The 144,179-nt window shown below is 35.1% G+C and overlaps 4 protein-coding genes across 4 annotated transcripts; 2 read left to right on the top strand and 2 right to left on the bottom strand.

Annotated features, from left to right (window-relative positions):
- Nucleotides 1-31,311: 31,311 nt before the first annotated feature.
- On the top strand, nt 31,312-43,679 carry LOC126695011 (uncharacterized). The gene is made up of 13 exons (XM_050391605.1): nt 31,312-31,792; nt 32,893-33,005; nt 33,104-33,160; nt 35,219-35,314; nt 35,396-35,466; nt 37,430-37,472; nt 37,650-37,730; nt 38,196-38,255; nt 38,812-38,862; nt 39,201-39,298; nt 39,616-39,664; nt 40,102-40,146; nt 42,699-43,679. The coding sequence occupies exons 1-13, from the start codon at nt 31,441-31,443 to the stop codon at nt 43,215-43,217; spliced, it is 1,635 nt and encodes a 544-aa protein (XP_050247562.1). The 5' UTR covers nt 31,312-31,440; the 3' UTR covers nt 43,218-43,679.
- Nucleotides 43,680-66,305: 22,626 nt separating this feature from the next.
- LOC126695012 (3-deoxy-manno-octulosonate cytidylyltransferase, mitochondrial) lies at nt 66,306-75,044 on the top strand. Its single transcript, XM_050391606.1, has 8 exons — nt 66,306-66,687; nt 69,738-69,783; nt 70,631-70,717; nt 70,799-70,923; nt 72,292-72,431; nt 73,310-73,361; nt 73,488-73,598; nt 74,550-75,044. Exons 1-8 carry the CDS (start codon nt 66,439-66,441, stop codon nt 74,640-74,642), a joined length of 903 nt encoding a protein of 300 aa, XP_050247563.1. The 5' UTR covers nt 66,306-66,438; the 3' UTR covers nt 74,643-75,044.
- Nucleotides 75,045-79,025: 3,981 nt separating this feature from the next.
- LOC126695013 (uncharacterized) lies at nt 79,026-80,100 on the bottom strand. The gene is made up of 2 exons (XM_050391607.1): nt 79,673-80,100; nt 79,026-79,477 (listed from the first exon to the last, which is right to left on the bottom strand). Exons 1-2 carry the CDS (start codon nt 79,961-79,963, stop codon nt 79,313-79,315), a joined length of 456 nt encoding a protein of 151 aa, XP_050247564.1. The 5' UTR covers nt 79,964-80,100; the 3' UTR covers nt 79,026-79,312.
- A 39,523-nt stretch (nt 80,101-119,623) lies between these two features.
- On the bottom strand, nt 119,624-122,434 carry LOC126696051 (disease resistance protein RPM1-like). The gene has a single exon (XM_050392836.1). The coding sequence runs from the start codon at nt 122,432-122,434 to the stop codon at nt 119,624-119,626; it is 2,811 nt and encodes a 936-aa protein (XP_050248793.1).
- Nucleotides 122,435-144,179: the final 21,745 nt, after the last annotated feature.

Below are 144,179 nucleotides of genomic sequence, written 5' to 3'. Positions count from 1 at the left end.
TTTAATATGTACATTTGTTAGAAACAGCATATGTTATGAGAATAATTTCAACATATAAAGGAAAGATCAATGACTGGCATGCAAAAGGAATTTGAGTATTTAGTATGTGATGAAGAACTGAAATTTGAGCATGTTGGAAGAAAAAAGGAAATCAAGAATGTGATAAAAAAATAAAATAAAAAATAAAATAAAAAAAAAAAAAAATAAAAAAAAAAAAAACACTTTAAACATATTAGAAGGAAACGAAAATCAAGCATGTGATAGCAAACCAAAGTTTGAGCATGTTGGAGGAAAATGAAACTCAGGCATAGGATAACAAACCAACAGTTTAAGCAAACTTAACATTTAAGCATGAATATCATACTAAAGGCCGAATATATATATGATATCATAAACTCAAGCCAATACAGTACATATAGTTTATCGTATATGATACCTATAGTTTATTAATATGACAGTACATATAGTTTAGATACCTGTGACAGTACATATTAACAAGATTGAAACGAAAGAAAACCAAGTAATGAAAAGAAAGCTTAATCAAAATCTACATATATTTTATGAGAACATAAAGGAAAGTAATTCAGCAATTTGAGATAAATTATAATGAATCTTAATATTTTCTAAAAGACTGAAGAGAGAGCAAGAAATATAAGGAATAATATACTAGTGCAGAAATTAAACAAATAATGAATAATAAACTAGCGCAGAAATTTAAAGAACATAATTAACTACTTACAAGTTGTTAGGAACCCAGTCGTTCTTAATGGGGATGGATAGAAATTATAGGGAAATTGATGGAAATTGTAGAGAAATTGACTTAATTCGAGATAGTCACCCTCTATAGAGAAATATTAAGAGAGAGGTAGAGAGAGAAAAAAAAAAAGGTACTAAGCAATGAGTTGGTTTATTCTTTATTGATATCTAATGTTGAATTATAATCATGTATTTATAAGAAACTAGTTCTAATGTCATTGCCCACATGACTTAAGATAATTGGCTAGTTAATTCAACATGTGCTCTATGAATTAAGTCATGTGTTAAAAGAGTTAAATGTGCTCAAATCCTAACTAACTCATCATAATCTCAACCAACTAACTAACTACCTAACTAAAGGGATTACAACGATTATTTCATATTCTTAACATTTTCCTCCCCTTGAAAACACCTTGCCCACAAGGTGTTGTTGTGAAATGACACCTTCCCGAGAGGAAATCGACCACTAACCCAATACTCCAAAGCATCTTGAACATTAAACACACCAACTACTTCCAAGCACCTTGTCACAGACCATAACTTGAGCAAGTAGTTCCTATCATTAACTAGATCAGCAAAGGAACACCAAGAAATCTTTATGTCATGGCCTTTCTTTTGATCAAATACCAAGTCTCTAGCCATAAACTTCCAAACAAATGTCCAACCATGCAACTCACATGCGTAAGGAGATGATTGTCATAAACTATAAATAATGCAATAATTGGATCCAACTGATCACATTCCCATGAAGCTGATATTGGGGATATAAAGAGTTTCTTGAGAGCAATTTCTATATCTTCACAACCTTTAAGATCCCAACTCACACCCAAGTCCTTATAAAATTATGATCAACTCGATTATGGAACGCATCATTTATCCCACCATAACCACCAAGAAAAGAATCATCTAGTTCAAATTCATTTGCATTGCCAACAATGTTGGTGACTGTTAATTTCATGTCTTCATTCTTGACTATATGAGCAGCCCCATCTGTTGAAGTATGAGTTTAGCCACAATCAAGCACCATTGGATCTCTCGTATCCACACCAACAACAACAACTTCATGCATTGTAGATTCTTGAATCATCATCATCTTCTTTGTTGGTTCTTTGGACTGAACTTCAAGGGCAGCGTGTACATGGATATCATCATCCACTTTGACAAAAAAATTAACATGCCAGCTTGCAACAACAGCATTAGATTCTTGAAACTCGATTTGTTCTTCGAGTTCCATCAAATCAAAAGATTGTAACTCATCTTCCGTCATGTTCTCAAGATCCTTTTGCAATCTTAAAGGCTCTTCTTTCATGGCCTTTTCAGATTCAGCCAAGGCCTTGACCTTCTCTGAAACTTCATCCACCATTTGTTGTAAGTCTTTCAAAATTTCTTGTCGGTCATATTCACCCGTCTCAAGATCAACGACTGTAATACCACTTGTTAGAAACTTGGTGGTCCCTAATGGGGATGGATAGAAATTATAGGGGAATTGATGGAAATTGTAGAGAAATTGACTTAATTTGTGGTAGTCACCCTCCATAGAGAGAGAGAGAGAGAGAGAGAAAATGTACTAAGCAATGAGTTGGTTTATTCTTTATTGATATCTAATGTTGAATTACAATCATATATTTATAGGAGATTAGCTCTGATCCTATTGGCCCACATGGCTCAAGATAATTGGTTAATTAATTCAACACATGCTCTATGAATTAAGCCATGTGTTAAATGAGTTATATGTGCTCAAATCTTAACTAAATCATCCTAATCTCAACCATCTAGCTAACTACCTAACTGAAGAAATTACAACAATTATTTCATATTCCTAACATTAGCATAGGGCATAAATTAAAAGAGGGGGGGGGGGGGGTGATCACTTAAAGGGCTAGGGAGAATGCAAGGAAGTACTAAACTACAACCAAAGTAAGAACAATGGTTGTACAATAGCTTTTCTTTTCTATTTTCTCACTAGCTCTTCCAGAGGGAATCAGGGTGCTAAAAATGGAAAAGGTCTTCTCTATTTATAGGGGAAGGGATGGCTTAGCTGCTAAGTTGTTAGTTTTCTTCTGAAGCTAAGGGGGAAATAAGCCTATTAGATAAACTAGAACAAATTTGGTATTGATCCCCATTTGAAATTTGAAAGGAAGTTGAAGATGATGTTGAACTTGTGTTACCTTTTGCACCTTTTTGGTGTTTTGGCTATAACTTTCTGTTGAAAATTTCAACTAATTCCAGATTGGTGTCTTTTGAAAGAAAATTTAATTCTCTTCAACTTTTCCAAAAATAGATAAAACCAAATTTCAATTTTTTTCCAGGCCATAAATGTGATTCAAGTTGCTACTAAAAATAATAACGTTTTTTGAGTATTTTTTGTTATTTTTGAAATTTTCATAAAACGTATCTTTTTCTCTATCCAACATGTTCTTCAAAAGAGCAGATAAGATACCATAAAGGAAAACCCTTTTCATTATTTTTTAAAAAATAATAAAATGAAATGAAATCCAATCAAATTTCACATTTGGTGTTCGTATGGGATCTACTTATTTTGCTGAAACTTAAAACTTTTTACTGAAAGTACTATAGATAAAGGTAAAAATTAACTAAAATAGTACAGTAGGATCCATGAATAGTACCAAAAAATGTAATGAGACCCATGAATAGTATTAAAAATAAGCTGAATAGCAAAATAAGTTGGCAAAAATAATATTTGTCAAACGGAAACTTAATTAATGTTAAATTAATTCTTGTTGAAACCAATCAAAATTAGTGCTTAAATTAAGACGTGATTGGGGCCCATTGTGTAGGTGAGTCATGATCATTGAAAATTGTTTGTGTGATAACTATTGATCAGGTGGTCCGATCAAGGCTCCTGACATACCATTGTGATTGTTAGAGCATCAAGATTAGTTTTGTATCACAAATCTGAAGATCTAACTGTTGAAATTACAATCATGCCCTTGGTGCAAAATTACTACTTTGCTGCTAAATGTTAGTTAAATGTAAGTTCTAAAATGGGGTGTCTACAGCAAGTAAAGATTGTTATGCTGTTTACCTACTCTAATCTTGTTCCAACATGAAAAGTCCTATATGAAACAAAAATTGGAAAGAAACACAAGGCAACATTATAGGGATTTAGTCAATTGGCTAACTGATATCAAGTTAAAAGTGAAAGAAGGAACACATGGTACATTTTTAAGGACTAAAGTAAATGTCACTTGAATTGTTCCTATATGTGAGATAGTAAATCTTTCACCATTAGGCAATTAGACAAAAGTGGAAACAGAACTAGTGATTTTGGTAAACAAAGTGATGGAATGAATGATATGGCCTGTGGCCCCAGTGTCAAGAACCCAAGTTTCAATATCAAAGGCAGTCTTGTTTGCAGGACTAACAACAAAAAAATAGAATGTTGCATACTCAAACATATATATTCTTGGAAAGGATCACAAAAAATACCTGAAAGAGCATTAGGATTGATGGCAAAATTAGCTGTGTGCATAACATCTTTAGATCCAAATGCATGAGAATTTAGCCTGGATGTTAATTGTTGACACTATTCTAAAGTGAAAGGAAAAGGATTGTTTTGATGCGCAATTTTAGACTGGCATTGATCACCTTCAACAATAACCTGATTAGCCATTGCAAGCTTTCCTTTTTGCTAGTAGCCTAGTGGATAACCAACTAGCTTATAGCACTTCTCCATGATGTGACCAATCTTGCCACAGTGGTTCCACACGGGCCTTCCTTTCCTAGTGTTTCCCTTAAAATTCTTGTCATTATTGCTCGAAAATCTAAAACTTTAACTAAATCCTTGATTCTTGACATCAATGGCAGTAGATTCAACTGAAGGACTTACATTGAATCCCAAAGATCTCTACCATTCCTCTTGAATCACCAATGAAAAGGCCTTATCTATCAAAGGAATAGGTTCTATCATAAGGATCTGAGTTCTTACTTGTGAATAGGAATCATTCAATCCATTAAGAAACTGCATGATTGAATCTTGATGGTGAAAATTGTTGATCTTGTCTTTCACACCACAAGTGCATTTACCACATGATCATCATGGTAAAGGCTTGACATTCAGAAATTGATCTTGTGAAGCTTGAAGACCTATGAAAATGTTTGTCATTATTGAATCTCTTTGCATCATAATGGACATTTCTTTTTGAAGTTGTGAAATTCTCGGTCCATTGGCCTGAGAAAAGCAATTCTTTAGAGCATTCCAAACCTCGAATGCTGTGTCCCTGTAGATAACACTAGCAGTGATGTGAGGTGAAACTGGATTCAAGATCCAAGAGAAAATCATGTAATTACACTTTAACCAAGCTTGTTTCTCTAGTGGAGTAACTGCCATTGGAGCATTGATGCTTCAATCGACAAATCTGAGCTTGCTCTTAGCATTCAAGGCCATTTTCATGGCTGTAACCCAAGTAGGGTAATTGTCCTCAGTCAAAGGCCAAGAGACCAGAATCGAAACAAGTGTTTCACCATGATGCAGAAAGAATGGACTCCAAGGATCTTCCATTGGTGAAAGTTCACGCTGGGAAGAAGAGGAACTTGGATTAGAATTGGACACCATTGAAAGAAGCTCGAGCTCTAATACCTTGTAAGAAATACAACCAAAGACTAGAAGAAAGCTTGGGAGCAAGAGAGAGTTTTGGGAATTTTCTCTATGTTGTACTGAATGAATTGAATTCTATACAAGAGCTCTAGCTATATACTAATAACTGAAAAACTAACTAACCAAACTATCAGGGAATCAATTACAGCACGTGTGATTAACCAAGTGTGTGTTTTACAAGAGCTGATAAATAAAACACCTAGACTACTTGCGGTATAGCCAACCAACTAAAATGCTCTGTCGTTTTACACATTCAACTTGTCGTTTAGCTTAGTTTGCCTCCTTCTGAACTTCTTTCCCTTTCCTTTGATCTTTCTTCCTTTTCTGATCTTTAGAATCTTGATAAAGGGTGTGAAAATGGGTGTGGGTGGGGGTTTAGCAGTTGTATACTCATTGGCCGGCCTTAAGAGGCTAGACAATAGTGATGACCCTATTGGCATGCAAGTCAACATGGGCACTCTCATGCCCAAGATTTCTTGTAGGAGTACTACGACGGTATCTTTTTATATTTGATGTCCTCCATATAATAGTACGACATATTGGACATGTCAATTGAAACTTCAACCAATGCCTAATGCAGTGGGAATGGAAGATGTGTTTGCAGAAAGGAAAACGTTGGCATGGGTCACCAGGCTCAAATTCCTCTAAGCATATCACACAGTATTCATTCCAACTTGCTGTTTCTTGTTGATCACTTTTATAGCCTGAAATTGGTGACAGCCTCTTTAATGCGCGCTTCATTTGCTTCTCAGCCTGATCCGATTCTTCTGAATTCGAGAACATCTGGGATACGCATTCAAATATGCAATATATAACTACGCCACCCGTAAACACTACCATACAAACCAAAGTAGAGTCTACCATAAGGGACTCTAAGCGGGACAGAGGAGGGGGGCGTACATTTTCTTTAAGAATGGGTGAAGAATACGGCCAAGTATACGTAGAATTCATTATCAATGAGAACTTTGGGTAAATGGGAAAGACTTGCCTTTAGAAAGCAGTAATTATATTGGTAGTCTCTAACATTAAAGGCGAAACCCCATTTATATTAAGACAAAGGCAGTTATTTGGTAGAGATTTCATACCTTTTAAAGTTTAAACACAAATCACCCAAAATCCTGTTAAATATTACATGTAAAATTCCCCTCCACTACTTATTTATTGGGGAGGATATACGCGTAATTTGGTTTAAGAATCATTGATGGAGAAATCTCAACTTAGCAACTTATATGTCAAAACTTACACACAATGGACAGAATCTCAAAACCATTTACTTAAATACTGTTTAATTTTCTAAAATTGTTAGTATTAATGAATGTTCACTAACATAAATTCGTTTTCCAATTTATTTTTAGCAAACCTAAATTTGGGATTTATATACCTAAATCAGGAGCTAACAAGTCGACACGTTTTTTTTAAGGAAAAAAAAAATGGATTTATGACCAATCGGTGACTTAAGAGTTAAGAGATATCAGACATTGAACTCATTACCCCCCCTAATTTTCGGAACTTTGTATATTTTTTTGAAGTAAACCTTTTGGAGTGAGCTTATGAGCTTCATCCTACCCTCTTCTCATTCTCAATTGAACCTTGGTTTAAAAAAACAAAACAAAACAAAACAAAAAAAAACAAAAGGAAATGATCCTGGGGCCATCTAAGGCCTGCTCAATTTGGTCTTTCAAATTATTAAAATGTCACAATTTTAATCCCTTAAATACACGGTAGCTAGGGTACCCTAGCTACCGTGTATTTAAGGGATTAAAATTGAACTAGCTTTATATGTAAGAAACTAAGATCAAACCAATCTAATACTACTTAATAAGGGGCTAAAATTGAATGCACTCCATAATTTAAAAGACCAAAAATGCAAATAAAAAATGGTCGGAAAACAATTAATATTCGACAAAAAAATATAGACAAATAGACTAATAAAATATTATAATTTAAAATTTTGAAATATCAAATCAAAAATTGAACCAATCCCATTGTAGACATCAAAATTTTATGATGAATTCACAACCGTCCGATCATTCATGATAAAATATTTGTAATCAAATTAATCTCTAATTGATGACATGGACGATCAGCAAATGAAATCAAGCCACGTGACAACATCAAATGAAGAAAGCCATATGACAGCATCAGAAGAAAAGATCTATATGGAAAGTTCTTATTAAATGAAATACCAAATTAAATTCATATATAATTCAACTCTCAAGAAATGCTGAGAGAAAATTCCAAATTAAATACCATTGAGTTGCCTATAAATAGAGGCTTCTCATATGAGAAAAATGAAGAACACTTAGAGAGAAAACACTACTGACACTCTGCCAAAATAGAGAGTCATCTCTAAAGTTCACAAGAATTTCATTGTTCATCAAGGCCTATTCCTACTTCTTCAAATCAAAGTGGGGATTCTCCTTTAACCTAGTTCGAGATCAAGCCGACGGCCCTCGCATCAAATCAAGCACGTTCAACTATTCATTCAACTTGGAGACATCAAATCACAATTCAAGATCAAGCTTCATAGCCCCCCCCCCCTTCAGATCGTAACGTTTCTTGGAGATCGACTTAGAGAAGTTTTATTATATTCTTTCATTGTAAAGAGTCATACAGAGGATTGTACTCACATATATACAAATCAAATACAAATTGATTATTTGTTACACTATTTCGTGATCGTGTGATTCTTCTTTTACAAAAATTGTGTGTACACCCATATTTGAAGGACAAAAAATTTGATTTACCCCTTCTTATCATATACTATTATTAACAATATTACACAATGTAGACCAGGTGACTAAAATGTAGCTTATGTTTAATATCCGAATTCCATATAGAAAACCTCTGAACCGAGTAACCTTCGAGCTATCAACTTCAGTACTCAGTCAAAAAGAGAGAGAAGGAATTTAAGAAGGGAACGATGTGCCTAAAGAATTTAGTAATTTACAGTTCTTGTTACAAACTCATATTTTTTATCTTTTTCTATATTATTTTATACATCTACGACAGAATTAAACACAGCAAATTGGACAAGTCAGCTTCTTCTTCAACCAACAATTTGAGTGGAAGATGTGGTTTGCATGCACTGCGAAAAAACTTGACATGACTGGCCATTCTCAAATTCCTCCAAACATATATAACGCAGACAACATAAGCTGATGATGCTATTTTCTTTAAAAAATAACGATTAAAATAGCAGTTAAAAATGAATCAAATTGATGATGAAAAAGGATGAGGAGGAAGAGTGAACAGTGGGTTTTTACGAGGAATGAATGCAGGCAAAGGGTTTCGCGTCCAGCATGGTTGGCCATATGGTTTTGTAAATTAACTCATTTGGGCTTTCTTTTTTTTCTTTTTTCTCTTTTTTTTTTTTTTTTAACAAAAAATTAATAGTAATAATCCTGTGTGCAACTCGAGGATTAAGTTCTGAAGAGGAAAAAAATGGATGTGAACCCAAGCTTGTAACAAGAGTAGTCAATCCCAGATATGGATGTTCAGTTTTTTGAACTAATTATGGTCAACTATACAAGAATGATATTTGTCTGGTAGAGATGGTAGGTTTGTTAATTTAGATTTTTTCAAATGATCTATACATATATTACATCATGTAAAGTTCTTAAATTAATTATATTTTCTAAATTATCTTTGACCATTTTAAATGAAATATTTGCAGTTTACCATATAGTTAATAATTTCAATAGATATTACAAATATTATAATTGACGTTTGTTTAGCTAGGGATGATATGCTAAAATCTAATCTAGGAACTCTATGGTACCAGTATCCTAAAAACCATAGACTATCCTATTACATGGATGAACCCTTATCTATATGATATACTTAAAATGAAAACTCAAGAAAAAAGGAATAAGCTAATCGTCTCTGATTTTATGTCAAGATTCAAGAGTATCAAATTATATTTCAGATTTTATTTAATTTTGTGTCCTTCTAATTTAAAATTGCTTCAAATTTATTTAAAAGTACCTCCAACATATTTCAACAATCTAATTTTTCTTACCTATGTATCTTTAACTCAATAAAATTTTTACCAAGCTCCAAGAATTTTTTTTTTTTTTTTTTGTGATAAATAGAATTCTACTATAGTCTAATCTAAGTATATATGTATATAAAGCTCTCTTTTGAAGACTTGAACTCTGACCCTTATTCCCCACACCCCATAAACAATTATACTTATGAAGTGGGATTCAGATCTTCTAATTTCCTAAGGTACTCTACCAAATAAGTTTTCTTAAATCTTAATCATTCTTTAATGATTTAATACTCTAGATTTTGCCCTGTCAGCATTCTACTAATAATAATCTTAATTATTTTGTTTACAACATTATTTTATTATTTTAAGAATGATGTTAGTGGAATGCTGACATGGTAAAATCTAGACCATTAAATCATTAAAAAGTTGTTAGAATTTAAGGAAATCTATTAGTAGAGTATCCTAAGAAATCTAATGGATCTGAATCCTATGAAGTGACTATCACGTCAAAAGTGTGCAGTAATTCTAAGAAATTGTTTATCCCTTGTCAATTAATCTTCATAGTTGACATAACTTATCTTTCCTTACTAAATTTTGTTATTGCTAAGCATTCACCTGGTGATGGATTTACAACCTCACCCGTCATGTTAGGCTATAATTTATTGCCTTTTAAACTTAAAATTCGGTATGCAGAATTTATTTGTATACTTTATCTTATAATATTTATAAAAAGTTCACTTTGAAATACAATGCGCTATAATGATGGGTACATGGAAATAATTATGGAAAATGCTAAAGTTACAAAAAAAAAAAATGTTTACAATATTTTTTACAAACTATTAATGTGGTGAATAATAATTGGTAAGTAAAAAAGTAATATCAACTATAGACCCAAATAAAAATTATTAAAAATTTATCACAGCAATAGTAGGAATGGCAATGGAGCAGGGCAGGTCCAAAGGATGGGGTCTTTACCTCCATCCCGCATGGTTTTATCTTACCCCACCTCGCATGACAGGGAAAATTTTCTTATCTCATCCCTGCCCCTTAGGACCCTGCAAAGCCCCGCACTATCCTATAAAACTCTACTTCTTGTTAATTTGCCTACAACTATTACAATTGTTTTTAATAAAACTTCTTTCGTTAATAAAAATATGCTTGAAATTACAAATAAATTTATCTCATCAAATCAAACTACTTTTTAGCAAAAATTGAATAATATTATTGAAGTATTTAACAAGACAATATCACAACAAAAATAAAAATCTCATAATACAAAATTAATGATTCAATAGTATATAAATTTTTTTATAATAAAAATAAAAGAAAATGTTAAAATTGGTACCTTATTTCCAACCTTGCTAGAAAAAATAATAATAATAATAATAAAAGACAAAAAGCCTTGTTGAGTAGAATAAAATAAACTGATGATATGTTTGTTTAAATAGTATGGTTTTAAGGTATGAAAATTTTATAATTTAACCCTTATCAATGTGAGGCACGGATGGGGCAAGACAAGTTGGGTCTAAAATGTCTAAACTCATCTTCGCCCCACCCTGTGGTGCAGGAGTTAAAATCTCACCCCATCTCCACCCCACTCCACCACCTTTAGGGGCAGGAAAAACCCATGTGGGGTGAAGCGGAAAGAGGCGGGTCAAGCGGGGCGGGACGGGGAGGGGCGGAGCAAAATTGTCATCCCCAAATAATGATTTGTAAAAATGTTATAAAATAATTTGTAACTATAGTATTACTTCTTCTTCTTCTTCTTCTTCTTCTTCTTTTTTAAATCATCCAAGGCGTGCTGCACATACATGTCAGTGGTGTCACACTGCTTGAAGTAAAGGGTCTTCATCTTCTTTTTCTTTTTTTCTTTTTTGAGAGAGATAAGTAAAGGGTCTAAGAGCATTCTCATTAGCTCTCTCATAAAAAAATGCCATTTTGACACACTAAAAACCTACTTTATCATTTTACACACTATTTTACAATATATCATTTATCAGATGTTCTATTTTTTTACCACTTCATTTAAATATTATTTCTTAACTCTTTTTAATTCTTATTTTATTCTTTCTTTATTATTTGTTCCTAACAGTCATGTTCTTGTTGTAAACGGTAACATTCTTGTTCAAATATTCTTGTTCTAAAAGGTAACATTCTTGTTCAAATATTCTTGTTCTAAACGGTAACATTTTCAAATAATCCTCTTATTCAATTGTCATATTTTTTAAAATCCATATTTTCTTAAGCATTTTTTTAAAAAATAAAATAAAATAAAATAAAAATAGAAACTTAGAACCTGTCACCTTCAAAAATAAAAAATAAAAACTCAAAACCTGTCACCTTCAAAAAAAAAAAAAAAAAAACGTTGAACCTTTCAAGACTCATATCAAAAGCCAAAAACATATTTATATAAATGCAATCTAAAAGCCAACCTATCAAGTTGAAGTTGTTTCAATTAAACTAAACTACCAATGTAGCCCATAGAAAACTTACACACATAACTCATATCCAATAACATTAACTCACACAGAAAACTCATTGAATTAAACAAAGTTGAGCTTGCCACTTCCTTGATCACAAATGGTACTTAAATTTAACACAACAAAACAATTGGCTAGTACTTAAACTTAACACAACAAAACAACATAGCCAATGAGTTTTAATGGCAGCTTCATAAAGAAAATGAAACAAATAAACCAAATCCAAAGTTTTAATGGCAACTCCATAAAAGGAAGAGGAGAGAAATAAACAAAATAAAAAATTTTCACAACTTTCTTTGTAATTGTCATAAATGTTCAATGAGATTCCTTTGGAGTTGAGAATGAACTTCTTTATCCCTAATGCGTTGATGAACTTGAATGAACTCCATAAATTCATTTGTCAGCTCACGTGACATTGGTGTACATGAAATCTCATCAATTTGTTCATAATCTAAGTCCACTGCTTCAGCTTCATCTCACTCATCTTCAATAATCACGTTATGAAGAATTACGCATGATTTCATAATGTTTTGTAGTGTTTCATGATAGAAAAACTATGTAGGTCCATGTACAATTGCAAATCGTGCTTGAAGCACTCCAAATGAACGCTCTACATCCTTCCTATATGCCTCCTGAGTTTTTGCAAATAATTTTTTTTTCTCCTAGTGGAGATGGGATTGTCTTCACAAATGTTAACCATTTTGGATATATGCCATCGACAAGATAGTATCTCATTGTGTAATCATGACCATTGATTGAGTAACTAACTACAGGAGCACATCCTTGTGCAAGCTCAGAAAATACATGAGACCGCTCCAACACATTAATATCATTATTTGACCCAAATAATCCAAAAAATGAGTGTCATATCCAAAGATCATATGTAGCCACTGTTTCCAAAATAATAGTTGGCTCACGAATATGACCACAATACATCCCTTTCCATACAGTTGGACAGCATTATTTCTTTTTTGGATAAAGTAAGGTTCATGAGTTTCTACCTTAGATAGGATTCTGAGAAAAAGAGAATGTTTCATTCGAAATCTCCTTCGAAATACTTTGGGAGGATATACAGATTCTTCAGCAAAGTAATCATCATAAAGCCTTTTATGGCCTACCAAATAATTACGGTCGATATACCGACGACGCTTACGTTGTGATGTCTCACTCGTGAGAAGTTTTATAATTATCTCATCTTCATATGAGTCATCATCAAGCAATTCACGAAAAAAAAGAACGACCCATGGAGATAAATTAGAAGAAAACATTGGAAAGCAATTATTAATATAGATGCAAGAAACATAATATGAAATGAAATCGATAACTTTAAAAGAAGGTTTGATCATTATGTAAAAAATATAAAATTTTCTTTAAATAAAAACGTGGCCTAAGATGAGATCCTCTCCTATCTTCTTCTAGCATTTAAGAATTGTAAACCAATGGATACATTTTAGAAACAATTAGAAGAGCCCAACAGTCAAGACAAGCATAGAAACTACAAGAAAATATAACCAAAAAAATGTATATATGTGCTGGCTCCTAGCTTTTTGATTGTTCACTAACAACTCAGTAGTTAGTCACAGGCTCATATGAATTATTATATGTGCTATTAGCAAATTAGTTATAGGTATATACAACACCAAAGCAGAATCAGGGCACTAACACACTGGCCTCTCAGCCCAATCAGTAGCGTCAATAGCACAGCACAGTACTAGCATTAAGCATGACAGTAATATAAATTCTATAATAATATAAAATCAAACATAAAAAATACACGACATTTTATATAAGCTAAAATGTTAGGATTACTTAGATGGCAGTGGCCTAATAGAATCTACAAAGAAGTCACTTAATAAAAGAGTCAAGACATTTTGCTAAGATCACAAAATACATATCAAGGCCTAAAATCAGCTATACCCAAAAAATGTCACAAAATGCATATCAAGGCCTACAATAAGTTACTACCAAAATAAGGTTGAAACAAGACATCACCAACATCATCTCAACCCAACGAACGACTTGATCTTTGTTTTGCAAGGATTTCCTTTTGGAGTCCATCATAAAAAGTTCTTTGGTTTTCGTTCATGCCACTTGTGTCTAGCATCATAATTCTTTCATTCTTTTTCAACTCTTGCAAGCAAACCATTTCCGCTTTGATATGTACTTTCTCTTTTTCTTGTGCACAAGATTCTTCAAGCATTTTCTTTTTCTTTTTCAAATATTTCGTTGCAACATCTTTCCCATCATCTTTTCTCTTTTGATTAGCCTTTTCAGCTTTTCTACCTATTGGCCTCTCGAAATCCATAGTGTCACCAACCCCCCCTCCTTGATCTATTGAATCTGGAGTTTGAGGTATTTCTTTTCTTGAATCTTTCCTAGGCATAGTAGATGCCCACTTGGGAAAATCCTTCAACATTAGCCAACAATGTTCATATAGAAAAAAGTAACCATATATTTCTTTAAACAATTCCCTTGCATTCTCAATCTAAAAAAAATTAAATAAATATAACATAATTAGTTTCTTCAAACATTTCATTTGTGTTGTAAATCTAAAAAAATTAAAGACTATTGCAAAAATTATACCTTCACTTCAGCAGTGGTTCCACTTTCATTCTTTGCTTCAATTTTACCTAAGGAACCACAAAATTTAACTATTTCTCTATTAATCACTCCCCATCGACTTGTTAAGGGTGAAATACTACATGTAGAATCAATCTTGTGGTCCTTAAAGTATTTTGTAACTTTGCCATAAAATGTTGTTTTATGTTGCTCATTACCATACACAGGATCGACACTGGTATTGAGCCATGCTACTACAAGCAGCTTGTCTTCCTCAAGACTGAAGTTGATACCACGTGTTTTTTTTTTCTTAGAAGTGGCAACTTCATCATTCAGTTGAGAATCTTAAACTAACATAGGACTATTTTCAGATAAACCGAAAAGTTCATCCTCAAGATTAATATTCCCCCGTAAGACATCAGCGAACTATGAATAATGTCTTGAGTCCATGCTCTAAATAGATATATAGATAAAAATAATTTAGGTAGTCCAAAGAGAGCCCACCAAAAATATAAAAAAATAAATAAATAAATAAATAAACTCAAATGCATATCTAAATGCACAAAAATAGGAATTATTGCAAAAGATTTATCGATATATATATATGGCTTTGTGAAATTGTGATTGATAGGGTCACCTTTAGCCTAAGCGCTAGAATTAATGAAACAAATAGATTATTCGTAGTGTCTCATAGTTTAGAATTTAGAATTTAGCCTAAATGTTGGAATTAGAATTTAGAGTATGGACTATTAGAATTTCGTAGTGTCTCATAGCCTAAATGCTAGAATTAGAATTTAGAATCTGTAGTGTCTCATAGTTTGCATCCAAGTAATCATTCGGTAATGCAAAAGAATTGAAAAATAAATAAATAAATAACACAGCACACAGCACACAGCACATATGAACTAAAGAAGATAGAGAGAATAGAAGTAGACACTGAAATACCGAGAGAATCACAGAGAAGACAGAGAATTTACCGGTACACAATAGACGTAGAACGAATAGATGAAACGTTCAGAGAAACGGTGAATCGATGAAACCTTCAGAGAATCGGTGAAACTGAGATTGAATCGGCGATACCGAGGTTAAACAGCGAATCGGCGATACTGAGATTGAACTGCGAATCGGCGACTCTGAGATGAACTAAACTGATTCAGTGTATGAGATCATAGAACAGAGAGGAGAGAGCCAAAACAAGGGGAAAAAGGGGGAGAAAAAACCAGTGGAGATTTTATAGATCAGTGATGGTGGAATTTGTGAGATGGTATAGAGGAAATCGGTGGTGGCTCACGATTCATGAATGGGAAGAGAAAAGAGCAAAAGGGAAGAAGGAAGAAGAAAAAGAGTATGGGAGAGTGGAGATGGAGAAGCAGAAAATGAGTGGCTGAATGTGAAGATGAAGATATATTTTAATCGAGATGAGAGAGAAAGATGAATAAAAAAATAATAAACACATATGCCATTCTCATCTGTACCATGCCAAAGATCCAAAGATGAGTGTACTGTAGCATGTCTCAAAATTTTATCACATTTAACACACCTCATGATGCTCTGTTTTTTGTGTTTGGTGTGTCAAATGCCAAATATTTGGCATTTGGCACACCTAATGAGAATGCTCTAAATGAGACTATTTTCGAGGAATACAAGAAATTGTGTAGCAATACAAGAAACAATGGCAGTTGGGATTAACGTGGTGGTGGGTTTTGTAGCTGGGAGCGTTGAAGCTCGGTTCAGAGGTGGCGCGCGAGACAGAGTCCTCCGACGAGCTTGCAACAGAGCTAAACTATATAGGTGGGGCTGTTTGGTTTGACACTGCGGCTGGGTTTTTTGATATGGATCGAGTTCCTCTGGGGTTAGCAGATATTGGTTGAAAGATTATGTGTTAGGCACTATAGATGGTTGATGGGTAGCCAATGACTTTTTTATTTTTTGGAGAAGCATGGTTGAGGGGAATTGGAATTCGGATGAATTATGGATTTGGTATGATCGGATTTGACATGGGCTTCTAGCATGGGAATTCCGATGGGTTGCGGATTTGGTAAGAGCTGGATTAGTGAGAGTGCTAATGTTGGAGTTTTCTTTTTCTTTTTTTTTTTCTTTTTTTTTATTTATAAGAATCGCAAATGTTGGAGTTTGTTCATCTTTGTAATGAAACGTGGGTGAGACAATGTTGATGTTGGAGAAAAAGGGAAAAAAAGGAGAAAGAAGAAGAAAATTGAGAGAATGAGGTGAGAGAAAGAAAAATGACGTATCTTCCATCTACATTAAAATGGAACAAAGTTTTTTTTAAAAAATAATTTGAAGTAAAACTCTTCAAATTACTCATATATCTTTATTTATATTTAGTGTAAATTTTGAAAATCTAATAATTGGATTGAATATTTTTATTATATCTTTTATACTTGTAAATTTTTTAAGAAAATCTTTCATCTACATTAAAATGGAACAAAGTTTTTTTCTAAATTAATTTGAAGTAAAACTCTTCAAATTACTCATATATCTTTATATTGAGTGTAAATTTTGAAAATCTAATAATTGGATTGAGTATTTTTATTATATCTTTTATGCTTGTAAAATTTTGAAAAAAATAAAAAAAATCAATTGCTATGTCATTGAAAAATGTTAAAATTTCAAGTTTTTATAATCTAAAATTTCATATAAAAAATAAGTTTATTGATTAGATAGTAAATAACATCTGATTTAAACAAAATTTAATATGCATGTTAACAACATAAGAAACATAAAATTTAACAATTAAATTTTCAAAATTCCCACTTAAAAAAAAGAAATATAAAAAAATAGAAAAATTTCTCTACTTTAAAGAGAAACTTTATTATTCTTTTAAATAGGAAGGGAGGCGCACCCAAAAAGATTTCCAAATTCCCCCTAAAAAAAAAAAAAAAAGATTTCCAAACAATCCAATGGGCTAGTGGCTTTGAGCTTTGAGGAATGCTACTGAGGGCTGTCCACGGGTCGGGTCGGATCGGATCGGTTTGGGGTTGATCCGCACCCGACCCGATTGGCTCAGGTGAACATAAAATGGACCTGCAACCGACCATATGTTCGAATCGAAACCGGCAGCTCGGGTCATCGGTTGAGCAGGTCGGATCCATCGGGTAATATCGGGTTTGAAACAAAAGAAGAAAACAGAGAAATCACAACCCAAACAATAAAAAAATCAAAACCCAAAAGAACACAGACACGGAGAAAAAAATCAAAACCCAAAAGAACACAAAAATAAAAACCCAAAAGGAAATAAACCCAAACATAAACTGATATAAACTGCAGAAATCACATGGCACAAACAAGAACTCAGATCTATGGACTGAAATGAAGAAAGAAAGAGATATCACACTAAACCGGCACCACCACCACACCCCTCACCCATCATCACAATATCAGTGCGAAATCTAAAAAAAAATTACATTTTTTACTGACCCACCATCAGATGCACAAGATCAAAGGATATTTCAAAGCAAATTAGAAGAGCTTCGAGAGGGGCTTGAGTAGCTTGACAACGACAGCGGCAGCAATAGGAAAACTTGACCATGGCGGCGGCTGTAAGAAAGGTTAGGGTTAGGGATTTGAGAGAGAGAGAGAGTAGAGAAGGAGAAAGCGTGAAAATATGAAACTGAAGGATAAAGAGATTAAGGGCCTGTTTGGGTAAGGATTTTTCATCACTCAATTTCCATCACTCAATTTCCATCACTCATCACTCATCACTCATCACTCATAACTCATCACTCATCACTCATCACTCAATTTTTCACATCTGTTTGCCTTCATCACTCAGTTTTCATCACTCACTATTTTTCACACTATTTGGAGGGCCCACACCTGTCACGGTACAGTGTTTTTTTTTTTTTTTTTCACTAGCAGCTTCTTTTTTTTTTTTTTTCCCCTCCTGGGTTGGCTGTTCGGTCTGGGTTTTTTTTTTTTTTTTTTTTTCACTAAGTTTGGTGAGTCTAGGTACTTAAAAAAAAAAAAACCAACGCCAACCCAGAAAAAAAAAAAAAAAAAAAAAAAAAAAAAAAAAAAAACAAACAGCCAACGCCAACCCAGAAAAGAAAAAGAAAAAGGAAAAAAAAAAAAAAAAAAAAAAAGCCAACGCCAACCCAGAAAAGAAAAAAAAAAAAAAAAAAAAAAAAAAAAGACAAACAAAACAAACAGCCAACGCCAACCCAGAAAAGAAAAAGAAAAAGGAAAAAAAAAAAAAAACAGCCAACGCCAACCCAGAAAAAAAAAAAAAAAAAAAAAAAAAAAAAAAGTAAAAAGTCAAAAGGTGGTCAAAAGTTGCGGCTGTGGGTCCCTCATATGTGTTTATTTACGGAAATGCCATTGAGTTATGAGTTATGGAAACTGAAAACAGCCTTTTGTTGTTTTCAGTTTCCATAACTCATAACTCAAAAATCAGAGAATTGAGTGATGGAAACAGAGTTATGGAAACAGAGTTATCGTTTGGCCAAACAACCTTTTTGCTATGGGTCCCACCATTTTTGAGTTATGAGTTATGAAAACTGAGAATTGAGTTACGGAAACACCTTACCCAAACAGGCTCTAAAAATCTGAAAAATGAAAACTTCTCACGGGTTGGGTTTTTTGCCTTATTTTTAAACTTCTTACGGGTCAGGTCAGTTTCTATGGATTATGAGTTGTGGAACCCAAAACCGAACCAAAAACCCAAAAATTTATCTCTAACTGACCCACAACTGACCCGTTTTGGCAATCGGATCCGCCTATTGGTATTCGGGTCGGACTGAGTCGAACGGGTGGGTCGAGCTGATGGGTTGATGGACAGCCCTAGCTACTGTAGAAGTAAAAAACCTAGCCCAATATGCAATTAGTGCTTCCTTATCTCGTCTACCCTTTCTCTCCTTTTCAACTCTAACTTTAGAAAGAATATTAAATAAAAAAAATTATAAGTATGATAGAAGGTCCCTTATGGAATGATAAGGTATTTTACCCATTGAGATCCCCCTTTCCCTGACTATTGAGTTATCAAAAAAAATTAAAACCCACATTATTTTTACTATTGTTATTGATAATGTTGTTGTTGTTATTAGTCGACTTAAAATGCATTTTTATACTCTCAAATATTAGGTCTATTCGATTTTGGTCCTTCAAAATTTTAAAATGTCACAACTTAGTCTTTCTAGTTTTTCCCCTTATTTGCATGACTAAGGCTTTGTTTGGTTGGAGGAGTAGAAAAGTGGGAGAATGAAAAATTAGTAGAATGATGGAAAATTGGAATGATAGAAAAGTTTTGGTTTTCCCTCATGTGTGTTTGGTGGAAAAGTGGGAGGGTGGAAAACTCTTTTGTTTGGTTAGAGAGAAAAGTGGGAGGATGAAAAATGTAATTTATATGAATTGACTATTATGTAAAGAGATGGGAAAGTGAATGGTAGGTGAGCGCAATAAAAGTGAGGATATTTGTGTAATTTATTACCCACATCATCTTTTCTCCTTAGTTTTTCTCCCAAATTGGGAGGACAAAATTATGTGGGCCTGGAGGGATTATTTTCCACACCATTTTCTTTTTTTCTTATTTTCTCTCCTGAACCAAACAAAGAGAAAATTTCATTTTTCACTCTATTTTCCTCCCCTTCTTTTCCATCCTCCCTGTTTTCACCTCGACCAAATGGGGCCTAACAAAATGTTCTTGATGTGGTTCCTCCCTTTTTGGAACATCTTCACCTACACAAATCCTATTGTATCTTGCCCCTCAAAAAAAAAAAAAAAAAAAAAAATTCCTATTGTATATTTAAAATAAAAATTAAAGAAAAAAACCATTTGGGAGAAAGTTTGCAGTTGTTTTTAGGAGAAAACAAAATATAATCCTACTGAACTGAAAGTTTGGTATTAACAATTCTTGTGACAAACTCATATTTTTATCTTTTGCTACATCATTTTATACATCTGAGACAGAAACACGACAAATAGGACAAGTCAGCCTCCTCTTTAACCAACGTCCGATACAATTTGAGTGGAAGATGTGGTTGCACTGTGAAAAAACTTGACATGACTGGCCATTCTCAAATTCCTCCAAACAGATAACGCAGACAATATAAGCTGATGCTACTTCCTTGCTTCCATAATTTACAGGTGATGGTAATTTTTCTAATGCCTGTTGGTTTTGCCTCTTTCTTGCCTCTATATCCTCTATGATTCTATCCAATGAAGCCCAAATCCGTAAATTACTTCGGACCCCAGCTTGACGAGAAGAATGTAGATTGTCCTCTGGTTGATGGATTGTTCTTTCTCCTTCTTCAAGATCGTGATCACGTCTTTCATGGAACCAAGATAAGAACTCACATGTAATGATGGTGACAATGAGAATGAAATAGAACAATGACATTAAAATGAAGATAATAAAGAAAATTATGATTATAATGAATAAAATAATGGTTAAAAGAGAAGCAACAAATGAATCGAATGATGAAAGAGGATCAGGAGGAAGAGAAGGCAGTAGCTGAACACTGGCTTGAGGAACCATGTAGTTCATGATGAATGATTGCTTGAGCAGACGTTTTGTAAATGAAGTTTTGGCTAAACGTTGTAACTCATCAGGGCTTTCTTTCTTATCTTTTTCTTGTTTTGTACGATAAAAAACAAAAAAATGGATGTGAATCCAAGAGTGTAAGAGTTGTGAATTCCAAATATAGAGGTTCAGTTTTTCAGAGTAATGGCAACTACACAATAGAACGATTTGTTAGGTAGAGCTGGCAGGACTTTTGTTTAGACTTTTTCAAAATTCATACATATATTTAAGGGCACTAAATAGCCCATGACCCATAATCCGACCCAGAAGCCTGATAGCTCACCTGGCTAATAGACGGCCCGACCCGTTATTATTGATGCCATGAGTAGCCCATCATCCCAATGAGTCAAGTCGTGGACTAGTTTTATACCTATTGGCGTCTGATGGGCTAGCCCAATAGCTAAGCCCGTTGGCCCAACCCAATAACTTAGAATTCATAATAAAAATATATAGGAAAAGTGAAAGCTCAGATTTGTGCTAAAACACAAGAGTTTGTTTAGATCCTAAAATAAAAATTATAGCTAGATTATTTTTACTCAAACTTATTTAAGTGTAGAACAGGAGTAAATGAAGCACAATCACTGGATCTACTCTAGTGCATACACATGAATAATAAACAATAAAAGTAAAGAACAAGAGTAAGTGAAAAGATATGCAAACACAAGATAAAACTAAGATGTGTTATCGAAGAGGAAACCAAAAAACTCGACGAAAAACCTCTCTACGACTTTCCAAATCAAAATCGATCCACTAAAGAATAAAATTGGAGTACACGAATAACAAAAGACCTTCCAAGCTTAGTCTACCCAATGTACTTAAGCCCTCCAAGTTCTTGCTACCAACGGACTTCTTGGAATCATGTCTTCTCTAGCTTTCTGGATCCCGCAATACACCCAATTGCATCCACCAAGCCTCACTGGCTTCTTTTAGCAAATCCCCAAAACTTCCCAAGATTCAAAACACTTCTTACACTCTGAATAGGTGTGAGTTGTATTTGGGTACAAATCTCCTCTCAAGGTATGACAATGGGAGAAGGAAGGAGAAGAGACTACAATGATTTCTTACTAAAGATAAGTAGTTATCTCTCTAAAAGATGGGTATGTTATTTGTAGAAAACCTATCTAGGGTTTTTTCACTCTGAATAACCTTTTTTACTTTTGTGGGTAATAAGGGTATATATTGTATGAGTAAAAGGTAAGAAAGTCACACTTAAAATCCTCAAGGCAGAGAGTTTCGTGGGTTAGCCCTTCTCGCGAGACACTTGCGAAACTGACAATCTGGCATGACTCTTCAGCATCCAGCATGTGCTTCTCACGTGCCCTTTTTGTGAGAACCTTTGCTCGCGAGCTTCTTGCGAGTTAGTCGCGAAATTGCACTGATTCTTCCTTTCATGCTAGATTCTTCACCAACTTAATATTAAACCCAATACAATAAAATCCCATAAAATACAAGGAAATAAATTAATGCAATTAAAACACTCTTTGTCATGGAATAAAGTTAACATAAAATATAGTTGAAAATCACAGCTTTACAATTTCCCCATTTAGCTATTCCATGACAAAACAACCTATAATCGACTTTGAACTTAAAAGTGAGTCTGGGAACAATAGCAAAACTCACTAACATCTAAATCTAAAACCTGTGATGAACTTGAAATACAATACATGTATCCTAAAACACTTGCACAAAGCACATTAGACCCTTAAGATAAGCGCATTAGACCCTTAAGATAAAGTAAGTAATAAAAGGACAAGTATAATATAACAAGTAAATATTCGATCAAGTAAACATGAAGTGAAACATATGAGCAATTTGATTAAACACATGACAGTCATATGAAAATGATCACAATGATCATATAGCAAAGCAAATGATCATCCGAGCATTCAACCAATAAAGTACAATAGCATAAGGATATATGCATGTCTAACACACAAACACGATACGATGAGAGCAACAAAGCATAGATACTAAACATAACTCAAAGCCGAACATGCAACCAATAAAGCACAATAACATAAGGATGTATGCATGTCCAACACACAAACACAATACGATGAGAGCAACAAAGCATAGATACTAAACATAACTCAAAGCACCATAAAGCAAAATAAGAAAACAAACAAAGAGTAAAACAAACAAAGCAAGGTTTTCTTGAAAAGAAATGTTTTCTCCCCCCTGGTATATACATCTCCCTTGTGACTTTCTCCCCCTACGAATGTGCACGGGTAGAATTTCTCCCCTAAGAATGTGCACATGAGTCATATAGAAATGACGATACACTCTAGTATACTAAGGGAGAGATTGTAAAATTGTGATTTACAAATATGTGTTTATATTGGCTTTATTCTATAAAAATTAAAAAAAAAAAAAAAAAGTGTTGTAATTGCATTAATTTATTGAAAACTCGGATTTGTGTTAAAACACAAGAGCTTGTTTAGACCCCAAAATAAAAATTAGGGCTAAATTGCTTTTACTCTAACTTATTTAAGTGCGTAACAAGAGTAAATGAAGCGCAATCACTGGATCTACTCTAGTGCATACACATGAACAATAAACAATAAAAGTAAAGTACAAGAGTAAGGGAAGAGAGATGCAAATACAAGATAACACCAAGATATGTTATCAAAGAGAAAACCGAAGAACTCAGAAAAAAACCTCTCTACGACTTTCCAAGTCGAAATTGATCCACTTGAGAATAAAGTTGGAGTATACGAATAACAAAAGACCATTCAAGCCTAGTCTACCTAATGTACTTAAGCCCTCCAAACTCCTACTACCAACAAACTTCTCAGAGTCATGTCTTCTCTAGCTTTCCAGATCCCGCAATACACCCGATTGCATCCACCAAGCCTTACCGACTTCTTTTGGCAAATTCCCAAAACTTCCCAAACTTCAAAACACTTGTAAGCGACTAAATTTCTAGTTTGAAATAAGTCAAACAAGTAAAATAGTGTCGCAAATGTGAATTTGTATTGATGATTGTGTGGTACAATTCTCTGTAATTATAAAAGAGTGATCCTCTGATTCGATCTCCTTAAAAGACTTGTTGATTGGATTTGTAGTAATGTGATTTTGACTTGAACACCCAATGCACTTCAATTTGGCTAAAGAATGGATCGAAGATCTTTGGAACATAATTACAATGAATCTCTGGCTATGAGCTTGTTGGAAATCCTTTGTTCTTCACGTTCTTCGTGTTCTTCGTGTGTTCTTCGTCTTTGAAGGTTTGTGGTGGAAGTTCTCCGGAGCTTTAGAGGCTTGAATCCATGGAGCTTCACTGATTTTGTGGTTGTTTGAGGTTTCTGGAGGCTTTTGAGCTTGATTCCAGTGAACTTTGAGATCTAGGAATACGATTTGGATGATTCCTCTTCGAATGTTCTTCGTATTTAAAGGTTTATGGTGGAAGTTCTTCGGGGCTTTAGAGGCTTGAATCCATAGAGCTTCACTAATTTATGATTTGTTGATGTTTTCGGACCTTTGAGCTTGATTCCCGCAAACTTCAAGATCTAGGTAGATGGTTTGGATGATTCTGCTTCAAATGTTCTCCGATTTTGGGGTTGAAGTTCTTGAAGTTCCTAGAGGCTTCAAGGCTTGATTCCAACAGAGTTTTTTCACTTCTGAATCTTGGTCCTCCTCAAATGTCTTAGGAAGGCTTCTATTTATAGGAGTTTGGAGGTGGGTGAGCGATACGTGGCGGAGTCTGATTGGTGACACATGTCACAGCCTGATTGGTCCGCTTATGTCATCGCTTACACGTGCTGGACTGCTTGTGTCATCGCTTACACATGCGAGGCTGCTTGTGTCATCGCTTACACGTGCGTTGATGCTTGATTAGTTTTTGCATGACACTTGGCAAATTTCTGTTGGCTTTTGAATAGTGATAGCAAAACCTAGTAGCAGTACGTGGTGCTTTGTAATTGGCTGTATTTTGTGAACTTGGTAATGTGACGTGTCAGCTTGTGATAGGTCGGGAATTTTCTCTCTCTACAACACTCTCTATACTCTAAATAGGTATGAGTTGTGTTTGGGTACAAATCTCATCTCAAGATATGACAATGGGAGAGGGAAGGAGAAGAGACTACAATAATTTCTCACTAAAGATGAGTAGCTCTCTCTCTCTAAAAGACGGGTGTGTTGCATTGTAGAAAACCTATTTAGATTTTTTTTTTTTTTTTTTTTTTTTTTGATGAATAGCCTCTTTTACTTTTGTGGATAATGAGGGTATATATAGTATGAGTGAAGAGTAAGAAAGTCACACTTAAAATCTTCCAAGCAGAGAGTTTCGCGAGTTCCTCGCAGGTTGGCCCTTTTCGCGAGACACTCGCGAAACTGACAGCCTAACATGACTCTTCAACTTCCAGCATGTGCTTCTCACGTGCCCTTTTCGCGGGAACCTTTACTCGCAGGCTTCTTGCAAGTTAGTCTCGAAATTGCACTGATTCTTCATTTCATGCTTGATTCTTCACCAACTTAATACTAAATTCCATACAATAAAATCCCACAAAATCCAAGGAAATAAATTAATGCAATTACAACACTTTTTATCATGGAATAAAGCCAACATAAAACATAGTTGTAAATTACAACTTTACAAAAAGTATAAATGATCGATCTTGAGACATTATAGAGAAATTTTTCAAGAGAACTCCCCCAACCACTAAGATTCTTATAGAGGAAATTTTCATGATTCCGTCAAAAAAAAAAAAAAAAAAACTTTTTCATGCCCCATAAAAAATAAATAAAAGAGTAACTTTTCCTGGTCCCATAAAAAATAAATAAATAAACTTTTCATGGTTGACATAAACCTACCCTTTTTTTTCCTTACCAAATTTTATTATTGCTAAGTCACCCTTCATGCCGTTACTATCGTGGGAGAAAGAAGATATGAATTAGGCTATAAATTATTGAAATTTAAAAATCAAAATTTAGCATTCAAAAATTAATAATGTGTAACTTTATTAAATAATATTTTTACAAGGCTCACTTGAAACACTACAAAAATATACGGTGCTATATCGATGCATACAACTAACAAGCTACTCTGTTAATAAAATCGCATTACAAAGTTAATTGCCAAATACGATGCAATGTCAATGGATTATGGGTACAATCTAAACCCTCTTTTTTTTTTCTTTTTTTTTTTGAGGTAAAAGATAGAAATATTATTGATAAAACCCATCGCATATACAATCTAATCTTTATTACAAGCTCTTGTGTTCATATAATGACATTACAAAGTATTTTTTATTTATCTATAGTTGGGAATTGGAGGATTTTTTTTCTCTAAATATCTTCATTGAAAATAGGCAAAAATATACTTTTGGTCTCTACATTTTGGGCCAATTCTCGTTTTGATCCCTAAATTGATTTTGCTCCAAGGTTAGTCCTTGAAATCTGAAAATTGATTTTATTTTAGTCCTTGCTATCAATTTAGTAACAAAAAATGCACACGTGGCGGACAGAATGCTCTGTTGGCAACCATTGTAGTTAAAAAATAAATAATTGATCCTATGTGTTATTAGCCACACATTCACATCATATCCACATCAGCAAAAAATTCATTTGGCATTTAAATAATGCCATGCCAGCATTTTACTTTTTTAATTAAATTTTTTTTAAACGCAAAAAAGCAATAATTAGTTTTCAAAAAAAGCTAAAATTAGTTTTAATTTTTTTTCTTTAACCTCATCAAATTAAAACAAAAATCCTATACTCTCTCTCTCTCTCTCTTCACTCTCCAAGGATGGGAACTCTCTCTAATCTCAAAGTCTCTCTCTTCACCATAGCTCCATGGCCGGAGCTCACAAGCTTGGTCTTCTTATCCACCATTTTATGCATGTCATGAATGATATGTTGAATATGTGAATAAAAAAAATCAAATAACACAAATTTATTTATGAATAAAGTCTCTTCTTTTGAAGAGAATCAGATCTGTTTTGGTGATTAAAAAAAAGATTTTGATTTGTCAAAATATAATATCTGTTTTGTAGTATTAAAAAAAAAAAAAAGTGGTTTTTGATGATAAGAATTCAGATCTGTTTTGTTATATGTTTTACAAAGAATGAAAAAGATTTTTTAAGAAGAGAGTTTCACTCATAATCCAAATTTATGCAATCATGAATTAAAATAAACACAAACACAAGAATACACAATCTCTTTCTTTATTTCAACAATTTGCATGTGTTAAGAAAATCATATTTGCATCTTAAGAAAGATGCAAATCAGTTTTGATTTGAGAAAATTTTAGATTTTTATCTCATAAAGATGCAGATCTTTTTTTGTTTGAGAAAACTCAGATCTACATCTAAGGAAGAGGTAAATCTGTTTTTATATTGAGAAAAACTCATATCTACATCTTATAAAGATGCAGATCTATTTTTTTATATTGAGAAAAATTCAGATCTACATCTTATAAAGATGCAGATCTATTTTGTTTTAAGAAAAATAATTGTTCACATGCAAATTTATTGACATTCAAGAAAAAGATTATAACAATCACATAAAAAACAATCATGCTTTAACAAAACAACAATTTACAATTCATGTTATGGATATTTGAAAAAGAAAGAGATATAAAATACATCATCACATTACAAGAAAAAGGGTGAAGGAAACAACCTCTTGCATGAGCACACTTTGTTCTTGAGAGGATGTTTTAGGATTCAAAAAAATTTGTTCAATTTTCTTTAAAACCTAAAAACCTTAATTTAAGCAACAACACTCAGAGAGGGGATTAGAAAATATAGGTGGTTTGAGAGTTAAAAACGTATGCCTCCCGGAGCGTAAAAAAAGGTGCTGAATTATGATATTCATTCTCTATTTATAGAGGATAGAAGACTCTAAAAAATAGGTACGGACGATTAGGATTTGAATCTAGACGCATCTTTTGCGAAAAAATCGAAAAGGGTATGCATTATCGTCACCCGAAGGCTGTTGGGCCAAAGCCCAATACATGAAAATTCGGCCCTTTTAGAGTGCCGAACATTGGCCCTGTGGCTCCGAATGCAGTTTCGTGTTCGGGTGCTGTTTGGACTTCTCTTCTAGGGTTTTTTGGCCGGTTTTTGTACCTAGACGCGTTTTCATCCTCCGCCTATGATTTTTCATCTCTTTTTTTGGATAATTTAGGATATTTAAGAATAATTATCTTATAGATAAATACCCTAAAATAAATCTTGATAAAGTTCAGATTATCCATAATTTTATTGTTATCCAATCATCCCTTTTATTCCCATGCATGCATCCCTATTTTAAACACTAATTTTCAATCAATCACAAAATTATTTAATTAATTTTAACCAATCAGAATTAATTTAAATTGATCATGTGTGGTCGATTCTATCTAGACACAATGCATGTTGACCAGGTAAACTTGATCATGCAATATCTTTTGATTCGATAGTCTGATTTGATAACCGGAAACATCGTTGCGACTGTTAGAATCTCAAGATCATTTTTACGATATGCAATGAATGAATTAATGCAAGTAATGCAAAGACAAAATGATGCATGTAATGAAAGAACAAATTGATGCATGTAATGCACTTATGATTTTTGGGGTACATGAATTGGTCATTCAAGTGATTTTCTTTGATTAAATCATGGGTGCAAAATTGAGTGTCTACACCACCCCGATGACTCACGGAGTAAGGGGCAGTTGATGAGGATAATTTTTGATTAATCGATATGGGGGTGCCCAAAAGGGATGACCAATCCCAAAAGGGATGATCGATCCCAAAAAGGATGTCCAACCTCGAAAGGGATGACCAATCCCGGAAGGGATGATCAATCCCAAAAGAAAAGGATGATCAATCCAAAAAGGAATGACCAATGATCAATCCCAAAAGGGATGACCGAACCCCGAAAGGGATGATCAATCCTAAAAGGGATGACCAACCCCAAAAAGGGATGATCAATCCCCAAAGAAAGAGATGATCAATCCCAAAAGGGATGACCAACCCCGAAAGGGATGATTAATCCCAAAAGGGATGACTGATGATCAATCTCAAAAGGGATGACCGACCCTCGAAAAGGATGATCGATCCCAAAAGGGATGACCAACCCCAAAAGGGATGATCAATCCCAAAATGGATGACCAACCCCAAAAGGGATTACCACCCTTAAAAGGGATGACTAACCCCTGAAAGGGAAGATCAACCCTAAAAGGGAAGACCACCCTTAAAGGGGATGATCAACCCCTGAAAGGGAAGATTAACCTCTGAAAATGACGATCAACCCATGGGCCGACGGATCATGTAATCCCCAATCTTGACAACCCATCCCCGAGGGTTTCCATGGGGCTTACCTTGGGCCCACTCACCCATCCTTGCATAGTGCATAGAAATTACTTACACATCACTACCAAAGGCCCTACCATGCAATCAAATTTCTTATATATGAAAAGGTGATCCCATGTATCTTGGGACCCTTCTCTCTACAAGGAAATTCCCACATATCATGGAATTTGGGTAAACTCTCTACCACTATATAAACCACAAACCTTACGTTTCTTAAGGTATGTGAATCTTTCCTAGCTCTTGCACTCTTGAGTTCTTAGAGAGTCTCCTATTACTGACTCTCTGGCTGGTACCCCACTGGTGCCGTTTGATTGGTTCTTCTCTTTTGTTCTTCAGGTACATCCATTGGCACGTGTGTGGACGATTAACTCATTGACGATTTTTGTGCATCATTAGTTGTTATTTAGTCAAAATAGGTTATTAGGTTCTATATGAATTGGAGTAGTCTCACAAAGCAACTATATCGGACTCCTTAGCTTAGAAGTCCTTCTGGAATAGAATATGGAAATTATGGGTCCTAAATAAGGTAAAAAAAAAATTTTGTGGCAAGCTTGTTCTGATGCATTACCAACGAAAGTGAACCTAGAGGAAAAAAGGTTATTGTCGATTCTGTTTGTAGTTAGTGTTAGGATTGTCCTGAAACGGTATTGCATGCTTTGTGGGAATGTAGGGCTCTTCCTCAAATCTGGGATCGTGATTTTGGTTGGGTGAAATTGAGATTCCTCACCTTCACTCTTTCTTGGATCTGGCATCTGTAGTAGACTCGAAATCAAGCAAGCTTGAGTCATTTACGATGGTGGCCTGGACAGTATGGAGTCGTCATAATAAGGCTAAATGTAATGAACGATGCCTGCCACTTGACAAAGTGCTGGATTTTGCTCGGTTTTACCTCCTTGAATTCCAAAGCTCGCTACATGGTCAAGATCATTGGCCTAATCCAGTGAAAGCAAAGTGGAAACCCCCCTCTTCTTCCACAGTTAAGGTAAACTTTAATGGTGCCATGTTTGCGAAGTCTAACAATGCAGGGATTGGAGTGATTATTTGGAATGATAAAGGGGAGGTTATGACCGCCCTTTTAGAGAAGATTGCCTAGCCACCATCTGTGGATATCTTGGACATGCTGGTAGCAAGGCGCGCAGCTTAGTTCACAGTGAAACTTTGCTTTCCACAGGTTGTTTTCAAAGGCAATTGCAAAGGCATTATCAAGGTGCTTACTAAAGGATATTCGGCCTTCCCAAGTTTTTGTCATCTGGTAAAAGGCTTTAAGTCTATTTTGGGTTTGTGTCGTTCCCACTTCTTCTCTCATGTCAAGAGGTAGGGTAATTATGTAGTCTATGCTTTAGCACAGAGAGCTAGGCTTTCTTTTCTTTTGTTAGTTTGGATGGAGGATGTTCCATTAGATGTTTTTCAATTTGTGTTTAAAGACTTTCTAGTTTAATAAAAGCATACCGATGAGTATGGTTTTCTCTAAAAAAAAAAAAAAAGAATTTGCCACTTGATTATATTTGATTCTTTTAGATTTACATAAATTATAAATATTAATTGCATATATAGTGTCCGTTTGAATAGCTTATTTTTTGCCAACTTAATTTACTATTCAGCTTATTTTTGATACTATTCATAAGCCTCATTGTACTATTTTAATTAACTTTTACCTTTATTTACAGTACTTTCAGTAAAAGGTTTTTAGTTTCAACAAAATAAGTAGATTCCAAACAGACTTATAGTATCATAATTTAAAAAAAAAAAAAAAGCTAAAACTTTTTTTTTTTTTTTGAGAAAGAGAAGAAGCTAAAACCTCAATAATAAAGAAAACAAAAAAAATAATTCTTATATATATGTGTAAAAATTAAAGAAAATATTGGGAGTCACCGATCACCTTTGCCTCTCTTATTCCGGAAACATACCCTAATTGCACATTGACAACAAATGCTAATTATGTAGTAAACACTTCAAATTTATACCAAAAAAGAAAAAGAAAAAAAGTAAACGCTAAAATTAATAAAAATAAAAAGCGAAAAGGAAAACCTGATTTAACACAATGATTTAAACTGCCCACCTCTCCCATAAACGACCAGACATAAAGTTAGAATTTGAAAGGCAACCTAGGACTACCTAAAATTCACACTTTCACTCCTCACTTCTGCATATAATAGTTCCTCTCATCACCAAAACCCTTTTCTCTCTCTGTTTCTTCAATGGAGGAGGGGACCTCAGAAGCCCAAAACTATCTCTACGAAACCCTGAGTCCGCTCTCTTACTCAACCACCACCACCACCGCCTACCAATCCCCACCGTCTGACGATGAAGCCAAGCCCTACTGCGTCTTCCGCAACGAAATCTCTCTTTCCGTACTCAATCCCGACTCTCATCAGACTGCCGCACAGGATTTCTTCTCCCTTGATGTCGGTGGCGCTGCCGAGCCAAGTGCATCTACGCCGGCGCGTGACCCGAAGACGCCAGCTCGCGAAGCCGCCACGCCGAGACTCGAGACTGCTTGGTTCCGTGGGAATTGTACTTTCAAAAGCCCCATGCTTAAGCTCCATAAAGGTATTTTTAATTTTATTTGGTGTTTTTTGTGCTTTATAAGATTTGGGTTTTGCCTAGTTTCACCAAAATTAGTCTTCTTTTTTTTTTAATGGGAATATTTTAACTTTTTATTATTGAATATTTAGTTTTTGACTAATTTTGAGTAAATCCCAGTTAATGGTTAACTCTATTGGTTACTTCTAAGCATTGCATGCAATGCATGTTTGATTTTATTTTTCTTATTGGGTTCTAGTACGAGTCAGGGATTGATAAAGTTGAAAGTGAAAGCTACTCTGAAAATATATTATTTGTTGGAACTTTGCTCTCTTAAAGTGTTGATGATTGCTGTGTCAGTCAAATATTAATGACAGGTCATACACGTGGATATAAATTATAATAAAAAAATGTTGATGAACTTGCATATATTATTATCTTTGTACGTAATATTTGTATGCAGGTTTGTAATTTGATGATGCAGTGTTCAACCATCTGCATATACATGCCTTTTGGGCCAATGAGAGAGAGAGAGCATCGATATTAATGTTGCATTAAGTTTAACACTAGATTAGGTAGAATGATATAAGCCTTTTGAGTTCCATTTTGGAATGTTTTAGCTTTTGCTATGCCAATGAGCTATAGCTCAATTAGCACCTCCTCTTGCTACAAGTTTTAGGTGGAGGGCAAGGTTGTGGGTTCAACCCCCATTGGGGTGCGTGTGTAGCCTACCAATTAAAAAAAAGGAGCTTTTGTTATGCTAATTTATATATATATATATATAATGAAGTTTTATTAATGTCACAAAAATAAAGTCACCCAAGTATAATACATGGAGTATACAATTGGGGACCATACAATCAATCACTCAAATTACATAGATCTATCAGATCACTAACTGAACATATGGAATTACTATGGGAAACTGATATCCAATCCAACAAAGTTCTAAAGAAAAATAATTTGAGATCATGCAAACTTCTCTCTAAATCCTCTAAAGTCTGGTTGTTTTTGAAAGGGAAAAAGATGTGCTTGGGATCCTCTCATGAACATTTAGAACTAAATTTGATTATGTTCTGACATTGTAAATCGTTTTGTAACTTATTTGCTGTTGGTTGATATTACAGAGATTGTGGATTTTTGCGACTTTCTATCTCCAACACCAGAAGAGCAAGCTGCTCGTAATACAGCAGTAGAACGTGTCTTTGATGTTGTCAAACATATATGGCCCCACTCGAAGGTGTGATTGGCTCTCTGTCTCTCTCTTCAATTTCAGACTTTTCAATTATATAGAAGATTGAAATGCTGCAATGTTGTGTTATGACTGTTGCTTTTTAGGTAGAAGTTTTTGGATCATTCAAGACAGGGCTCTATCTTCCATCTAGTGATATTGATGTAAGTACACTGTTCCTCTTATCTCTAATAAACATTTACCTTCATAGAATTTTTTAAGTTCCATGCTTGTAAGATGTAATGTTCTGTGAGGCATTTTTTTGTACTTAATAAAGGTCCCAGCTACTCTGGCATCTGATTTATTTTTCTCTATTTTATTTTTGGTACCACCATTTTTCTCTATTTTATTTTTGGTACCACCATTTTTCTCTATTTTGAATCCCTAGTCTGGCTACTTGTACATTACAATTCAGCTTAAATTAAATATTAGATTGCCTTTAGTAGCTCACAAGCTGAAAGTAATTGTGCCTGGTTGGATTGGTCTCAAAAGACTTTCTTTTTTTTTTTTTCATTTTTTTGGGCAATGTAACTCAAAATCCTTTTTTTACGAGAACACCAAAAAGATTTTATGAGATGTTTTCTACCTCATTGTTCTCAGATTACATTGAAAACATGGAGAACAGACTGAAAACACTGCTTCATTTATGGCAAAAATTGTAAAAAAAAGGAAGTCTACCTAATGACAAAATCGTAATATTGAGACTCTGATTCAACTAAACTCGATCAGCCTCTTAAGTTCAAATACAGACCTCCCTCCCTTCCAAACTGTAGCAAAAGTCTAAAATGGGGAACAGATAGAGAGGCTGATGCGAGATGTTTTTTTTTTAGTTTTCTCCATAATTGCTCCCTTACCCTATTTTAGGGTAGCTGATACCAATGCTCTTAACCCCAATTAATGGTAGGCTTCATTCATAGTTTTGCATAATTGGAGGCCTATATCTTGTGTCTAAACCTCACTCATTTAGTTTTTATTTGTTTAAATTGGCATTATCCAAACAATTTTTTTTTTTTCAAAAATATGTTTTTAAGTTGCATCTTTCCAAAAAAACTTATGGTATAAAAAAAAAGAGGAAACACTCTTCTGTTCTCATTCTTGAAAACAAGTTTTTGAGAACAGTTTTTGGAAAATTTATTCAATTAGCTGCATTGCTTCTACCTGAAAGTGTGAACAGTCTCATTATCAATGTCTTTTTTCGTTGTTGATAATTATGTGATTTCATTAAAAGAAATTACTAAAAGGTATGCAATCACCAGAAGCATAAAAGGAAGAGCCAAAATGTAAAAAGAGAAAAAAAAAAAATACAATAGTTTTAACTAAAGTTCAAATCAGTTGTGAAGTCAATAAGATTGGAGGTGGTTAAAGAAGTAGAAGTCAACATTGACTCATAAAGGGGGCTGGGGGGCAAAAATCTATGCTGCACTACCAAATGCTCCTTTTCCTTAAAAGTATGCCTATTCATTTTTCTGAAAATGTGCACAATGGAACTGACTTCCAAACTGTTAGGAACCCAATGGTTCCTAATGGGGATGGATAGGAATTATAGGGGAATTGATAAGAATTGTAGGGAAATTGACTTAATTCGAGGTAGTCACCCTCCATAAAGAAAGAAAGAGATTTAGAGAGAAAGATGCACTAATGCACTAAGAAATTGGTTTATTCTTCCATGATGGAAATATGATTACAAGTAGGTATTTATAGAACCATAAAACTATTCTATTGGCCCCCATGGCCTTATCCTAATGGTCCTATTATTCCCCATGTATATTAATAATTCCAACATGTGTTAAATGTGATTAACATGCTTAGAACTGTAACTAACTAACCAACTAACTAACTAAATGCAATATTACAACTATTATTATTTATATACCTATAGGGGTTCCTAACATTTCCCTCCCCTTCAAATCCCTTGACTTGTGGTGGAGCTCATACTTTCCATGTGCTATTCCATGGCCAATACTGGTTACTCTTGGATCTCAACACCTTTTAGTAGCTTTTAACCTAGAATCTATTTTTCTTTGAAAGATACCAAGTCATTTTCTGTGCACCTTGTTAATGTCTTAACATTAAATGGTAGATGTTTACAAATTTTCTTTTGCTGGCTTGCAAGCTGAATTAAACTATGTATCAGGATATTGAAGTGTTATCTATATTTGGACAATGAATGCTTTAACTTGTCAACAAAATTTAGACATTTCCCTGGATGCTATCTCTTGTAGGTTGTGATTCTGGGGTCAGGTCTTCAAATCCCACAAAAAGGTTTGGTGGCTCTTTCTAGGGCATTGTCACAGAGGGGCCTGGCAAAAAATATACAGGTGTGCTTTGTGATGATTGGAATATGTTTGGTTACTTTAGTATGAAAGTTTATTATTTAAAATGTTCGTTAAATTTCTCAGGTTATTGGGAAGGCTCGTGTGCCAATTGTCAAATTTGTTGAAAAGAAAAGTGGTGTCGCATTTGATATAAGGTTTTTCTGTCTACCTTTTGCGTTGGAGTTGAATTTCCAAATTTGTTACACATGATAATTGCTTCATATTTGGGGTTGGCTGTTTAATTGGGGTTTTATACTAGTGCTGATTGTAAATGAATTGTTTTAAGTTTTAGTAAGGCATAGTGTGTTTTTGTGCGTGTATATATATACACTTTTTTTTTGTTTGTTTTGTTTTTTGATAAGTAAAGCATAGTATATTTTTATATGCTTCTTTCCAAATTAAGGGTTTTTTTTTTTTTTTGGGGGGGGGGGGGGGTGGATAAGTCCGAATTAAGGTTTTATACTAGTGTCATATTTGATTTATAATTTTCTGTTCTGCTTGACACATATTAAAGTTTTTTGCTTAAACCAAATTTTAGCTACTGTTCAGGTTATTTATTTGTTAATTATTACTTTATGTATTGCAGAATTTTCTTATGTGTTTAAGTTTTTGGTGGGGATATCATTATGTTGTTGAGGGAGGGACTTAAAACAGGATACAACTTTGAAGCCATGAATCATAGGAAAGAGAAATCTATTAACATAGATGAATTTCTAATAAATAAAATCTTCTATCACTAAATCAATATATATATATATATATATATATAAATATAAAAGCAGAGACCTCATGTGGGAGAACATAAGATTCTACTAAGTGACACATTCGTTGAGCTTCTCTCATTTAGGCTTCAACCTCATCAAAGTTTATATTTATGTAAAACTTTTAATTCATTGAATGTGTTAATGAAGTAAATACACATTAATTATTTATAAGTGTGCACTAATCATATATATATAGATATATAAGAATTTTATATGGTTTTTTTAATATATATATATATATATATATATAAGAAAAAATATCATGTGAGAGACCATGTGATTTTGTCATGTGGCGCTTTGTAAGAGTAATTTTCATTTAGCTTTATACCTCAACTTCTTTACATATTTGGATTATAATAAAATTCTATTAATAGAATATCACTATTTTCACTAAGTATTTAATTTACCACTATCATGCTTCAATAACATAAATGTGACATCATAAATTTTAGATGATATTTCCATAACCAACTAAACATTTACATTTTTCTCAAAAAAAAAAAAAAAAAAAAACTAAACATTTACATGAATTACAAATTTTTTATGCTAACTCCAAGCCAATGTAGAAACAAAAATTATGATTAAAAATTTCAGCAAAAAAATAAATGATTAAACAAACAATCAACTTATTACGCCACTTTTTTTTTTGGAGAAGATATTACACCACATAATAACTGATTTCTAATTTATGTAACTTTTTCTCTATAGTTTAAATTCTCCATCCCCTTAATTTTGTATTACATCATTAATTTAACAAAAATCTCTTCATGTTATTACTTTAAAATATTTTGGATATTCTATATAAGTTTTTCACATAACAGCTTAAATCATTATCCGCACACCGCGTGGGACCATGGCTAGTTATAACTAATTACATGTGGACATATGAATTTAATTACAACTCTACTCATCTAAGCCTAAATTCTGATCAGATTGTGGCCGGCTATTAATCTTCATCAACTAAACAGGTTTAACCATATGTGGTATTTTTTGCCATTATATCCTATCTAAAACCATACTTTGTAGTCTCCCTAATTATTCTCTACTACTTCTACTCATGTAATTCTATTATTTGAATTTAATTATTTGTGTAGATAAAAGAAAGGAGAAAAATATCTTTTTGGACTTCTAGCTGAAAGAGATTTGAGAATTATCAAATGGAAACAACTGTTATGAGCTTTAAGTAGGGTAATTTGCATTAATTGTAAAAATCTACTATTGATTTTGAATAACAATGAGACTGTGGTATAAAGCATATTCACCATATTTCCCATTGTACTCATCTTATAATGACAGATTTTACTAGAAATTTGCAATCATGATGATTTTAAATCAATTCTCTCTTGGTCTGCAGTTTTGATGTGCAAAATGGACCTTTAGCTGCTGTATTTATTAAGGTTGGTTGCATTATGTGACATCTTCAGTCCTAACATCCATTCTTAATTGCAATTAGTGATGCTATGTTTATTATGAGGTCAATTAATATTCTTTTATAGAAGCCAGTGCTCATGAAGTATGTTATTTTGGAAAATATAACGCATGCTTGTGGCTGTTTGCCGTTGTGTTTGATCTAGGATGCCTTGTCAAAGTGTCCTCCGTTAAGGCCGTTGTGTTTGATCTTGAAAGTATTTTTGCAACAACGGGAACTGAATGAGGTATGATTTTCTACTGTTGTCTTGTAATTGTAACACTCCATTTGTTTGGTGGAAAACATTTTCCTGAAAATGTTTTCATTTTCTGGTGTTTGGCATGACATGAAATCTTAATCAATAGACTGTTTTCTGCCATCCATTTGTGCCCATACCCGCCTCCATTCCTTAGTGCCACCTCCATTACCACTATTGGCACAACTGTCACTGCAACCATTATCACCACCACACCAAGTTGTCGCCACCACCTGCTGTTACTGCCACCATTGTAACCACCACCACCTTTGCCACTACTGTGCCTACATGATATCAATGATTTTCTGTGAATGGAAAATAACAAAAAGTGTCTGGGATCATTTTTAAAGTCGCAGACAAACACAAGAAAACAAATAAAGCGTAATATCATTTTTTTGGGTCAAAATGACCTTCCTTTCTAGTCTACCCATGTTAAGTGTCCTCTTAAGTGTGCAGGTATATTCTGGAGGAATAGGTTCTTATGCACTCCTTGCTATGCTCATGGCAATGTTGCAGGTGAGTTCATCCAAAATCTGCATTAAAATGTTCAATAATATTGTAGCTTTGAAAGCATGCTATTTACAACTATTAACTTGATTTGTGAGATGCATGGACAACATTTAAGAATTGTTATCAAGAACCTTTGCTATTTACAATTCTGTACATTCATTGTCATCTTGTTTCTGCTGAGTTGTGCTGCATATGATTTACCTGTTCTGTTTTTGGAAATGCACTCCCCACCCCGCACCATTTTCTCTCTTCCCCCAGGGCAGGAAAAATTATTATAGGCATTATGCTACAGAAATTGCTTTCTAGTGCTCAGAATTATTCAATTTCATCAAATGCCTTTCCATGTGTATCTTTCTTTGTCCTCCCCTTCCCTCCCCCAAATGAATTATGTTTTTGGCCTGCATCATGCCATAGATGAAAACCATTATATGCACTATTCCCTTGTAAAGTATTAATTCCTATTTAATGTTCAGCACTATGATAATTCATTAAATGTCTTTTATTTTTTTACCCCTAATTAATTATGCTGTTGTTTTGACTACATCTACATTTTGTGCTATAGTCTCTCCCCAAGTCCCAAGCTGCTCCAGAACACAACTTGGGAATCCTTTTGGTATGTATTTCTAGAGAAGCTATTTTTATATTCGTCTTTTATTTTTCAGGGTCCTGTTCTTGTATTGTGTGCTCAAGTCAGCTCAGTTTGCCCTTATCCTAACTAGTTTGGGCTGCTACAGTTACTTGTATTCGCTATGTGAAAAATTGTAATTTAGGTCCTAAGATGGATTGCTTTTTTGTATATCATACCCATGGTTTATATTTTGTAGATTGGACCTTCATTTTAGCCTTTTAGGGACATCCCAAAAAAAAAAAAGAAGAAAAAAAAAGGAAAAGAAAAGTGAAACCTTGTGCATTTCTATTTTCTCATATGTATTTTTTTTTTTTGGAAACTAGGTACACTTTTTTGATTTCTATGGTCGCAAATTGAACACTTCAGATGTTGGTGTATCTTGCAAAGGGGCAGAAACCTTTTTCTTGAAGAGTAACAAAGGGTAAGAGTGTGTTTGGATACCGCTTATTTGCTGAAAACTGAAAACACTATAGCAAAATAATTTTTAAATATATGAATAGTACTGTGAGATCCAAATTTATATTAAAATTTGTGTTTGGATGACTTTTGTGGGTCCATGAATAGTGCCATGGGATCCACATTTTTTCAGTAAAATGCACAAACACCAGCCATAAACACTATCCAAACGTGCACTAAATTGAATAAGGGCCTTCGTGGTGAAGTGAGTTTTATATTCCTTCTCAAGTTACAATGGCAACAATATTAATAAGTATTTGAATTTTTCCTCTCTTTGATTAGGTTCACAAATAAAGGACGGCCATTTCTACTTGCAATTGAGGACCCACAGGTTGTTTTGCAGATTCTGATTTATGTTAATAATGCAAGGGCTGTTTGGGAAGTCAAAAAGCGTAGCCAAATAAAGAACTGTGCATCATTGTGATTTTTCTTGATTTGCGGTTTCACTGCTTTTGGTAGATTGGGTGGTTATGCCCTAATGCTTGTTTGAATTTCCTGAACAGACCTCAGGAAAAACTGGGTTCACCTTGGCCCTAATTTTACACTTTTTTCCCCAAAGGAGTGTGTTTGACTACCAAAGAATAATTTGAGTCATTTTGCTTCTTCAGTGCAATGATGGTCTCGCGTTTCTGTATCCTGTTGCAAAATACTGTAATGGGGTTCAGAACAACTATTAAATAAAAAACTAGACATGGCCCTTGTTGTATAGATTCCATTTTTTACCTCTGTAATTTAATTGACTGGATTTTATTTTCTTTTGAAATGTAGGCACCTGAGAATGATATTGGGAAGAACTCCTTTAACTACTTCCAGGTTTGTTCCACAAATCGTTAATGTCTTCTTCTTTGGCTTACTCAATGTTCATGTGGTATTCCGTATTCCTGGTGTTTTTGCAGCTGAGTGCATTAAATAAAAATTTTGTTGTTTAATGTACTGCCTGTTTTCAGTTGTATTAGCATAAGATCTAGGGTATGTTTGGATAGAACTTATTTTGCTGAAAACTGAAAACTGAAAACACTGTAGCAAAATAATTTTTAAATGTATGAATAGTATTGTGGGACCCAATTTTAATGAAAAAGTTACTCAAAAGTGAGATTTGTGGGTCCCGTACACTGTTCACGGGACCCACAGAACTAATAAAAAGACTGAGAAGTCAACAATTACTGGCTACTGTTCACATGAATAGTAGCCGTTGTTCCCTAAATGAGTGCGCAGCAGCAGGGTAAAAAAAAAAAAAAAAAAAAAAAAAAAAGGTGAAGAAACGCAAACGCAAACGCAAAAAGCTGGATCCAAACCCAGCCCTAATCTCAGGGTAGGATTCTGGTTCTCTTGCCACAAATAAAGCCCCGGCCAATAGGCAAAAGAGAATCCACTAGTTTTGTTCTGAAAATTTCTATATGTATATAGGAGAAAAATAGCACAACAAATCTCAAGGTCTCACTGGGTTTTATATGATTATTTCAATGTTAGCCTGCATTCAGTCTCCTTGTGTAATTTTTCCAAAAGTTGTGGATTGGTGGGAGTACTTAAATTTACTGCGTTTCTGTTGTGTGTAGCCATTGTGTGTAGCCAATGAGCTATAGCTCAACTGATGCCTCTTTCGTAAGAGCATTCCAAATGAACTAAACAAATTTCTAGCTAAATTTTTTCATTAAAGTCATTTTTTTTATATTTTATCTACCTACCTTTTTAAATACTCTCCCCAACAAACTCTATTATTTATCTATACTATTAAAATTTTGTCTTTTATTCTTTCTTTACCAAAAAGTAATATTATTTGCATATCCACAATTTTCTTCACCAGCTCCATCCAAACTCACCCATGGAATCTCATCCCAAAATTCCAAAATACAAAACTTAAACACAAATCATCGAATCCATTTACTAATCAAATACAAAAGCCCCAAACAAAGACCAAAACTCAAGAATCTTAGCTACACAAATTCACCCAAATACTAAACAGATTCGTCCAAGCCCTCTTTTTTCCACCTTCAAGCAAGCCCCCTTGGAACTCAGAGAGAGAAAGGCCAGCTTCAACCAGTCACATGCGCTGCACCCAAATCCTCAATCCTCACCGCAGCTTCAACCATGGTCACCTTCAGCTTGCCTTGCCATTCTTGGCAGTGGCTGTGGCTTCTAAGCCATTGGCATTGTTGTCTTCATAATCATCAAAGTGCCATTACAATCCATCATTTACACTGGTGGCTTCAGTGGCAATCTGCGGCTCGAGCATGCAGTGGCGGTGCTTCTTGTAGTGGCGCTTGATTAATATATATATATATATATATATATGGAGAGAGAGAGAGAGAGAGAGAGAGAGAGAGAGAGAGAGAGAGAGAGAGAGAGAGAGAGAGAGGTCTTTTTCTTGAAGGAAATAGAAAATGGGTGGAAAATTATTTAGCAAAGTTATAGTACTGAACAATGCTGTTGAGTTACTTTAGCTTTTCAATAATCTATTGAATTGCTAAAGTTGGTTGGAGACTGAAAAATGGATTTGGCTGATCAAAATATGGAAATTTTTGGCTTTTTGAGTTCATTGTGAATGCTCTAATAATTAGTTAAAGGGTGAGGTCCTGGGTTCAAAACTCATTGTCATTGGGTTGTAATTTACCAATAAAAAGAAACAAAAAAAGTTTGTGTATGGGCACATCTTCAGACTGTGAACTTCCTCGGTCATGTATATTGCTCTTTGCCATAGAGCCCTGGGATGTGTGAGGAGATATGTTGGTTAGCACCACTTGAAGCTTTGGGGCAAGAGCCATAAGTGCATCTTCTAGTCCAATTTCCTTCCGACTGTTTGCAGTCTTCTTGTATGTTTAATTGCGTTGAGTCAGCCAGATAGCTAAAAAAATTGGAATGACTAGGTAGAATAGCATTAATGTGATTCCCACAAAGGACCTTTGCAAATCCAAAATTGACACTTAAAAACCAAACCACCCCTTTGGTCCCACCATGGTTCATATAGCAGGTATCCACCTGCAAGTTGCAGGAAACTTGTAAACGTAATTGGCCTCTTTTGTTCACATGGACATATAATGATAAGCATCTTAAGATAGTTGGACTAAATATGATCTGTTGGATATGGCAATCCTGTATTTTAATCTCTTTTCCCAAGGCTTAACTATTAGGGCATGTAACTAAGGAAAACCCATCTAATTGATTTGTTTCCTACAGTCATTATGTTCCCTTTTTTTTATATACCTTCTGTTTTATGATCTATTACTGGGGCTTTAAGTTGGACAATACACACAGAGGCACATACATATATACATGTACAACAGATAGATAGAATAGAAGAAAAGGAAAAAAAAAAAAAATAATAAAAATTGGCATATCAAGATTCTGATTGAAAACCACTGTCACAGATTCGATCGGCTTTTGCAATGGCTTTCACAACATTGACAAATCCTAAGATCATCATGGACCTAGGCCCTAACAGAAGCATTCTTGGTACTATAATTAGACCAGACCCTGTCTTGCTGGAGCGCAAAGGAGGGTCTAATGGGGATGTAACCTTTAACAGTCTGCTTCCTGGAGCTGGCGAGCCATTACAACACCAATATGGAGAGCAGCAAGAGATTTTGTGCAATTGGCAATTAGGTGATGAAGAAGAACCACTGCCACGGGGAAATTACATGGCTGGGGAAAGTTCACGTTCCTCAGGAAAGAAGAGGAAAGCTTCTTCAAAAGAGAAGACTAATAAGAAGGCAAAAGAGAATGGGGGCGAATTGGGGAAGGTCAGATATGAAGAAAATGGCTTAAGGAAAGAGAAAGGGGTGAAGAAGAAACGTTGGAGGCATAACCGTGATTTGTCTCATTCTGTCGTTGGTAGGAGCTCCAATGGTTATGGCCATTATGTTGGTGGGTCTCCATGGAGTAGATAGAAATTTTTTTCATGCTTTTATCTCTGGAAGGTCCTGCAAAATCTGGTTTTTACATCCACTGCAAGTGGTTCATTGCAATCCTCCAAATGTTTGAGGAGCTGTGAATGTCAATTAGTTGACTTTTGCGGCAACTGTAGAGAACACAACATCAACACTATTGGGGCTGAACTCAAGGATGAATTCATGTCCGCCGCAGTCAAAGGTGCAAACTGAGCCTGTAGCTATTCTGTATTATGGGCTAATCCTGTCACCTGGACAAAGTTGACATCAAATGATGGAATTTGATGGAAGTCTGTGTAACTGTTAAACAGTTTCAGTAATGTAATATGTGCTGTTAAATAATAAACTCTTTCATTTTATTTCTGCTAAAAAACTGGTGTAATGGAGAGACGTTGAACCTTGGGGAGATGGAAATATTTTCCTTCCCAAGCGAAATGGGGGCAAGAATGCTGATTAATCACCTTTTGTAGGCCCCTGTAGTTTAACTCGAGTAATGGAGGATAAGATATATATATATATATATATATATATTAGATTAATATTCTTTTAAATTTCTAAATGTTTGTCTTCATTAATATGGTGCCTTTTATGATTCTTCAGGAAATTTATTTTGCAAAATGACTAGATACTTCAAGCAGTTGTAATTTGGTTTTCGAAGCAAGGAGTGCACATCTGATTTGGTTTCTCCCTTCTATTCTCTGAATGGATCTAGTGCTCCCATGCATTCAACCTAAAGCCGGTTCCATAATTTATATTGAACATGAGAATTGCTATGTTCCGAACAATTTAACATCAATTTCACAACAAATTTCATAATTAATTGTGATGCAATTGTTGACAATTTTTTTTGCATGGCGGTGGTAGCCAGGGATTGGTCATTGGAGAGGGACTTCGTGTTTGCATGATCAAAGTATACATCATCATCTCTGTTCAAGCAAAGGCTAATACCATCCTTTGGGCTCTCCAATTAACAACCAGCAATTTAGCCTAGAGATTAGTCATTGAGAGATTCCTTGAAAACTTTGTAATTTTGTAACTCGGTTAGGCTTGTATCTAATTCTCATGAGAGTGTTTCTTTCAGTTAGGTTAATCGCGAAGCTAGGCATGTTGCTCATGTGCAAAGTGGTATTGTAAATACCCTATCATTGGAAGTTTCATTCTAGGTTTTAGGCCCCCTTGTTTTGTAAATGTAATCTCGGATCTCGGTGGAGGCAGTCTAGGTTGCTCCATAGTTTAGGGTATATTTAGTTGGGATGATTTAGGGGAAGATGGAAAAAGTAGTGTGTAAAATAAGAGAGAAAATAGGTGGGAGGAGTGTTTGGTAAAATGAGAAGAAAATGGTGAGACTCGACTGTTTTCTCTTTAGACCCATCAAAACTCAATCTCCCCAAAATGGAGAGAAAATGGACTGCAAAAATTTGGACTAAAATGACCATTAGTCACTGCCAACATTAATAACATGAAGCTTTTTTTTCTTTTTTCTTTTTTCTGCCATTTTTTTCCTTTAATTTTTCCCCTATCAAGAGGTTGACGACCTTCTTTTTTTTTTTTTTTTTTTTTTTTTTTTCATTGGTTTAGTTTTTTTAATTTTTTAATTTATTTTTAAAGGTGTTAATGTGTTTCTTTTTCTTTTCTCCCTTCTTTTTGATTTTTTTTTTTTTTTTTGGTTTTATAGAAAACAATTTTAGGTTCTAAAATTTCTTGTACTCTTTATTTTATTTAATTTTAAATGAAGTGCCCATTGCCCCACTCATATATATATGATTTAATTTGTTACTCTATCTATACCATTATGATTCTTTGTTTGGGTTTTAACATTTTGCGTACTAAAATACTCTCATACAAATTTTTAAACTCTCTAAAATACCATTATATTTTAGTTAAATAATTTTAATTTAAAAAATATAAACTAGTTAAAAAAAAGTAATTTACTGCCTGGTTAAAAGAGTAATTTAATGTTCTTAAGTTTTAGGCTTTTTCTTTCTCTTCTCCATTGAGCCTAAAACTTAAGATACTATCTCTGTCTCATTTTAAATATTATTACACATTACCTTACTTCTTTCTTTAAGAAAAAATACAAACACTTATTTATGTATCACTTTTAAATATTATAACACTAATATATATATATATATATATTATTATTATTATTTCAAGCACATAGTTTTTTATAAGTAGATAATGGAGGACTATGATTAATTTGTTACATTTAAAACTATAAGTTAATTTATTGGGTAAAACTTGAGTATAATACCATCGGCTAAAAGATAATTCTTAAGTACTTTTGGAGCATAGAAAATAGTGCTTTGTTTTTTCATTCATGGTGAAGTCTACTAATTAAATTTATAGTGAGATCCACCATAAAACCGTAAATGTGAGAGGTAAGAGCATCATTTTTTTGTACTTCAAAAATACCTAAAAATTTTCCCGGCTAGGTGATACAAAAAGGCTTCCACATAGATAACACTTACTTGAATTGAATTTATTTGTTTTTTTAAAAAGAAAATACAAATTGTATTTTATTGTGTGAATTCTATTGGAGAACCTATTGGAAAAATTATACATAATTGATTATGCCTTAAACTATTTAATTCTAATTATATTATTTTTCTTTTTTTAATTTTTTATTGAAAATTATTCTTAATTTAAAAAATAATTCTGGATTTAGCCGTAACCCTCCTCTTCACTCTGTAAATTTATTGAAAATTTTCTTGTTATTTTTATTTCTTTTCTTTATAATGGAAAATTTTCAAAATCCATTTTCAGAGCTAAAAAAAAATTAGGTGAAAATACTATTTTGGTCTCTATATTTTGGGGTAATAGTCAATTTGATTCCTACATTTTGGTAACAGTCAATTTGGTCCATGTTACTTTTAAATTGTGTTGAGGACAAATTTTTCACGCCACATAACTTTATTTCATTAGCAACCTGCACCACATCAACATTATCATGAATTTTGGGATAATCTCTTTTAAAACCCAAAAGAGCCCATATTTACACAAAAATGCGTCAAAGCCTATGGTTCAAGCTCATAGCACATCATCTCATTTTTGGCTCATGATCCAAGCTCATCAAGGGAATTTCGGGAGTCGTGGTTTGGAGGGCCAAAAAGTATATTCAGTAAAGCTCCAGTGGTTCAAAGTTGATAAAGGAAAACATGTTGTTTGGCATGTCTTCCTCAATTCCCTGAACTCTGACGGGTTAGTGTGCAATAGGTAGCATCTGGTAAGCCTCTCATATCACATAACACTTAAAATGATAAATCTCTCCATACTCTTTACATAAAAATTAATGTTCATCATATAATATAAGTTTAAAAATGCAATTATATTATTTCATATAAATAATATTATTATTTTCATTTAAATCAATCCCAAGCATATGGCTAAATCTATATTAATATCTCATATCTAGCATTAAGTACTCTCCTTTCTCTCAAAGATTTGGTCAAAACACAAAGAGACCATAATTGCATCTCTAAAATTTTATCAAATATCAATCAACTAGTCTATTACTTACTAAAATTATAGTGTAATAAAACCAAGAACTAAACATATAATTTTCCAAAAGAGGCAACTTAGCCAAAAAATTTCAGCAATAGTTCCAGCAAAAATTGCCCTAACTCCAGAAGAAGCTGCAACAGCTCCAACAGAAATAGCAATAACTCTAACAAAAGCTGCAGTAGCTCCAACAACAGCTACAATAGCTCCAGTAGCAGCTTAGGTAGTTGACACATGTCCTAAAATGACATCGCTTCCCCATTAATAGTCAATCCCAGCAACTACTTGTTGTACCAAAAGAAGTAAGGATCCCATAAAAAAAATTCTACCATTTTAAGCTAAGATCTTTAGCCTCTAGCTGCAGTACTAGTAATAGGAAGGTCTCATAAAGGTTATCTTACCATTTTCATCCAAACCATGAATTTAATACTAAATATTTTCCTCCAGCGGAAGATATCATTCAAATGACATCATCCAGCAATGTCAGCTGCTGTAGCAGCTACTACTGTTAAGCTGATAGCTGTGACTGACAACTGTAACAGCAGCTCCAGCAACATTAAAGTCTCAAAATTTCTTCTTTTGGCTAAAATTAAAAACGAACTAAGGAAATCACTTGTTTTGCCAAAAACCTTTCGTTATTTGCTGATTTTTCCCTTCAACTAATTCAAACATAGTTACATACTTGGCTCTATATAAAGAGAACCAAGCAACACACCACTCATCACACCATTATACACTATCCATCCCTCTCTCATCATCAATATTCTGAAACTTCATTCACTTTGCCGCCATATCTCTAAACATCTCCATATCTTTCTTCATCTCTTTTACAAAATCTATCTGCTTAGATAACACCTATTACACACACTACTACCCATCTCTCCCACACTTTAATATTCTGAAACTTCATCATTTTGCTGGCCAAAAACACATCTCCATCTCCTTCTTTATTTCTAATACAAAATCTCCATTCTTAGAAAGCAACATAACCTATGATATAACACAAAAAACCACTCCAATAGCAATTATAATCTCATGTATTTACTATATTTTACCTTCATATTATCTATCTCATACTTCCATATATTTTACAAATACATTCCTCACAAACTATCCATACATACTTCTCACATATATTTCTAATTTATCTTACAAACACCATAGCTCATAAAACATATATATATATATATATATATATTTCTTACTATCTCCATACATCTTAAAAGACACCAAACACTCTTCCAAGAACATATTACAAAAGCCTTTCTCATGAAAGACATATGAACTTCAATACTAAGGCCCTTCTCCTAAAAGGCACAAAGACTTTATATTAAAGTCATTCTCATTGAAGACATACATTTCTAATACTTAAACCTATTCTTATGAAAGGCACAAACTTATAAAATTAAAAGCCCTTCTTATGGAAGGTAATATCACTTATACTTGACTAAAAACTAAAAGAGCATTACATGGGGAAAATCATTTAAGTGCATAATAAAGGGGATGAACTTAACCAACCTATGCACATGGCTGGACATATTCTCTCTCCCTCCAGTTGCACCCATTTTTCTCCTTCAATCATGAATTCATCATGAAATGACTCATAATATCATATTATACCGCTGAACTCATTTTATCATGCTACTGAAATGTTATAAGTCTACTGCTGTTGCATTGCTGGAGCTACAAACTGTGAAAATAAGTGATTATATTTTTATCTTCAAATTTATATTATTAAGTATATCTTATTCATTATCATTATACCACTCGACTAATGTCATTATATTGCTAGAATGTCATCAGCTATCTAATGCTATACGGCTGGAGCCACAAATCATATAAAGAATAAAGTGATGTTGTACAATTGGAGTCAGAAACAAAAAAGATAAGTCAATGTTTTCTTCATCTTTGAAATTACATTATTAAGTATATGTTAACTCATTATCATTGTACCGCTGGATGCAAATTACTTCAATATTACCTCACTATTCAGTAAACATGGATTCACTAATACTTCATTAATAAACATATATATTAATAAATTGAATCCATGTCATTATCAGACATATATTATTCGGACATAAAACCACCACTGGACATATATCATTTGGACATGAACTACCACTGGATATATATTATTTGGACATGAATCACAGCTGGACCAACTAATTAACATATATTATTCGGACATAAACCATGACTGGATACAAACTATTTGATATACATTATTTGGATATAGACCATTGTTAGACATACCTTATTATGTTGAACATGAATCATGAACCGCAGTTGGATATGGATTATTTTGGACCCATCCCATTATTGGATATATGACACTTAATTAATTACTTTCTAATATTGGACATCACTTAATAAACATAATAATGATGTTTAACTAATCATTTAATAAAAGCTATTCAATTAAATATATTATTCATTTATTTCAACAATTATCATGCTTTTAAGACTTTGGGCTTTATCTATTTTGTAAGCTTAAAATGCACCAGAAGCCATTGGTCTATGCGGCCCAATGTCGAGTTCCGGATTGGAATCCCCAAAACAAATCTAGGTCTAGCAAAGTCACACCTCTAGTGGAAGACATGTAGCTACGTGCAAAAACCACCTCCGACATTCTGGCAACTCCACTGAGGAGTCATAAAGTGTAGCCTTATCATGCCTCCAAGAGTCTAGAATCACATTTCATGATAGAGATCTCAACTCCGACATATCACACGCTCAATATCTCTTGATCCAATAGCTCACGGAGCTGAGTCATGACATTATTATGTTCAAGATGTTTTTTGAAATGCCAAGCCACCTATCTCTCAACTATTTGAGCTACCCCAAGGCTTGCAACCCTCTTATTCTAAGCTTATAGCCCCCATGAGGTGAAGAAAAGAAAAAAGCTCTTATCCCTAAAAAAAGATCCAGTGGTAGCAGCAAAAAAAAATAAAAAAATAAAAAAATAAATAAAAGAGGTTCAAAGTTCCACAATAGAGTTTCTCATCAACATAAACATCACCTTTTGGTGGAATAAATTATTATTATTATCAATAATCCCAGCCACAAGGGGCTCCAGCGGTAGAAACCCCGCTTACCGCTGGACATATTCATTTCTCCAGCCATAAATGACATCAACAGCAAAAGGCTAGAAACCCCTCTTTTTGTTGGAATAATTTATTATTACCCATTATCCTAGGCATAGGGGGCTCCAGCAGTAGAAACTTCTCTTACCGTTGGACATATTTATCTTTTCTACAATAGGTGACCTCGTAAGTAGTAAACCATCAGGCTACCAAACAAGCCCATTTGTATCCATTACTTCAGTATAAACAGAGGGACCTCTTCAACTGAAATCATTCCTATTGTTGGACAATCAATTTTCTTCTCTAGCAGTTCAATCAGATAAATTTCCAACAAAAACACTTAATGCCCTCCTAAATTATTCCTATCCAATAGCATAAAAATATACACATGCCTATTTGATCCTATTTATCCACTCACCAAAATACTCAAATAGCCCCCATAAATATTTCTCATCCCATCACCAAATTAGTCCACAAATATTTACTATCTCATTACCAAATTGGGTCACGATATAGACCATTAACATTAAGCCCAAAAACCATATATTTTGCCCTATTTTTTCTTCAACGCTTGGCAAAGCTCAAAACTGGCCCTATGAGCCCAATGCACAAATCTCTTCCCTTCAAAGCCCAAGACAACGTATACTTGGCACTATTTAAAAAGCCCATGTGTCAAGTTCATGGCAAAACTATTTTATCAATGAGATTCAATCCCATAATCAAAACACATGGTTTAAACCCATGGCGAATTTATTTTATCAATGGAATTCAAATCCATAATTAAAGCCCATGATTTAAACCTATGTCAATTTATTTATCAAAAGCCTAGTTCTCGCTGACAGCATCAAAAAAAGCCCAATTCTTATTGGCAACATCAAAAGCTCAATTCTCATTGGCAATATCAAAATTCCAATTCTCATTGGCAATATCAAAAGCACAATTCTCGCTAGTAACAATAAAAGCCTAATTCTCATTGGCAACATCAAAAGTCCAGTTCTCGCTGGCAACATCAAAAAAGCCCAATTCTTATTAGCAACATCAAAACCCCAAACTAACTACTTGGAACTATTTTATCAAAAGTCTAAGCTAACTACTTAGCTCTATTTTATCAAAAGTCTAAGCTAACTACTTAGCTCTATTTTATCAAAAGTCTAAGCTAACTACTTAGCTCTATCAAAAACCCAAGGTTATTAATACTTGGAAAATATTACAGTATACAAAGAGCCCAAGTATTATTTTTGGCAAAACCATCATTTCAAAAAATCCAAAATCACTTTACAAAAATATCATATCTTACTCAAAGTCCAAAGTTAATAATCTTTGGCAAAATAGATTTTTTTTTTTTTTTAACAGACGCATTATACTTAAAGTCCAAAGCTAATAACCTTTGACAAATTAAATTTCCTAACAAGTATATAAGCTAATGAATCATGACAAATATTTATACCATATTATCTATCTTATGTAATAATACCATTCATTTTTCCAAAACCCATGGCAAACATATATCAAGCCCATGGAGAAATGTGAGTGTGTGTCACTAATAATTAGGCCCATAGAAATTATATTCAAAACCCATGGCAATTTTATTTATTTTACAAACCCATGAAAAATATTTATAAAAATCCATGGAAAATTATATTATGAAAGTAATTACTTATTCAATGATTATAATAATCAAAATCCCATGATAATTATCTTAAACCCCATGGCAATTATGAACTTGTGTTACTACTAACATTTAAAGGCCATATAAGTCATATTTGAGACCTATGGGTATTACATTTATTTTACAAACCCATGGCACACATTTGTCAAAAGCCCATGGAAAACTATATTGTTAGACTAATTATTTATTCTATAATTATACTAAATAATAAAAGCCTATGATTCAAGTCCATTGCAAAACTATTTTATCAATGGAATTTAATCCCATAATCAAAGTCCATGGTTCAAGCCCATGAAAAATTATTTATCAAAGCCCAAGCCCAATAATGCTTGGCAATATCTTATCAAAAGTCCAATACAACTTGGCAATATTTTAAAAGCTCATGATTCAAGTCCATGGTAAAGTTATTATATCAATGGTATATTCAATCCCATAATAAAAGCTCATGGTTCAAGCCCATGGCAAATTATTTAACAAAGGTCATGTAGCTAAGAAGAAATAGCCAATGGTTCAACAATGATACTTGTAGCAAATCTAGCTCATACTATTTTATCAATAGAACTCATATCAGCCATACTTTTCTAGAAGCTTCCAACAAAGAGATGGAGATCCGGTGCTCCCAATTATTATCATTACATTTAGCAATTCACAAAGCCACCAAGAATGAGGAACCAGTTATTCAACCCAAGAAAAGCTAGCTCCAGCAGTAAATGATAACATATCTAGCAGCCTGCCTGGACAAACAGAATAAACTCTAGCCGTTCACAACATCTCTTTGTCGGTTGGAGGAGATATTTAGATTATTGATTTCAATATCCAGCATCTTATTCATTATCAACATTGGAAGATTTTAACTCATCTATTTGCTACAAGAAAATGATGACGCTCTTCAGCCAAATCTACGTTCATCCAACACCTCTCTACACTTGGGGGCTTGATTTATGATTCAAAGGATTCCAATTCTAGGGGCTACAACTAAATATTCAATAAAAACTACTGCTCCATCTATGGAAGTTTCAGCTACATTAGTCTGCGACTGTTGTACCCTATAAGACAGCCAATACAGCCCACATGTCCAGCAGCACCTATCTTATTATTCCAGTAGTACTATTAGCAAGTTCCTATCAAATCTAGCACATCATCTCCAATGGCCAACAACCTTGGATTTGGTCATTCACAAAGTCTCCAAGTAATGTCTTCACTCGTGCATGCCCTTGCAAAGCAAGCCCTTGTGAGACAAGCCCTTGCAAAGCAAGTCTATGCACTCGGGGGGCTGAATGTTGAGGACAAATTTTTCATGCCACATGGTTTTATTTCATTGGCAACCCACACCACATCAACATTCTCATGAATTTTGGGATAATCTCTTTTAAAGCCCAAAAGAGCCCATATTTACACAAAAATGCGTCAAAACCCATGATTCAAGCTCATAGCACATCATCTCAATTTTAGCTCATGAGTCTCATTGGGGGAATTTTAGGAGTCATGGTTTGGAGGGCCAAGAAGTATGTTCAGTAAAGCTCCAGTGGTTCAAAATTGATAAAAGAAAACATGTTACTTGGCATGTCTTCCCCAATTCCCTGAACTTTGATGGGTCAGTATGCAATAGGTAGCATCTGGTAAGCCTCTTATAATGCATAACACTTAAAATGATAAAACTCTTCATGCTCTTTATATAAAAATTAATGTTCTTCATATAATATAAGTTTAAAAATGCAATTATATTATTTCATAAAAATAATATTATTATTTTCGTTTAAATCAATCCCAATAACATGGCTAAATCTATATTAATTTCTCATATCTAGCATTAAATGCTCTCCTTGCTCTTCAAGATCTGGTCAAAACACAAAGAGACCATAATTATATCTCTAAAACTTCATCAAATATCAACCAACTAGTTTATTACTTACCAAAATTATATTGTAATAAAATCATGAACTAAACATATAATTTTCCAAAAGAGGCAACTTAGCCGAAAAATTCCAGCAATAGTTCCAGTAGAAATTGCACTAACTCTAGCAGAAGCTACAACAGCTCCAGTAGAAACAGCAATAGTTCCAGCAGAAGTTGCAGTAGCTCCAGCAATTGCTGCAATAGCTTTAGCAGAAGCTTAGGTAGTTGACACGTCCTAAAATGACATCACTTCCCCATTAATGGTCAATCCTAGCAACTACTTACTGTACCAAAAGAAGTAAGGATCCCTTAGCCTCCAGTTATAGTACCAGCAATAGGAAGGTCCCATAAATGTTATCTTACCGTTTTTAGCCAAACCATGAATTTAATGCTAAATATTTTCCTCCAGCAGAAGATATCATTCAGATGACATCATCCAACAATGTCAGTTGTTGCAGCAGCTACTGCTATAGAGCTGACAACTGTGACTGACAGTTGTAACAGTAGCTCCAGTAGTATTAAAGTCTTAGAATTTCTTCTTTTGGCTAAAACTAAAAACCAACTAAGGAATCACTTGTTTTGCTAAAAACCTTTCCTTATTTGCTGATTTTTCCCTTCAACTGATTTAAACTTAGTTACATACTTGGTTCTATATAAAGAGTATTAAGCAACACACAACTCACCACACCATTATACACTATCCATCCCTCTCTCATCCTCAATATTCTGAAATTTCATTCACTTTTCCGCCATATCTCTAAACATCTCTATATCTTTCTTCATCTCTCTTACAAAATTTATTTTCTTAGATAACGCCTATTACACACACTACCACCCATCTCTCCCACACTTTAATATTCTAAAACTTCATTATTTTGCTATCCAAAAACACATCTCCACTCCTTTATTTCTCATACAAAATCTCTCTTCTTAGAAAGCAACATAACCCATGACATAACACAAAAAATCACTCCAGCAATAGCTATAATCTCATGTATTTACTTTATTTAACCTTCATATTATCTATTTGATACTTCTATATATTTTACAAATACATTCCTCACAAACTATCCATACATACTTCTCACATATATTTCTAATTTATCTTACAAACACCATATCTCACAAAACATATATATTTCTTACTATCTCCATTCATCTTAAAAGATACCAAACACTCTTCCAAGAACATATTACAAAAGCCCTTCTCATGAACTTCAATACTAAGGCCCTTCTCCTAAAAGGCACAAAGACTTCATATTAAAGTTGAATTGAAGACATACATTTCTAATAATTAAAACTATTCTTATGAAAGGCACAAACTTATAACATTAAAAGCCCTTCTTATGGAAGGTAATGTCACTCATACTTGACTAAAAACTAAAAGAGTATTACATGGGAAAAATCATTTAAGTGCATGATAAAGGGGATGAACTTAACCAACCTATGCACATGGCTGGACATATTCTCTCTCCCTCTAGTTGTACCCATTTTTCCCTTTCAATCACGAATTCATCATGAAAGAACTTATAATATCATATTGTACTGCTGGACTCATTTTATCTTGCTGCTAAAATGTTATAAGTCCACTGCTGTTATACGGCTGGAACTACAAACTATGAAGATAAGTGATTATATTTTTATCTTCAAATTTATATTATTAAGTATATCTTATTCATTATCATTATACTACTTGACTAATGTCATTATACCACTGGAATGTCATCAGCTCACTAACGCTATATAGTTGGAGCCACAAATCATATAAAGAATAAAGTGATGCTATACCACTAGAGTTAGAAACATAAAAAATAAGTCAATGTTTTCTCCATCTTTGAAATTATATTATTAAATATATGTTAACTCATTATCATTGTACCGCTGGATGCAAATTACTTCAATATTACCTCACTATTCAAGAAACATGGATTCACTAACGTTTCATTAATAAACATATATAAATATAAATACATACATAAACATATATATATATATATATATATATTGAATCCATGTCACTATTAGACATATATTATTCGGACATGGAACCATCGCTGGACATATACCATTTGGACATGAACTACTGTTGGACATATATTATTTGGACATGAGTTCACAGTTGGATCAATTAATTAACATATATTATTCGGACAAAAACCACAACTGTATACAAACTATTTGACATATATTATTTGGACATAGACCATTGTTAGACATACCTTATTATGTTGAACATGAACTATGAATCGTAGCTGGATATGGACTATTTTGGACTCATCTCATTACTAGATATATGACACTTAATTAATTACTTTCTAATATTGGACATCACTTAATAAACATAATAATTATGTTTAACTAATCATTTAATAAAAGCTATTCAATTAAATATATTATTCATTTATTTCAACCATTATCATGCTTCTAAGATTTTGGGCTTTATTTATTTTGTAGACTTAAAATGCACCAGAAGCCATTGTTCTATATGGCCCAATGTCGAGTTCCGGATTGGACTCTCCAAAACAAATCCAGGTCTAGCAAAGTCACACCTCCAATGGAAGACATGTGGCTACGCACAAAAACTGCCCCCGACAACTTGCAATCAATTTGGTCCTTACCATTAAGTCACTAACAGAAAATATCTATGTGGCAAACAGTTTGCATGGTTAGCACACATGTGGCTACTAAAAAAAAAAAAAATTAATTGTTACTAAAGAAAAAGGCCACATAAGCAATTTGAAAAATAAAAAATCCATGTCAAAAAAATTAAATTAAATTTTTGGACGAACTTAAAGAATTAATTTTTTTTCCAACTTTCTCAGTAACCAAACACCACAATTTAGAGACCAAAAAAAAAAAAAAAAAAAAAAGATCTTGAACTTTCGTGACTTGCCGATCACCACCTCCATGGCCATCTCTCAGTTTGCTTATTTTGGTTGGCCTTCCACAACAAGATATGTTTGTAAATCGACTATCTCTTTTAGACCCAAATCCCCAAAAATCAAATCATACAAAACAACAACGGTCTGATCTTTTCTACCCTTCAATCTTCGACCCACACCACAAAATTTCTCAGTTAACTCTTTTTTCCTTTTCTTTTTTTTTTTTTTTCTTTTTTTTTTTTTTTTTTTTTTTTGAGATAGAAGATAGGATTTTATTGATATAACCAACAATATACAAACAAGTATTACCCTGCTTAAACATTGGTAGAACAGGGGGAAAAAACGCAACTATTTCAAGGATACAAACTTATACTAAGCATCCTTTTTTTGGTTTCACTCATATGTGCTTTCCCTTTAAGCAATGGAGGTGGGTAGATTGCTTCAGTTTTGCTCTGAAGGTTACGATTAGGAGTGATGGGGTTTGTTGATGGGTTTGCGATCTGGTAGCGATAGAGCACAAAAGAGTAAAATGAAGCAGAATTCTCAGTGTCCAATAGATTTGGAACATATGGACTGCTAGTGTAACTAGGCCAAAATTGGGAATTAACCCTGTTTGCCAAAAAATATAATTAGTAGGCATTGTTTTAAAAGTATATTTCATACTAAAATTTATAGTCTAAAAGACTCGATTTAGTGCCTATAAATCGAGTCTCAAAGACTTGGTTTTCATGTTTTGATCTGATCTAAGCTGGCGCTTTTCCACGTGGCATCCACCTGGAAATCAAGTCTTAGAGACTCGATTTATATCTGTAAAAATAGATTTCAAGTTGTAAGGACACGTTTTGCGACAAACCGCAGTAGAGTTGGGTTCGCACATGAATGGGCCCAGACAATATCATTTGTAGAGAGTGGATTCGAAAGGCTAGGCCTTAGTTACCCGGTGGTGGTTTTGGTGGTATTCACATGTGATTTAAGCGTTTTCACCCTTGGGGCCTTCCTTCTGGAGGTAGACTGGGGCCTTTCTTTTCCTGGCCAATCCTCCCCCCCCCCCCTTTTCTTAGATTACTTAATTTTTCTTTTATACTAGTCTGCATTCACTTTCCTTCGTCCACGTGTAGGGTCGACATTTCCAAGACTGATACTTGTCCTGTCAATCCCAACCCAAAGTTGTTGGAAGTGGTTAATAAAGTTAAGGGATAAGGCTCTGTTAGGCGCAGAGATACGCATGGGGAAGATGGTAAAAGCAGCCTTTTCTAGATATTTTAGATTTCCCTTCAAGCATGTCCCCTTACCGTTTTGCCCCTCTTCTTGGTGGATCTTTGGGTCAGCCGAGGACTGCACTGTCCTCTGCTGCTTCTCCGGGCCAATTGGGCCTTATTATTCTTGAGCTCGGGCCATGTCCTTTTTCGGCTTAGGCCTTTGTACTCCCTATCAGCAAGTGGGCCTGGCCCATCAATTACTGGACCCCACAATAGCCCCTCAAAACCCTGCTGTCCGACATCATGGTTGGAGAGGGGGGTTTTGGTAATACCGAGCCTTTATTATGGCTCATTTAATTCTTCCCTTGACTGGTGCTGGCGACTCTTCACCTGCCCAGAGAATGTACCGGCCTACAAGACGTTTCCCTTGATTTGCGCACGATGCGTTTATGCCGTTTGGTTATCTGAAGCGCGCCTTTAATGTCTTCCCTTTACGAGGCCTCCCAGATTCAACGGTTTTTGATGGCGTGGGGGAACGAAACGGACGCATTCATGTTTACAGATTTCCTTGGAGATCTGAAAGCATTATGTACTCTTTTCCTCGTCCCCTATATAAAGAGAGAAGACAAAAGCTTACTTTCTCATACCTGAGTCCCACAGATTCCTCCCAGAGTCCACCTCTTCTCTCTGATTATACCTTATTCGATAGAAAGTTCACCACAGTAGTTAGCCATGAATAAACCACTTCACTCCCATAAACACCATGTCCCAATAAAGCTCGAGATGGCTCGGTCAGGGCAGGGATGGCGGAGACTCAAGATTTGTCTCCTCTTCCTTTTAGCCAAAATCCGAAGCAGGGACTCGTTACATCTCACTTTCGGTGTGACCGAGTCAAAGACATCCATTATCACCACCCTCCGCTTTGTCATGAGCATATCTAACATGGCACCAGTGTGTTAGGAGTCAGGACTGGGGCAGGGACTAAGTGCCCCTGCTTCTTCCTCTCTTCGTTCACTGGCGCCTCCTTCTGCCTCTCCTTCTTCTTCTTTCCACCACTAGATCCATCCTGGTGCTTTTCCTTCTCCCTCTTTTGCTCCTTTTTCTTTCTTTTCATCTTTTCCCTCTTCTTCTCCTCCTTCTTTTACTCATGTCCTCCATCTTCCTCATTCATCTCCTCCATCTTCTGCTCATGTCCTCCATCTTCTTCTTCCTTTGCGCTCTTTGGTGACAAGAGCTTGCTGAAGTGCTTCCATGTGTTCCAATTCTTCTTCCTTCTCCTTTATCTTTTTCTAAAAAAGGTTCTTCTCCTGATACGAGCAGTACTGAGGCAGAGATTGGAGAAGCTTTGAAGGCGAGTTTAAAAGGCACCTGATTGTTTACTTATCTGTATTGCGGATGCTAGTGTTGCTTTGGCAGTTTATCTTTTGTATAGGCTTGTTTAAGCCCTTCTTTGTACGTTGTAATAATTTTTCACATTAATAAAAGTTGTTGTTACCTTATTTCGTATGTTATGTTTTTATGTTTTTACAAGTTTACCAACGCTGCTCGGCACCGTAATATAGCATTTGAATCAATGATAACTAAGGCTAAAATGTTTGCTAATAAAAAGGTGTCACCATAACTTTAATACAATTATTTAACATAGCAAAGCCGACCAGTGAAGAACGAAACTCACCTTAAAATTAGCCAAGATGAGGACTAAGTGCTCGATACAGTGTAGGAAATAACTATCCGAGGACATTTCACTCGCCAAATGGACAGTTTCCTTAGGTTAATGAAAGTTGGGTCGTTTCGCCATCTTTTTAACACACTGACTTTAACCTTTTACAGTATTTGAGCCGAGAACCTTCCCCATTCGAGTAGTCGGTTTCCCAAAAGGCTTGAGTCCGAGGACTTCGTAACGCTTGGGTTCTGTCTAAAACTTAGATTTTTTCTCATTACTTGGTTTCCCCATAGGCTTGAGTCCGAGGACCATGCAAGCCCTAGGTTCTGTCCAAAACTTAGGTTTTCTCAGTACTTGGTTTCCCCATAGGCTTGGGTCCGAGGACCATGCAAGCCCTAGGTTCTGTCCAAGACTTTTTGAGTTCGGTTTCTCCCTTTCCTCAGGTATTTCACGAGGTGCCGAGCAGCAAGTTGTCCTCGGCAACGGTTATTCCTTGGTGTGGGCCATTGCCCCTGGGCCCCCATGCAGAACAGGCCTGGGCCGCGAATTCACTTGGCCCACAACTTAAAGGGTATTTATGTAGTTTTTGGTTACGTGGTACTTTCTGGCGTCCCAATGTTCGAGGTGCACCTTCCAGAGACTCCTTTAATCCCCTGGTTACAGGTGGCGTTGGAGATTGAGCCCAAGCCATCTTGTCTGTAGCGTTCCTTGGGGCGCTGCGTGAATTAAATGCCACCACCTTATCTCTATAAATAAATAGGAGAGAAAGTTACTTCACCCTCGCACCAATTCTTTAGTTTTCTCCCAAATCACAGCTCCTATACTCAGTGCTGTCCTCCCTTAGCACAACATGTTTGAGGCGAGGGTTGGGAAGAAGGAACTCTCTCCGCCATAGAAGCGCCGTGCCTTCATGAAACTCAAAATAGTGAGGTATGGGCACAGGAAGCATAAGTTCAAGAGAATACTCCATTTCGATCGAGGGGAAATGATGTCTCTCCCTCTTTTAGTCAAAATCCGAAGCAGGTTCTGTTCATGCCAGAATTTTGGTGTGTCAGAAGAAAGATTCTCCGCCATCAGCGCCTCTGCCTTGTGGTGGGCAAATATTTAGAGAAAGCCCCTCAACTTCTAACTCCCTGCACCTTTCCTTCAGCGGTGTCAGGCTCAAGTTGGGTCTCTTTTGCTGTTTGAGTTGTGGGCATGCGAAAGCATTGAGGAAGAACAAGGTCTTGGCGCTGTAGCCAACCTCTCCTCTGATCTACTTCCTCGGCTTTACCTTATTCTCTTGTATCTTTCCTTCTTTTTGGTTATGTAGTGAGCTTTGACACAAACTGATTCCAGCTTTTCATTGTATGCTGTACTATTTCTTTGCTTTAGTAAAAAATGGAAATTTCTTTACTTGTTTTGAATGCTGTTCCTTTGACAACACTACTTTGTGAATGGGTGTGCTCCATGTGTGTGTTTCTCCTCGGCGGTATTTAAAGCAAGAACTTTTGAAACACAACCCAACTAATTCTAATCTACCGACACTATCAGGCATAATAATAATAACTCATAATAAGCTAAACTTAGGAAACTAACCGAGATAACGGTTGAACGTTCTGTAATAAGCGTGAGAGTACTGTCTGAGAACGACGAATTCTAAATAATTCATCCGAGGGAGTGACCGAGCATTGCATGACTTCGATTATGCTTTTGGAAACACGTTACTCCATTCCATACTGGTCCCTTTAGTGTTGAGGATCTGAGGGCAAACTAGAGAATCCATGTAACGCAGTTTTTCCCTTTAAGTAGTTGGTTTCCCCAGAGGCTTGGGTCCGAAGACCATACAAGGCCTTGGTTCTGCCCAAAACTTGTATTGTCTTTTTAAGTAGTTGGTTTCCCCAGAGGCTTGGGTTCGAGGACCATACAAGGCCTTGGTTCTGTCCAAAACTTGTATTGTCTTTTTAAGTAGTTGGTTTCCCCAGAGGCTTGGGTCCGAGGACCATACAAGGCCTTGGTTCTGTCCAAAACTTGTATTCTCTTTTTAAGTAGTTGGTTTCCCCAGAGGCTTGGGTCCGAGGACCATACAAGGCCCTGGTTCTGTCAAAAACTTGTATTCTCTTTTTAAGTAGTTGGTTTCCCCAGAGGCTTGGGCCCGAGGACCATACAAGGCCTTGGTTCTGTCCAAAACTTGTATTCTCTTGTTAAGTAGTTGGTTTCCCCAGAGGCTTGGGTTCGAGGACCATACAAGGCCTTGGTTCTGTCCAAAACTTGTATTGTCTTTTTAAGTAGTTGGTTTCCCCAGAGGCTTGGGTCCGAGGACCATACAAGGCCTTGGTTCTGTCCAAAACTTGTATTCCCTTTTTAAGTAGTTGGTTTCCCCAGAGGCTTGGGTCCGAGGACCATACAAGACCCTGGTTCTGTCAAAAACTTGTATTCTCTTTTTAAGTAGTTGGTTTCCCCAGAGGCTTGGGCCCGAGGACCATACAAGGCCTTGGTTCTGTCCAAAACTTGTATTCTCTTGTTAAGTAGTTGGTTTCCCTAGAGGCTTGGGTTCGAGGACCATACAAGGCCTTGGTTCTGTCCAAAACTTGTATTCTCTTTTTAAGTAGTTGGTTTCCCCAGAGGCTTGGGTCCGAGGACCATACAAGGCCTTGGTTCTGTCCAAAACTTGCATTCTCTTTTTAAGTAGTTGGTTTCCCCAGAGGCTTGGGTCCGAGGACCATACAAGGCCTTGGTTCTGTCCAAAACTTGTATTCTCTTTTTAAGTAGTTGGTTTCCCCAGAGGCTTGGGTCCGAGGACCATACAAGGCCTTGGTTCTGTCCAAAACTTGTATTCTCTTTTTAAGTAGTTGGTTTCCCCAGAGGCTTGGGTCCGAGGACCATACAAGGCCCTGGTTCTGTCAAAAACTTGTATTCTCTTTTTAAGTAGTTGGTTTCCCCAGAGGCTTGGGCCCGAGGACCATACAAGGCCTTGGTTCTGTCCAAAACTTGTATTCTCTTGTTAAGTAGTTGGTTTCCCTAGAGGCTTGGGTTCGAGGACCATACAAGGCCTTGGTTCTGTCCAAAACTTGTATTCTCTTTTTAAGTAGTTGGTTTCCCCAGAGGCTTGGGTCCGAGGACCATACAAGGCCTTGGTTCTGTCCAAAACTTGTATTCTCTTTTTAAGTAGTTGGTTTCCCCAGAGGCTTGGGTCCGAGGACCATACAAGGCCTTGGTTCTGTCCAAAACTTGTATTCTCTTTTTAAGTAGTTGGTTTCCCCAGAGGCTTGGGTCCGAGGACTATACAAGGCCTTGGTTCTGTCCAAAACTTGTATTCTCTTTTTAAGTAGTTGGTTTCCCCAGAGGCTTGGGTCCGAGGACCATACAAGGCCTTGGTTCTGTCCAAAACTTGTATTCTCTTTTTAAGTAGTTGGTTTCCCCAGAGGCTTGGGCCCGAGGACCATACAAGGCCTTGGTTCTGTCCAAAACTTGTATTCTCTTGTTAAGTAGTTGGTTTCCCCAGAGGCTTGGGTCCGAGGACCATACAAGGCCTTGGTTCTGTCCAAAACTTGTATTCTCTTTTTAAGTAGTTGGTTTCCCCAGAGGCTTGAGTCCGAGGACCATACAAGGCCTTGGTTCTGTCCAAAACTTGTATTCTCTTTTTAAGTAGTTGGTTTCCCCAGAGGCTTGGGTCCGAGGACCATACAAGGCCTTGGTTCTGTCCAAAACTTGTATTCTCTTTTTAAGTAGTTGGTTTCCCCAGAGGCTTGGGCCTGAGGACCATACAAGGCCTTGGTTCTGTCCAAAACTTGTATTCTCTTTTTAAGTAGTTAGTTTCCCCAGAGGCTTGGGTCCGAGGACCATACAAGGCCTTGGTTCTGTCCAAAACTTGTATTCTTCTTTATTTATTTATCTTCCGAAGGTTTAGCTCTTCGAACAAGGTGGGGGAAGCTAGTCTGATGTTTGAAGCCCCTAGACTTGCCTATGCCATCGACACTGTGAGACGTAGGCCCTAATGGGAACTTATGTTGGAATAGCAATAATGTGTCGCCGGTCATAAAGGCACCCTCATAGACCCTTGTTCGACAGAAGCTCAACTTCACCATCGCTCGAGCTAACACGCAAGCCTTCCCCACAGACGGCGCCAATTGTAAGGACACGTTTTGCGACAAACCGCAGTAGAGTTGGGTTCGCACATGAATGGGCCCAGACAATATCATTTGTAGGGAGTGGATTCGAAAGGCTAGGCCTTAGTTACCCGGTGGTGGTTTTGGTGGTATTCACATGTGATTTAAGCGTTTTCACCCTTGGGGCCTTCCTTCTGGAGGTAGACTGGGGCCTTTCTTTTCCTGGCCAATCCTCCCCCCCCCCCCCTTTTCTTAGATTACTTAATTTTTCTTTTATACTAGTCTGCATTCACTTTCCTTCGTCCACGTGTAGGGTCGACATTTCCAAGACTGATACTTGTTCTGTCAATCCCAACCCAAAGTTGTTGGGAGTGGTTAATAAAGTTAAGGGATAAGGCTCTGTTAGGCGCAGAGATACGCATGGGGAAGATGGTAAAAGCAGCCTTTTCTTGATATTTTAGATTTCCCTTCAAGCATGTCCCCTTACCGTTTTGCCCCTCTTCTTGGTGGATCTTTGGGTCAGCCGAGGACTGCACTGTCCTCGGCTGCTTCTCCGGGCCAATTGGGCCTTATTATTCTTGAGCTCGGGCCATGTCCTTTTTCGGCTTAGGCCTTTGTACTCCCTATCAACAAGTGGGCCTGGTCCATCAATTACTGGACCCCACACAAGTGTTTAGAGTACAAAACACAGATCAACCACCACCAAATACAAGCACAGACCAGTCACTGTCAACCCACAAATCCGAGCATTAATCCAACAATTCAGCATAAATCCAACCAAATCCACCCCCAACAACCACCTAAAATCCAGATTAAAAAAATGAAAACCCCAGAACCCACGACCTGTTTGGCTTGCTGATCAGGGTTCTTTACAAGAAAATCCAAAAACCTGTGACCCTAAAAGTCGGATTGAAACCTTACCGTGAACGGTGGAGGAGGATGAGGAGGAGAAGCAGCAGACAAAGAAGGGGCCGAGTGCGAGTGGTGGTGGTGGTGAGAAACCTTGCCGTGAGCGTAGTCGCTGAGGGTGGCGTCGGTGTTCTTAAGATACGTGGCATAAGAAGAGTGCACGGCGGGGAAGGCGTTGCATGCAGACACTGCCTCTTTCATGTAGAGCTTTTGATCTTTGCATCAAGACACGGCTTCTTCATTCTTGATCTATAATTAGTAGGCACTGTTTTGAAAGTATATTTCATACTAACATCTCGAGTCTAAAAGACTCGATTTAGGGCCTATAAATCGAGTCTCAAAACTCGGTTTTTATGTTCTGATCTGATTTGAGCTAGCGCTTTTCCACATGGCGTCCACCTGGAAATCAAGTCTTAAAGACTCGATTTATATCTATAAAAAAAGATTTCAAGTGTTTGGAGTACAAAACACAGATCAGCCACCACCAACCACCACTAAATACAAGCACAGACCAGCCACTATCAACCCACAAATTTGAGCATTAATCCAACAATTCAGCACAAATCCACCCCCAACAACCACCTAAACCCCCAAAACTCATGACCCGTTTGGCTTGTTGATCGGGGTTCTTTGCAAGAAAATCCAAAAACCCATGACCCTAAAAGTCGAATTGGAACCTCATCGTGAGCGGTGGAGGAGGATGAGGAGGAGAAGCAATAGACAAAGAAGGGGCCGAGTGCGAGTGGTGGTGGTGGTGAGAAACCTCGTCGTGAGCGTAGTTGCTGAGGGTAGCGCCGGTGTTCTTGAGATACGTGGCGTAAGAAGAGTGCAGGGCGGCGAAGGTGTTGCGCACAGACATTGCCTCTTTCATGTAGAGTTTTCGATTTTGCATCAAGACACATGTGTAAAGGAGGTTGAAGATGTAGGCTTACAACATTTTACTTGTTTTGTAAAGGGTCGGCTTATAAATCGAGTCTTAGACACTCAATTTCTAGGTGGACGCCACGTGGAAAAAATGCCAAATCAGACGTGATTAGAACACTGAAACCGAGTCTTTGAGACTCGATTTATAAGTCCTAAATTGAGTCTTTCAAACTCGAGATATTCGTAAAAAAATATAGTTTTGTAACAGTGCCCACTAATTATATTGTTTGGCAAATAGGGTTAATTCCCAATTTTGGCCAGTGTAACTAACTGAACCTCTTAGCCTTATACTAAACTACATACAGTTTACATATCTAATAATAAGCTACATGTCATTTATGGAAAGTTCTACAATTCTACAACTGATGCAGCTTTTCTGGATTTCTTTTCAACTAGTGCAGCATGTGTCTTGACATAGTGGATCTAGGTTGCGATGGATTTGGGTTGCTGGGTTTGCTTTGGGTTGTGATGAATTTTAGTTTTATGATAAATTTTATATTTGGGTGGTGAGAAAAAAGAAAATAGAGTAGATATATGGTTTTAATTTTTGATGTTGCATTTGACTTGGTATCTCATAGCTTCAATCATAAATATTCGATTGCTACCCATGAACAAATTTCTAACCACAAGTGCAAAGCAACGTTAATTCTTTGTTGAGTAATCCCAATTCTTACATTCTTATTAAATAATAAAGGTTCCCATATTTCACAGTGATATGGTTTTTGCATTTTACAACATAAAACTAGGTCAATGATTTAATGATATGATACGACCATTTTTGACAAGAATATGTTGACGTGGCTTTTTATTTATTTATTATCCATATGTGTGCCAACTGTGTGAACTATTTACTACATAATTATTTTTCGTTAATAAAACTTATCGGTAGGGACTGAATTGATTGTAAGTTAAAATTAACAAGAATAAATTGACTGTTTGAAAAACTAGGACTAAGGTAATGTTTGGATACAATTTTTGCGCGTCTGTGTCTGTATTTTTTTTATTTATTTAAAGAAGCGTGTTTTAGCTTTTCTAATGGGTCCTGTATGCTATTCACGATTTCCACAAACTTCTTTTTTAAACAAAACTTTCATTAAAAATAAATTTCATGACATTATCCACACATTTAAAAATTATTTTACTACAATATTTTTAATTTTCAACGAAATAAGTGATATTCAAACTAAACCTGAATGGACTTTACAAATGACCAAAATGATGATTTCGCACCAAAAAAAAAAAAAATTATACAAATGTAACTTTACAAAGCTCACGACACGAAGTCTTCTTCCAACCTTACCTTAGAGACAGTTCATAAAATAAGAAAAGAAAAGAAAAGAAAAAGTTAGAGATTTAGAGTGAGCGATCCACAGTCAAAGACACAGAGAGAGATCCATAAACAACATGGTTGCCCCGTCAGTTTGTTCATCATCTTCTTCTTCTTCAGATGGGTCTTCGAGCAACACCAAGGCTTGGATAGTGCATGGCATTGTCGCCGGAGTGGCAATCGCGGTGGCGGTAGGCGCTCGCGCCTATCTGGGTCGATTTGGGAAGTTCCGGAGTCGGGTCGTCGGCATCATACCCGCCCGTTTCGCCTCATCCAGGTTCCACGGCAAGCCTCTCGTTCATATTCTCGGAAAGCCCATGATTCAGGTACCCAATTACTTCATTTCTCTATGTCTATCTTTAAATTTCATATCTTTAATGCAAGATCTGATTTGGGTTTCTATAGTTTTACTTAGTCAATAAAGGTGTGACATCGAACTTCTTTAGAATTTGAGAATTTTGAATTTATAAACCAATTTTTTTTTTAAGCGCAACTAGTGGTAGCTGGCGGGTAACAATTTATGAAAAAGAATCATGTTTCTGTGCTTTGCTTTGTAGGTAACAATTTATAGGGTTGTCTTGGGAATAGAAAAGGTGGTTTGATAAGTTATTTGATGGCTATTTGGTCGAAGAAAGGATGTGGGGTTTTAGGATTTTGATAGGTGAAGGAAAATACATGATTTAGGGTTGTGTGGAAGAAGGAAAAGAGAGGACTTTATAGCGTTTAGGGGAGTACCACGAGAGAGAGAGAGAGAGAGAGAGAGAGAGAAAACACAAGGCAAATATGACTCAATGCTCAAAACACTCAATATTTTTATTAATCAATTCCTTCTAATCTTCTAGTACATTGAGCACAAATATATATAAAGACAATTTCTTATACTAGTAGTATTAGGACTCATAGTTTGTCTGGTAAACTAAGAAATAAGTATAAACATGAACTGAAGTAAAATAAAATCTAAGATACTTAGGATCTATTAGAAAATTCTAGACTTTGCTAGTCTACCAAAATTCTTAATTTGCAGGGATTGCAGATATTACAATTTCACCTTTAAATACAAAATTGACCATAAATTTTTAAATAAAAACTCAAATTAAAAATTATTTTAGCTTTAGGACATGTATAGGTATCTAATTAGATCTTTAAAACCACAAGACCTTTTGCTTTATTTTTGCTTTAATTGGATTTCACACTTGGGCCCCATAAAAAAAAAATCTTGAATAGGCAAATTTGCCATGTAGTAACAAATCAATCTTTCATATATGCATCATTCTCCCCCATTTGGAAAATAAATAAATAAACAAATTCAGCCTTAAATTTTGAGAATATTGAGAGACCTCTTGATCAATTGAAATACTTGTTAATTCATACCTTGTTTGTTTGGTCTTACGCATAGGGTTTTACACATTGTAATTCCATTTTTGAGTTCCAAGAGTCTCTTCCATTTCCGGTATTATTTTTTGTAATTTTTTAAGATACTTTGTGTTCCTCATCATGAACAATAAGTTATATTCAATTTCAAAAAAAATATTATTACTTATCAAAAAAATGTTTTGTAGTGCTGAAGAATCATAACTGTTGAACTTGAAACTTGCACACATTCTTAAAGATAATTAGAAAAAGACTCTTTCTTTCCCACCGTATTGTTAAATTCCTTTGGAATAATAAAATCAATGCTTGGAAGGTTTTTCATCTTTTAAAATCCTTCTTGAATTGATCCATAATAAGTAACATCAAATCTTCCTTGGTATTGACTTTTCCATGAGCAACCTTATTCTCATCTTGCTCTTTTGTGATCTCCATTGCCCTTGTAATGTATTCCCCTGGTTGTTCTTGAAGTTGGACTTGCTGCGGTGAATCTTAAGGCTGAGTTTCTCTCTTTACTGCCATGCCTTGCGGCATTGAACCTATATGCAATTAAAGCTTATGTGGCAGCAAATTGGCAGGGCCGTATACATTAGATTTTGAAAGAGTAACTGGTGCAATGTTTGCCAACAGAAATAGGGATAAACTAGGGTCTAACTTAGAATATCTAAATTCTTGATCAGCTGTTGTTCTAGCAGGATATTTTTCCAAATTAGCTACTAGCAGCTTATCCAAAGTTTATTGCATAGTAAGAAAATCTTCTTGCTTTGCTTCTATGAAACACACTCTTTCATTCAATTGGTAAAAATTTTGCTTGGACAAAATCTTGAGTGAAAGCTGAAACCTTAAATTTAGTTCCGCATTGTTGACCACCATCTTAAATGAGAAATTTCATTAAGATGTTGGCAAAGAGAATTTCAACAAAGGACTTGTTGTAGAATTTTGTCTCTGATATCAAATTGACGTAGAAACAATTGGGGGAATTTGTCTAAATTTATTTGTGGTGGTTAGGAGAATTTGTAGATTTAGGGTTTTGAATTGTTGGAAGTGTTATGGGCCTGTGTCAGGAGTTAAAAGGTGGGTTGATAAATTATTTGATTGCTATTTGGTCGAAGAATGTATGTGGGCTGTAGGGTTTTTTGATAGGTAAAAGAAAGAGCTTGATTTGGGGTTACATGGAAGAAGGAAAATAGATTTTATGGTGTTTTGGGGCTATATGAATAGTACTTGTTATTTGGATCATGAGAAAGAGAAGACAGAGAAGAGAAGAGAAAGGGAGAAAAAGAAGGCACTACAGCCAACATGCCTCAATGCTTAAAAAGTCAATATAAATAATCATCTTCATCTAGCCTTTTGAGTTCATGAACACATATATATTTAAAACCCCTGTTTTGTTACTCTAGTAGTATTAGGACTCCTAATGAGACTATTAAACAAAATACCTAATAAAAGACTAAGTTGGGCTCAAAGAAAATGAAATTTAAGATATTTTAGATTCACTAGAAAATTCTAGACTCAACTAAACCACCAAAATACCCTTAAATCATAGGGTTTGCAGAAATTAAAATATTAGTTTGAATACAGATGACCATAGCTTTTTAAATAAAAGCCCAAAGTAAAAACCTTTTTAACCCTAGGACATAAAATTGGATCCTTAAAACCAAATGACTATCACTTCAATTGAACTTTACACATGGGCCCCATAAAAAAATCCTGAATAGACAAATAAATCTTTAATGGCTGCATCTCTGAACTCTCATTGAGTTCTGATCGGAAGCTTCAGAACAGGTTCTATTTACATATGCAAACTTTTGCACTTGCAGCACTCTGCCTTACACATTTCTAAGAAATACATAGAATTTGAAAGGATTTGCTTTCCCATGTTTAAGTATAGGAATTGGTCTTCTTTTCTTTGAAAGTTTTTTTTGTAAATTTTTCCTTTGTCTAAATTTTCAATGGATTATGTCATCTTTAATGGACTGAGGATATCTTATGTATTGGCTTTCTACAGAGAACATGGGAAAGGGCAAAACTGGCGGCTACTTTAGACCATATTGGTATGTCTAATCACTGGAGTTTCCCATAATTTGCTATGCTGTTATGGCTAAGATTCTTGGCTTTTTGTGATGTTTTCATAAAGAACATCCCTGAGGAGGGTGACTCTGGACCACTTGCTGTAGTCTTAAACTAAAATTCCACTTTGCATTTGTCCTTTTTACATATATTCTGAGGCATCTTAATGTGATGCACAGAGGTGTGTGCCTAATGGCTCTAAATTTGGCGATGTTCCTAGAAGGTTAATCTTTCTTTAAGAGTTAAACTTGTTCTTGCATATCTCATGTCATAGAACTGGTATTGAACTTTGCCTTGCTGTGGATCACTTATAGTTTTCTTATTTCCTTTTATTTGAATTAAAATATTCCTGTAACTAGGGATCTGAAGAGGATTAACAAAGGATAAACTATGAGATGCACCATTTCCTCTCTCTAGCAATTTCTTAGGTGAGAAGTTGCTCAATGTTGCTATTGAACGGTTCATGTTACCTTTCTTTTTGGATTGTGGCTTTTGACAAAGTTGTGAGCATCAAATCTGGGGTAGTATTGGCGGTAGACAAGTATGTCTAAGTCTTTTTTTTTTTTTTTTTTTTTGGGGGGGGGGGGGTGGTGGGGGGGTGGGTTTGGGGGGGAATATGTATAGATACCATGTTAGAATGAAACAGAATTGGCTTTGGTCATACAAAGAACATTACCTAAATATATATATATATATATATATATCTATATGGAACATCATCTTGAGAGAAAACGTTTGCAGCATAAGTTTTCTTTTTTACTTTTACTCTCTCTCTCTCTCTCTGTTGATTGCTTGGTGATCGAATGTCTCTTTCATGTCTTCTTGGTATAGTTGTGGCCACGGATGATGACAAGATTGCAGAATGCTGTCGAGGATTTGGTGCCCATGTCATAATGACATCAGAATCTTGCCGAAATGGTAGTCAGCTTGGTTTTGAATTTCTTGCAAATTTTATATTATAATAGTTCTAATAGATCATATTGTCGGATAAATTTACAGGTACTGAGCGATGCAATGAAGCTCTTCAGAAGCTTGAAAAGAAATATGATATTGTTGTCAATATTCAGGGTGATGAGCCTCTTATTGAACCCGAGATCATAGATGGGGTTGTTAAAGCCCTGCAGGTAAATTTGTATTCCTTGAACAACTTTTGGCTCATATAGTGTATGTTTGTATTCAGCTTATTCACGTTGCGTTTTTCTCCTTCACGTTTTCTCTTTTTTTTTTTTTTTTACCTGAAGTTGGTTTCACGTGGGGGACAAACCTGTCAGTGGGTCCTGTGCACAGTGCACGGGACCCACTAGCACTTGGACGGCCACATATTGATCTGAAATGGCACTGTTTGTGGGTCCCGTGTACTGTTCATGGGACCCACAAACATCTTTTTTTACCCAAATTTTAATTAAAAATGGGTTCCACGGTACTATTCACACATTTAAAAATTATTTTGCTACAGTGTTTTCAGTTTTCAATTTTCAGTTTTCAGTTTCAGCAAAAATAAGTTGTATCCAAACAGACCCATATTGTTACTGCCACCTCATGGAACAGAGAATTCATGTCAGCCTTCATTGAGTTCAATTCATATATTGTATATCAAAATTTGTGTTACATATGTTGCGGTTGCGCTAAGTGGATACCCTTTTTTTTTGCCAAATGGATGTCTGTCATTTTACCCCTCTATGTTTAACACTTCAGATTGTCATATATAACGTGCTTCTCTCATGTGGCTTACTATAAATATATTAAAATTATTAAGATAGTTTATTTTATGTGAAACTCTATTACTAAATTTTCAAAAATGTTAAAATACAAGTAAAATTTTGTTTCCAAAAGTTTCAAAATTTTTTAAATAACTTCCATATTGTTTTAAATTAGTTTCACTTCCTGCTTATGCTATGTGATTTAACATAAATGTTATAGGTTGTGAAAATGGTTTTGCCATGTGACTCTCTAATTTTTAAGATAGTTTGCCTTAAGTGAAACTCTATCATAAAAGTTTCAAGAAGTTTAAAATACTATTTCAATTAAAATTTACTACCAAAAATTATAAGAAATTTAAAACAAATTTCATTATTTATTCTAAATTTTTTTACCATAATTTTTTTTTTCAAATAAAAACTTAATTTTATTCTTACACAATGTACTTCTTTCATGCAATCCCAAATTGATCCTCAGAAAGAAATCTACTTTCATCAAGGGTCAGAACACCCGTGACTTGAGATAACTTTGTTCTTTTATTTTTATTATTGGTTTACTATTATTAGTGAGTAAACTATATTAAATTTACATATAATTTTACTTAATCCATGCATTGTACGGATATACCTTTAGTTTGTACTAAAAGTTAATTTGAAAATCACGTCCATAATAGATGATGCCCTGTTACATTTTGTGTCTATTAAGTCATGTTGAAATAAAGTTGTTGTTTTCGGGTATCTCTCATTGTTAAGTTTATTTCTCTGAGTCATGTGGGAATTGTTTGTGTGCTACAGGCAGCACCAGATGCGGTGTTTAGCACTGCAGTTACATCTTTAAAACCTGAAGATGCGTTTGATCCAAATCGAGTGAAATGTGTGGTGGATAATAGAGGTTATGCCATTTATTTTTCAAGGGGGCTGATTCCGTTTAACAAGTGAGTTTATGGGTTTTGTATGACTGGGATTTTTCTTTACCCTCTCTCTTTTCATGTTGATTTTGCATGGTTATTTTTTTTTATAAAATTTTGCTTCCCGGAAATAATATTGAGTAGGAAAATTTGAGAACTTTGCATATGAGTGTGCCTGTGGTGGGTTTAGGGTTGGGAGATGGGGATTTTGAGTTTAGAACCTTTTTAGAAGGGTTAGGGTTCAAAAGAGTAAAGATTTGATTTATGGTTGAAAAGAGAAGGGAAAGAAATATAATAGAATTTTTTTGGTTATATCTGTGAACAGTACATAGTATCTGTGAAAAATACGAGGAAGAAATAAAAGAAGAAAAGAAAGAAGAGAAAGAAGAGAACAAAAAGAACAATAAGGCCAACGTGCCTCAATACTCAAAACCCTCAATATTTTATAGATCATCTCTAACTTGTTTGAGTACAGTAAGACACTTATATAGACCCTACTCTTAACTTCTTCTACTACAGTAGGACCTCTACTTTAACTAGTAAAGTAAAGCCTACACATAAAGACCCATAAACTAAGACTGACTTATTAATTAAAAATATAAAATAAACCCCAAGACCCATAACTATGGCCCATACTGAACTATTGTAGAATTACTATAATAACTTTGACGGTAGAATAACTAAATAAAACAGAAAACCCTAGTAACTAGTTAATTACAATGGACACTTATTCTTGGGTTTTGCCTTAAGCAGACTTTCAAAGAGGATTTATCAAAATAAATAAGAGGATTTTGCTTCTCCAACCATGCAATCAGTGCACCATCATATATTATAAGTGATTGCAATATTACACCTATTGAGTGCTCAGTAAGACTTGATGAATGTGTACTCCTTACCTGGTACAGGTCAGGAGACGTTAATCCACAATTTCCATACTTGCTTCATCTTGGAATTCAGGTATCAAATTGGCTTCTTTTTTCCTTTTATTAGAGCTATCGGTGGCATCAACGTTTGAAATTTCTATTGCCTACACTATTTTTCACTTTGTGGGTTCACAGTTCTTTGTTTTCTATGTCTGGCCAGAGCTATGATTCAAAGTTTTTGAAGATATATCCAGAGCTTCAACCTACGCCACTGCAACTAGAAGAGGATCTGGAACAGCTTAAAGTCCTTGAGAATGGGTATAAAATGAAGGTATTAAAATTTGACCATTCTTTTTTCTTTTGACTAGCTTGTTCATTTCCCACTCATTGCTTCCTTGAAGATTTTTTTTGGTGTTGGGAATCATTTAGGAAATGAAGTCATTTTATTCTCTTTTAATTGCAATTATTTGAAGCAAAGAACTTACAGGAGAGTTGTCAACCTTGTTTTCCTTTCCTTCACTACCAAATTGGCTTTATTTCTCCATACTGTATTTTAAATGTGAGATTTTGTTAATTTGGTGCAGAAATTTATAAATGGAAATGTCATCTTCCAGTAGTTTCAAAAGGATCAAATTAATATAGCATTATATTTTGGGTCAAGTGTCCATAAACTTTCTTTCTTTGGTATAAATGCAAAATTGCTGATTGGAGATATAGGAGCTTTAACTAGCAAGAGCATCTATTACTAAATGTTCTTGGCTTCATTAGATAGAGGTTTTATGGCTACAAAAGTGAACATACGGGGTTTCTGGACAGCTTATGGAAATGAAGCAGTCACCACAATTGAAACAATGCTATGAAGTGATATGATTATTTTTCTTTTCTCTGTGCAGGTCTCTTCACTCCACCCCCCACCCCACTTCCCCCTCTTCTGGGATAAATCAAAAGTTCATTCCAAATAGAAAGTACAAAACTAAAACAGCCAATACTGAAACATGAGGCTGGAAACAACCCTAATTAGAAACCAAATGCCAGCAATTAGGCTCATTTTTAGAATAAAATCTATACTACAGTGGACTGACCTAATCTTAATAGAAGATATGCCTGCCAATAATGAACTTGCTTTCTCTTTACTTTTTGCTCTTCTATGTAATCTTTTCTTTTTCATTAATTGTTTAATTTTCCAAATATTTTGGTATGGGGAATGGGTGCATATGAGGTTGATGCAATTTTCTTGCTGAAATATGGAGTTTTCTAAATTTACACAATGCTATTTTTGCAGGTGATAAAGGTAGACCATGAGGCTCATGGTGTTGACGCTCCAGAAGATGTAGAAAAGATAGAATCTTACATGCGTGAGAGGAACTTGTCTTAGATATATCCGACAATGACAAGGATTCCAGTTCATATGTGCTCACAATTACCATTATCATTGTGATTCATTTCAAATAGTATTCATTGGCATTCTTCAGTGTACGAAATGCTTGGTCCAAAGGGGAGAAAATCATGTTAAATAGGATATAGATTTATTTATGAGCCACTTTCCTTCATATTGTAGAGCTATGTGATTCAGTCATAGATTGCAGATCTTGTTTCACCCATGACAGATAGGTTAAATTTTAGAGTTAAATGTCAATGAGAATTTTTTTTTTTTTTTGGGACTTTCCTTGTGATTGAGTTTTGTGAATTGGTATATTGATTAAGGGATTGTTAAATATTTGTAATGAATAATTGTGATAAACTTGGCATGCAAGCAAATCCAATGCTCCTTAGAAAATATGGTCACTTCAGATGGGTATGAATTGCAACTATTTGATGATTTGATTAGATGACTTGTCTTTACAAGCATGTGCTCAGAGATTCTCTTTCTCAATCCTAACTAATTTGTCTATTAATTAAATGTTAAAAGTAAGGATAAGGGAAATTAGGTCGCCCATGTACTACCTTCCCCTCTTGCCATGTTGTGGCCCTTGTGGGGAATCATCGCTACAATTTTTCTGAAAAAAAAATTCTTAGGTATGACACCTACACCTCAATTAAATTTATGTATATTTATAAATTAAATTATAAAATGTATAAAGTTATTTGTATTCATTTAAATATGGTCACAAATTTTTTTCATATGATGAGTCGTATGTAAAGATAATTTAATTGGATAGAATGAACACGTAGTTATCCTAACAATTATTTGGAACAACAAAGGGAAAGCAAATAATGCCTTTTTACTTTTTAGTCATTACACTTTATAACTTATTGTAATTTAAATAAAAATGTTTAGCTTTTGCATACTGTTTTTTTATGTACTTTTTTTAAGTATCTAAATAATTGTTCATTACAAATAGCAAATAATTTTGTTAATATCGACTCAATATGTCAAATTTAATATATATATATATATATATATATATTTGTAGTACACATATTGGGTTACAATGTATCGAATTTACTTTAATAAAAAAAATATCTAATTTGTTTCCTAAATTGCTTCTTTGCTTTTTTATTATTTATTTTTTGTCCTGGTTAGATATATATTAATAACCTACACCACCCCAACCCCCATCTTGAACCGGAGACCCCACTCTTCCCTAGGTAGTACCTAGGGAGGTGCCATAATACTAAAGGATGTCTTACCTTTTTAAAACATACTTTATCTATTTTACTTTTACTATCTTACTTTACAACTAACTTAACATCTTATTTTCTATTTTTACATACAACTTATTAAAATAATATAAACTATACTAACAAATAATATAAACAAATCAATTCTCTCTCTTCTATCTCATCTCTCTCTTTCCTCTTTTCCTCTCTTCCTCTATCATTCCATTAAAATGTGTTTTTATTTTTACAACTCATGAACAATAGGATTGTATTGTATATATACAACCTTACTGTTTACAAGTGGCAAAAAAATTTTTAAGTACCCATACTCGGGCAAAGCCCTCTTTTAGTTTCTTGGTTGCTAAAATAGCAACGAATTCTTTTACACCCTCCAATATTAATGCTCTAATAATTATATATATATATATATATATATTTAATATCCCCAAGAACAAAATCCTATCTCCACCACTGTATGGGTTATGTTCAAAATGTAATGGTGTCGAAAATAATGCTACTTGACACCTCCTAACATTGTCATTAAATACTTTCAACACTACAAGTGAACAATTTACATTTATTGAAAGTTAGACAATTAATAGGATTGAGATTTGGTACAATAATTAGGGCTATTGCACCATGCAATACCTTCTCAACGGTTCAGACCAAAAGTTAAAATGTTAACTTTTGATATCAACTATTGAATAAGTTAAAAAAGTAAAAAAGTTAAGAGTTAAAAAATAAGTTAATAATTTTGAAAAAGTGACATTCATTTGGGAGGAATTGCATGATGCAATAACTCCCTAGCTATTGTACCAGATTCTAGTCCGACTAATCATAGTGTTACTACTAATGAACATCTTACACAATTACACCTTCTTTCCTAATTGTTTAAAGTTCAAACACTTCTCGCATCTTTTTATTTTTTGTAAGGTAAAGAATTCATCTGAGTTTGATTATTTGAGTTATGTTTGTGCTTTTTTTCCCCTAATTGATTATGGGAAGAGTGGGAGGCTGCGAATGACATCTTTGTTAAGAATAATTGAACAAGTACAAGAAGCCTAACCCGTAACCCCAACATGTTGTCAAGGCATTGCTACAACCGCTTGCCTAAGCCCAAGGCATCATTGCCTCCAAGAGTTATGATGGTGCTACCTAGGGCCATTTATGTTTCAAATTTTTGTTTCGACGTTAAATTTTCATTTTAGTTATTCATGTTCAATTTTTTTTTTTTTTTTTTTTAGCGACCATATTGTCTACTTTTATTGATTATGTGACATTTGATATTATATGGATAACATGTTTTTAATGAAATCCATTTATTTGACACTTAATAATCAAATTACTAATAAGAATAAATAAGATAATTACCATAAAAACAGAATCAAACATGATGAGTCAAAAACAAAAATGTCAAAAAGTAAAGAGTAACAAAAAAAAAAAAAAAACTTCAAATTTTAAGCGTGAAAATTATAATTTAATGAGAATAGCGTGTACTAAGACAAATTCAGAACATTGATTGAGAGGAGACAATTAAAAGGACTTGTCACTCGTCAAGCACCAAACGTAAGATGTATCAGTGAAATACGGCACCAAATGAAACCTTGCATCAATCTCGGGGGAATGAATACAAAAGACAAAGCCTCTCTCTCTCAAAGAGCCACCTAATCCGAACAGATATCTACTATTGGTATTCTGAAGGTATGTTTGCGTGTGCTTATGGAACACAGACAGTGATAATAATACCGCTTAGCAGCCCATCTAGCAGAAGACGTTTTGTGATACCACACGGGGTATGGTTTGATAATAAGAGACTAAGAGTCTTTGTTCTTTTGCACTTAGAGAGGAGCGATTCGAGTGATAGCCTCAACAAGGCCTATGTGATACATGTGATATTATTCATTGCCATCATGTAACGTGGAGTCGATGAACCCACACCAAAGTCCCTCTTTTTTCATTCAGCCAACAAAAAAAAAGAAAAAGAAAAAGCAGACGTTTTGTGATTTTGTCCTACCAATACAGAAAGACAGTGTCTAGGCTTTTCACTGGAACCAACCTAATCTATTGTCCATATGTAAATCACACTGTACACTAAACCACAGTAACCGAGAAAATGAAATAACTACATGACTACGAAATTTGAATTGATCATGTAATATATATATTTAAATTTATTTGAGGTTTCAAATTTTGGTGTCCCTTTCTTTTATAGTTTTTTTTTTTTATTTATTTTTTTTTTATTTTTTTTTTTTTATCATTAATCAATTTTTAAGTATAAACAGAGATTGATCATGTAACATCTTTATGTCAAGAACTTGTAGTTCATTCGGTAAAAAATGATATTTTGAACGGCTATATACCCTCTCTCAATTATCAATTTTTTTAAAATAAAAAAACCATATATAATAATAATAATAATAATAATAATAATAATAATAATAATGTGATTATGATACTTGAATTGATTATGTATCTAAAATGAATGTATATCTATGATCATGATTACTTCACGAGTTAAAATGATTGTTATTCTTAAAGCAATCTTATTCCTTCACGAGTTAAAATGATTGTTATTCTTAAAGCAATCTTATTCATTATTTTTGTTTAAACAATGATTGCTATTCTCTTAACAATACCACAAATCCCACCCCATTATTCATAATGAACAGATTTAGATACAATGATGATGAATTGGTCCACAGAAATAAATTTATTATTATTATTTCTTAATTTGTTGGGATTGAAAACTGTGTTTATAAATTATAATGGTGGTGAGTCAAAGAAAGCTTGGCATATATTTTTTTAGCATTCATATTATATTAAATATTGAACAAAATTATCCTTATAAAAATTACACCAATGATAATGTTGTCCTACGTCATATATTTGAAAGTCACTCGGTTCTATACTTAATAGTTTCTAGTTAGCTTCTAATAATAATGAGCATTTAGCATAGAATGATGAGTAAAAACAGGACTTATTTTTTATTATGACAAAAATATTGGACCAAAAATAGCTAAATGTATTAAGCCATATATATTTCTTTTAATAATTTTATAATTCAGAAAGACGATTTAAAAACTTGGATCTTTCTCTTAGAAACACTAATAAATTTTAATTGAGCTAAAAGTTTCTAAGCAAATTTTAATGCCATATATTAACAGGACACATTTTAACCTCTTTTTTTTTTCATTGAATATCATATAATCATGAATACAAGGATTTTTCTCTCCAACCATGGCTCTTCCCTTGATCCATTCAGGAGTGGTTGCATTTTCCAATCAGGACATAAAAATTAAAAAAAAAAAAATTAAAAAGTTGAAAAAAATAAAGACCAGAACAAATTTGATGGAGAATTTAGATGGCACAGGGAAATTATAATTGGACAGGTCTCGTACTCTGATTTCCTCTTTGCTTTGTGGGAAAATAGCAATATACTAAAGTTTATGCGCCTGGTTCCTTGACTAACAGAACCTCTGTCTTGAAAAGCAGAACTGAAAGCGAGTCAATGGAGAAGTAGACGAAGCCGCCCGGTGAGTGAGTCACGAATGACCCGAAACTCGTCCCCACCACACAGTGCCACGCCGGTCCGTACAAAGTGTCAAACTCCTATATATAGTAAAATGACACTGACTTTAATTTACAGCAGGGTTTTGTTCTTCTCACATACATGTTTCAGAATTTTCTTTTGTCATTCACTTTTATTAGATTATGTTTGTGAAATATTGGACGTGAAGGAGTATTGAAAAACAATTTTCCTAGTAAAAACACACACAAAAATAGATTGATATATAGAACGTGTACCTTTTTGAGAGCTCGAGCTAGGTGGGTGGGGTTAAACTTAGGGAGTGATTTTGGGGCTGAATCTGAATCGTCAAGGAGTGATCTGGTGTAGTTCAAGGCACGTTCTTGCATGTGGAGGGGCATGTCAGATGATCTCAACCGTATGTTGAGGCTGATAGCAGTGGCAGCTAATTTCACTTGCTCTGTTGGAGCTAACCTAAAACTATCATGGGTAGTAATTGTTGGTCCAAGACTCAGTTGAGAAAGCTCTTGTATTGCTGGCTTGTCATTTAATTTTTGTGGGATATCCATCAGAAAAAGAGAGAGATATGTTGAAGAGAAATAGACCTAGTTTGAGAGAGAGAGAGAGAGAGGCTTTGAACTTGGAACACACGGAGAGAGTTGGTGAGAGGGTGTGAACTTTGAACTTTGACCAACAATTAAGTTTAAGAGAGAATGAGAGGATTTTAGTACCCATAGGACAATGAGGTCTATGACCAGACAAAATAGATAAATTTTGGGTATGAACGAGGATTTTAATCTCACGCGCTTTATAGTGGTACTGGAATATATGTTATACAGTTCCAATGATGTTTAAACTTTGAACTTTGAACTTTGAAGGTTGTAATTTTGTAACAAGACAATTGGGTGTACGGTGTGATGAGTGTTTTTCACGAAAATTGAAGAGTGTGGTTGTATCAAGACTTTGCTATCTTCGTGTTCTGACACGAGGATAGCGTGGAAACGGTGTGACAAAGGTGTGCGATTCTTGTTGACTTGATGACCTTACCCCTTTTTTTTTTTTTTTTTTTTTTTTTTGGGTGAAGGGAATTTGATCTAACTTGTTCATTTTGCTTCGTTCTGGTCGACACAGCTACAAAAATTTTGGTACGCATATGTTAGAGCCACCAAAACACAAAAAAACAAGTTATATCAATGATGTTAAAACTAAAAATTTTAGCAACCAAGCTATAGTGAAAGGTCATCTTTGACACTTTCCTGTAACTCTAAAATTATAAAGAAAAACTAATATTTTATTTCTTCCCTTTAAAATATTTTTTCTCTTTCTTTCTTTTTCTCTTCTGTATATCTGTGCAATCTCTCCCTTTCTTTTTTTTTTTTTTTTCCTCCTCTTTCTTCTTCTCCTCTTATCCTGCCTTTCTTTTCTCGTAAGCATCTCCTTGTCTCTCTCTCTCTCTTTTTTTTTCCTCCTCCTCCTCCTCCTCCTCCTCCTCCTTCTCTCTTGCCTTTCTCTTTCTCTATAGCATCTCTATATCTCTCCTACTTCTTTTGACTCAAAATTAGGACGATAGATATCAATGACAATGTGGGCATGTCGTGGAGGTTGAGTCAATGACAGTGTGGGTGTCTCAATTTCATGATTTTGAAACCTAGACCGGTCTGTATGGTTTGGCTGGGAAAACCTCAAACCGTTCATTTTTACAGTCTATTTAACATCAAGAACCGTTCCATGCAAAAAAATCAGGGACTCGTACGAACTACAGTTCGATTGCCCGGTTCTGTGAATCGTGAGCAGATCAGGCAGTTCACATGGGTCCCTTATTTCAAGCCTTAAATGGCACCATTTTGTCTCCAAAGCATTGTCTTCTTCTTCATTTTTTTTCCCTATATGGCGTCGTTTGGAATTGGATCCTCAAAGGGTCAAAATAGAAACCCTCATAGCTCGCCTCACTCTCAATCACTCTTTGAGCTCTCTGCCTCTCTCTCACCCTCATTACATCTCTTCCTCTCTCCCTCGTCGTCATTGACCACCACAGTCCTCAGCCTAGATCGTAGATCGCAGGCTCATAGCTCACCTCACTCTCATCTCTGCCTCTCTCCCTCGTTGCTATCGTCCACCACACTCTCATCTATAAAAGTTGATTAGGTAAAATAATAATAAATCTTTTACATGTGAATGTTGTGATTTATTCTTGTTTTTTCTAGCTGAATCTGTGAACATCAAAGTACATAAGTTTGGTAATTTAAATATGTTATAGATACACAAAATTTGCCTTTGCATTGAGTGTAAGATATTTGCGATATTTGCTACTAATGGTCATCAATTTATTTCAACTTGCATTGAGTGTAATTTACAAGATCAATTATATTATGTGATAATTGCATGTGAGAGTATATATATATATATATATGTGTGTGTGTGTGTGTGTGTGTGTGTTTGTGTTTGTGAATATATATAGCTATATGTGGACTGTCAACTATGTATCTGGATATTTGGGGCGATGGGTTTGTTGTAAAAAATTGGTGAATTTCAGAAATTGTATGAAGTTGTGAATTTATGATTCTTTGACTTTATGACTCTGTGCACATTAGTTTGTTAATTTGACTCTATGTATGAAGTTGTGATTCTTTGACTCTCTGTATTTCAAATATTGATGGGTCTATGAGTGTTTGACTAGTTGTTTAGTCTTTTAGATTAAAATGGAAACAGAGACTAGGTCTACTCCATCACATGAAGTTGATTCCAATGTAGTGGAGTCTAGCTCAAAAGTAAGGGAAAAGGTTGATCCGGCTTGGGAACATTTTAGCCTTTGGATGGATGAGAAGGGACGGAATACTTTTACATGTGTGTATTGTAGGCAAACATATAAAGGTGGGCGTATTAATAGGATGAAACTACACCTTGTAGGGATAAAAGGTGATATTGGATCATGTAAAACGGTTTTTGGATGTGAGATACCAAATGTTGGAATATTTGAAGGAGTTTGAATTGAAGAAAAAGCTTCCAAACAATGTCAAGAAGAAATGTTTAATGTGCCTTCCACAAATAGTAATATGCAAGAAGATGAAGATGTTCAAGAAGTATTTAGTAGTGGGTTGCCTAAAAAACTATTTTAGGTAAAAGAAAGGGAACAAAGCCAGTGGACAATTACTTTTCTCCAAGAACTACTCTAGGAGCTCAACCGTCTCTTAAAAGTGTGTTCTAAAGCAAAGAAAATGTGAGGCAAACTGATATGGCTATTGCAAGGTGGATGTATGACACTTGTATTCCTTTTAATGCTGTGAATTGAGTGTACTACCAATGGATGATTGGTGCCATAGTTGCCACCGGTCCTGGTTACAAAGGTCCAATTTATCATGCTATACGGGTCCCTTTGTTCAGGGATCAAAAGAAAGAGGTTCAATTGTTAGTTGACTCACAACGTAGGCATTGGGCAAAGTTGGATGTACACTTATGGCTGATGGTTAGACAGATACAATACATAGGTCATTGATCAATTTCCTTGTTTATTGTCCTAGGGGAATGATATTTGTAAAATCAGTTGATGCTTAAGAGGTTGTGAAGAGTTCCAGAAACTTGTTTAATTGTTTGATAAAGTAGTTACTTGGGTTGGTCCAAAAAACACAGTTCACTTGGTTACTGATAATGCCCATTATGTATTTGCTAATAAATTATTGTGTGAAAAGTATAAAACTATTAATTGGTCTCCTTGTGCAGCACATTGCCTGAATCTTGGGTTGAAGGATATGGAAGAAATGCCTCATGTGGATAGACTCAAAAAAGGTGCTTCCAAAATTACGGTTTTTATTTATAATCATGTGGCTTTGGTTGCATGATTGAGGAATAGACCTAGTTGGATAGAAATTGTACGTACGGGAACAACAAGATTTGCTACTACTTTCCTTGCATTTGGAAGCATTCATGTGCATAAGCATGACTTGCAAGCCTTAGTGACTAGCAAGTTCTTTGTGGACAATAGATTGGCAAGAGAGTTAAAGGCAAAAGAAGCAGTTTCTATCATTTTGATAATTCTTTTTGGGATGATATTAATGTTATTGTCAAGATTTCATCGCCACTCATTCGTTTGTTACAGATTGTTGATTCTGATCAAAGGCTTGCAATTGGATATGTGTTTAAGGGCATGTATAGAGCACGGTTGGGAATCAAGAAGAACTTCTGAATGGAGAAGCACTTGTACAAGCCATATACCTCAACTATAAAAAACCGTTGGGATAAACATTTGTGTAAAGATCTTCATGCTGCTTCATATTGGTTAAATCCCGCTTTTCAATATGATGAGGAGAATTTTTGTCGGTAACTAGCAATAAATATGGCTGTTTTGAACTACATTGGGAAAAAATATGATGGTGACCAAGCAAAGGTAATTAAGGAAACCCAATATTTTTGAGATCATATTGGGAGCTTTGATAGAAGTCTTGCATTGTCAACAAGCAAGACCACTCATCCATGTGAGAAGTAATTAGTTTACTTTAATACTATAAACAAATCTTAGTTTTTTTTTTGTTTATGTTGAAAGTTAGTTTTGTCACTATAGTTTAGATAACTGAAGTGATTATTCAATTGGAAGTTAGTTTGTTTATGTTGATTAATATTAGTTTATGTTATGTTATGAAAATCAGATGAATGATGGAAGTTGTGGGCGGCTGATGCTCCAAACTTGCAAAAATTGGCAATTAGAATCCTTAGCCAAACTTCCGCCTCTTCTGGATGTGAGCGTAATTGGAGTTTATTTGGGCAAATACATTCTAAGAGGAGAAATAGGTTGGAGCATCAAATGCACAATGATCTTGTGTTTGTTCATCATAACTTGTGATTAAGACATAGGTAACTAAATGCTATATCTTGTTATTGTATTAATTTTTAGAAAGTCATTTATATAATGTAATTGTTAGTTACTAATTATGTTCAAATTCCAATAATGAGGATGACATTTTATGATGCAGTCTTTACAACAAAAAGTTTAATTTTGACCCCATTGATTATGCAAGTATCGACAAAACTGATTTTTGGGTATTTGTGGAAGAGGAAGACCCATATCTAGGATATGAAGAGTGTGAGAGACCGCAAAGGTGCCCTCAAAAAAGAGATTTGGGTGCTTGTTCAAGATACCTCTCTTTTTGGGTAAGTGGTGTGGAGTTGCCACTTATTTTTTTAATAAAAAAAATAAGAAAAAATTAAATACAACTTGACATGACTAAAATGTTCCATTATCATTGATTGAATAAAGAAAATACAAACTTGATAAATTGAGTATTACATGGCTTTGGGACCTAGTTACAAACTACCAAAGATACATGGCTTTTTGTCCTAGCTACAATCTACCCAAAATAAAACAAAGATAAAGCCTAGGTCTACCTATCCAAAAACACTAAATTCGGAGGCAAGGTTACGGAATGGGAAGGTGTTAGACACCCATTCTGCTCAAACGGAGTTTGGTCTTCTAGACTCTTATGACTAATATACCTCTTTATGCATGTTATGAATGATATGTTGTACACATGAAACACTTAACTAAACTAAGTAGCATAAGTCTATTTATAAATGTGTCCTCTTCTTTGTTAAAAATTCAGATTTGTTGTTGTGAAAAAATTTTGGTTTGATTCGTAAAAAAATATCAGATTCGTTTTTGTATAAGTTAAAAAAATAGTTTTTTTTATGAAAGAAAAAATATCAGATCTTTTTTATCAAGTAAAAAATAATTTTTGCTAAAAAGTATAAGATCTATTTTGGGAACAAAAGAAAAGATTGGTTTTTGGTTTGTATGTAAAAAAAATCAGATCCATTTTGTAGATAAAAAAAAAAATCTAGATTTGTAGAGAGCTTAGAAAAAAATCAGATCTGTTTTTTATGTGAAATAAAAAATAAAAATCTTTTTTATTTTTTAAGAAGAGAATTACATTCATGAAATAAGCCTACGCTACTTGCATAACAAAACAAACAAAACATTACTCATGACCTTTTTATTTCAAAATCTGCTATATTTAAAATTTTCAAATCTATATTTGTTGGGGTACATTTCTTTACACCTAAAGTTATTTAAATAACACCTATTTATTTTCAAATGTCACAAACAAATTATTGGGCATGCCTAAATATTTTCTGACTATTACTATGACTAGCCCACAACTTTTCTTCTCTCTATCACAAAACTGGGCTACAAAATACAAAACGTTATGGGACCCCAACATTTTCCCGTAAAAATTCGAATTATTTAGTAAGCGAGATAAAAACTAATCTTTTCTAAAGCCTAAGAATACTCATGCTTGGCAATATTTGAGAAGCCCATGATTCAAATCCATGGCAAAACAATTTTATTTATGGAATTCAAATCCATAATCAAAGCCCATGGTTTAAACACATGGTAATTCATTTATTCAAAAGCCCAATTCTCATTGGCAACATTCAAAGCCCAATTTTCATTGGCAACATCAAAAGTCCAATTTTCATTGGCAATATCAAAGCCCAGTTCTCACTAGCAATATTGCCCAATTCTCATTGGCAACATCAAAGCCCAGTTCTCACTAGCAATATTTAAAGCCCAATTCTCATTGGCAACATCAAAACCCAGTTCTCGCTGGCAATATTTAAAGCCCAATTCTCATTGACAATCTTAAAGCCCAGTTCTCGCTGGCAATATCAAAAGCCCAATTTTCATTGGCACTATTTTATCAAAAAAGCTCAAGATTATTAACGCTTGGCAAGGAAAAAAATATATCATGGTATAATCGTTGCTCAAATATTGCTAAGACAATCGTCTTAAAACAAAAACTCATTGGGAGTTATCTTGGAGATTATGATCTCATGTGATAAACCCGTGAAGTCACCATTTTATGTCACAACATCAACACTCATGGTAAGTATTCAAACCCATAAAGCTCGACATTTACATTATGATGCGGTTATTAGAAACCACGAGCATTATTTACAATATGGAATTCACAGCAAATGATTTACAAAAGCATTTTGAAGCTTGTCCTATTGTTTCAAATGTTACAACTAATTGCCCACAAAGGCCCATTGCAAGTATCTATGAAAAGAACCCAAAGTATTCACTAACAAAAGCCCATGAGGAATGAAAGCCCATGGCAAACATGTGTTGTTAATGTCCATTTTGAAGGATGCACATAGCCTGGCCTAAATGAACCAGTCCATGTATACAAGCCCAACCCAAAAGACACCAGCAGGAGGGAAAAAATTGAGTACGGGCAACCAGCCCTTGTTCATCCCTAACCAAAAAGCAACTAGAGACCCCTACAAGAGAACCAAGCCTTTAAGGATAAACTAAGGGTTGTCCCATCAGTTTTCTGCCACCCCTTGCCTGACGTGAACAGTGCCCAAGGGCTGTCATATCAGCTGAAGTCTAAAAAATGATGGAACTCCATCATCTTCCTCATGACTGCACCTCTAACGAAAGGGGAGCTAAAACCAAGTTATCCAAACTTCCACAAATCGATGCTATAAATGTTAAAAATGTTCAAGACGTGATTCATGTGCCAAGCCCATGAATCCTAAAAGGGAAAAATTGGGAACATGTGGTTTGGAGGGCATAAAGGGATCTCCAACGGAACCCCCTAAAGTGGACTAAAGCTTGACACCTGGCTTGGGGTGTTAAATCTTACTTCTCAGGGGTCCGAATCTCAGTTGCAACATTAGAATTCTCTCTTGATACACACCTCAATCACAATAATTAGCTCAGCCCCAAAATCCTAGCATTTAATGCAAAACACTCTAAAATCTCATCATTACCCAGAGAAGCAAAGTAGCCCCTAAAATAGATTTTCCTACTTCTGATAAAAAATCCCAGGAAAGTTAACCTTGATTCACTAGCTTTGACTAGTCATATGTTTTTGGATTCTTGCTAATTAATGCTTCTAAAGCTCCATTATAAAAACATACACACTTCAGCCCACTAAAAAAACACCCTCTCTAAAATCCTAGTTTTGTTTGCTATCTTGTTGGTGGTTTAGCCTCCCTCAAGCTCACCACTCATCATCCTTAGCCCACACTCATCTAATCTTAGATGTTCTCTTCCCCTTTCACACAAACACAGCCCATAGATGTCTCTCAACTAGTCAAAAACAAGCCACCACACACAAGAAGCCTTAATCTCAGTATCAGTCCCATCTCACTCACTCAAAATAGCTCACATTCATCTTATTCATGCCTTATGAATATACACTCACTAAAATTTTAGCTTAATACTTGCTGCACTGAGCTAGGGATCTTTCTCTCCCTTCATACCATGCCAATTAATCATTTTTTCTTTTTTCCAATGGAACCTTTAATGTTTAATTTTTTATTTTACTGTTGAAGGATATGATGTATTCATAACGGTCGAACTCTTCTCTCACATTAATGTAATAATGGCTGAAAGTACAATGAATTCCTCTTAAACGAGACATACAAGGATCCCCAAGAGTTAACTTTTTTCTTAAATTTATCTAATTATTGATTGTTGGACTATGTAATTTCACCCTTATCGCTGGACAATTCATCTTTTTGGACTTACGTGTAACTTCACCCTTACCATTGGAGAATTTATTTCTCTTGAACGATTAGAACAGGACCACTAATGTACTAACTAAGTATTGTAAAGTATTTTTCATTGGGCTTTTGTTGTTGTTTTGTTAAGTGCAGCCTCTGTTTTCTTGCTTGGATAGGCTTGTCATCGCACCGAAAGCCTTTGGGTGCCATCTCAAGAGCCCATAGTCAAGTTTCGGTTTGGTTTCCCGACATTTCATTCAAAGGCATCAATTTCCCCCTCAACAATATCTAAAGAAGATATAAATCTGTTTTTGTGTTAAAAAAATCCAGATTGCATCTAAGGAAGACACAAATATGTTTTTTATTTGAAAAAATTCAGATTTGCATCTAAGGAAGATACAAATCAGTTTTTGATTTTAAAAAATTTAGATCTGCCTCTAAGGAAGATACAAATCAGTTTTTGACTTTAAAAAAAATTCAAATATGCATCTAAGGAAGATGCAAATCAGCTTTTATTTTGAAAAATTCAGATTTACATCTAAGGAAGATGCAAATCAGTTTTATGGTTTTTGAAAAAGATGTAATGATAACCAGATTTTTGAAACTAAAAAAATAGATCATGACAATAAAAACATCGAGAACATATTCCAACAAAATAATATTGACCATACAAGTTACGAGTATTAGAAATTAAAACTAAAAGAAGATTTACTCATGCATCATCAAAATAAAAGAAACAGAAAAAAGGGTAAAGAAAGAACCACCTCTTGCATGGATGTACTCTTCTTCTTGAGGGAATTTTTAGGGTTCAAAGAAATTTGTTCATTTATCTTTGAAACCTAAAATACCTTGCTTACAAAAAAGAAATTCTTAAGGCTAGAGCCTCCAGAACGTCTTTAACGTAAGAGAGAAAATAATAGAAAGGAGAGTCAGAAAAAGGGGAAATCAGAGAGCGTGAAAAAAGTCTACTAAATTTTGAGATCCAGCCTCTATTTATAAAGGCTGGTAGGCTCAAAAAAATAGTTAGATGATCAAAATACGAACTAGGACGCGTCATTATCTCTAAAAAGTCGAAAAGGAGGAGTTTTATCTCAATCTGAGTGCCCTTGGGTTGAGGCCCGAGTTTGTGCCAATCGGCACTCCAAAAGTGCTGAATGGTTGCCAGGCCCACTTTTGACTTCTAGTCCATTTTGGACTCCTTTTTTGAAATTTCTTGAGTCGGGACTTGCACTTAAATGCGTTTTTAATCCATATTCTAAAAATTAAACTCTTTTCTAGATAATTTAGGTCTTTTCAGCAACAATTATCTTGTAGATAAATACTCTAAAAAGTCTTGATTATCCTCAATTTTATTGTTATCCAATTATCCCTTTTATTCCCATGCAAGCAAGCCTGTTTTTGACACTCACTAACAACCAACCACAAAATTATTTAATTAATTTTAATTGTTTAGTCAATCAGAATTAATTTAAATTAATCATGCATGGTTGATTTTACCTAGACACAAAGCATGCTAACCGTGCAAACTTGATCATGCGATATCTTTCAATCTGGGCATACCATCGTGACTAGTAGAATTTCAAGATCATTTTTATGATATGCAATGAACAAATTAATGCATTTAATGCAATCATGAATTTCGAGTATATGAATGGTCATTCTAGTTATCTTCCTTGATTAAATCATGGGTATAAAATTGAGTGTCTACAAAGAGTTGGAGAATGTAATTTATGAAGAGGGTGCGTATCCAGCTAGTGCAGAGCCTTTTTTTAATATTGAAGGTTAGTTTATATGTAAACAATTTGATAACCTATAATGATTTTTCTTTTATTTTTTTCAAACTTGTGTAAACATTATAATAATTTTTCTTTTTATTTTGTTCGAACTTGTGTGTAGATGATAGCAATGAGGTTGAAAGAGTTGATTTGGGAACATTTGGACAAACAATAAGCCCTCCTCCTAGATTTCCAGAGAATGATGATGAGCATGATAACTTTCATGACATTGATGATTTATGATCAGAATAATTCTGTTTGAACTTTGAAGTTCTATTTTGTATTTTAGAGATAATTTCTATGTCTTTTTGTAAGCCACTGTGTGTAACTTGGAGTTTGAAGTTCTATTTTGTTTTTTAGAAATAAGTTCTATTTTGTTTTTTAGAAATAAGTTATATGTATATTTGTAAGAAACAATGTGTAACTTGGAGGCTTGTTTATGCATTTTTACTTTGTACTTTTATGGATTGATTGAGTAATTCATATTTATGTTTGCTAAGGATTTGAAATTTCTTATTTGTCTTGTGAAAGTTATGATATAATAAATATTTGAAAGATAGATCTCTAACAGAATTAGACTATTTTAGTTAATTTTTATATTTTTTATTAATTTAATATTTTTATATATATTTAAAATAATTATTAAATTAATTATGATGTCATCATGTTTCAACCTCAGTTCAACCTTGGTTCGACCTCAAAAACCTTGAACCTCTTCCTTTTACAATTCAATGAACTATCCGGGTTTCAAAACCATGCTCAATTCATGGGTGTCACGGTGGTTCAGCAAGTGTGTGATGGGTTTTGACAGGTGTCGCTAGGTTTGTGGGGGGTTTGTGATTTGATTTGGGTGGTGGGGGTTTTGATTTTTAGGGTTTGTGGCCCCCTATGGGTGGCAGTGATGGTGGTTTTGGATGGTTATTTTGTTTTGGGTTTGGTGGGTTGCGATTTGGAGGGATTGTGATAGATGGGTGTTGCTATTATGGGTGGCAACGGCTGTGGTTGTGGTTTTGTGATGGTTTCCGTGGCTGTGGCAGTGGTTGTTATGGTTGGTTGTCGTTGTGGTAATGGTGGTTGTGCCTGTTGTTTCTTGTGTTGGATATATTATTTTATTATATTGTTTATATTATTTTAATATGTTAAATGTTAAAATAAAACTATTGATATTAGGTGTTTTGTAAAGTGACGTGGTAAAATAGATAAAGTCTGTTTTTGAGGAGCTAAAAGCTAAAATTTTTAACTCCATTGATGTGAATGCTCTTAATTGATACAGATCAATTATGTTATACCTCAACTTAAATTTCAATACATTTCAATCCTTTTGGCTATTTAGAGCAATTGTACTAAATTCAGTCGGTAAACAAATGTTATCCTATACTTAAAATAAAGATGTTTGCGATTAAGTATAGGAACAAGCTTAATTTAAGATTCGTCCAATGAGTGTGTCTTGACAATTAGGGTTGTCTATTTGTTAGGGAAGACAGAAAAGTGAGAGGATAAAAAATAGTGGGAGGATAGAAAAGTAGGAGGATTGAAAAAATTTACTTTCCCTCATAAGTGTTTCGTTGGAGGGATGGAAAAGTAGAGAGATTAAAAAAAAAAAAAAAAAAAACTCTTTTGTTTGGTTAAAATGAAAAATGAGAGGATAGAAATAGATTTGGTGGAAATTTACTATTATTTCCCTATTAAATAAAACAAAAAGTAACACATTATATTTTTATTAAAAATTTGTGTATGAATGAATAATTCATTAAAAAAGAAAGGCACAAGAAGTTCAAGAACCAAAACTATTTCTTAAAAAAAAAAATAATAAAAAAAAAAAAACTAAACTAATGTGAAAAGAAACAAATAATAATAATAATAATAATAATAATAAGATAATTTCTTGAACATGATTGGGTGAAAAACAAAGAGGAAAAGACAAAAAAGTAATGTAAAGTGGCTGGGTAATGGGTGAAGAGTGGAGCGAGGAAGAAATAGACAAAATTCTGTACAAAATGAAGAGCATAATTTTGTCCAAAAATGCCTAGCCTCATTTTCACTCTCATTTTCTTCCCAATTTTTCAGTAGGCCTAGAGAGAAAACGACAAGACCCCACCAATTTTCCCTCTCCCTCCCCCTTCCCCTTCAAACTAATAAACACCCTTTTCATTCATTTTCTCTCTCATATTCTTTTTTTTTTTTTTTTTCCCATACTCCCTAAATCACTCCAACCAAACATAGCATTAGATCTCCCTTTAGGTGGTCTCAGCCAAAACGAGGAGAGTCTAGAACCAATTAAAGGTCACTTGGTTCCTCCCTTAATGAACCATGAAATGACCATGGAGTTCCCTTTCCTGCGTGCTAGAAGGCATGAGATTAGGTCTGAACCATCTAAGCATAAGGAAGACCCCTAGCAGAGATGAGCATACATGCTAGCCTAACCTTGGACAGGGATCAAGACGCTATTCCTTATGGTTAGGCGTGACTTGATTATGGGAATAACACGAGAATAGCTGTTTGAAGGGGATTATGGAAACAAGGGATATGTGCATAGGGAAAACCATTATTGGATATGGACCATAACGTACGATAACTTGTGTCATGTGACAGGAGCTCCTGGCTTGCACCGAATAAGCTATATGAAAGAATGGTTTTTATTCCAAGTCCTAAAGAAGTGTGCTAGTATTTTTGGTTTATTCACCTTGGTTTCTCTCTTCCCTCGTGGAAGCTCCCACAAAATCATAATTTGATACGTTAACTCCATGTGTAGGCAGAGTATTGGGTTTTACTTTACACCTAAACACCGCTGTCAAGCTGTTTGAGAAAATGGCTATTCAATGGGCCATAGCCTCTACCGTCACCTAAAGAGAAAAATTGCAGTAATCGGCTTTCGTTCTTTTAGCCCAGCAACAAAAGCAATACATTTTTTTTTTTAATTACTGAAAAGCAATACTTTTTTATAATTTTTTTTTTTTTACTTACATATGAGTATGACACGTCTTTTTTTCTTGATTTGATATTTGAAATTCAATACTAATATATTAGATTACTGAATTTAATTGATTCATTGTTGTTTTAGATATTAGTAGTTCATATCATAATCCTCCTTATTATATAAAATACTGTTAAAAATGTTTATTATTTGGTTTATAAACAATAATATGATTGTGTATAAAATTATGTGAGGAAAACTTAAGAGTTTAATACACACACTTAAGTTTTCCTCACATAATTTTATACACAGTCATATTATATATATAAATTTTTGGTAACTCAAAAATACACCAGTTTTGAAAATTTTCATTTCAATGGACATACCAAAATAGCCATTAGAAAAAAATCGAAAACTTTGATTTTAACCACATTCCAGGCTACCACCCAATACTAATGGGATGGATTTGTGATTGGAACTAAAGGTTATTGGCTATTTTTTCGATGGTTAATGTGGTTTTAAAAATACAAAAGATCAATATCATATTCTTGATTAAGGATTTTTGTTGTTGTTTTAATTTATATTTTTAATGTATTTTCTGAGATTTTAATTCATAAAACCAAGATCTCAACCAATATATTTTCAAATTTTCTTCCATTGCTATTAAACCATCTATTTCCAATAGCAATCTACGATGATTAGTGCGATTTAACGGTGCAATATGGATGGAAGTACTACATTGGAAACATATATAAGGTAAAAATATTTAAATGAAAAAAAAAAATGAAACTATAGGGATGAAAAATGAAAATAGGCCAAAATTAGCAAGTGAATTTTTAATTTAGTCAAAAAATAAAGGTGAAAAGCACCTTTAGTCCCTACATTTTCAGTCGATTCTCATTTTAGTCCCTATATTTTATTTTTACCGTTTTTAGTCCATATCCTGAAAAAACGCTTCCCATTTTGGTTTCTGTCGTTACATCAGAAACGGAGAAAGTTGACGTGGCAAACGACATGAATAAATAATACTAAATTAATATCTACGTGACCTAAATTAATAATAAAAAATATTTTTTGACATTAAAAAATGCCACGTCAGCATCTAAATTAAAAAAATTAATTTATTAATTTTAACTAAATAAAAAAATTAAAAACATATTTAAAAAATAAAAATCATATGAATTGAACAAGAACAGAAACTCAGATCAAAGAACACAAATCCAGAAAAAAAAAAAAAAAGAAAAAAAAAAGAAAAAGAAAAGAAAAGTAAAGTAAATCTTTGTCAGGGAGCTTTCGAGCCGCAATTCGACTCTCGTGGACAGTTGCACAGTCACATCAAACTCTGTACAAGTAGCCCATCCATCGAATTGTCGCCAACGTGGCGAAGAATCTCAATTGAGCCCTAACCTTGGTTCGAAAATGCAAGCACAGCGGCGTGCTTCAACAAGTGTTCTCAATCACCACCACGACCGACTTCCGCAAGGTCTCAAACCTTCTTGAGTCTTCCATTGGCGACATGAAGTGGCTGCTCTTGATCTACGATTCCGATAACCAAACCAACCTTTTTTTGCCTCCGATAGCGAGCAGCAACCTGATTCTGTTGTGGGTTTGGGCCCACACCGCTATGCTTCACATGGGTCAGCCGAAGGATCGAATCGACGCGGCTTTCGAGCTCGCTTCTCTGGCCAAAGACAACGATCGGAACAAGAACATCATCGCTGACGAAGGTGGGGTCCTGCCACTTCTCAAACTACTCAACAACACCAACAGCAACGAACCCAATTCGTCGATTTCTGTTGAAGCTCAAATCGCAGCCGACACTATGCTTTTCAATATCGCCACAAACCGGGACCGTGTCTGATACATGGTGGACACGCATGGGATTCTGATAATTGTTCACGTTTTGACTGAGTCTACAATAATTGTTCCCGAAAGCTCCCTAACAAAGATTTACTGGTTTTTTTTTTTAATTTTTATTTTTATTTTTTATTTTTATAATAAATTTATGGGTTTGTGTTCTTGGATCTGAGTTTGTATTCTTGTTGTTCTTGTTCAAGACACACTTAGATCTAAATTCATATGATTTTTAGTTTTTAATCTGTTTTTAATTTTTTTTATTTAATTAAAATTATTTTTTTTTAAATTTAGATGCTGACGTGGCATTTTTTAATACCAAAAAATATTTTTTATTATTAATTTAGGCCACGTGGATATTAATTTAGTATTATTTATTTCTGCCGTTTGTCACATCAGCTTTCTCCGTTTCTGATGTAATGACAAGGACCAAAACGGGAAGTGTTTTTCAGGATAGGGACTAAAAGTGGTAAAAATAAAATGTGGGGACTAAAATGGGAATCGCCTGAAAATGTAGGGACTAAAAGGTGCTTTTCGCCAAAATAAAAAATAGATTAACTATATATTTTTTTTCATATTTCTTTCAATACAAATAAAAAGAACAAATTAGAAACAGACGTAACTTAAAAAGAATGAAATGCCAAAAAAAAAAAAAAAAGAAAAAAAAAAAAGGATGAAAGTGGATATAATTTGTAATTTAGCCGAAAAACAATTAAATGCACTTTTCAAATATTTTTATGTACTTCTTTTAACACAAATAAAAAAAGGAAAAATTATTTAAAAATAAAATTTGAATAAAACATAAATAATTAAGTTTATAGTTTGATAATTCTGACAAAAAAAATTTATAGCTTGATAATTAATTTTAATATTCTATTAATCCAATAATGTTACAAATGATGAAAAGAAAACATGTACACTTATTATGTGTGAAACGTTGTTCGGGGGCCTTTTTCGGATGCCTAACCACGTGTGATCCGTTGGAGGGATGACCTTACTAAGCCCGGGTTCTTTTTGGGGAGTTGCCTCCGGAACTCAACATTGGGCCACGTGGTCCAACGGCTACTGGCGTATTTTTAAGCCTACAAGACTATTAAAGCCAAAGTCTAAGAATCACAATAATGGTTGAATAAATATGTAATATGTGTTTGATATGATAGCCTTGTAATATGCGTTTGATATAATAGTTTTGATTAATAATTGTAATAACAGTTGAAATAAAGTAGTATTTACTTAGATATAAAGTAATCATGTACTCAATGATGTAAATTTAAAGATATGGAAGCAAAGTCACTTATCTTTGTGTGGTTTATAGCTCCAGCTGTGTAGCCTCAGTGAGCTGATAGGATTCTAGCAAAATGCCAGCGGTAGAGGCTAGCCAAGCTTGTTCCTCTTATCATGCATTTAAATGAGTTTAAGCCTTGGTCAATAGTTGTAATAGTAGTTGGAATAAAGTAATATGTATTTAAATGTAAAGTAATCATGTATTCAATGATGTAAATTTAAAGATAAGGAAGCAAAGTCACTTATCTCTAATGGTTTACAGTCCCAGCTGTATAGCGTCAGTGAGCTGATAGGATTCCAGCTGAATGCCAACGGTAGAGAGGCAGTTTGCCATGATAACTTCAAGATTGAAGGGGAAAAATGGGTGCAATTGGAGGGAGAGAGAGTATGCCTAGCTGTGTGTAGGGGTTGGTTAAGCTTGCTCCTCTTATCATGCACTTAAATGAGTTTCCCCTTTGACAATGTTCTTTTAGTTGTTGTGAAGTTATGAATAATGTTGCTTTCCATGAGAAGGGCTTTTGTATGGAGTATATGTGCCTTCTAAGAGAAGGATTTTATGTAAGAAGTTGTTGTGCCTTCTAAGAGAAGGGCTTTGATATGAGATTTTGGTGTCTTCTAAGAGAAGGGCTTTAGTAATAGAAGTTCATGCTTTCCATGAGAAGGGCTTTTAGTATGAGTGTTTGATATCTCTTGAGAAGTGTGGATATGGTAAAAGATAGAGATGTTTTGTGGAATGTAGTATTTGTAATATGTATGATATATGGAAGTATGAGAGATATGAAGGTTAAAAATAGTAAAAATATGAGATTATAACCGTTGGAGAAGTTGTAGAGATTGCTTTCCAAGAGGAAAGATTTTGTAAGAGAAGAGTATGGAGATGTGTTTAGGTATTTGGAGATAGGAGCAGCAAGATATATGTATAAGAGTATTGAGATGTGTTTATGGGTAGTAAAACAATAGAATTTCAGAGTGAGAGAGTATGAGAATGGAGCTTAGAAGAGTTGTAGTGTGTTATATGTAATGGTGTAGTAAGTGTGTATGAGATTGTATAAGAGAGGTGAAGAAAGAGATGTTTAAAAATATGGGCAGCAAGATATATGTATTTTCAGAATATGGAGAGTGAGATAATGAGTATATGAGAGTAATAGTATTGTAGTGTGTTTAGCAAAGTTGCTGGGATTTTCTATTAGGATTGTATGAAGGCTTATGAAGGCATTTATGAGTTAAAAGCTGAAGAATTTAGCTCCTAATTTGGAAACTAAAAAACTCAGAAGCTTAGAACTTCATTGAGAGCTTAAGAAGATCCTTAGAGGGAGAAAGAATAGGGAAGCTTATGAGAGAGTTGTCTTCTCCATGGGTGTCCCCCCTTTGAGGTGTTGATGAAGGGTTCCATTTAACTGAGTTTAAAGGGGTATTTTAGCAAATAATATTAGCCAAAATCTATCCCAAATAGCAATAAATTTTCAGAGAATCCATCTTAAAATTTGGCCAAAAAAAGTATGTTTAGCTTTAAGGTATTCTTGTTGTTTCGGGTAAGAGCTACTGGGGAAAAAGCAACAGAAAAGGAAGGTATTTTAGTAAGAGAAAGGTAGTTTCAATAGTTGGTTTTAGTTTTAGCCAAATTTGGAAAAATCAGTAATGCTCAGGCTGCTGGGTTAGCTGTCATAGCTGTTCTGAAAAGGCTATCCTAGCTGTTAGGAAAAGCTAAGATAACTATCATGAAAAAGCTGTCACAGCTGTCATAAGACAGCTGTTTGCTTTGGGCAGAAGCCAATGAGGTCAAATGGGTGATTTCAGATTATTGGGGAGGTCATTTCATGGATTTGGCTGAAAAATGGTAAGATCTCTTTCAAGGGTATCTTGCTATTTTGGGTATAGCAACTGGTTGCTGGGATTTCAGTATTAAATGGTTGATGATATGACTTCCAGTCAGGTGTTAAGTGCTGAATACACTGCTGGGGTTTAGCTGGAAATGTTTCCTTTTTGGGGTGTTTGTGTTTTTGGTGCAAGGTTCCATTACAACACATTTCTAGCAAGTAATAGAAGGAGAGGTTGAAAGTTAATGAAGCTTTAGAGATTCAGTCAATGTCTAATGGGGTTGTGACATAATCTTGGTGAGCAAGAAGAGTATTTAATGCTCTGCTCTGGCAGTTGGGAGAGAAATATATGGTCTGCTTGTGGCAGACAACAGCTGGGTATAAAAGATATCATGAATATTTTGTATATAGTTTGAGATAAAAGATAGCCAATCAGATTAGGTCATGTGTTTGAGTTGGATTTTAACTGAAGGTAGGAATGAGATTTATGTAGAATAATATAATGAAGTTTCTAAATTTGTATAGCAACAACTAGGGATTGAATGAACAGTTACCCAGCAATTAAATGGCTGGAGATATTGAGTATTTGTCACATGATGAATATTAAGTTTGAGGAAAAGAGTAATGGGGAATTTTATCATTTAAAGTGCTATGTGATAAGAGATGCTTACCATATGTTACCCGCTACACACGGACTCGTCAGAGTTTAGGGAGTTGGAGAAGACACGCCAAACAACATGTTTCTTTTATCAACTTTAAACTGCTGGAATTTTACTGAACATACCTCTTGACTCTCCAAACCACGACTCCTAAATTTTCCCCAAAGAGACTTATGAGCTTGGGTCATAAGCCGAAGATGAGATGACGTACCTCGAGTTTTGTTGTTATTTTGTGTAAATATGGGCTCTTGTTGAAGAAGCCGCTTGCCATGAGTGTAAGAGAGGTAATATGGGCAGTGAGCTTTGATTCATTGCTTAAGCCCAATCCCTATGTTGATGTTGATGATGCCATGGGGTTATGATCCTAATTGATGAAGAGGAAATGTGGACCATAAATTCGCCTCTTGAAGTAAGGATTTCGTGGGCCATGTGAGCCCAATCCATGTTGTTGAATGAGATATGAGCTTATTTTGGGTTTTAAATATATTTACCTGTAAAATCAATAATATGTTGATATGACATGGGTTGTCAATGAAGTAATGCCACGTGGGCTGAAAAATGGTCCTCAACAAATGTTAAATAAATTTAAATGATCAAACTGAAACAATTAGATACATTAGAGTTTAAAAATAAAATATAACATGTTAGGCAAAGAAAAAAAAAGTCAATAATTAGGAAGAAGAAATAGATTGAATATATATTGAAAGTTCAATAAGTGTATAAAACACCTTGAACGTTTAGACCCCCAATTTACAAATTACTAATTCAAGCTTAATATCAAACAATTAATGTGCGGAAAATGAACATAAACTTAATACAGAATTGATAAACAATCTAAACCAAATAAAATCACATCCACAGCAGAAATTAAATGGAAAGGATTAATGGAAGAGAGATGCAAACACAAGGACAACACTCGATGTGTTATCGAAGAGAAAACCGAAGCCCTCGGCTTGAAACTTCTCTGCCGCCCTCCAAGCTGTAAACAATCCACTAAAAAATGTAGTTGGGATACATGAACAGCAAAAGACCCTCCAAGCCTAATCTACCCAATGTACCTAAGCCCTCCAAGCTCATACTCCAACGAGATTACGCCGAACCTATTTCCTCTTTATCTTGCCAGATTCCGCTACTTGACCATAGCATCTACTAATATGAAATTAGTCCCTTTTTAACTGCTTCCCAAACACCAAATGGCCTCCTCACAGATATGGGTATGGTGAGAAAAGGTTTTGGTAATGTACCTCTAAAGGATTTGATAATGGAAAGGAAGAGAGTAGAGGAATTTGAAGAGTCTCTATGTGAAGATTGTGGACGAATCAATCTTGTTTTTCTCTAGGGTTTCTCTTTCAAAATTCTCTCTGGAAGCTCTCTCAATATCGTGGGTATAAGGGTATATATATAGTAGGGTGAGAAGGAATGCGAAAAGTCAGTTTTTCCCAAACAGGGTGTTCTGGTGACTTGACCTCGCGACTAGGTTGAGTCGTGAGTTCAAGCCGCGAACTAACAGCTTGGCCAGCCTGGGACTTTTGTCCTGTAGTGCAACAACTGGTGCGACTCTTCAGCTTCTGGCATGCTTAGCACGCGTGCAACTTTCTGGTGGCTTGCAAGCCGCAAGCCACCCACGAGATCCAGTCACGAGTCCCTGCTTCTTTGCACAATCTTGAACATTTCTTCACACTCTCTCACACACTACCCTTACATGATTTCCACCTAAATACAAGGTTACTAATTGCTAAAATACAAGCAAATTTGGGACAGAATAAAGCCAACAAGATGGTTGATAAAATTCAACCGTACATATATATATATATATATATAAACTACTCATATTAACAGTAGATCTAACACTAAAAATAATATTAGAGAATCAAGAATGGAGCCAATATGGGGCCAAGCCCACTTGACCTTAAGGAAAAAAGGATGTAGGTATATATATTCCCTACAATTTTATATTTGGCCATCTCCTCTACAATTTTACATTAATTTTATTTTAAGAGCATTTGCATTTGTTGTTGTAAAATGTTATAAAACTCCAAATTTATCTAATTAACCCCAAAATATACTAAGATCAGTCTATGTATCATTGTGCAAAAATACATTTGTGCAATGATATTTGCACAATTATTGTAGTTATGCAAATGAATAATTTAGTGATTCTTTAGATTGAGTGAAGTGGTTTTGGTTAAGGAAAAGAGAGATATGATTTGAGATAATAAAAAATTGATTAGAAAATAGATTTTAATGGAATGTAGTGTAAAATAAAAAAAAAATTAAAAAAAAAATTAAATGTGGGATGTTTTAAAAAGTGAGTATGTAAAATAGAAAAAATAGATTCTTATACTAAAATAGATAGAAATTTTGCACTAGTTTATACAAATGCGCTAATATAGTAAAAAATAATAGCATTTTGTCATTTGTGTATTTGTCTTTGTCTTTTGTTAATAGTTATATATATATATATATATATATATATATTTTTTTTTTTTGCTTTTACTCCTGCCTGTCCGCCCGTAACTTGAAGGCCTAGCCTCATCATGCAGAGAATTACATATCAAGTTTATCTTATTTTCATAAATAAATAATAACAAAGTTTATGTTATTTATTTCTATCTTTTTTTTTTTTTGAGAAGATTATTTTATTTCGATCCTTTTTTTTTTGTTAAGAAAGATTGTATTTCTATCTAGAGTAAAAGAAAAAGAACATATTTTTATTCCTATGATACCTTCTTCTTTCTTTCTCTCTCTCTCTTTTTTGTTTTTAATATTTTTTTTTTATGATGTTTGATACAAGATAAGATAAGACTAACTAACCTTCTTGCCCAGACGAACCCATCAAACACCTTCGTCCATCTTGCCACGTCATGGACGAAGGAAGGCAAGCCATTAAATGAAGGATTCAGTACTTTGAGTAGTTACAAAACCAACTATCAGACCGTTGGAAGCTCATCAAGGCCTACATTACTAAGCCCAGAGGCATTACAAAAAGGCACTAAAGCCACAATAAAGGTTACAACGGCTAGAAGCAATGAAGCCATATATAAACACTCCTCAAAATCAAATAAGGTACACACTCTAATATACAGATACGCCGTAGCTCAAATATCTTAAGTTATCATATTATCTAAAAGCTTCTATACGCTGACTTGGCTATCGGAGACTCTGTGGTAGGCATCACATCGGTGACCACCCAAAGAGGATTCTTCTCATAATAGTTGCAGGTACAGGGATGAGGTTGCTGACTTGTCTGGATGAACCTACTTGACTGACGATTATCGCATCATCAGTTTGGTGCCATTTGTGGGAACGACATTTTTGTACTTAGGTTCGAGAGCATAGTTCCATTCATTTCATAAGTCCAGATGGAGTCCAACACTCCTTAAGATTCTGCAGCATTAGCTCTGCAAATCCAGACACTCATAGCTAGAGTGGAGGAACTTATCAGACAGAACCAGGAGATGAGGCTGCGGCTGCAACAAGAGGACAACTGTTCTGGGACCAACCGTGACAATGATGGAGACAGCCAAAGAAGGAATAACCGCGAATGACTAGTTACTCCAGAAGAAGCGAACTTGGACCTTCTCCGAGAAATGAGAAAGGAGATGGACGAGCTAAGGAGTGCAATCAAGGAAAAAACAGATCGAAGCTTGGACAGGATGGTTAGGAGGACAAATTCGCCCTTTACCACAACAGTCCTAGAATGCCCGATGCCCTCAAAGTTTCGTCTACCACAGCTCGAGCCATTTGACAGGCTAAAGGACCTTTTAGATCACCTCAATACCTTCAAGACAAATCTAGGTCTTCAGCAGCCCCTTAACGAGATATTGTGCCATTCTTTCCCCCCTGCTCTCAAAGGAGCGGCGAAGGAATGGTTCACTAAGTTACCAACGTCATCCATTGACAACTTCGAGCAGTTAGGCAATTCCTTCTTACACCATTTCGTCAGTGGACAACACCCGAAAAGGCTGGCAGACCACCTTCTTACCATTAGACAAGGAATAAAAGAGAACATGAGGTTATACGTGAAGCGTTTCACTCGAGAAACTTTAGAGGTGGACGAAGTGGATGACAAAGTACAGCTAACGACCTTTAAAGCCGGATTGAAGTCTAGGGAGTTCGTGGTCTCACTTACGAAGAGTCCCTCTCGGACAATGGTGGAAATGCTTTTGAAGGCGCGAAAGTACATGAACGTCGAGGATGCCCTAGCAGCAATAGAAGATGTAAAGAAGCTCAATAAGAGGGAAAGAAAGGAAGATGACTGGAGAGGATGAAAAAGAGAGCAAACAAATCGTCAAAATACTGACGGGAACAAATGGAAAGATGATAAAACCCCTCGGATGGTAAAATTCACTCCTTTAGTTATGCCCGTTGATAAAATTTTACCGCAGATTAAAGATGAGCACTACCTCAAATGCCCAAGGCCATTAGACTCGTCACCTAATGTGTGTGACAAGAAGAAATATTGTTGTTTCCACAAGGATCACGGCCATTACACATAAGATTGCAGAGACCTAAAGGAGCAAATAAAGGAGCTCATACGAAAAGGGAAGCTGCAAAAATTTGTAAAGAAGGGAGACTCCAATAGATCCAGGGATAATAACAAGGACAAACATGAAGCTTCTCCGAGGGACGAAAACCACATGTCCCATCGTCCACAGAGTGCAATAGGGGAGATAAAGACGATCACAAAATGATTGTCCACAAGAGGATTGTTCATATCCCTCAAGAAGTTACAATAGAGGCAGGTGAACAGTATCCGTAGAATACCACCCCTGAAGTAGAGATAGACGGAGAGGGACATCATATTCTCGGAAGAAGATGTTAGAGGAGTGAAGCAGCCGCATGATGACCCCCTAGTTATAATGCTTATGATAGAAGGATTTAACACCAGAAGAATCCTTGTGGACAACGGCAGTTACACGGACATCATCTACGTCTCTACTTATCAACAATTGAAGGTGGATCTCGGGAGACTGCATCCCTTTGAGTCCCCTCTCGTTAGCTTTAGTGGGTGACACTGACTCGCCAGCTAGACTTCCTGGTGGTAAACTGTCCTTTTTCATACAATGTGATCATTGGGAGGCCTACACTCAATTGTTGGAAGGCAGCCACATCCACCTATTGCCTGAAGGTAAAGTTCCCAACAGAAAATGATGTAGGCAAAATAAAAGGAGATCAGGTGCTAGCTAGGGAATGCTACCAAGCAGTGTTAACTACGAAGGAAAACCATATGTGGATAATCGAGGAGAAAGAGGAAGAGAATGTGGAAGCCCTAGAGATTGTAGAACTGGCAGATGGGGAGCCAATGAAGACTACAAGGGTAGGGACGAACCTGAGCACAGAGATGAGAAAGAAACTAATTCAATTCCTTAAGGAGAACTTGGACGTTTTCGCATGGAGCCACGAGAATATTCTAGGCATATCCATAGAGATCATCCAGCACAGGCAATCATGGACGAAGTCAATAAGTTGCTCATAGCGGACTTCCTTCGCGAGCTTTACTACCTAGATTGGTTGGCCAATGTCATCCTCGTAAAGAAGGCGAACAGAAAGTGGAGGATGTGCGTAGATTTTATGGACCTCAACAAGGCCTGCCCAAAAGACAGCTTTCCCCTGCCAAGGATAGATCAACTGGTGGATTTCACAGACGGACATAAACTTCTGATGTTCATGGACACATTCTCGGGGTACAACCAGATAAAAATGGTAGAAGAAGACCAGGAGAAAATTTGCCTTCATTACAAGCCGAGGGCTTTACTACTATAAGGTAATGCCCTCTGGACTGAAAAATGCAGAAGCGACCTATCAGAGGTTAGTGAACAGGATGTTTATCAAACAGATCGAGAGGAACATGGAAGTATACGTGGATGACATGCTCGTCAAGAGTAAGGAAGAGTTTGCTCACTTGGACGACCTCCAAGAGACGTTCTCCACTCTCAGGTAGTATCAAATGAAGTTAAACCCCAGCCATTGCGCCTTTAGAGTAGCTTTAGGGAAGTTTTTAGAGTTTATGGTGTCCTAGAGGGGGATAGAAGCAAACCTAGAGAAAGTGCGAGCCATACTAGAGATGGCATTGCCCAAGACTTTGAAGGAAGTCCAGAAGCTCACAGGAAGGCTAGCAGCACTCAACAGGTTCATCTCTAAAGCAACAGAAAAATGCCTACCCTTCTTCAAGATGCTGAAGCAGGCCTTCACCTTGACGGACGAATGTGAAAAAGCTTTCCAGGAGCTCAAGCACTGCCTGAGCAATCCACCCTTCCTGAGCCCGTCCAAAGAGGGAGAAACCCTGTATTTATACTTAGCAGTGTTAGCTACAGCTATGAGTGTAGCCTTAATTCAGGAGGGGGACAGAACACAACTCCCAGTTTACTACGTCAGTCAAGCCTTCCAAGAAGCTGAAGCAAAATACCCACAGATCAAGAAGATTGCATTCACCTTTATTGTAGCTTCACGCAAGCTACGCCCCTACTTCCAGGCAAATCCTATCTAATAGACCAACCTATAAAGAAGTCTATGAACAAGCCCGAGGTTGCAAGAAGGATGATCCAATGGACGATCGAACTTAGCCAATTCAACATTGAGTACCACCCTAGGACAGCTATCAAGGCACAAGCACTAGCAGACTTTATCGCCAAATTCACGATCCCAGATGAGGAAGGGGCGTTAGATGAGACAAAGAGATGGACGATCCAGATTGACAGTTTGTCAGCTCGGAAAAGGGGCGGAGTAGGGGTCGTGGTCATCACCCCAGAAAGAGAGACACTTAAGTATAGAGTTCAGCTGACATTCCCGACCACCAACAATAAAGTTGAATACGAAGGAATATTGACGAGACTAAGGGTTGGAAAGGTGCTGGGAGCCAAAATCTTGCTCCTTTAGAGCAATTCAAAGCTGGTTGTGGGGCAAATAATGGGGGAGTATGAAGCAAAGGAGGAAAGAATGCAAAAATACCTGAGGCTGATGAAGTATTTGGTACAGGAGTTTGATCGGGTAGAATTCACACAGGTCCCCAAAAGCCAAAACATGGAGGTAGACGAGCTAGCGAAGTAGGCATCGTCAGAAACAGGACCAACGAGTACAGACTTAAAGATGGAAGTCCAGAAAAGTCCCAGCATTGAAGAGGTCCTTACCTTCACAATCCAGAATGAAAGCATCTGGATGACCCCAATTCTGTCCTTCCTTTAGGATGGATGGCTTCTACAGGATGTTGAGAAAGCCAAGAAAGTCAGGATAAGGATAGCCAGGTTCACTATCTTGAACGATGCCCTGTACAAAAGAGATTTCTCCATACCCTACCTGAAGTGCATCGACGAGGATGAAGCCAAATACATTCTGGAAGAGATCTATAAAGGCATATGCGGAGACCATGAAGGCCTAAGATCCCTAGTAAGCAAGATTATTAGAACATGTTACTTCTAGTCTACTATGCAAAAGGATGCAAGGGAGTTTGTCAAGAGATGCGACAAATACCAAAGGTTTGGAAATGTTCAACATATCCCAACAGAGAGACTGACACCAACAGCCTCCCTATGGCCATTTGCCCAATGGGGAATTGATATCGTTGGTCTATTACCCCAAGGTAAAAGATATGTAAGATTTTTACTGGTCGTTATTGACTATTTCACAAAGTGGGTTGAAGCAGAATCACTATCAACTATCACGGAGGCAAAGATCTAGAACTTCGTGTGGAAGAACATAGTTTGCAGATTCAGAATACCACAGACGATCACATCTGACAACAGGCGACAGTTTGACAGTCAAGGCTTCAAGGACTTTTACTTAGGGCTAGGGATTAAGAACCAATTCTCATCCCCAGGTCACCCTTAAGCCAATGGTCAGACGGAAGTGATGAATTGGACACTACTCAAGATCATCAAGGCTTTGTTGGAAGATGCAAAAGGCGCTTGGCCAAAGGAATTTCCCAATGTCCTATGGGCATACAGGACTATAGCAAGAACCCCGATAGGAGAAAGCCCCTTTAGACTCACCTATGGCACCGAGGTAGTAATTCTAGTCGAAGTGGGAATCACCAACATGAGATGAGAAGTCTTCCATGAAGGTAGCAACGACGATCAGCTGAGAGTCAATTTAGATTACTTGGATGAAGTCAGAGACGGAGCATCCCGTAAAATGACGAAGTACCAGCAGAAGATGGCCAAGTACTACAACAAGAGAGTGAAGCTTAGACGACTCAACATAGTAGATCTCGTCCTGCACAAAGCCACACTTGCTACTAAGGATCCGACCCAAGGGAAGCTTGACCCAACCTGGGAGGGACCTTACAAAGTCACCCATTATTCTAGGCAAGACAACTATCACCTAGAAATGTTGGATGGGAAGAAACTACCACGACCATGAAATATTGAGCATTTGAAGAGGCACCACTGATAAATGTAATGGACGATTGTATTCAGGTTTGAAACAAAGCAATAAAATAACTATTCAACCAACATTCCAACGTACTATGTGCAAATCTAGAAGCCTAAAAACAAAAGGAATTTTTGGCTAAGCAATAAGATTCCACCTAGACGAATGTAAATTACTAACGAAGCCAAATGACAATCACTTAAATGGGTGTAAGTCACCTAAAAATTGGCTAAGTAATAAGATTCCACCTAGATGGATGTAAATTACTAACGAAGCCAAGTGAAAATCCCTTAAATGGGTGTAAGTCACTTAAAAATTAGCTAAGTAAAAAGATTCTGCCTAGACGGATGTAAATTATTGACGAAGCCAAGTGACAATCCCTTAAATGGGTGTAAGTCACCTAAAAATTGGCTAAGTAATAAGATTCCGCCTAAACAGATGTAAATTACAGACGAAATCAAGTGACAATCCCTTAAATGGGTATAAGTCACCTAAAAGTGACTTACATAAGAAGTCAAGTGACAAACCCATAAATGGGTACAAGTCACCAAAAAGTGGCTAAGTAACGAAATTCCATCTAGACGGATGTAAGTTACTAATAAAGCCTAAACAACCAAACTCCTAATCTAAGGGTAAACAGGCAAAAGATGCGGGCAAAGCATGAATCACATATGGACAAAAAGTGTTAAGCATAACGAAGAACAAACCAACGAAAACAGGAAAGTAAGCAGGTAAACATAAATATATTTTGTTTGAATTAAAAACCCAAAAACACTGGGCAAAGAATATTGTTCTGGCATTAAAAAAAAAAAAAAAAGAGTAAAACATATATATCAGGCATAAACGGGTTCAAACACCAGCCTCTCCACCATTAGCTTCTGTAGGCTCTGGAGCATTTCCCTTGGGAGTGACAACAGTAGCTTGGGCAGCCTCATCCGCAGCCATTTCTTTGTCCACAGCCTCGAAGTCCAAGCTCTCCAGGTTCACGCCAGTAGGATGCTTGACAAGATATCGTCGCAAGAGCTCAAAGCCCTTGTAGTACCAGCTGAAGAGCACGATATTGTACTCATTAGTTTGTTGGAAGGCCTTGACGGACTTGACTGCAATGGTCTTCACCCCTTCCTTTGCAGCTTGGAGTTGCTCGTCCTTCTTTAGGGTCAACTGCCTCTCCGCCCTCAGGTCATCAGATAAGACCCTCGCCTTTTCCCTGGCAGTATTAACCTCGTCCATGGCCATGATAAGATCTTTCCTCAGCTTTGAGAGCTCAGCCTCCAGACCCTTCACCTTGGACTCTGCAGATGAAGCCTTAGCCTCCTGGCTCAAGTACTCCGAGGTGATATGAATGGTCTCCCCTGAAACCTGAAAGGAAGATCCAACTTTCAGAACCATGTATAAAGAGAGAAAGTGAAAAGAAAATTGCACAAGTGTATTACTTGGACGAGCTTGTGGACATGATGACCCACTATTTCATTGGAGGGCACTCCAAAGAAGGCCTTGAGCTCATTAGCCATGAAGGCATCCTGCGCCCTCAACAGTACAAGGTTAGCATCATCCCAAACGCTAGACGACCGAGAGGAAGCCTTCTCCTTCCCTTTATCCGCCACGGGCGGCTTCTTCGTCCGCATGGTAATTTTCTCCACCGACATAGCCGGAGAAGCCATCCTCGTCGTCTTGGGGACAAAGGTTGCAAGGGTGTCAAGAGTCCTCTTCTCCACAACTCGCACCACCCTCTTCCCGAGGCTAGAAAGAGGCTCGTTCTTCTTCGCCCTCATCTTGGCGTACATCTCTTGGTTAAATTTTGTCATCATTGCTACGAAAAAAAAAAGGCACTTAGTAAAAAAAAAAAAAAGGAGAAAGAGAAAAGAGCAACGAAGCAAATGGACACTTACTTTTCTTTTCAATCTCTATTGCACGCAAAACATACATGGATGGCTCTGGACCAAGACAATGACAAGCCAAGGTTTATGGGTCAACTAGATCATCAAAATTGTCGATCGTCTTATGCGACTCCTATACTTGCTCTTGAGCTTTGGACGCTTTTTAACTACACAAACACAACAGACAGGAAAGTTAGCAACGATAAAAAATATAATGGAAAAGAACAAAAAAGGAAAGAGGATTTGCAGAAAGACAACACACCTAGACTCAGGCCTCTCCAACAATGGAGCAACCTAGGGATGTCACCCCAACTTCATTAGAAGAAGTCTCCCAATCATCCCCAGACACAAAGAAGAACCAGGATTTCCAGTATCTGAAGGACAAGGGTAGATCAGTGATGAACCTAGACTTCCTGACCCAGGGCACAAGCTCATAGTACCCATACTATTTGGACTCCTTTAAATGATATAGGTAAGTGAACTTATCCACCCTAATCATGTCTCTTTCAGTGACAGCCAACCATATCTCCATACAGCTAATCACTATCCTCCATGAGTTTGGCATAAGTTGCCCAAGAGTAATGTTGAAATGACTCAAAAGCTCCATAATGAATGGGCGGATGGGGAACCTAAGCCTGCACTAGAAAGTAGCTTCATAAAAGCACACCTCCCCGGGTGAAAAGTGGTAGGCTCGTTCCTCTTTATGAGGACGATGAATGCTAACCCTCTCGGAAAATTGAAACCTATCCCTAAACCCGAGGGCAAAAAAAGCCCTGACCTCCCTTAGGCCAGAGATCGTAGTGTCTTCCTCCACCTCAACAAGGTTGTTGCTAGATGACAACCTTGTCTCAAGCTTACTGGATCTCACCTCTGACATCACTCTCCGCTCACTTACTAATTCCTCAAACCAATTAACAGATTGACAGAGTAAGGGGAACAGATCAGCCAACACTACACTTAAGCTACTACCCCCAAACACAAAACCTTTAACTAAAGGGCAAAAGGTGCGAGAAACTCCTAGAAAAGCTCCTAAACGTGCAAAGAGAAATGAAATAAAGGGGAAAAGTATCCTAACTTCAGAGCTACCAATCATGGAACCCAAGAAACGAAAAAAGAGGGGCAAAGTCCTAAAAACCCAAAACAGGAAAGAAAAAAAATCAGAAACCCTTACAAATTTCCTCGCTACGAAGAGTAAAGAATGTGAAAAGAAGTCGTATCTTAAAAAAGCAACCCCAGAAAGGAAAAATGCAAGAAATCGCAGGGAGAATAGCTCGAAGAAGAAGAAGCACAAAACAGTAATGGCAAAGAAAAGAGAAAGTGAAGGAGAAAAGAAAGGAAGTTTAAAAATTAGACACAAAAAACTGAAAATCAGCGGGAATCCAAGAGACACACGAGTGGGGCATTAACTCCACCAGTTAGAATGCGGAATGGAACCCCAAGAGTCATGTTTGAGCAAGAAACCTTTCACCTTCTGGTGGTCGTCATGACACGCAAGGACAACCATAGAACCTGGGGGGGGGGGGGGGGGCGCAGCTGATAGGACCAACGAACCTTCTTGCCTAGACAAACCCATTAGACACCTTCGTCCATCTTGCCACATCATGGATGAAGGAAGGTAAGCCATTAAATAAAGGATTCAATACCTCAAGCAATTACAAAACCAGCTATCAAACCGTTAGAGGCTCATCAAGGCCTACATTACTGAGCCCAGAGGCATTACAAAAAGGCACTAAAGCCACAATAAAGGCCACAACAGCTAGAATCAAAGAAGCTATATATAAACACTCCTTAAAATCAAATAAGGTACACACTCTAATATATAGATATGCCGTAGCTCGGATATCTTAAGTTCTCATATTATCTAAAAGCTTCTATACGCTGACTTGACCATCGGAGACTCTGTGGCAGGCACTACACCGGTGGCCAACCAAAGAGGATTCTTCTCATAACAGTTCTAGGTATAGGGACGAGGTTGCTAACCTGTCTAGACGAACCTACTCGACTGACGATTATTGCATCATCGAGATAGAATTCTACTCTAACTTAATTTAAGTGTACATATGTGTGAAGCTCCCTCCTGGAGACTTAAACCCCAGCTCTTACCCTCTACACCCCACAAGCACTTATACTTGTGAAGTGACCATCGCACAAAGGGTGTGCAGTGGTCTGATGGGTTAATGAGTTTGAGTCCAGTCTTTTTATTTTTTTGATGAACAGAGTGCGAGTCTAGTCATAAGTTGTTCATTATGCCTAACAAATTGACGATTCATGTTTTTAGGTACGTGACAAATAGATGACTCTCAGCTTCCTTCATCGCCTTTGTGATAGTGTTTTATACTTTTATCATCACATAAGTAATTGCATTCACTATCACTGTTTTTTGTAATTTATTTCGAATATTTTCATTTTTTTAGAAGAATATTCTTCATTTTTTATTATAAAATAATTAATTTATACTTATTCACGGTCATAGTATAATTAATTGTTACTTTATTTATGACTTTCTAGTTTTAAATGTTGCTAAGAACAAAGTTAGAGAAGTGCTACATTTGCAACATTTTTACAACTCTTTCATAATAAATTATAGGTGATAAATTGTTATTAGCTCTAATTTAAATCCACGATTTAAATTACTTTTTTGTTCACCTGTAACAATTAATAACAACCTACTACCTAGAATTTATTGTGAAATATTATAAAAATATTGTGGACATAATATTTCTCTTATAAAATTATCCTACATGATGATACCTAAAGTTTAACTATTCAACAAATTCTAACATAGTAACATATGTCTTCAATCATCAAAAGGATTGAAGAACAATAGCCAATTACTTGAGCAAAAGACCACACAACTCCCCCTTTTATGCCAGTAAACACGGGACTTTGAATGTTGGGAAAATACACAATACTCTCATTTAGTTTATTGTAAATTGCGGAAATTTTTAAAGTTTATGAGTGTCACACTTTTCTTGTGATATTGTTTTATGTGTAATCAATTAAATATTTGTGAAAAAAGAAAGATTATTTTCATATAAAAAGAAAGATACTTTCACTTGAAATCTCTCGGCTCTAATCACTTACCAGTGACCTACTCGAGAGTTCAATTAACTTGAAGCAGCAATAACTTTTCAAGAAAAAAAAAAAAGAGAAGAAACATTTTTATTCTAATCGTGAAATAGCTCTATAGTTAAAGGGGGTTCCAACTTCCAAGGGTGAGCCATCTCCACTGGATTTGGGTTCAGGTTCAGGCCATGTCAGAAAAGAGTCAACTAAATATATTGGTTTTTTAACTTCTTTATATGCATCTGAGCAGACGATACAGTAAGTAATGGAAGCCATAAAGCCAAGAAATATTTCCTTGGAAATACAATTCAAATTCGGCCAGCAATCTAGGCCATTATTTAGTTGAATTTATTACTTTTTTTTTTTTTTTTCCTGAAGAATTTATTACATAAGCAAATCACTATTATACAGAACATATTTCCAAACCCCCACTTAGGCCTGGGTCAAGCTCAGGCCCTCGAGAATTTCTGGAAGGGCCCATCTACGGGGTATAGTTCTACAAAACATAGTCCAAAGTTTGTCTTTGCGCTAAAGGCCGCCCAAATTTAATGGGTAAAAACAGATTTCAAAAAGAGAATAAATTGGGTTTGGGCCTAAAATGTGTGTTTTACGCCACCTAATCCTAAAAAGCCACGTCTGCAAAGTACAAAGTACTTTAGATTGAATACGCTTTACTACACAAAATTATAACTCAATTAAAACCCCAAAACCTTTCAAACACAACACGTTCACTCCTCCTCCTCCTCATCTCACCGAAGTTCCACCCCTCATCAACATCACTAACATCAACAACACTTGGACATCAGCAACACACACTAAAATAGAATAGCTAATTTGCAGAAAACTCCATTAGATGAGACAAAACCCATGGAATCCCAGTAGAGGCATTGTAGCAAAAAAAAAAAAAAAAAAAAAAAAAAAGCGACAATACACTACTAGTCCCTTAAGTTTACCTAATGAGTATTTTTAGTCCCTCAAATTTGAAATGAACACTATTCGTCCTTCAAGTTTAAAAAATGAACTCAATTGGTCATTCTATTAACAACTATTAATCTTAGTGCCTACATGGCTAATGGCGTTATGTGGCAAATATTAAGTGAGGTGGCATCCAATTTAATTTAAAAAAATTAAGATCTAAAATCTGATTCATTAAAAAACTATTAATCCATTAAAACCCAACCTAATTTGGGTGACACATTTAAAAATAGGTATTCCCAAATTCAAATGACATTAGACATTATCCAAATCTGAAACGAGAGAGATATCTCTAACAATGCTGTCGTCCACCGCTCGACTGCTGCCTCCTATCTTGAGACATATCCAATTGACACGCAAAGCCATTGGTGCCACAGATCTCTACATTAAAAACCATGTCATTTTCTTGAGCTTTATGAGTTAGCCACTAGCCTACTAGTGTCAGCTTCATTCATGTACTGTATAAAACTCATTGGAGTAAATTACTTGCTCTCCTAGATTGTTCTTTTCATCATCTAAACCCAAAGTAATGTCGTAGTGGTTACCATTCATCATTCTCTCAGAACCACCCCAAAAAAAGTTTCGAATCTTTCGATTTTAAAAATAAATGTGATATGCAGCTAAGTTGTTCGTTGCACCCACGGGTTATGCGTATCAGAGAGATGGGTCGAGATGGAGGAGGATGGCGGTGAGAACAGTGGGCAACGACGTTTTTAGGGATTTCCTTCTCTAGTTTCAGATGTGTGCAACGTCTTTTGAAATTGGGACATTTCTAAAATGGTCACCCGATTAGGTTGGATTCTTCAATTCTTCTAATGGGTTAATACTTTTTCTAATGTCAAATTTTGAATCTTGATTTTTTAATATTAAATTTGATGCCACGTTACTTAAAATTTGACATATCGTAGTTTTGTTAGCCATATAGGTAATAAGATTAATGGTAACACAGATGGACTAATTGTGCTTATTTTTAAAATTTGAAGGACTAATAAAACTCCATTCAAACTTGAGGGACTAATTGTGCTTTGTAGGTAAACTTTAGCGACCAATAATGTAGTTTCGCAAAAAAAAAATATGCCAATTGATTGGTCCCTTATTTGGTCCAAGTTCAAATCAAAACCTAGAATCAGTTTAGGGGTTGATAAAAAACCATCAAAATACCGAAATCCAACAAAACCCATAGTGATTGACATAAAAAAAAAAGCCAAATCCATCAATATTTCAAAATTAAAATTGAGGAAAACTACTAGATCATGAGAGAACAAACCTAAAACCTTGAGATTGTGAACCTAGACTTCTGACATCTTTTTCAGGCTCCAGCAACGACTATGGCAGGGTGGAGCTCCAGTGGGATGAGGAGGAGGAGGAAATTTTTTGCTTAGGTTTGCCATTAGGAGAGAGCCTCTAAACTGAACGTATTGTATTTGAAAGGATTTGGGGTTTTAATTGAGTTATAATTTTGTGTAGTGAGGTGCTGTGAATTTAAAGTATTTTGTTGATATGGCGTCTCAGGATTGTCTAGCATAAAACACACATTTTACACTAGCTCTAGACCCGATTTATTCTCAAAGGCTAATGACGTCATTCTACATGCCACACGTGACAACACTTAAAGACCAGAATGACACTCATGTGTTACTTACTCAAACGGTGTCATTTCTCTAATAGCCATTGAAGTCTCATAGAGTTAGTTACAAACTGACTGTAACAGATGTGGGAAAATTATGGAATCTGTTGGAGTTTGTTACAAAGGTTTAATTATGATGTAATGCTTGTATTAGTGATCTGGTGTGAGTGAGTTGTAGTATATGATCAGAGTTGTACACAGAAAGTAATTAATCAAGAAGTATTATTCAGTTTCATATAGAAAATCTCTCTCTCTCTCTCTCATAGATTTTCTTTTTGATTCTACAGTGCTATTTGTTGCTTTGCTTTAATCTTGATCTTTTCCAAGATCACAGATCTCTTCAAGTGGATCTGGGGAGAATTCAAACAAGCACTTGAAAATCCTTTATAGAAGGACTCTACACTTCCAACAATACCAACATGAAAGAAAAGTTATGTATTATGTAAAAGTAAAACCTAATCAGTAAGATTTCCCACCTACCTCATAAAAAAAAGAAAGGGAAAGAAAGACAGGTTTTTTTTTTTTTTTTTTTTTTTTTTTTTTTAAATTAATTAATTAATTAATATTATTATTATTATTATTATTATTATACAAGATAGAAATTATATTTTAGTTTAATTTAAGTGTATACGTGTGTAAAACTCCCTTTTGGAGACTTAAACCCCAGCATTTGTGCTCCAAACTCCACAAACACTTATATTTGTGAAGTGACCATCGCACTAAGAGTGCATGTTGGTAAAAAACAGGTTTTTAATTGTACATACATTGGTAATAGTCCTATCAACATATTCAACCCTCTCAACCTCAAATTTTGACGCCTAAGAACCTAAACTTTTGAAATCCTCCATCTTCAAAATATAATTGCTCACCTATGTGTTCCTCATTACTCCTAACATTCATCATATTAAAAAGACTTGAAGCACTTTTAATGGATCATTTATAAATCTTAACCAGGTAAAGAATTTTAAGGGTAAAACTATACAATTCCACCCAGGATGATTTCAAATTATATAACCTAATCATTTTTCTATATATATATAACCTAATCATTTTAAACATTCATGATGTCAAATTAATGCTCATAACCAATAATTTCTTTGATATATATTTTTTTGGGTAAAACTTTTCCCTTTTGACGATCATTATAACTAAGCTCATGGACCTCTTCATGACATCCTTTAACTGCTGGGTATGAATACTTTAGTGTTAATGATATTTAATGTAATACAACAAATATGTGCATTATATTACATATCATGCACGGTACTTTGTTTGCTGAACATTAGTGGATTAATTTCTTAATTATGCTATTATGATTCTCCAACTTCTAATCCCTATAGGGTACTTTTTGAATATTATTCAAGCACTTTTCAGAGTACTTGTGCTTGTTGGAAATGAAAAAAAGTATGTTATAAGACAATTTTATAAGACCTCCCTCTCACAATGTGTAGATCTTACCCATTGTGTGAGGGTGCCTCATGAGATACCCTCTCGTTGAAAACATGCTAATCATATGCACATAAAATCATATTTTCATTTTAAGTACCCAACCAGTCACCCAAATTAACCAAAACCTTTTAATTAGTTTCTTCTACAACTCAATTATAGAAAATTGCAATTCATGACATGCCATATATATAGGATTCCAAATTGTCAATTTGATTTGTGACGTCTTACATGTTTCTTAAGGTCATGCAAGTACATGTAAACAATATATGATTCAACCACTAGGATGAGATTTTTTGTATCCTTTATCCCATGCAGTGGTCAACCCCTTGCAGGCTGTTAACAATTCTATAATAAGACTTATGGGATATCCTAACTGTATGGTAAATCCATCCAGCCAATTGCCAAAGTGATCCGAGCTGTATTGGGGATGCAGAGATTTATGGGGTTCCAAAAGGTTCCAAGGAGGTGAGGTGAGGCCTTGGAAACCAAGCCAGTGAGATCACCTTAGGCTGTGGCCTTGAAGCATACATATTTAAGCTTGAAGCAGTTTCGTAAGATGTGGATGGGGTTCTTGAAAATCCTCAATGAAAACTCTGTAGAATGGAAGGGACGTGACTAGGGAAAAAGCTGAATGGGTTGGAAGACAGTTATGATTGCATTTCTAGAGGAAGAAGATAATTTTTTAGGGGTAACCTTTCTGCACCATGTTCAATTCCATGAAATGGTAGGGTCGGTGTTAGAGAAGTCTTGAAAATAAATTTTAGGCCATGAAGATGGTACACATACCTGTTGATAAGGTCCAACATTAGTGATCCTCTTGTTGGTGGTATTTGGGCAGAGAGAAGGCTAGAATAAGGTCTATGAAGTGGGGGGCTATTGATAGGGGAGCAGGTATTGTTGGAGTATGTGTGTTTCAAACACTTAAACTGTGCTTGTGTCCCACATTGGTTAGAGATGAGTTTTCATGTGTGTTTACAAACCATAGCATAACTTAAGAAATGGGCTAAGGATTAGAGTTGGGCTTGAATTGGATTTGGACTTACCTCTATCTCTCCTAGGCTGTACACTTTTTTCCTTTCTTTTCCCTTTTAGCCCAATTCAATTAAGCCTGTTGGGCATTAACTAAGCAGCCCATTGAGGGCATTTAATGTGCTGTCTGTTGGGCATGCACAATGACCATTGCAGCCCATAAGTCCCCTCATTAGTTGGCTTATAAAACCCCTTATTCCCCTTTTGTTCTCTTCAATTTTTTTTTTCAGCTACACGGTTGCCTCTTACCTCTGTTTTGCTCTATTTTTTTGCTCATCTCCACTGAAAATTTCAGCATCAATTTTTAGTTTTAAGGAAAGGAAAATTAAAGTTGCTCTTAGTTCTTCTTGCTTGAGTGTGCGATCAACTTGAAGAAATCACTACAGTCTAATCTTGGTGGGTTATTCGGCCAAGAGAGCTATTCACACCGAGTTCTACGCATTTTGCGTGAATCTATAGTTTGTGAGATCTTTCTAACTCTATCTATTTACTTTTTGGCATTGCTAATTTTTTAGGGTTTGTATTGTTGAATCAAAACTTGTTTATTTAGCCTTATTTTCCTACATGTATATCTACTATTGTCTTGTTTTGTCCACATCTTTATATATAAAAAATGTAATATATCTAGAACTAATTTGATGAAATACCTCTAATTGAAATGGGTGGAACAAGAGAAGCAAAAGTTGTATCAACATAGCAAACTAACGACAACAAACACCAAAACAAAACATGCAACAAATTTGGTAACAACTCTGCAGCAACACAGAAAACTACACAAAACAGCGACTAAACCACTCCAGATACAACATCTTAATCTTTAAAAACAGTTGAAAAAACTCCTCAATTAGCACAAAGAACCCTATTCTAACAATTTCCAAGTTTGTTTATTCTTTGGATGAATAAATAAAAGGTATACATGTAGTTTACCATTTCATAGTTAATAGACAAATGTCAATAAATAGAATTTTTAGCTAAAATCAAAACCATTGCATGTGAATATATCAGCAAAAAACATGACATACTTAAACAACTCTGAAAATCAAGTACAATTTAAGTAAAACATCACCCTTTTGCATATTATGTTCTCAAGAGGTTTCATATGCTTGATACAGTGAAATCTAAACAATATTACAGCAATACAACAATGAAGACAGCTACACAGGGGTGAATAAACCATTGTTGCTATGGCTGATTGACTAAAGAGTAAGTATTTTGTATGATTTGGCATTTTAACATCCTTTAAGACGTCAACTTTGAAGCTTGTAGCCTAACAAATACAAAAATAACAATAAAAGTATAAACAAAAGGTGATTATGTATGAACCAAAAGAAAGGATTTATTATATGTGAAAGGGGGAAGTGTAGCCTAACAAACTATCTTTGAAAGCAGCTAAGCTTTATGGCTCAGACACCTATCATAATGAACAAACTTAGCAATGTAAAAATTAAGGTTTATCTCACAACAATGTTACAATGCAATCCTAGGACAAGATGCACATTGATTCACCAAAAATAGCTCCTAATATTTTTCTAGTATTACTTCCTGTTACTGACATTATATCTATTGAATGACTGACTAGTTTCAAGCTAGTTGTTACATCCAAAACCTTTTTAGTTAGAAGCCACAGTATGAGAAAGAGGGAAAAAATAGAATTTGAAACTTTAAAATAATGATTTGGAACAAAACGATAAAAGAAAAAAAAATATATATTGTAAGTCTAAACCTTTGTTAATACCGTAAATATAATAAAGGGTAAATTCCACAAACCACCCCTGAGGTTTGGGTTAATACCAATTAGGTCCAAGGCATTTCAAAATTGGCCCATTTGGTCCATAAAGACAATTTTGTCCCTGAAGACATTTTAATCCCTAACCCGTTAGCTATTCCGTTAGTCATTTTACTTCTTTCTTTTTCTTTTTCCTCCTTTCTCAAACGTAACAGGTCTGCTCTCTCTCTACCTCTTTCGTTCTTCTTCCCTCTGATCTCTCTGCGTTTTTTTTTTTTTTTTTTTTTTGGCTAATCTAAACCTCTCTGCACTCTGCTCTTCTTTTCCCTCAGGCCTCTCTCTCCAACTTGACCCAGTCTCCTCTCTTTGACTCACCCTTTTCATTTATCTCTTTCTTCTCTCTGCAACGGCAGTGGTGCATGGGTTTGGTGGTCTGGGTTGGTTGTGGATCGTGATTATGGTGGTTGCTTGTGGTGGTTTTTGGTTGCCGGTGATGGGTTCTGGTTTGTTGTGGGTATTTTGGTGGTGGTGGATTCCAATCTGCGGCGGGTTTGTTGTGGGTTTGAGTTTTTTTATTTGGGTTTTGTGGTCGGTGGTTGTTTAAGGTGGTGGTGGTGGTGGTGGGTCTGATTTGGGGTGGATTTGAAATGGAGGTGGTTACGGGTTTTGATCTAGGGTGGATTTGCAGTGAGGTGGTTGTGGGTTACAAAGTGGTGATTGGAATTTTTGGATTTGGGTTTGGTTGGGTTTTGTTGCCGGTGTCATTGGGTTTTGTGGCCAGAGGTGGTTGCTGGGTTTAGTGGCCGGTGATGGTGGTGGTGGGTTCCAATATGGAATGAATTTGCAATGGGTGTGGTTTTGGGTTTTGATATGGTGGTGAGTTTTCTATGTGTTGGAGGATTTGGATATTGTTGGAGCAGATTTGACTGGGTTTTGGTATGGGTAGTAAAATTGTGTTGTGGCTCTTGTTGTAGTTAATCTGAGTGGTTGTGGCTAATCCGAGGAGTGGTTATGGCCGATCTGAGGAGAGAGAGTGAGGGAGGAGGGAAGAGGGAAGAGTAACAGAAAGGGACAGAGAGAAGAGAGAGAAATTAACGGAGGTTAACGTTTAGTAGTGTTTAGGGACAAAATAGTCTTTATGGACCAAATTGGTCAATTTTGGAATGTCTTGGACCTAATTGGTATTAACCCAAACCTCAGGGGTGATTTGTGGAATTTACCCTATAATAAATAATGCAATGGCTTAGAGAATATACCTGTAATTTCCCAAAAATGGTGACGCACTTTGGTTCTCCATCTCTTGAATTACCTTTGCAAAAGCTCCAATAACTCGGGATCACCGAGTTTGTGGATTTTGTAGTGTTCCCCTTGAATCCTATTCCAAAAATGAACAGAGGGAATATGCTTGACTTTCCAAAACTCAGGGCCTTCAGCTGGCTGCATACTAAGCACGAATTCAATCGGCATTTCAAAAAATTGCAGTTTTTTTAGGCTTTTTAAATGTTGGATGCCAGTGGGCACCTTCTTAAGCTGTGGGGAAGGTCCAATTTCAAGAACTTCAAGAAGAGGCAAGGCATCTTCGTCTATTATCAACATATTCAATCCTCCCAAATTTCGAAGCCCCAGAAACTTGAGTTTTTGGAAGCCTCCTCCCTCAATATGTAATTGCTCACCTCCGTATCCATCATAAAGCAAAAGATCCATCAAATTAGATAAAGTTTGAAGGACCTTTAATGGATCATCCATTAATCTTGACCAGTCTAAACCAATTCTAACTATACTCTTGAGTTTAGGAATCCATTCTGGCAACTTTTCTATTCGCCCAGATAGGATGAGAGTTTGTAGGCATGGCGGAGGCGAAGACATTGATTGTAACTCAAGAACTTCTTCTTCAACTGTTGCACTAATTTTCAAAGACTGAAGGTGGCTCATTTTCTCCAATGCAGTGCACAAAGCCGTCCCATTTTCTCTGTTTAGTTTACATATTTGCAACTTTCTCAATTGGCCCAAACTGCCCAATTCTTCAATAAGGGCATCGTTGTTGGCTTCAATTTTAAAAAGCTTTTGTAAGGACTGTAAACACGCAATGCCACTTTGTATCTTTATCGCTCGTCGAAAATCAATATTGTCTTCAATATCGTGGCTTTCAAAGTATGCCGCAAGATATCGTAGCTTATGTAGCCCATTGATCTCCACTGGTAGCTCAGACACAAAGGAACGCTTCAAATCCAAAGTCTCTAGGTTGTGGAGTTTACCTATCGACTTTGGAAGTTTATGTACTTTTGTGTCTCTTAGGCTTAAGTATCTTAGAAGGAATAGATTACCTACTTCTTTAGGAATGTAATCTATAGGAGCACCTTCACAATCCATTACTTTCATTAGTTTGAAGTTTGCAAAAAATGTACTAAAAAAAGAAGGCATTTCGTCTACCCCAAAAATAAGAATAGAACGAGTTTGGGAACTAGTAATACTTTCTAAAGGAGTATTTACATTGTTCTGAATTGAGAGGCGCCGAGCGATTCTCTTACAATTTGAGCAGTTTTGCACTGAGACCGAACGGAAATTCAATTCCTCTGACCTTGAAAGAATGACCTCACGAATCATATCGTGAACTCGACAACTTCTAGTTTTACCAACAAAATCCTTTTGTGTTAATTGAACCAAGCTTCTATTAATAAGTTGGTTCAAGTAGTCTTGTGCAACTTCTTCCAATGTTGTTCCTTGCCTTTCTTTTACAAAGCCCTCAGCTATCCAAAGTCGAATTAGTCTTGAACAATTAATTGAGTGATCCTCAGGAAACATGCCAAAATATAGAAAACATGCTTTGAGGTTGTAAGGTAGATCATGATAACTAAGAGAGAGAATTTTGGGGATACTTCTTAGACGTGAATTACTTTCTAACTCTGAACTAAGACTATCATGTAATTTCCGCCACTCAGAGACAACCTTGTCTTTGATTGACAAAAAACCACCTATTGCAACAATTGCTAGGGGCAAACCTCCACATCTCTCAACTATGCCACAAGACAACTCAACAAAATCAGAAGGACATTTTCCTCCTTCACATTGGAACACCTTTCTGCAAAATAGATCCAAGGCTATTTCAAAAGGTAGAGGGGGCAGATTATACACACAATTATTTGGAGATTCATTTCTAGAAGGAGCAACATCCTCATTTCGACTTGTGATTACAATTCTATTGCCTTTTTCATTCCCTGGGAAAGCAAATTTTATATGTCCCCAAAATTCTACATCCCATAAATCATCAAAAACTACTAAATACCTAAGTTCACGTAAATATTTACTTAATTCCTCCATTAGTGATGTCTCTTTCATTGTGTCAATTTCATAGGGTGCAAACTCCTTCCTTGCCTTATAGAGTTGCTTTATCGTGTCCCTCAATAGGCTTTCCATCTTGTATGATTGAGATACATTAATCCAAGCATGGCAATCAAAATGTGTTGCTACCTTCTCATTGTCAAACACTTTCTTGACAAGAGTGGTCTTGCCAAGGCCACCAATGCCAACAACTGAAAACACCTTGCGTTTAGATGGTCCTTCTACCAACCACTTTATCAATTTGGCTCTAGGAGACTCAATTCCCACAACCTCTGCTTCCTTAATGAAAAGGGATGCCACTCGAGGGTCATGCCATCTAACACTTCCAGTGTTGCTGGATCTTCCCTGCTCTATTGCACTAAAGCCATATCTTTCGCCCCTCTTTCTTATGTCCTCAAGTTTCTTGTTGATAACTTGAATATTAGAGGCTATCACATGCCGTGGTTTTAGGTTTATGGTAAAGTGAAAAACCTTCTGGAGGAAATGTAAGTATTGCCTTCGCTCGTGAGATTTTTTTGCAAAATGAAGTATGTATTTATCAATGGCATCTTCTATGTGATAAGCTTTTTCCCTTACTAGTTTCACCCATGTTTTTGCAACATTGTTCATATCTTCTTTCTCGGCCCTTGCATCTGCATCCTTGAGGAATGATCGAATGAACTCTAATTCACCTCTGATGCTTTCAACTTCATCATGGATACCTTTCAACAATTTTGCTTTCTGGACTAACAACGGGACCAAATTCTCTATAACTAGGCTAACAGCACTTTCTGCCATATCTCCTCCCTTCTTAATTCAATAGCCAAGATACACTGAAAATAGACAAACTCAGTGCCAGTAACAGAAATATAGTCACATTTAGATGAGACCAAAAAAAACTTTTATTGTTTCTCAATATTACCTCATGAACTGAAAGGTGAAGGTGAAGTTGGAACTACTCCATGTCGATCTACCACAAGCCCCTCAAGTAAAGAATAGTTGCCTCAAGCCTGCAACCTACGTTTATAACAATAAGTGAACAAGAAACACATACACATGAGAGTGTATCTCTGATTAACTCTATGCTCCAAACTGAAAGCCATATTCTATTCTCTAGAAACAAACTAGGAGAAGTTAGAATTAGAATTATGTGAAAGTAAAATTACAATTTTGGTTCTTACATTTTGAGGCCACTTTTTGGTTATTTCTTTCTTCCGACACTAAGTTAGTCCTTGTCATCATCTCAAAGACTAAAAAGGCCTACGTGTTAAATAGACTACACAGCTGGCATACTTGAAGTATACTAAAATAATAATAATAATTTTAATAGACATTAAAAAAAATATGGTCACTTTGGATGAAAAAAATTTTAATTTTAAAGAAAGAGAAAAAAAAAAAATTGAACCTAGATTTGGGAATCTCGACAAACACAGATCATCACCAAATGATGATTTTTCAAAAGTTTCACCAATACAAGCTCAAATTAATCTCCACAAATCCAAATCAAAATTCAATCAGTTCTTCAATCTCTCACCCTTACGCACCACTGTGGCTCACTAGATCCTTAACCCATCGTGAGCTCCACTTCACATACCCGTTTGCTTCTATTGCATACATGATTCACACACTCATTCTCAATTTCTTTGATTTTCTTTTGTATTCTTGCACTTTCTTAGCTAACAAACACAATACTCAGCAACAAAGCAATCTCAAAAACTGAGAACAATAAATATTTTTGTTTTAGAAGTTGACTTGTAATTTGTTTTGGGTGTATTTTGTGCTTTCTTGCCAAGAAAATGAGCAAAAAATTGCATAGGAAGCTTTTCTTTTAATTCTTCTTTTCTTTCTTCAAATTTGAGAAATTAAGAGTATATTTGGTACCACAAAAAGATACTTTATCTATTTCTTTGATTTTCTTTTATATTCTTGCACTCTCTTATCCAACAAACACAATACTTAGCAACAAAGCAATCCCAAAATCCCAGAAACTAAGAACAATAACTATTTTTGTCTTAGAAGTTGAACTGTAGTTTGTTTTGGGTGTATTTTGTGCTTGCTTGCCAAGAAAATGAAAGAAATAATGCATAGGAAGCTTTTCTTTTAGTCTTCTTTTCTTTCTTCAAATTTGAGAAATTAAGAGTATGTTTGGTACCACAAAAAGCTATTTAATCTATTTTACCACTTCACTTTACAAAACACCCAACATCAATGATTTTATTTTAACATTCAACATAATAAAATAATATAAACAATATAATAAAATAATATATTTACTACAATAAACAACAACCACCAACACCAACACCATAAAATAATTTATCTTTTAACAAAATATTGTTTTTTTTTTTTTACCACCTTCGCTACAGTCATAGTCATCTTTGGCTCTGCACTGTAACTCAACAGCAAAATAAAATTCCTTTTGCTCCACTGATGCATTAGCCTTTTGTTCCACTTTTGTTATATGTAGTTGCTAAATTTAGCATTTTACCTATTTGCCTCCACCGATACTAATGCTCTTAATTATCTGTGTAAAGTTGTGATTACAAGTGTGTTTTTGTTGGCTTTAATTGTATGTCAAATATGATTGTATTTTGTTCAATCATTGCCATGTATGTTTATGAGATTTAATGTTAGGGTTGAGTATGAGAGTTTTGTGAAGAATTGTGAAGACAGTGAAATTAGCGACTTGCTCGCAATTGGTATGCGAGTGGACAACCCGCGAAAGGCCACGTGAGAAGCACATGCTTGGAAGCTAAATAGAAATATGTCAAGCTGGTTTTCAAGAGTCACTTCACGAGTTGGCCAACTTGCAAGTGACCCGTGAAATTCTATGCCTGGATGATTTCAAAAAGTGTTTTCCTCATTTTTTACACACACTATATAAGCCCACATTACCCACGAAATTGTAAGGAGACTTTTTAGAGAGAAAACCCTAACAATACATTTGAGAGTTAGAGATTGTAAACTCACAATCATCTACACAATTTCTCTTAGTTTTCCTCTACTCCTACCTTTTCAATTACAAATCCTTGAGAGGTTCTTAGCCCAAAAATTTACCTTATCCAATCTGAGTGTTGAGAGAAGTTTTGGTGTGTGTGATAAGCATTGCAAGAAACCATTGATTGGCAGATGCAATTTGGAGCTGATTGTAGATCTGGATAACTAGTGAAGACATGGCTCAGTAAAGTTCATTTGGTAGCTGGAACTCAGAGGGTTCAAGTACATTGGGTAGATTAAGCTTGGAGGGTCTTTTTGATATCTTTATACTCCAACTTTATTCACTAGTGGATCGATTCGACTTAGAGGGCTGCAAAAAGGTTTTTCACAGAGTACTTCGGTTTCCTCTTCGATAACACGTCTCGATGTTATCTTGTGTTTGTATCTCTCTTCCCTTACTCTTTATGCTTTACATTTATTGTTTATTATATTTTCATATTCTATAGAGTAGTTCCAGCCTTATTGAGTTACACTTACTCTTATTCCACCTAGTTAAGTAGAGTAAAAGCAATCTAGCAATTTCTTTGAAATTGAGGGTCTAAACAAGCAATAGCGTTTTACACTATTTGAGCTTTCAATTGATATTAGAGTGGGTACACATATTTAGATTTGAATATCTTTGTGTGATCCTAGACCCTATTTGAGATGGATCAATCTTAATCCCTTAACACACCTCCCTTCTTCGACAGGAACAATTATGCGTTTTGGAAAGTACGTATGCGTGCTTTCTTATGTGCTATTGATGAGAGTGTGTGGGACTCCATCAAAATTGGATGGGCTAGGCCTGACAAACCCAAGGCCGAGTGGTATAAGGCCGTTGTTGCTTTGGCCAATGCTAATAGTAAAGCCATTAATGCTATTTTATGTGGTGTGTCTACTAATGAATTTCACGGGATATCTCATGTGAAGACCACCCAAGAAGCAAGAAAGATCCTTAAGACTACCTATGAGGGTATTGAGAAGGTCAAGGACACAAAGCTACAAATTCTCACTACTCAATTCGAGGAAGTGAAGATAAGTGAGGATGAGTCATTTGACTCATTTTATGGTAGACTCAATGAGATTGTCAATGCTAAGCTTAATCTCAGAGAGAAGGTAGAGGACACAAAAATTGTGAGGATGGTCCAAAGGTCTCTACCTGAAAGCTTCCGGGCCAAAGTTACCACCATTAAGGAGAGCAAAGACTTGGATGCCATTAACATTCAAGAACTTGTTAGCTCACTTTAAACTTATGAGCTTTGGCTGCCATCTCATAAAAGTAGCAAGTTTCTTGCTCTCAAGACCATAAATGAGAGAGCCAATGAGTCTTCAAATGAGGATGATATCAAGAATGAGGTGGCTTACCTTGCAAAGAATTTTTAGAAATTTCTGAAGATAAAGAATAATGGGAAGTCTTTTGGCAAGGGGAAATCTTCATCCTTCAAGAATGATAGGAAAATTTTCAAGAAAAAGGATGTCAAAGAGTCATCACCATCTCAAGGAATCGTTTGTTATGAATGCAACGAACATGGTCATTTGAAGAGAGAGTGCCCAAACTATTTGAGAGAGAAGGACAAGGTGTTAATTACCACCCTTAGTGATTCTAAAAGCTCTAGTTCAGATTTGGAAATTATTCTACCTTTATGGCAATTACCTCAGTGGACTCAAAAGAAGAATTAGAAGAGTTGAATGAGGAACTAGGTGAGCACAACGATGTTAAAGACATTGAAGCTACTAATGATGAGGAAGAATACCTTAATGAAGGTGATAAGAAGTTTCAAGTTTTTTATGATGGATTGCTTAAAGATTGTGGCAAGTGTGTCAAAGTAGCTAAGAGTGTGGTTAAGAAGATGAAGAGAATCGAGGAAGACCACAAATCCACTCTTGTGCAACTTAGAGATGCTAAGTGTGAAGTTGAGAATTTGAAAGAGGAATTGTTGAATTCTTATTCCAAAATCAAATTTCTTGAACTAGAAGTGATTCAAGCAAATGAAAAGGTTGAGCGCATCACAACCAAGAAGCTTGAGAATGTCCTAACATCTCAAAAGTCCTTTTCGGACAAGATTGGATTGGGTTGCACCGATAGAGGAAGTTCAAGTGTAAAACCAAAGAGGGAGATGAAGTTTGTGTCGGCAAAGGTTGTTGAGAAGCTAGAAGTTAAGAGACCAAATCTTGAGAACAAGGCCATTGCGGCAAAATATAAGGCAAAAAGGAAGTCATTGCATAAGAATTAAAGAGGACTTCAAGTGAAGCATTTTTGCCATCGTTGTGGCATTCATGGTCACACTAGATTCAAACTTCATGCTTTCAAAAGAGCCGATCTTGAAAGTACTCAAGGAATTGAAAAAGGGAAGCCAAGAGGAAAGCAAGCCAAGGAAGACAATGGAGGACAACTCATTGGGGATGTTTTAGAGATGCTTAACAGCATTTCAACTTGCCTAGCTAGCTTCACCCCAAGGTTTGAGCGTTATGTTCCACGTACCCCTCCTATTAAGGATCCCACTCAAAACACTCGTGCGATGTGGGTGAAGAAGGGTACTCATGCATGATCACTCTACCATGTCCATGCATTAATATTTCCAATGTTTTAGCGACATAGTTTCATGCATGCTCTCATGTGCATCTTCTTTTGGTTATCATGTTAACCCTCTAGCATGTTTATTTTAATTGTCTTTTAGTAAAAAGCTTATTTGTTGTTGATCTTACTTTATTGCTTTTGTTTTGTGTGAGTAAAAAAATCAAAAAATCACATAAAAATTATAAAATCGAAAAAGTTTGATTGCTTGTGTTGTATCCTATCACATGTTGAGTTTGGCCTAGTACCTTCATACTAATGACATAGTGTATTTATGAGCTTAGCTTGTTATGTATGCACATATTGAATGTGAGTGAAATCTAGAAATCTATGTTTGATTGTTGTAAATAGATCTTCAAGCTTATCATGGATGTCTAGTCAATAGTCTTATTTGATCTTGATACTTGAGTAGACTTGGTCTTATATATCTCCTCACATTTAATTTGCTGTGAAAAAACTGTTCAAACATCAATCTCTAAAAAGCGAAAGAGTTGAAAAAGTCTTGTTTTGAAAACTAGTTTGACTAGGGAAATGTGGAGCAAAATGTATTTATTTGTATGATGCCAAAACCAAAGGCTTATTCTTCAATGAAATATAAAGAATTTCATGGCATAAATGCTCAAAAATTGAGTTGTGTTGATTAAAAAAAAGAAAAATGGAAGCCAAATGAAAAGCTTTCAATCAATGTAAACACTTTTGTGAGGAATCATATACGTTCATTTCTATTAGTGAGATATAGGTCTCTTAACTTTGTGTTATTTGTGTATTACTTGATTGAATTGATCATTGAAACTTCATGCTAGACTATGGGCTAACTTATACTTGATACTCACACACAATATACAAGTCTAATGTTCAATAAATATCTATTTCATTTGTATGATTGTACGTGTTTAAATGTGATGTGTGTATGCTCAATTGCTCGTTGATTAAGCCAAAAAAAAAAAATTAAGTGTTTTATTTGTTTTTGAAAGTGATTTTTGTCACTCTTGTTTTGAAAGTTTTTCTCAAAAAGCAAAAAATTTTGTGTTGAAAAACTTTGTGTTTGGCAATTTCGCAACTCATTTTGAGAGTGGATGCAGTCTGATCCAAGTTGCGAGATGAAATGGGAAAATTTAGTTCCTTTGAAAAATCAGGTAGAGAGTTTCACAACTCATCTACAAGTGGTTCGTGACTCAAGCCTAACCTACAAAATGAAAATGAGGAAATTTCAATTTCTTCACAAATTCAGGTAGAGACTCAGATGCAAGTGCGTCTCGACTCAAATCTAACCTGCAAAAGTCTACCCAATGCATTTGCACATTTCGCGAGTAACTCATGAGTGGCTTGTGAGTCACTAACTAGTGAAATTAGCAAAAAGTCAGTTTTAAAGGGCTTAAATTGACAACTTTTCAAAATTTTGTTTTTTAGCTCTTCGTGAGTCCCTCACCCAAAACTCAAAATTTCTTCAAAAACTCAACCAAACTTCTTTGGATTTCACTTCTAAGACTACTATAAGGTATTTTTTTTAACACGTTTACTCTTTCGATTCCTTAGATTTAGTTCTAGAATGCTTAAAACCATGGGTTTGATTTACTTTGATTAGGGATTGGGAAATTTTAGTTTTTGTCAATTTATTTTATTTTATTTTGATGATTGGGCTTAGTCCTATTTGTGTTGTTGATGATTATGTTGGCCCCTTGTGGAGTTTTGAACTTGTATTAAGGCATATTTTCACATTTTCATGCATTTTCCATCATCTAGTGTTATTTTGTACACATTAGGTGTTTGATAAAATATCCCTAAGGCATTCTTTTACTTGTTTGGACTCCGATGAGTACCAAAGTTTGGGGTTTACCATGTTTACTTATTTGTAACATGTTTTGATCATTGTTTGTGTTTTACACACTTTGCCCCTTTGTGCTTGTTCATGCCATGATCATGCATTGCACACACACCCTTGGTGAACACAACCTATCACATTTGACTTGTCATGCATTTATCTCATGATTTTAGTCTATTTAGACCATCTTGCATCTATAACATGTCTTTGTGTTTTTTTTTTTTTTATGCTCTTTAATCAATCTTATGCTTTGTTTTTAGAGTGTTTATGTTTCATTTTTGTACTAACTTGCATTTAGTCAAGTTTGTTGCCATTTCGTATATGGTTTATGTTTGTTTCTTCTTTGTAGATGTCTCCAAGAAAGAAAACAGTTGCAAAGAAGTCTTCTAAGCATCTTCGATTTGACAACAAACTTTTTAGAAGTAGTGATGCTTTTGAGGCTTATACAGATTTATTCAGCTCGGCTGTGATCATTGTGGAAAGGGAAGTGAACCTTGACTCACTCTCTCAGACATTCATTCCAAAGGTGTTCAGGGATTGAACTTGGACTAAGTTCCTCGATGGGTTAACAAAAGTTTGGGATCCTATTATTCAGGAGTTCTTCTCGAATGCTATTGTGGAAGGTGAACATCTCAATTGTTAGGTAAGGGAGAGACAATTCTACGTCACTCTTGAGTTAATCCAAGATCTCCTAGAAGTCCGCCCAGTCATTCCTAAATCCACTCTACCATATGATGGAAGAAGAACTAAAATCACATCTGCTATTGAAGTGCTTGGAGGAAAGGAGAAGAAACAGTCAATGCACACAGTTGATTTCTCTCCTGCAATGAAAGCCTTAGCATACATAATGATCTTCAATCTTTATCCAGTGAAGAATTTGACTACTCTATCTCAACCAAAGACTCTATTTCTTCATGACTTGTACACGGGAAAGGAGATTGACATATGTGCTCAAATTTACCATCTCTTTGCCAAGTGTATTCGAAAGAAGTCGACTGAGATGACCTTTCCATTTCCAGGAGTGATCATGTCTATTCTATAACGCGAGAAGGTCAATCTTCCGCATGATTGGAATACTATGAGAAGGGAAGATCCCTTCGCTACTTAAACCATGACAAGGAGCAAAGCTTGCCTTCTAGGTACCGAAGGGGAAGTAGAAGGAGAAGGAGCAAAAGGAGAGGACATTGCTATTAAAGATAATACTGATGAAGAGATTGATAACTTTACTCTTGGTTTGGATGACATGCAAGCTTCACCTTCACAAGCTCAGCCTCAGGCACCAGCTCAGGTTCCTAATTGCCTCGATCTGCTTCTTGACAAATTGGATCACCTTCAAAGATCTCAGGAAGTTTTGCAAAGGACATTGGATGAGAATTGTGCCTACTCTAGAAGTTAATTCACCTACCTCTAAGAGCAAATCGTCGCTCTTTCTTCTCAAATCCAAGATATGGGAAGCTTAGACTAGCAACTTTGACGATTTTGGTAAAAAAAGGGGGAGTAGTGTTAGCTTGAGAAGGAGTACAATTTGGGGGGTAGTAGTATATTTTAATTTGTAATTTTTATTTACCTTGCTTTTTATAAGCTTTTAGTACTTAAATTTAAAAAACTCTGTTTACTTTAGTACTTTTGTACTTAGTTTTTACAACCCTGATGATGCATTTAGTTTATCTATTGCCTTCTTGCTTTAGTTTCTTAACAGTTTCAATTCAATGAGTTAAGTGGGTTGGGTGGGTTGGCAAATTTAATTGACTAAATTAAATTGGATAATTTTTGGCTCCATCAAATAATATATATATATATATATAAATCTTAGAATATGAAATTAGACTTATACATAGAGTAAGAATAATAACAAAACCTTAGAGAGAGTAGATGAAGTTTATTAGAGAAGAGAAATGTGAAAATGAAAAAATAAAATGAAAGTGAGATGATTGAAATAAAGTGAATGTGTAAGTAAGGTAGAGTTTTACGACATAACAAATTATGTGTGTGTGTGTGTGTGTGTGTGTGTGTGTGTGTGTGTGTGTGTAGTCGGACAGGTTAGAAATGTCTCAACCTAACTAAATTATCTATCTAACTTGCCCAACCCAACCTACCTCACTTACTAGATTTGCATGGGTTGGGTCTAGTTGATTCAGATTGGGTAGGTTGGTGGGTCAAATGGTTTTTTTGCACAACCTTACTCCTTACCATCATCCTCATCCACAAAATCCTCTCTGTCACACCACCATTGTTGAACCAACCATCAACCTATGTGTGCGCCACCAGAAACCCACTTTCAATGTGAGCTTCGAAGTGTTTTACATAGGAAGTGGAGACTAGCTCATCATGATCTATTCTGTGGGGTTATATCTCCTATTCAGGTTTGGGTTGTGTTTAAAAATACAATGTCTATGTGTTTAGTGGGCTTGTTTTACTTTTGCAGCATGTGATTGTACCTGTTGTATACAAACATGTATTTGACATTTTTTTTAAAAATTATCGATTTAGGGAAAAAATGGTTCATCACGTAGTTAATAGGCTCAAGAAATGCTCACTCAATTTTGTGTTGTTTTGAAATTGTTGGGGTCTTATATATGTATGTTGACAAACACGTGATAAAACACACATTATATGTATTTAAGATCATCAACAAGTGGTATGCTTTGAAGACTAAAGACTACTCAAGAAAAGCTGCCAAAAACAAGACTTCAATACTTCTTGATGCTTTTTGATCTATCGAAAATAAATGAATCTCGATACATAGCTTGACACCTCTCGATCTATCAAGCTACTGGAAAACTTAACAATAAATTTTGTTTCAACCAATGATGAGTTGACCCAACTTGGAATTTGTGCACTAGGATTCCAAAACATACAAAAATAATATTATGGCCATCATCATACACACCGAGAGACTCACTCATACTTGGAGCTACAGTGATGTTTTATGCACCTAGGGTTTTGAAGAATATTGCAAAAGGCTACATCAATCAAACGATTGATGTGGTGTTAGTCATAGATTGTAGGTTTTTGTAAAGGATAAGTCTTAGAGCCCTAGCAAAAGGTGTCTCAAATGCTAAAATTTTAGCATTCGGTACACCAAATACAAAAAACAAAATACAAGATTTATGAGATGTCTCAAATGCTAAAAAATTTAGCATTTTGAGTGAAATTGCTACATTCCAATTCTATTAGTAGAATGACATCGTAGACAATCTGTTTCTTTTTATTTTTTTCTCTCTCCTCCCACACCTCTCCCTTCTCTAACCTTATTTTTTATTCTCTCTTTCTCTCTTCAAGTTCAGATACCCAGCCGACTAGCCCTTTCTCCCCCCTCTCCCTCTTCATTTTCTCCTCTTTTCTTAGCAATCTCTCTTCACCTCCTCAATCTGCACCGCCCTCTCTCTTTTCTATCCTCTTTTCTTAGCCCTCTCTCTCCTCAAATTAGCACCACCCTCTCTCTTCGCCTCTTTAGACCAACACCAACCTCTCTCTTCTTTCTCTCCTTTCCTTCATCTTCTCCTTTCTTCTCAGCCCTTTCTCTCCTCCCCAAATTGGTTGCACTATCCTCCTCACCAACGCTTTCTTTCTCTCCTTTCCTTCATCTTCTCCTCTCTTCTCAGCCCTTTCTCTCCTCCCCAAATCGGTTGCACTATCCTCCTCACCAACACTAGGGGTTCTTTGGGTAGTTGGGTCATATCAACGATAGTGGTTTGGTGTTTTTCTCGGTGGTGTTATAGGATTGGTGGATTTATGACGATTTTGGTGAATTTTGGTTAATTTTTTGTGTGATTTTAGTTGGTCGGTGAATTTTGGGATGCGACAGTGGTTTGGTTTTTTTTGGAGTTGTGTCACGGTGGCAATTTTTGTAGGATTTGGTGTTTTGGGTTGGGTCACAGTGGCGGTGCTGATGGTGAATGAGGTTCTGGTTCAAAGGAGAGAGAATTTTTGGTTTTTAGAGAGAGACGTGATTAAATGATTTTTTTGATTGCATTTTTTATATTATTTTAATGTGTAATAATGCTAAAGTAGAAGATGTCATGTAAAGTGTACTATTGAATGGTATGGAAATAAAATAAAGTAGGTATTTATAGTGTTAAATTGGCATTTATCATAGCACAATTGATGCCAATGCTCTTCTACAGGAAGTAGTCCAATTGGAGATTGAAGCTAAGTTTCCTTATAAATCAATAGGTTCTACTATAGGTAAGTGTTTCGGAATACGGTAAGAGCTCTTGTACTTGTAAGCTTTATTCTTGTTAGTGGATTCTTTGGGAGTGGTGACCTAAAACTCACCCAATAAGGTTTTGCTTGTGAGGGTTTTTCCATTGTGTCAAACATATTTTCTCCTGTACTTAATTGAGTTTGGTGAATTGATTGTACCTTAATTGGATTTGCATGTAATTTGGACTAATTAATCAACTTGGGTGATTGGTTTATTAATTTAGGGTCAATTTTTTACCCAACAAAACTAACCAAACATTTTTTCAACTTTGAAAAACATGATAAAATTGTTTTTTTTTTCCCCCTAAAAAACAAGCTTTTGAAAACAAAAAACAAAAATGGTTACCAAACATGTTCTAATTTTTTTGTTTTTGTTTTCGTTCAAATATGGACAAGGTATTTTTTTTTAATGTCAATTAAAATTATTTATTATTATTTTAGTAGTCAAGTAAACTTCAAGTGTGCCAGGTGTGCATTTTGTTTGACATGTAGGCATTTTCTATCACTAAGAAGATGACAATTACTAACTTGACAATAAGTTAAAAATAACTTTACCAAATTGATTGTTGGGAAAAAAGTAGAGACCAAATTGAAGATGATCCAAAATGTAGACACCAAAATAATAATTTCTCTTTATTTGAATTTAGTATCTAACTTTGCCCATTACAAGTGATGCTATCATAAGGTGCCCACTAAATTGTTTAGTGGGGAAACTCCAATCCTTAACCTTTCAATTTAAGAAGTGGGCTTCCCATCCATTGTGGGTGGGGGTGCCCACTAAATTTAGTGGGCACCAATCAAGTGGAGCCCACTAAATTGAGTAAGGAAGTGTTTTGAATGTAACAATTAATGATACAATAAGCTGAAGGATGTAAGAAAAATTCTACGACATGGTGTTTTGATAATTTTTAAATCAGATTACTATAAGAAATTATGTAATTCCGTCTCAAGTTATTTGCAAAAAAATTCAATAAAAATTAGTAACAAGATAGGCACATTTCATAGGCTAAGAACAAATCAAACAAAAGAACTCATTTCGGGGTAATCTCAATAAAAGGCATCAAAACAAAATAGTACCTGCTCTTGAAATTGCACTTATGTTGTTTATAATAGCACCCTTTTTTTTTCCTCTTATGTAGACAAAGCAACAACTTCAACCTGATCATGAATATATGTTAATTGTTCTCCACATAACTCCACATAAAGAAATACATGTCTATGCTAATCTTGGAAAAGAGCATGAGATCTTACATTTCAAAATGTATTTTGCTTTACAAGTAATCGCATCCATGGCTAAAGATGATGAAGAGAGATTGTGACATGGCTTTGGGGAGAAGGAATAGCAATCTATAATTTCTCCTTCAGTTGCTCTGTAAAAATAGTAATATATAAACATTGTCCTTTCTACAGTAGTGGAAGACAAAAAATGGTCCTACTTTTTTTTTTTTTTTTTTTAATTAACTCTCTAAAGTTACCCATACCGTTCATTTTGTATTCTCCTCTGTCTCTCAATTATTTTTTCCTTGAGAAAGTGTGTGCAACCTTTCATCTTTCAATCATTGTGGAATATTCAACACCGTGCCAATGTTAGTGGGAACGCTTTCACAAAACTAAGCATGCGAGTTTAAAATTAAAATTATTTCATTATTCAATTTATTTTTGCTATTATTTATGGGTTCCACTGCACTTTTTGACATTATTCATAAGTTCCACTGTACTATTTCAATTGACTTTTACCTTTATTTACAGTACTTTCAGTAGTAATTTTTCAATTTCAACAAAATAAGCGATATCTAAACACATCCTAACTGGTAGTTAAGAGTTTAACATACTAATATGAATTTTATCAATGAGTATCTACTTAATTGCTATAGACTTTTGAAACTATGTTCTCCACCTGCTAAATTAATCATAACCAATATTACATTAGTAGATTTAATAAAGTTTTTTTTTTTTTCCCTTCTGAAAATTACATAAAGTTGTTCTTTTTACCGTGTCATATGGTGTTTTTATTATTATTTATTAATGGAAACAAATAAATTATGATTTGATGAAAATTCCGCTTGATTTGTATTATGGTCTTTCAAAATGTTTTCCCCAACTAACTGTAATCATATGCCCTCACGAAAAGAATGGACCTCCTACTTTGCAGTAGGCATAGTTGAATATTTTGATTATATTGGGAATACACGTGTGAATAAAGTTTCACATTAAGGGTCCGTTTGGATACAGCTGAAAATTGAAAATTGAAACTGAAAAGCACTGTAGCAAAATAATTTTTAAATGTATGAATAGTATCGTGGGACCCATTTTTAATGAAAAAGTTGCTGAAAAGTGAAATTTGTAGGTCCGTGAACAGTACACGATGTGCTGTGATTGGCTGAAACAAATTGGAAAAGTCAAAATTTGCGGTTACTGTTTATTAAACAGTATATGAACAGTAACCGCAGCACTCAAAAAGCTAAAAACGCGTGAAAAAAAAAAAAAAAAAAAAAAAAAAAAAAAAAAAAAAAAAAGGCTGAAAAACGTAAACGCGCTGGTTTTCAGCGCAATCCAAACGCTCTCTAAACCCAAAGAACCCTCCTAGTCCTACTCACTTGCATGTGTCCTGAACAACAAAAGAAAAAAGGACTTTTTTTTTTTTTTTTTCCTTACCGTGCACTATTTTTCTCTTTTCACGCGGCTTGCTCTCATTATTCCTAATGCAAAGACAAAATTGGAATTCTATAACTTGTTTTTTTGTTTGTTGAGGAAAATGGAATGCTAAAACTTGGTATGCCATGATCACCTATTTCTAATTGAAGTAATTTCTTCGAAGCTTACATTCCGTATTGGACAATATATGTACTTTTTCTTTTGTTGAGAAGAACAATATATTATATATATGTACCTTGATGTAATATTATAAGTAATACTTTTGCCATGCACTTTCCAGTATCCACTAGTCATATATTCAAATGCTGTGGAAAATCCCGTTATTGTTTTTTTTTTGAATATATGACTAGTGGATACTGGAAAGTGCATGGCAAAAGTATTACTTATAATATTACATCAAGGTACATATATATAATATATTGTTCTTCTCAACAAAAGAAAAAGTACATATATTGTCCAATACGGAATGTAAGCTTCGAAGAAATTACTTCAATTAGAAATAGGTGATCATGGCATACCAAGTTTTAGCATTCCATTTTCCTCAACAAACAAAAAAACAAGTTATAGTACTCCAATTTTGTCTTTGCATTAGGAATAATGAGAGCAAGCCGCGTGAAAAGAGAAAAATAGTGCACGGTAAGGAAAAAAAAAAAAAGTAAAAAAAAGTCCTTTTTTCTTTTGTTGTTCAGGACACATGCAAGTGAGTAGGACTAGGAGGGTTCTTTGGGTTTAGAGTGAAAGATCTTATTGCCTTCTTTTACTAACTTTTTTTTTTTTTTTTTTTTTGGGTGAGATTAAATTTGTTCTAGAAAGGTATTATTGTGCGTTTTCTCAATTTATTGTAAACTCAAGTTTTGGATTTAACTTGAGTATTGTAATCTCAACTTTATTATAGTAAATTGATCATATTTGCCTCATGATTTTTCTCTCTGCTGAAGGGTTTTCTCTTCCAACTAATTTTGTGTGCTCTTGTGTGATTATTTTCTAGGTGTTTGTGTAAATTTTATTATCTAGGTAGCTTGGAATTATATTAAACTTAATTCACACATAGACTGTATTTATCCCAACCAGTGGTATCAATAATCAATTTTTGTTTCTACTTCCAAGCATTCTCATTGGTTTAATGTAAAACCCATAAAAATGCAAAATGTATCAATGCCCCATATCCAGTGAGACATTTTGCATAAATTTTTACAACTTGCTACAATGATGATGTATATTTACATAACCAATTAACCATTGTAGTATTGTGTAAAAGTTTTTATTATTTTTTATTCTCTTTCATGTAGCATTAAAGTAAGAATATTTTAATATGATGTATTCCAAAATAAATAAATAAAAATGAGCTGTAAGGTTGTTGTAAAAGTGGTTATATATATATATATATATATATATATATACATTGTTGCATAAGTGGACAAGAATGCTCTAAAAGTGATCCACAATTAACCTTGAATTGAAATGATATTCTTATTCATTTAACTAATAAACTTGACTTAACCACCGCACACCCTTAGTGCGGTGGTCACTCTATAAGTATAAATGTTTGTATAGTATAGGGGGTAAGGATCAGGGTTCAAGTCTCTAGAAACGAGTTTCACACATATATACACTTAGATTAGGCTAGAGTAGAAATTTTATCATGTAAAAAAAAAAAAAAAAAACTTGACTTAATTCCACATAACTTAATTGACGGGATTCAAACTGGAACTTTTCAAAGTCAAATATCTTGATTAATTAAGGTATTTTTATAACTATTTAATTGAATATCATGAGTCATATATCAACAGCATGAGGTGGAATGGGTCCCGTACTTGTAGTTTTTCTTTTTCTTTCATTTAATTTCTCTATCAATTGCACTAATATATTTAGAGAGCATTTGGATTGCGCTGAAAACCAGCGCGTTTACGTTTTTCAGCCTTTTTTTTTTTTTCACGCGTTTTTAGCTTTTTGAGTGCTGCGGTTACTGTTCATGTACTGTTCAATGAACGGTAACCGCAAATTTTGACTTTTCCAATTTGTTTCAGCCAATCACAGCACATCGTGTACTGTTCACGGACCCACAAATTTCACTTTTCAGCAACTTTTTCATTAAAAATGGGTCCCACGATACTATTCACACATTTAAAAATTATTTTGCTACAGTGTTTTTCAGTTTTCAGTTTCAGTTTTCAGTTTTCAGCTGTATCCAAACGGACCCTTAGTCGTCGGATGGGGTCAAAAAGAAAGAGAGAAAGAAAGGGTCTCGGTCCCCCTTTCTTCTTCTTCTTCTTCTTCTTCTTACTTTTTTTTTTCTCATTGTGGAAGAGGAAGAAATGGTCTCGGTCTTGGCCTTGGTCTATTGGCATCTTCTTCTTCTTTTTTTGTGAGGTTTAGATCTAAGATTTTATTCTTTGGTTTTGATAATTTATAAAGTGTCACATCATTTAAAATATTAAATGACATTACTTTAAGAGAGCGTTTGGATTGCGCTGAAAACCAGCGCGTTTACGTTTTTCAGCCTTTTTTTTTTTTTCACGCGTTTTTAGCTTTTTGAGTGCTGCGGTTACTGTTCATATACTGTTTAATGAACAGTAACCGCAAATTTTGACTTTTCCCATTTGTTTCAGCCAATCACAGCACATCGTGTACTGTTCACGGACCCACAAATTTCACTTTTCAGCAACTTTTTCATTAAAAATGGGTCCCACGATACTATTCACACATTTAAAAATTATTTTGCTACAGTGTTTTTCAGTTTTCAATTTCAGTTTTCAGTTTGCAGCTATAAGTTGAGTTTGGCTTGACTTGACTCGGCACGGCAATGTACTGCTTTAGAGAAGGTAGATACTCTAACAACAAATGAAGCTGATCTTCTAGAGGGCTTTTTGTTTACCCTCCTGCCTTTATTTTGTATTTTATTAGGTTTGATGCCATTAGAATTATGTATTTATGGCGTTGTTGTATCATTAACGTAACTTTGTAATTTCTTCATTGCTAATATATTATCCAGTTAACCAAAAAATAAAATTACTTCTTAAATGTTTCAGAATAAAAAATTTACTTTCTATATATAATATATGCTATGTAATTGGAGTATAATAATAAATTTATACCAACTATTTTTTCAAGCTTCTAAATTTTTTTCAACCAAATAAAAGAATTTTATATTTATTTTCTATGATTCCAAATCCAACCAAACACGCACATTAAAATATTTCTTATCCTCTCAATATTTTCAAATTTTTCAATTTTTCATCCTCTCAAGACTCAAGAGGTTAAGAGGGTGGTTGGCAAATCACGAAGGTTAGCTAAGAGCAATATAATTAGTTTTGATTGTTTTCAGTTTGGTGACTATTTATTTCATAAAAACTTGTTCAAAATAGGAATAGATATATTCACATATCAAAATAGTTGTAATTTTAACTCTTTTTTTCAAATACAATCTCTCCAAAATCATAATTTCATATTTTAGTGGTTTGGCATAGATAGTAGCACCAAACCTAGTTTTAACTTTGGCTTTTTTCATGAACGGCATGTTAATTAAAATGGGTTCTGACTTGATTCTTGAAAAAAATAGATAAAATAAAATCAATTCAATTGGTTTTGCTTATGTTAGAATTGAACCAGTTCTATTATCCTGTAGTTTGCCAAACATGAACAAGGAAAAAGTCTTGACATTCACTGGTCCAGTTTAGGAGCCTTGACTGGGGTTGGAGAATACAGCTACAACAGACAAAGTCATCTCTTTCCTATCGGGATAGGTAGGTGAGCAATGGAGATTGTGGTCATGATGTGCTTAACAGAGCATTACGCGGGAAAAGTATGAACGGGAATTTTCGAAGTCTTTTGGTTTGTGGGGTTGTCATTATCTTGATAAATTGGCTAACAAGTTTCCTTTCGTTTAGGTTACACAAGCATTAACCTTATTTTGGATCTTCTATCAATTCTTCTATCGATGCACCCTTGACCACGTACTTTGACACAACTTGTGTCAAGGTGTGATTAGATTATATTACTTACATATATATATCTATCACTGAAATTTAATGAAAAGTAATTCAATCAATACTTGTTACATATCTAAATTATGTCAAAGTATATAGACAAGTGTTTGGTGCTAGACTTTTTGGCCCAAGTTCTAACTACAATGAAAGGGAAAAGGACAAATGAGAAAAAACAAAAAGTTCACTACAACATTTTAGATATTGATATACATTTAAAAGGATCAGAAATTAATAATCTTATCATGATAACAGTAATTTAAACATTAAGGGTCCAATTTAATATAGAACATGATAGGGTCCACTTAAAATCAAGTGTTCTTTCCAGTAAATGGCAACGACTAATGTGAGCCTTTATAAATTCCTTTGCCAACTAATGAATAATGATACCAAGTCTCAGAGTGGTCTAAGACTGGATAATTTTTTTCCTGGATTGGAATTGCTGATCAAAGGGCTAAAATGTTAGCCCAAAAGTTCACTAATAAGCCATTCCTTACTGCCCATTTAATACCCCTTATTAAAAAGGGCCATTATCATTTAAGGCCCATCAAGATGTGCGACCCATTAAGTTTAAACAAATGGTCCACATGCACACAACTTGGCCATGGAAGCAAGGTCTTTGGGTGTAGCTAAATAAAGACCAATACCTCACTTCTTTTCTTTGGTCTCTTAACTTCCCATTGGTATAAAATGGATTTATTTTATATTTTTCAAATTAAATATTTTAATATAAAAATATATCAAGTGTCATGTCATTACAAATTTTACATAGCACTCTATATATTGTCATATTCAAAAAATAAAAATTAATTCTCTCCTCCAAAAAAATGGACGGAGAGTATCGTTATTACTATTATTTTATTTTTCACAATTAGGGCTCCACATAAACTGTTTATTAATTTCATCTAACTCATTACATGTTCTACTAAGTAATGCAAAAGCTCCCCAAGTAAGAACAATAGCTAAGCTTTCCACCTAATAAGTTCAATTTTAATTGTTTCAACTATATGGAGTCAAATTTTGATCCACTTTGCCCAGCCTCAAGTATGAGAAACCCTAAATACTTATCAAGTTCCAAGTTTCTCTTATTTCCAATATCTCACAAAGAGCTTTCGAGTTTCAGGGGCTATATTGCTGAAGCCAAAAATCTTTGATTTCAAATTTGTTAGGTTCTAAGACTTTAGGAACTAAATGTATTATAACTTCAATTTGTATATGTTGGCAAACCATGATCAAAACAATGAGTCTAGGTTTAGGCTTGCTCAAAGTTTATTTGTTATAGTTTGAATCGAGCTGAATGCAGAAACTTACTGTGCAAAATTGCAAAGCTCGATCGATCGAGAATCGTATCTGCAGAATTTGTATTAAGCCCAAACAGTCGTTCAAGCCCATTAAGGATTAAGGTTTTAGATCTACTTCTCCTACTATATAAAGGAAACCCTAACCACGTTTTTATAAGGCTTTTTAGAGAGAGATTAGAGTGCATCTTGTGCCTCTTTATTAGATCTAGGGTTTTGTACCCAAAAGCTCTCTAAGGTCTTTGATGTGCTGTGTGCTTGATCTTTTGTGAGATCTAGAGGTGTTTACCTTCATACATACATATAGAGCTATCAAGATCAAGATTTGCATCAAGAACTTGATGGTGGTTTCAGTTGCTGCATAAAGAATTAAAAGAAGATCTAAAACCTTTGAGTAAAGTCTCAAAGTCACAAGTAGAACTTGTGGTTGCTGAAAATCAAAGAAAAAAGTAGTCCATGGACTCGGAACTGTCACGTGGTCATGGTAGTAAGTTTTCTACTCGAGGTAGCAATAGGATGTTAGAGGTCTAAGTCTTATTGTACAAACTTCAATTCTTTCATAGTAGATCTGTTTTACCTTGAGGATAGCTAGGTTAAATCCTCCCCAGGTTTTTTACCGGTTTGGTTTTCCTAATTCATCATATCGTTTTGTTATTTATTTTTCTGCTGCCTTGCATGATATGATTGTTTTGTTTTAACCTAGATATGAATAATAAACCTAAGTATTCACTTGGTTAATTAATTAGGTTAAACAACTTCTAGTTTATAGGGATCTAAAAACGTACAAAATTACTTACCTTTTCCCTTAAGACCATACAAAAATTGTCTAAGCATTTCCCTTCACTTACCATTACCATATGATATTATTTGTGCTATTAGAGAAAATTCCATTTCATGATAGGCTATATATTTGATATAGGATTCCATATTTGTCAATTTGATTTGTAATGTCTTATATTTTTCTTAGAGTGCAAACTATGTCTGGAGCTGGTGTAAAACCATCATTTTACACCATCTAATAGCATCATTGATGTTATCTAATTTTGTAACGGAAATTGTAGTGTAGCTAAGGTTGTCGTTCCACCGAGAAAAGGAAAACAAGAACACATCTAAAGCACCAATAATAGGTTTAAAAAATATATATAATTAAACTTAGGATTAATAAAGTTTGGTAAAATTCAATAATTAAAATTACTAGGTCATTAGGATTTGTCCTCCAATATTGTTAAGCATCCACTATCAATCCCATTTAGTACACAATTGGGTAAGTAAACACATAAACTATCCAATTGGAAGATTTAGAAATAAGCTTTATTAATAAAACTCTCTTTGGTTGATTATATTTATCAATTATTCCAACAATTTAGTCTAGAAAATATAACTTTTCTAGAAAAATTCAAGAACATCGCATACCCTAGAGGCAATACTATGGCAAAAGTAATATCTAACAAGATTATCACGTTTTACTAGAGATATTATAAAACCCTATTCTAACAATGAGAAATTTCAAGAATAGACTTATGAAAGAATTAGAAATCAAATATCAACCTCATAAAACAATTATAAAAAGAAAACATTGATTTCAATAATCAAAATGTGAAAAACATGCTTGAATTGAATAGTGGACAACTTACAACATTGGGGATTCACCCAAACCCTAACTTAGGTTCTTAAGTTTCCATAGAAAATAAAAACTTTTCAAAATTGATGAAAAATAAGGTCTCCAATAGGCAAAAACGTGGCTTCCCTTGTATTCCTTCAATATTTATATCATTCAAAACCCTAAAACACATGCTTCCCAAAAAGGAAAATATAAAATGTCAATTCCCGTTTTTTAACAGTGGAACAACTTCCAAGTCGGATTTGGCCTTTAATTGGTAGATTCTGAAGTTTTGTTAAGCTACAAAGTTTTAGATCTTTAAGTCCTCTTTCCGTGGCAGCAAGAATCAAGTCAATCCAATATCGGAGTAAAAAGATATTGCCAAAATACCAAAACTGGTCATAATATTTCCATGTCATGATTTTTTTCATCTTTGGCTCAAACGAATTTCTCTCTTTCCTTTTATGTTTCCACACATATTTGACTCACTAAATTCTTCAAAAGCCACTTCTCAATTTTCACCCTTGGATTCTCTTAGCTTCATGTTTGCGTGCTTAGCTGATTAGTTTAAATCTCCTACAAAAGAAAAATACATGTAATGAGTATATTTTATAGAAAAGTAGCAAACTCTCTGTAAAGTTGTGATTTATAACTATGTTTTATGTTGGCTTTATTCCATGATAAAAAGTATTGTAATTGCATTAATTTATTTCCTTGTATTTTGTGGGATTTTATTGTATTGGGTTTAGTATTAAGTTGGTGAAGAATTGAGCATAAAATGAAGATCAGTGCAATTTCACGACTAGCTCGCCAAAAGTTTGAGAGTAAAGGTTCATGCGAAAAGGACACGTAAAAAGCACATGCTAGAAGCTGAAGAGTCAAGTGTCAGGTTGTATTTCACAAGTACTTCGCTAGATAGGCCATCTCGCAAGATACCCGCAAAGCTCTTTACCTAAAGGATTTTAAGTGTGACTTTCTTATCCTTTACTCATACTATGTATATCCTCATTACCTACAAAAGCAAAGTAGGCTATTTAGAGAGAAAACCCTAGATAGATTTCTACAACTCAACACACCCATATTTTAGAGAGAGAGCTACTCATCCATTAATGAGAAATCATTATAGTCTCTTCTCCTTCCCTCTCTCATTGTTATACCTTAAGAAGAGATTTATACATACCAAAACACAACCCACACCTATTCAAAATGTAGAGAGTGTTTTGAAACTTGGGAAGCTTTGGGGATTTGCCAAAAGAAACCTGTGAGGATTGGCGGATGCAATCAGGTGGTATTGCGAGATCTAGAAAGTTACTGAAGAGAAGACTCCAAGAAGTCCATTAGTAGCAAGAACTTGGAGGGCTCAAGTACATTGGGTAAACTAGGTTTGGAGAGTCTTTTGTTATTCGTGTACTCCAACTTATTCACTAG

The sequence above is a fragment of the Quercus robur genome, chromosome 8, assembly GCF_932294415.1.
Source record: "Quercus robur chromosome 8, dhQueRobu3.1, whole genome shotgun sequence".
Classification (NCBI taxonomy): Eukaryota; Viridiplantae; Streptophyta; class Magnoliopsida; order Fagales; family Fagaceae; genus Quercus; species Quercus robur.
Note: the sequence above shows the minus strand (reverse complement) of the source record. Positions and strands in the feature narration are given on the sequence as shown.

What these genes read in the sequence shown, in the direction of transcription:
- LOC126695013 (XM_050391607.1), bottom strand. Translation starts at nt 79,963, where the DNA reads ATGGATATCCCACAAAAATTAAATGACAAGCCAGCAATACAAGAGCTT. An exon ending in TAGCTCGAGCTCTCAAAAAG is followed by an intron (nt 79,478 to 79,672) that starts GTACACGTTCTA and finishes TACTATATATAG; the next exon opens with GAGTTTGACACTTTGTACGG.
- LOC126695012 (XM_050391606.1), top strand. Translation starts at nt 66,439, where the DNA reads ATGGTTGCCCCGTCAGTTTGTTCATCATCTTCTTCTTCTTCAGATGGG. An exon ending in TCGGAAAGCCCATGATTCAG is followed by an intron (nt 66,688 to 69,737) that starts GTACCCAATTAC and finishes GGCTTTCTACAG; the next exon opens with AGAACATGGGAAAGGGCAAA. An exon ending in GGGTTGTTAAAGCCCTGCAG is followed by an intron (nt 70,924 to 72,291) that starts GTAAATTTGTAT and finishes TGTGTGCTACAG; the next exon opens with GCAGCACCAGATGCGGTGTT.
- LOC126695011 (XM_050391605.1), top strand. Translation starts at nt 31,441, where the DNA reads ATGGAGGAGGGGACCTCAGAAGCCCAAAACTATCTCTACGAAACCCTG. An exon ending in GGTGTCGCATTTGATATAAG is followed by an intron (nt 35,467 to 37,429) that starts GTTTTTCTGTCT and finishes CTTGGTCTGCAG; the next exon opens with TTTTGATGTGCAAAATGGAC. An exon ending in TGCTCATGGCAATGTTGCAG is followed by an intron (nt 38,256 to 38,811) that starts GTGAGTTCATCC and finishes TTTGTGCTATAG; the next exon opens with TCTCTCCCCAAGTCCCAAGC.
- LOC126696051 (XM_050392836.1), bottom strand. Translation starts at nt 122,434, where the DNA reads ATGGCAGAAAGTGCTGTTAGCCTAGTTATAGAGAATTTGGTCCCGTTG.